Source organism: Chiloscyllium punctatum, chromosome 11 (assembly GCF_047496795.1).
Source record: "Chiloscyllium punctatum isolate Juve2018m chromosome 11, sChiPun1.3, whole genome shotgun sequence".
Taxonomy (NCBI): domain Eukaryota; kingdom Metazoa; phylum Chordata; class Chondrichthyes; order Orectolobiformes; family Hemiscylliidae; genus Chiloscyllium; species Chiloscyllium punctatum.
In genome coordinates this window covers 83,678,211-83,822,389 of record NC_092749.1, presented here as the reverse complement: position 1 = coordinate 83,822,389, position 144,179 = coordinate 83,678,211, and the positions used below count along the sequence as shown (strand labels likewise).

At 42.2% G+C, this 144,179-nt stretch overlaps 1 long non-coding RNA gene across 2 annotated transcripts; it reads left to right on the top strand.

Annotated features, from left to right (window-relative positions):
• Positions 1 to 44,609: 44,609 nt before the first annotated feature.
• On the top strand, positions 44,610 to 127,552 carry LOC140482609 (uncharacterized). Of its 2 annotated transcripts, XR_011961765.1 has the most exons (5): positions 44,610 to 44,675; positions 45,166 to 45,228; positions 49,892 to 49,922; positions 93,987 to 94,071; positions 126,989 to 127,552. It is a non-coding gene; the product is annotated as an uncharacterized lncRNA (long non-coding RNA). The 2 variants fall into 2 exon arrangements; XR_011961766.1 differs by lacking the exon at positions 49,892 to 49,922 and having other exon boundaries at positions 44,616 to 44,675.
• Positions 127,553 to 144,179: the final 16,627 nt, after the last annotated feature.

The window sequence follows — 144,179 nt, the reverse complement described above, 5'->3', positions numbered from 1 at the left end:
GAGTTCGAGGGTTGGAACTGAGACAAGGTGGGGGAGGGGAAATGAGGAAACTGGAGAAAGACAAGGTGGGGGAAGGGGAAATGTCTTCAAATTTACCTGGACTGTCTCCGACTCCTCCCTCCCCTTCCTAGACCTCTCCATTTCTATCTCAGGTGACCGAATCAACACGGACATTTACTATAAACCGACCGACTCCCACAGCTACCTAGACTACACCTCCTCCCACCCTGCATCATGAGTTTATCCATGGGCTTGTAGTAGAGTGAGATACAGAGGTGTCCAAGAATAAGATTAATTCTAAACAAGGATGTTGCCAGGGTTGGAAGATTTGAGCTATAGGGCAAGGCTGAATAGGCTGGGGCTGTTTTCCCTGGACCGTCGGAGGCTGAGGGGTGACCTTGTAGAGGTTTACAAAATTATGAGGGGCATGGATAAGGTAACTAGGCAAAGTCTTTTCCCTAGGGTGGGGGAGTCCAGAACTAGAGGGCATAGATTTAGGGTGAGAGGGGAAGGATATAAAAGAGACCTAAGGGACAACTTTTTCACACAGAGGATGGTATGTATATGGAATGAGCTGCCAGAGGATGTGGTGGAGGCTGGTACAATTGCAACATTTGAGAGGTATTTGGATGGGTATATGAATAGGAAGAGTTTGGAGGGATATGAGCCGAGTGCTGCCAGGTGGGACTAGATTGGGTTGGGATATCTGGTCAGCATGGACGAGTTGGACTGAAGGGTCTGTTTCCAGTCTGTACATCTCTATGACTCTATGACTCTAGTCGTCCATGGTGAGTCTGATGGTGGGATGAAACTTGCTGATATTGTTTCAGTGATTCCTCACTGTGGGTCCAGAGGAAGACACTGTCATCAATGTATCTAGTGTATAGCACTGGTTGGAGATCCTGTGCAGCAAAGAAGTCTTGTTCAAACTTGTCTATGAAAATGTTGGCATGTTGGGGTGCAAATTCCATCCTCATGGCTGTTCTGTATCTCTGGATGAAGAGTTGATTGTCAAAGGTAAAGACGTTGTGGTCGAGGATGAAGCAGATGAGTGGTAGGATGTTGCCTGGAGAGTGGCAGTTGTTGGCGTTGAGTACTGAGGCTGTTGCAGTGATGCCGTCATTGTGGCAGACTTCAAGATTGGCAACTGCGCAGAGTCGCCAAATAGAGGCTGATAGCAAGTTCAGTACCAATGAGGTCGGTCTCAACTGGGATCTTGGATTCATGTCACACTACAGGTGACCCCACCATGCTATACACTCTGTCACACACACTGACAAATATATGCACACACTCTCACACAGACTTTTTGTCATACACACTCTCTCTTTTGCACACACACACACACACACCCTCACACCCCCTCTCACAGAATATACTCTGTCACATGCGCACACACTCAAGCATGCATACACACTCTCACACTTACTCCCTCTCTCTTGATCCTCTTTCTGTCTCACACACACGCATACACATACATTCGCTCCCCATCTTTCCCACACACACATATATATAAGTCTGAGGTGAATTTGTATTTGCAGATACATTGTTTTGTACAAAAAACACATAATCTATAGGTAATCAGTCAATGTGACATTTATAAATTCCAACCTTGGAAATAAAACCAGCCCGAAACCAGATCGGGAGACTGACAGACTCTAACCTTTCACTTTTAATGCTTTGTCTGAACTGAGATTTTTTTAATATATATTGATAAAACCTTAAGTTATCGTGGGCAGTGACTTAAAGGAAATTCTGAAATTTACGTGTCAATCACTCGAAACCAGCATCTCCATTCTAAGTGATTCAGGACTTAACAACCATCTAGGTTTGTCTAATACATCGCATCAATTGTATGATGCTTTGATCTTTTACTTATAAATTCTGTGTCCTACGTATCCTGCTCCACTAGCTACCTGACAAAGGAACAGTGCTCCAAAAGCTTGTACTTTCAAATAAAGCTGTTGGACTATAGTCTGTTATGTGATTTTTAACTTTCCCCAAATGGTGACAGAAGTCTTGCCTTTCGCCAATTTATCATTGAATCCCTACAATGTGGAAAGAGGCCATTCTGCATCAACTCTCTTAAAAAGCATCCTACCCAGACCCAGCCACCATCCTATCTCCATAATCACCCAATCACCATGGCCTACCCATCTGCTTTTGGTCCATGCTGGTGGGCGGCATGGTGGCATAGTGGTTAGCACTGCTGCCTCACAGCGCCTGAGACCCGGGTTCAATTCCCACCTCAGGCGACTGACTGTGTGGAGTTTGCACGTTCTCCCCATGTCTGTGTGGGTTTGCTCTGGGTGCTCTGGTTTCCTCCCACAGTCCAAAGATGTGCAGGTCAGGTGAATTGGCCATGCTAAATTGCCCGTAGTGTTAGGTAAGGGGTAAATGTAGGGGCATAGGTGGGTTGTGCTTCGGCAGGTCGGTGTGGACTTGTTGGGCTGAAGGGCCTGTTTCCACGCTGTAATGTAATCTAATCTAATCTAAAAAAAAGTCCATCCACACTAACCCCATTTCCCTGCACTTGACCCATATTCTTCTCATTGTTTCCTATTCATGTATTTGTCCAAATGCCTTTTAAATGTTGTTAATGTACCTGCCTCAACCACTTCTGGTAGTTTCATTCCATATGAATACCACCTTCTGTGTAAAATAAAAGTTGGCCCTCAGGTTCCCTTTTATTCTTTCCCCTCTAACCTTAAACTGATGCCCTCTAGTCCTCAATTCCCCAACCCTGAGAAAAAGACTGAGTGTATTCACTCTATCCATGCCTCTCATGATCTTATATACTTCTATAAGATACCCCCCTCAGTCTCCTACAGTTGAAAAAAAAAGTCCTAGCTTGTCTAACTTCTCCCTTAAGTCCTCCTTGTAAATTTCTTCTGAGCTCTTTCCAGTTTAATAGCATCCTTCCTATAGCAAGGTGACCAAAACTGAACACAATGCTCCAAGTCTGGCCTCACCAATGTCCTGTACAACTGCATCATAACTTCCCAACTTCTATACTCAGTGCCCTGACTGATGTAGGCCAGTGTGCCAAAAACCTTCTTCACTGCCATGTCTACCTGTAACTCCATTTCCAGAGAACTGTGCACCTGAACTCCAAGGTCCCTCTGTTTACTACACTCTTTAAGGCCCTACCATTCACCATGAAGCTGCTATCTTGATTTGATTTTCCAAAATGCAAAACCTCGCACTTATTTTTATCAAACTCCATTTGCCATTTCTTGGCCCACTTCCCCAACTGATCAAGGACCTGCTGAAATTTCTGATAACTTTCCTCCCCATCGGTGATACCACCTATTTTAGTGTCATCTGCAAACTTACTAATCGTGCCTTGTACATTCTCATCCAATTCTTTGATACAAATAACAAACAGCAATGGGCCAAACACTGATCTCTGATGCACATCACTAGTCACAGGCCTCCAGTCCAACAAGCATCCTTCCACCATTACCCTCTGCTTTCTACCATCAAGCCAATTGTGTATCCAATTTGCCAGCTCTCCTTGGATTCCGAGCAATCCTCCCTGTTCTTAAATTCTGTACCTCAGCAATAAAAGCGAGACTACATTTTAAAAGTACTAGGCCAACTTTAAAGTGGTTAGTGAGGTCTGGTAATCATTGAAAATGTTACTTGAATCTAAGTTTGTCATTTTTTTCCCTTTTCATGCAATTACCTAGAATCCCTCTTAAATGCATCTATGGTACTTGCCTTAACTACATTATGAGTAAAGAAAGTTGCACATATACAATTGGTGTTTAAAGTAGCATTTGACTTGCAAAAGAAAAAATTTAGTAGCTGTACTATGGGCTCATCCTTTCCAAAATACCAATAGAAAAATCACAGCCACAAGCTCTCAATTCTCTATATCCTAATCAACTGAAAGAAAGATCTGCAGTTATATCACACCTTTCATGATTGCAGGACATCCAACAGTATTTTATAACCAGTGAAGTACTTTTGAGCTGTAATCAATATTGCAATGTAGGAAATACTTGATATACAACACTGTCTAAACATCCTGCAAGACTCATTAAACGTTTTTGCTCTTGAGAGGATTCACAACATGCAAAGATAATTCTGGATTTAAGCATTTTAAAATGTTTGAAGAAACAAATAAAGTCCATTAGCTTTGTTTTGAAACTAAACTTGAAGGCGTATTTGAAATGTTAAAAATAGCTAGTGGATTTGTAGAAAAATCAAAGTGTCTCACTGGCAAAAGCCATAAAAGCTGCAGAATTGAGGTAACACACATTTTATCACACAACAGATAATAGAATTGAGGGACAATTTACCAGAAGAGGCTATTGGGTTCATGTGGTAATTAAATATTTTACTGGAAAGGGATTTATGGGATGAGGAAGAGGTGGCTTATTCAGACTAATCTATTACAAGAAGTTTAAGTAGAAAAGTGTTCTTCTTCATCAACAGTACAACAACAGCAGTTTGAGTGCAAGTTGTTACAAAATACAAGCCTGCGACTTTGGTGACCAAGTGTATGTTAAATATTAATCTATTTCATAAAACCTATATTGACTTTAAGGAGTATGCAATCACAGTTTCCTAACATAGACTGTAAACAATTTGTAGCAAATTTCTGCGGAAGTAAAATTTGACACACTTTGTCTGGCAGCCACTTTGTCACATCACTGGGCTCTCAAGTTAAAGCAAAGATTGCTGACATGTCATTTTGGAGAATTGCTGCTCTATCTGTTTTGCAAAAATAACCTTGCAGTTGCCTGAGAATCCTCAGTCCCCTGCACAGCCCCCCACCCAGACTCTAGACGAGTTCGGCATTCATAATGATCTATGGCTCATTGTGTCGCTTATCTGTTCTGATACCTGCAAAACCTTGTGTAAACAACTTGTATGTGCTAACATTGGGAAACATCTATGGCAATAACAGGGATTGACCGTTGACTTTACCTGACCCCATGACTTCCGTGACTAACGGTCAGCCCCTGCCTATAATGCTATATAACCTGGAACATTTTGTATTGCTTTGGACTACGCTTGCCTCTCTCTGTGAGGCACGGCCATGGCCGTGTAATAAAGAGTGTTGGTTCTGAAGGTCCGACTCCTTACAATTTCTGTTTTGTTCAGAAGCAGCAGTGTGTTGCAAAGTTGGGTAGAGTAACTGTAGACTGGGAGGCAGGAAGTTATAATTTGTTTGTAAAATTGTAAAATGCAGAATAGAATGTGTGGCCCCTTTTAAAAGGTAGTGTTTTTTCTGTGCTTAGAGATTTAAAATGGATGTCTACGTACTGCAGCTTGAAAGTTTGCAAATACACAGACAGCACTGGAATTGAAACATTTGTATTGATAGGCCATACAGTTGGCAGGCCAAGCAGCAATTTTTACAAAGACAGCAGGCTTTTGTATTTAGCCAATTAATTTGAAGCAGGTACTTAAATACCAAAAACTTATTAGATTTAAATCTGATGGTTTTAACAACATAGGATGAATCCTATTGTAAAGCATATTGATATATCATCAAGGGTAAAAAAGAAGGGGATAGTTGGGCAAAGACCGCAGAGCAAGCTACCATCCACCAGAGCTATTGGCCCTCAGCTCTCTCTCTCGAGAATCTCTAGCTCTCACAGCCTCATCTATGTATTAGAGAAAGCACCATATATAATCTATGGTACAAATGAAAGAAAAGGCATTCCTGGCAGAAGAATTGATGGAGACGGTACAGAACATTCCAGAAGAATGGCTATAATTTTGAGAGATAAATTTTTTTTTAATGGGCGGGACATGTGTTTATCGGAACAGCATACCATTAGATTCTTGCTTTATTCAGTTTGTTCGTAGTTTAGTTAATTTATTCACTGTTAGAGTTAGATAAATAAATTGTTATTTGTTGATTTTAAAGTGAGTGTTTGGAATTTTATCTAACCACGACAAGGTGTGAAAAAGCAGGTTACAACATCTTTCACACTCCTTTTACAGATTGTAGGGTGAGGTGGTCCTCTTTGGGTGTTTCAGTTTTATTTCTCAGAGGGCAGTCAACTTCTGCTTTTTAACAAGTGTATTATATATTAGTTAACTGGATAAAGAATGTATACAACTGTGACAATTTGGGACCGTCATTGTACCAGAGGGTAAACAGGCGATTGGTGTGGAGAGTGTTAGTCTTGAGGAAGTTATGAAGGCGACATCATCTTCTCCAGCTGGAGGATCAGGCAAATCTTCCTTAGGTTTTCCTCTTCTTCATCTGGTCTTCCATATGGAGAAGACAGCTCCCTAAGAACTTCCTGTTGAGAACATCCCCATCTGCTCTTGTTTTATCATATTTCTTGTGTCAGGTAGTTTATGCCTGAACCTTTTTGGTTAATAAAATTCCAATGAATTTTGCCCTCTCCCCACCTGTATTTACAGATTAGTTATTATTTTCTGAAACAACACATTTGGCACCAGGTAATATGTTGACACAAGTTCATGATCTCAGTGTTTCTTGTAACTTTTCCCTTTTGTTTTCCAATGCTAGCAATTTGGAACGTTTATCGCTGCTGAGATAACTGTTCAATGAAATCTCAAGCTAAACAATAAATACAAGGAAAAATCCGTTTTTAAGGGATTCTGATTTCCAACAGTTAGTCTGGTTCTCATTTAACTACAATTTACTGTTTTAAAATTTAGTTTTCTCAGTTCTCTAAACAATCAGGTACCCTACTTGACTGTTAGTTTATTGAGTAACTAGTTCAAATGTTTCTCTAGACAGCAGTACTGATTCACCTCTTGTAGAACATCAGTAAACAAAATACAAGCGATCTTTCTAAGTACATAGAGTCAGCAGAACAGAGACAGCATCTTGTCAATGTGTGCAGCTAGACTTAGTGTGAAATGGCAATTTGAAGAGTAAAGGGATTTAGTGCTGTGATGAGGAGGTCCAGTCCAAATATCTGGCAGATAAATAAAAAGATGTGAAGTGAACAACCTCTAAGAGTGTGGAATCATAGAATCTCTCAGGTTGAAGCAGGCAATTTGTCCCATTGAGACCACACCACTCCCAGACCAACCCCTAGCCTATCCCTGTAACCCTGCATTTCCCATGGCTAACCCACCTAAACTGCACATCCCAAGACACTATGAACAATTTAGCATTGCCAATCCATCTAACCTGCACATCTTTGAACTCTGGGAGGAAACCCACACAGACACGGAGAATGTGCAACGTCCACAAACAGCCACCCAAGGCTGGAATCAAACCAAGGTCCCTGCTGCTGTGAGACAGCCGTGCTAACCACTAAACTGCCATGCCATGGATATTCAGAGGTATCCTCAAGCAAGAGAGGGAAGAAAGCAATCCACTTTTCTGTCATCAACACTTCTCTTGGCCCAAACAAACAGATGGAGCAAATATCACCATCTGGAAATTTAGACTGCTGGATTTTAGACTCTACAACCACTGGTGTGACTATAGTAAAGCTGAGAGCTATATGGAATGTTCATTAAAGTATTAGGAGCATGCAAGCAAAAGGGAATAGGCAGTTGCCAGTTGGACTAGGTAGGCAGTGCAAGAGTCTCCTGAGTCAATCTCACAGTGGCCTTAAAAATGACTCCAGGATGGTACGAAGATACCCTTCAGCCATGGATGTGACTGAGTAGTTTCTACATGACATACTTAAGAGGGAGTTTTGGGGGGGGGGGGGGAGCGGAAATCCGCAGGTCATGGTCCATCTTGTTATAAATAACCAGGTACAATGAGGGATGATATCCAGGAAACAGAGTTTTGGGAAGTGCAAACTACATTGAAAAGCAGAACCTCTAAAACAGTAATCTCAGGATTACCTCCATATTCTATGTGCTAGCAAGTATATAAATAATATTAGTGGATAGCTGGGAAAATAGTATCAGAAAGAAGGCTGTAGATTTCTGGGGCATTGAGACGGGGATCTGGAGATGGAGGACCTGTACAAGGGAGGGCAGGTTATACCTCAGCAGCATCTAGATTGCTGTCTTTCCAGGGAGATTTGCTGGTGCTTTTAGAAGTGTTAAACTGAGCTTCTCAAGAGATAGGAAGCAGAAAAAGAATTTAAAAAGGAACAGAAAAACAAAGCTGATAATGGGAAGAAGAAGAGCAATCAAGGACAGTAGGATGCAGCAGAAACAAATCCTACCATTAAATAAATTCATTAACAGAATGTTGTTAAAAAAGTAGAAATGAAAGAATGCATGTAGCATTTGCTATGGGGCAGATGAATTGGTGACACAACAAAAAGTATACATATGAACTAGTTGCCAAAGTAGAGGCATAGTTGAAAAAGTGACTGGGATCTGGATATTCAAAGATATTCAATATTTGGAAGATCAAACAGAAAGGAAAAGAAAGTAAGGTAGTTCTGTTAATAAGAGAAGAGATCAGCACATTCGTATGAAAGGAAGTTAGATTGGAAGAAGAAGATGAGGAATCTATTTGAGTGTAACTAAGAAACAGCAAGAAGCAGCAAGAATTGTTTATAAGCACCAAACAGAAGGTAGCACAAAGCTCAGAGTAAGTCAGGAAATCAGAGATACGTGTATTAATGGTAATGTTGCAATAATGAGTAACTTCAATCTATACATTTAATCTGCACCTTAAAGGGGAAATCCAATAAACACCAATTCTATGGAGGATGAATTTTTGGAAAATGCAGGATTATTTTTCAGAGCTGTTGTATTGCAGATGCATCAAATAAACAGGCTGTTTTAGATCTATCGTCGTGTAATAACAATCGCCAATTAGTAAGTTTGTTGAAAAAGAACATTTACAGAAGATTATCATAATGTGATATGAGTTTCCATTAAGCTTGAAAATGATATAGATCAATCAAAAACTGTGGTCTTCAATCTAAGCAAAGGAAAATCTGAAGGTATAAAGGACAAGTTGGCTGTAGTGGATATGGAAAATACAGTAACATTTATGATTATGGATGGGTAATAGCTAATATTTAAATAATTATTATGTGGATTGCAGCAAGCATTCATTCCCTTAAGGCACAAAAACTCAACAAGAAAAGTGAGTCAACTACAGCTAACAAAGTAATTTAAAGAACATATATATATCAAAAGGAGGAGATTCATAAAGTTGCCAAAAATAATAATAAGCTTGAGGATTGGAAGTATTAGAATTCAGCAAAGTAGGAACTAGCAATTAATAAAGAAAGGGAGAGTAGAGCATGAATCTGCATAATCTGACAAGACATGTGATGGTGGGTTTAAAAAGCCTCTATTAGAATTAAAAAGAGAAAATATTATCAAAGGTAGATATGGGTCAATCTTTGGTAGAGGCAGAAACAGGAGAATTTGTAATGATAAAAATGGAAATTAGTTGAGAATATTAGGTGGTAGAAAAACAAAATAATTACTTTGTGTCTGTCTTTATGAAGGAAGGTACAATAAATCTACAGAAATAATAGAGATTCAAGGCACTAGTGAGAATGAGAAACTGAAAGAAATTAATTTAAGTTTTAAAAGTTATCAATAAAGTCTAGAATATTGTTATTATCTTATTATCCATGCTCTGCACCTGACCTCTAATGACTTATGCACATACAGATCCAGATCCCTCTGGGTTCTTTAGAATAACTTCCTTCAATTTATGCTTTCTCTCAATGTTCTTTATACCTCACATTTCCCTGCATTCAAATTCATCTGCCAGCTATCCACCCACAGCACCAATTGTCAATTCTATACTGTCTTCCTCATAGTTTATAATGCTTCTAAGATACATTTCCTCTGCAAATTTTGAAATTGTGCTCTGCATACTAAGATCTAGATTATCAACATAAATCAGGTAAAGGAAGGTTCCCAATGCCAATCCTTGGGGATCGCCACTAAAAATCTTTCTCCAGCCTGAAAATATTCAGTAACCATAATTCTGTTTCCTAATACTCAGACAATTTTGTATCCATTTTGCGACAGTCTCTTTTATTCTATGACATACAAGTTACAACCCACTGGGGTAGAACACTGGAAATCAAGCTTCCATTGGGACAGCATGACGCTTCAGTGGTTAGCACTGCTGTCTCACAATACCAGGGATCAGGTTTCAGTATGCCGTCAGGTGACTGTGTAAAAACAATGACTGCAGATGCTGAAAACCAAATACTGGATTAGTGGTGCTGGAAGAGCACAGCAGTTCAGGCAGCATCCAACGAGCAGCGAAATCAACGTTTCGGGCAAAAGCCCTTCATCAGGAATAAAGGCAGTGAGCCTGCAACATTCTCCCTGTGTCTGTGTGGGGTTCCTCCAAGTGCTCCGGTTTCCTCCCACAGTTCAAAGATGTGAAGGTGAAGTGGATTGACCGTGGGGAATGCACGGCTCATGGGTCTGGTTCTGGGTGGGATGTTCTTTGGAGGGTCAGACTTGATGGGCTGAATGACCTGTTTTCACGCTGTACGGAGTCCATGATTCTATTCTCGGATTCATCATAAAAGTTAAAGATTTTTTAAAAATGAAACAAAGATTCCCCAATTTACTGCATTTTCAGATCTAGGTGCCTACAAAGCACAGACCAAGTTTCTTTACTCAACAGCAATCACTGTTTATTACAAGTTTATTACAAGACTTTGACAACAACTAAAATGATAAACCATCGCCATTTAACATGACAACTTAAAACTGATATCCCCTTATTAACTCCCCCTTACACATACACATGTGCACATTTAGATGCAAACAGGGGAGGAAAAGGATAGATTGAGGGAGAACTGGGAAAGCAGTTCACTCATCGTTGTTCATAAGATCGGGAGAGTTGGTTTTTGCTGAGTGGAAGGTTTCTTCTCTGCCTTCCTGATCCAAATGTTTCCATGTGTTTATAAGAGACACTTATAAAAGTTCACTCATAAAAGATGTTCTGACTTATTAATTAAAAACCACAGCTTACAGAAACTGCTGAAATTTAAAGTGGATTTTGGCAGCAGGTAAAGGGATTTTCACTCCTGAACTGGTGGAGAGCTGATTACTCTGTATCCTGTTCCCAGCCTTAAGCTGTTTACTTAACTGGCAACCAAATACATGGTTATAGGAAGGCAGAGAGGGCCTTTATCATTGATAACTGGTCACTAGGCCATAGCCCAATCAAATTCTTGTTGCAACCCAAAACTCTATATAGATACAGAACCCCTCTAGTCCAGTTTGTCTGTAAACGAAATTTCAACTCCTTATTAAAACAGCTATTTAAAGGAAATAAAATTGCCTGGGCATGGTTCTTTACACAAATGGCAGGACAAATCCAACCTGGTCAATTGCTGACCCATCAGTCTACTCTCAATCTTGAGTAAAGTGATGGAAGATGTCATTAATAGTGCTATCAAGTAACATCTGCTCAGCAATAACCTGCTCAGTGACTCCTAATGTTCTGCCAGGGCCACAAATTCATGACCTCATTACAGCATTGGTTCAAACATGGACAAAATACCTGATTTCCAGATAGAGGCAAGAATAAGAGCCTTTGAGATCAAGGTGATCTCAAAGTGTGGCATCAAGAGCCCTAACAAAACTGGAATCAATGCAAATTAGGAGATATTCCTGGCATATAAGAAGATAATTGTGGTTGTTGGAGGTCAGTCATCTTAGCCCTAGGCTATCTCTGCGGGCGTTCACCAGGGTAATATCCTGGACCCAACCATCTTCAGTTGCTTCATTGTATCACATCCAAACCCACAATCACCTTTTTAGAAGGACAAAGACAGCAGATACATGGGAATACCACCACCTGTAGGTTTCTCTCCAAGCCACGCATCATGCTGACTCGGAAATATATCACTGTTCCTGGGTCAAAATGCTGGAATTCTCTCCCTAATTGCACTATGGACGAACCCACAGCCCATAGACTGCAGTGGTTCAAGAAGGCAGCTCACTAATACCTTTTCAAGGACAACTAGGGATGTTCAAAAATGCTGGCCAGCCAGTGGTGCCCTCATTCCATGGATGCATAGAAGAAAATTTCAGATTCTGGAAATCTGAAATGGGAACAGAAAGATCTGGCAGAATCTGTGAAGAGAGAAACAGTTCACACATCTCCTGAACTTCTCTCGCACTTACTGTTTTTATTTTAATTGTTTAATGAAGTTTGGCAAGTGTATCAGGCTACTTGCTTTTCAAAATATGCAGCCATTCTTGGTTTTTAGAACAGATCTTTCTCATTTTAGTCAATAATATTTTAAAAATCCGACAATAAAAGGTCTTTACATATAACTTTGCTCACAACTCTTTTATATGACATTTTTGTGAATGCCTTTTGGAAGTCCATGTGCACTACATCAACATTACCATCATCAATCCTCTGTTAGCTCTTCAAAGAACTCTCTTATAGAGACATAGAGTCATACAGCACAGAAACAGACCCTTTGGTCAAACTCGTTCATGGCAGTCAGACATCCCAATCTGACCTAGTTCCATTGCCAGCATTTGGCCCATATTCTTCTAAACCCTTCTTATTTATAAACGTGTCCAGGTGGTTGTTAAATGTTGTAATTGTACCAGCCTCCACCACTTCCTCTGGAAGCTCATTCCATACACATGTGTAAAAAGGTTCCCTTTCAGATTCTTTATAAATCTTTTCCCTCTCACCTTAAACCTATGCCATCTAATTTTTGACACCCCTCACCTTATGAAAAAGACCTTGACTATTCATCCTATCCATACACTGCATGATTTAATTAACTTCTGTAAAGTCACCCCTCAGCATCCAATGCTCCAGGGAATACAGCTCTAGCCTATTCAGCCTCTCCCTGTAAGTGAAACCCTCCAGTCCCAGCAATATCCTTGTAAATCTTTTCTGCATCCTCTCAACATCCTTCCCCTAAATAATCTTTGCTGGCCCTTCCTTTGTAACTTACATTTGTCCACATGACTGATAGATTCATCCTGAATTATTGTTTCTCGAAATTTGCCCACTATTGAAGTTCAGTTGCTTGGTCTGTAATTGGTCCTCACAGACTTTTTTGAGCAAGGGTCTAATGTTTTCAATTGTCCAGTCCTCTGGCACTATCCAGAGTTCACGGAAGACTAAAAGGCTAGTGACTGTGAAATTTTCACACTCGTGCCTTTCAATATACTTTATATATACTAGGAGCCTTACAACCAATGGACAATCTCAGAATAAATTAGGATTGAGATGAAGAGGAGTTTCTTCTTCCAAAAAGTAGTGGGTCTTTGGACCACCGTATCCTCGAGGGTTGTGGAAGCTCAGCTATTGGTTATGTTCATGATAGTACCTGGAAATATATCTAACTCTAATGATGTCAAGAGATTTGGGGATAATAGGGGAAAATGGCATCAAGTTAAATGACTAGCCATAATATCAAATGGTAGTGTAGGTTAGAGAGACTGAATGGCCTACATCTGTTCCTGTGTCCCTACATGTAAGAATGTTGTGTTTTTGATTTGAGTTAAAGCTATTTCAGATGGAATTAGTCTTTAACAATGGAAAAGTCAATTGAAGTCAATGAAGAAGAAAAATTACTCTGTCCTGTAAAATGGACTTCGCTATGAAATCATTGTGTTACTGGCCAAAGCCAATTTTACCAAGGTATATCGTGTGATGGTCCTAATATATTTCTAATGCATACTCTTGAAGTGTCAGCCTGAAATTACATTATATTATTGATGATGTTATTTGAGACAAAACTGTTGCTTCATACCTTGAAGAGTTGATTCATTTCTGACAGTTCCCTGCTGACTAGAAGTTGCTGCTACTAGCATTACTTTTGAAAAATATAATTGCTGCAGTCTGACAATTCCAGACAGTGTAAGCTCGTTAATTAAGAAACTGAAAGTGTTGTTTTTTTCAAATAACAAAATTTGAAACTAATTAAATCACATTCAGTTACAATGAATGGAGGATGGTTTCAGGTCTTTCCTGTAAAAGTCCACTGAAGATAAAAGGGTGTAAGAAGAGAAGTAAAAAATCCCTAGAAGGGCATATTGCAGCTCGCAATGAGAGGAATCCTAAAATTTTAATCCAGGAAGTATAATTGATGTATTGAAGTAATCAGTGAGAAATTTTAGAGAGAAAAAAAGTAAAAGGCTAGTTAAATAAAAGCTTCTTGAGTTTCAAAGATAACAAGTCATATTTAAAGTTGTTTGTGAAATGTTATTATGAAATAGGCAGTTGATCGACTTGAATGATCCCTAGATTTTTCAAGAACAGTTGTAAAGAAATTGGTGAATCTCTAGAGAACGGCCTCAGTTTTCCAATCAGGATTGTAAACTTTTGTTCAAGGGGTGTGACTGGTGGGTGTGAGGTGTGGAAAGGTGGTTGGGGTCTGGTCCAGTGTGTCAGGGATGAGTCAAAGCTTCAGTTTAATAGTTACTCAGGAGTCAGAGCAAGTTTAAATCTTTAATTTATACTTTTTTAGTTTTACTTCTTAAACTTAAATTTAAATTTTCTTGATCAACTAATGAGCTGAAGTGAGTCAGAAGCCACCAAAAGCTCACACTCTCTCAACTCAGACTTGGATACTTCTCCCTTGGATTCCTGGTGCTGCATAATTGCCTTGAGGAAATTTCAACTTCTCATGCAATTCCTGAGAATTTCAGAGTTGATTTAATCAGGATTTCTACATGATTCCAATGTGCAACCTTAATCTGCAATGTAGCAGAGATTTTTGGAATTTCTGGGAAAAGAAATTATTGATTAAACGACAAAGGAATTCTCTGAGAACTGGTATTTCAGAATTGATAGATAATAATTATGTACTAATAGTCAAAAAAAAAGTGAAATGTGATTTTGGAAATTATAAATTAGCCCAAAATTTGAGTTTTGAAAGCCAAAGAGAGACGCTGGATAGTCAATGTGCCTTTTAAAACACTGGTATATACTTTGTGAATATACCAGAATTTTTAATGAGTCTAATCAAATTAATAGCTACCAGAAGTTATCAAATTATTTTGATCTACCAGTTAACGTACAATTACCTATAGCAATATTGGAGAAAATCCTTATCTTTTTTATGAAATGCCTGAACTATTTTAAGTTATTTCAAATGGATTAATACTAAAATAGCACAAAGGGTCACAAATGCATTAAGTTGATTTCAGATAATGACAGTTATTGAGAATTCAATCACAGGAATTGAAAATTGACGCTGCATTAAAAAAGACATGGTTCAGTTTGAGAGTCAATAACCTAGCAGAGCTCTACAGGGTCTGTTCAAAGTCATGTGTTGCTCAAAATGTTTTGAAAAGCATCCTATTATATCCTATTATAGTGCTGAAATAAGTCAGTGTCACTGAAACATGTGGCTAAGTTGAAATATGAAGAAGATAGATATATTGTGAGTGCATTGAAAAAAAAGGGATAATGAATAATGTACACTATATATTGTGCAAAATTATGTACATTGGAAGAAGGAACAGGGTACTAAATGAAGGAATATTTAATCACAACCTTGAAAAAGAAAACAGTCGTCTTTAATGTTCAATCACTAAAATATTTTAAGCCAGTTTTCCAATTACAGATTAAACTTGTGCCATTAATTTAAATGTTAAAATGCATCTCAAGGGTATTACTTTCTAATTTGGTTTCAATTATTACAATGTTATATGGAACACGAGTGAGACATTATCAGTTCTGTGTGATATTGAACTGCTCTAAAATCAGAATTACATCGACACATTGGAAAATAGCCACAAAGCTAATCGCTGGACAATGTTCAAGAGCTTGGAATTTGCGGCACTTTTGACAGCGAACTGGCAATATTCACATCATTACACTTCAGAATTTGATCACAACTTCAGTGTTTACACAAATGCAGATTACCACAGCAATCCCGATGCTGTAGTTTGTCATTTTTTACTCAAACACAGATTGTGCTATAGGACCTTCCTAATCACCCAATCCCAAAGTAAACAATAAAGTTATTTGATCTGGTGAGAACTATTCCATTTTTAATCTTATAATTCTGTTCCAAGCTCCTTTGAAAGTTTTCTCTTTCAATCATTACATGCCTACAGTCAGCAAATAAACAGAAGACCCAGAGATAGTCAGTGCCAGTTAGCGATTTGCAGTCTATGACCCCAGAGAGGATCAGACATGTTGTGAGATAAATTAAATTGCGATATCATGGGAAAACATACAAGTGATTGGTTAGTGAATATTTTGCTTCTTTACTAACAAATTACAAGTTTTAACTATAAAGCATTTTATGTCACAGTGATGTTTACTGGCAGTAGTAAATGATATAGGGTACAAAGGTATTTTATTAGTACATTAATAAAGAAAAGTAAATTGCCAAGACAATTTCAAGACTACTTACAAAGAAAAACTAACATTTATATTGTATAAGCTGAGGGTGCTGATTGGTTGATAAATGGACTCTGACTGACAGAGAGTTTACCAATGGAGAATGCACAAGTTGGTGTGCATGCATTGCAATTGTTCCAACTGAATGAAGTAGGTCCCAGCCATCGACTGATTCATTTCTCAAGGTAATGCCCTGATTAATTAGGTAATTAGGAAGGCAAATGGAAGTTTGTCCTTCATGCATAAAGGGATTAAGTTTAAAAGCAGGGAGGTTATGTTGTGGCCACACAGGGTGCTGGTGAGACCATACCTGGAATACTGTGTGCAGTTTTGGTCTTCTTACTTGAGAAAAGGATGTACTGGCACTGGAGAGGATGCAGAAGTTCACTAGGTTGATACTGGAGTTGAGGGGATTGGTTTATGAGGAAATTATATTAATTGGGATTATATTAATTGAAATTTAGAAGAATGTGGGGGATCTTATAGAAACACATAAAATTGTGAAGGGAATAGACAAGATAGATGCAAATAGGATGTTTCCACTGACAGGAAAAACTAGGATAAGAGGACGTAGCCTCAAAATTAGGGGGAGTAGATTCATGACTGAATTGAGAAGGAACTTCTTCACCCAGGGGGTTGTGAATCCATGAATTCCCTGCCCGTTGAAGTAGTTGACACTACTTCAGTGAATGTTTTTAAAGCTAAGATAGATTTTTTTTTAAACAATAAAGGAATTAAGGATTACAGTGAGAGGGCAGGTAGGTGGAGTTGAGGCCATGAAAAGATCAGCCGTGATCTTACTGAATGGCGGAGCCGGATCGAAGGGTCTTATGTTTTTATGAGCTCATCTGACTGGTCTGAAATCTAAACTGGCAGTTAACAGTCAATCATTATTGCAGCATTTTCCATGTATTTGCCTCAACCAGTAAAAAGGCACTTGCCAACAATCAGAAATGTCCTCTTTTGCCAGATAAATAATGATTCTCCACTTGAATTGGTATTTTTGTGAATCATCATTGAAGGGAAAAATTCTTATTAAAGATAAAAGGGTAAGCTATGGCAACAAGAAGGACTCTCATGAATCTAGTCATGTGCTTCTCGGTGTGTGCATGTGTAAAGTCAAATAGCCAGACATTATCACTATCATATGGAAGATAAGTACAGGAATGGGCTGAAGTAATTGGTTGAATAGAATTAACTGTTTAGACTCTATTAGAAAAAAAACTGATCCGTTTTTCTTATAAAAGTCTTAATATTCTGTTGTTGTGGGATCTCATGCATAGGGTCTACTGAGGTCCTTGCTCCCTTTCATGCCTGAATAAAACAACTAACACTTAGATTTGAGAAGTGTCTGATCTGTGATTGTGGAGGCGTTTGAACTCTGCACAATTTTCCTTATCAGTCTTGATAAGAAACCCCTTGGTAGGAGTTATTTACAGGCTCCCAAACTGTACTTCTGAAGTAGGGTATAGTATAAACCAAGAAATAATGAGGGCTTGTGAAAAAAGTGCAACAGTAATTATGGAGGATTTGAACATGCTTATTGATTGCACGATGGCTCAATGGTTAGCACTGCTGCCTCACAACACCAGGGTCCCAGGTTCAATTCCAGCCTTGGGCAACCATCTGTGTGGAGTTTGCACATTCTCCCCGTGTCTGCGTGGGTTTCCTCCGGGTGCTCCGGTTTCTTCCCACAGTCCAAAGATATGCACGTCAGGTGAATTGGCCATGCTAAATTGCCCGTAGTGTTAGGTAAGGGGTAAATGTCGGGGTATGGGTGGGTTGCGCTTTGGCAGGTCGGTGTGGACTTGTTGGGCCGAAGGGCCTGTTTCCACACTGTAATCTAATCTAATCTAAATTGTCTGTTGTGTTAGTTGCATCAGTCAGAGGGAAATGGGTCTGAGTGGGTTACTCTTCCGAGGGTCGGTGTGGACTTGTTGGGCCGAAGGGCCTGTTTCCACACTGTAAGGAATCTAATCAACTTGGCCAGGGTAACTTTGAGGAAAGGTTTATAGTATATGAGGGATTGTTTCTTAGAGCAACGTATCACGGAGCCAATTAGAGAACTTGCTACTTTAGATTTCATATTGTGTAATGAAGAAGAATTGATAAAGGGTCTTCTGGTTAAGCATCCTCCTGAAAGGAGTGACTACAACATACTAGAGTTTCAGATTTACATTGAAAGAGTGAAGACAGAGTCACATACTTGAGTTTTAGCATTAGATTAGATTAGATTAGATTAGATTAGATTAGATTAGATTAGATTAGATTACTTACAGTGTGGAAACAGGCCCTTCGGCCCAACAAGTCCACACCGCCCCGCCGAAGCGTAACCCACCCATACCCCTACATCTACATTTACATTTACCCCTTACCTAACACTATGGGCAATTTAGCCTGGCCAATTCACCTGGCCTGCACATCTTTGGACTGTGGGAGGAAACCGGAGCACCCGGAGGAAACCCACGCAGACACGGGGAGAACGTGCAAACTCCACACAGTCAGTCACCTGAGGCGGGAATTGAACCCGGGTCTCAGGCGCTGTGAGGCAGGCAAGGGTAATTATACAAGCCTGAGCAAGGAGTTTGCCCAAGTGGACTGGACAAAAATATTAAAAGGCAGAACAGTTGACAAACGTAGTAAAACCTTAGGGAGATACCAGATATGGCACGGTAGCTCAGTAGTTAGTTCTGCTGCCTCACAGCATCAGAAAACTGGGTTCAATTCCAGCCCTGAATGACTGTCTGTTTGAAATTTTACCCATAGTTTCCAATGATATGCAGGTTGCATGGATTCGCTATGGGGAATGCAGAGATAGGGTAGGGGGTTGGATCTAGTAGGATGCTCTTCGGAGGGTCAGTGTGAATTCGAAGGGCCGAATGGCCTGCTTCCACATTGTAAGGCCTGTATGAAATACCTCTCAACTAAAATATATTCCAAAGAGGAAGTGGAATTGTTAAAAGGTGAAACATCATCCATCACTTAACGAGGAAGTCAAAGTTACATAAAGGCATAAATTAGGGCATATCATACTGCAAAAGGTAGTGGCACTCTGGAGGATTGGGCAAACGTTAAACATCAGTAAAGGGTTCTTAAAATAAAATCAAAAGAACTAAGATGAACTATGAAAGAAAACTATCAGAAAACATACGCAGTGATACCAAAAGCTTCTCTAAGTATATAAAAGGGAAGAGAACAGTGAAAGTAAATGCTGGCCATTCAGAGGATGAAAATGGTGGCATCATAATGAGAAACTCAGAAATAGCAGAGATGCGAAACCAATATTTTATCTCCATATTCACAGTGAAAGGTGATAATATCTTTGCAAAAACTGCAGTTACTACAGAGGAAGTTGGTTAAATTACTACAAGGAGAAGGTATTAAGAGAACTCGTGGGCATAAAGGTAATTAAGTCCCTGGGGCCTGATGGCCTTCACTCTAGGGTATTAAAGGAGGTGGCAGCAAAGATAATGGATACATTACTTATGATTTCCCAAAGCTCCCTAGATTCTGAAAACTTATTGGAAACATTTTAACATGACATCCTTTTTCAAAAAAGAAAATAAGTACAAAGTGGAAACAATAGTTCAGTTAGTTTGACATCTGTAGTGGGGAGGTTGCTGGAGTTAATCATAAAGGAGGAAACAATTGAACACTTGGAAAAATATTGTACAATTCACTAATATCAGCACGGTTCCATGAAGGACCAGTTGTGCTTGACAAATTTGCTGGAGTTCTTTGAGGGTGTAACCAGTAAAGTGGATTCTAGGGATCTGGTGGACTTCCAGAAGGCAGTTGTTGAGGTGCAGTATAGAAGATTGATTGGGATGGTTAGATTCTGGGAAGGAGGGTGAAAGGTGGAGTATTAGCTTGGATGAAGGATTGGGATAATCCCAGAGGATTGGCAGAAATGGGTCCTTCTCTGGATGGTGAACTGGAACTAGTGAGGTGCCTCATGAACCTCAACTATTTATAATCTATATAAATGATCCTCATTTATAGATCAGACAGAGTATAACGTGGCAAAGTTCACAGATGATACTAAAATAGGTGGGAAAGTAAGTGGTGATGTGGAGATAAAGACTTTACAGATGGATAGTTATAGGCTCGGAGAATGGGCTAGAATCTAGCAAATGGAGTTTAATGTGGACAAGTGTGAGGTTGTTCATTTTGGCTGGACAAATAAAAGGACAAATTACTTAAATGGGCAGCAGATTCAAAGTGCATCAGTGCAATTTGGATATGGGTGTTTTTTTGCGTGAATCACAGAAAGTGGTTTGCAGATGTAGCATATAATAAGAAAGACAAATAAAATCCTGGCATTTATTGCAAAACGACTGAATTATAAAAGTAAAGTTGTGTTGTTACAATTGGGTGGCATCATGTTGGGCAGCACGGTGGCACAGAGGTTGGCACTGCTGCCTCACAGTGCCAGAGACCCGGGTTCAATTCCCACCTCAGGTAACTATCTGTGTGGAGTTTGCACATTCTCCCCATGTCTGCGTAAGTTTCCTCCAGGTGCTCCGGTTTCCTACCACAGTCCAAAAATGTGCAGGTTAGGTGAATTAGCCATGCTAAATTGGCCGTAGTGTTAGGTGAAGGGGTAAGTGTAGGTGAATGGGTCTGGGTGGATTGCTCTTCGGAGGGTCGGTGTGGACTTGTTGGGCCGAAGGGCCTGTTTCCACACTATAAGCAATATATTAGGCATTGGTGAAACTACATCTGGAATATTGCGTCCAGTTTTGTTCTATTTACTTGAGGAAAGGTGTGAATTGAATTTATTGTCACATGTACCAAGGCACAGTGAAAAGCTTTGTGTTGCAAACAATACAGACAGATCACAGAGTTAAATAGCATAGATAAGTAAACAATAGGTAAACAGTGGCAAAAACACAGGTACAGGCAAATGCCACGAATTTGAGTCAATTCAGTATTCTAACAACAGTAGGGTAGAAACTGTTTCGAACAGGCTAGTGCATGTATTCAAGCTTCTGTACCTTCTCCCCAATGGTTGAGGTTGTAGAAAAGCAATACCAGGGTGGGTTGGACATTTGAGAATGCTGGCAGCCTTTCCTTGACAGCGGGCATGGTAGATGGATTCTATAGATGAGAGGTTGGCCTATGTGACTGTCCGGGCCGAGTTCACCACTCTCTGTAACCATCTCCACTCTTGAATAGTACAATTGCCAGACCAGGTAGTGATAAATTCAGACAGAAGCTCTCAATGGCGCACCAATAAAAGTTGGCAAATGTTCACAGCTGCCTAAGGAAGAAGAGACATTGTTCGGCCTTTGTAACCAGTGCATCCATGTGAAGAGTCCAAGAAGGCTTGCTATTGATGACCACTCCCAGTAGATTGACACCGTCCACTCATTCCACCTCTGAACTGTTAATGTGTAGGGGGGTATGAGTAACATCCCACCGAAAGTCAATAATGAGTTCCTTGGTTTTGCTGGCATTGAAGATGGGTTGTTCTCAGTGCACCATTTTTCTAGGTCTTCCACCTCCCGTCTGTAGTCTGTTTTGTTGCCAGCTGAGATTTGACTGACTATGGTGGTGTCATCAGCAAACTTGAAAATGGCATTGGTCTGGTATTTGGCAATGCAGTCACGGGTATACAGTGAGTACACTAGGGTGCTGAAAATGCATCCCTGGGGCGGGCTCCAGTCTTGAGTGTTAGTGAGGATGAAATATTGTCCTCAATTTTCAGTTGCAGAGAGTGGTGCTTAGTCCGAGATCATTAAGTTTAATAATGAGTCTCTAGGGGATAATAATGTTGAAGGCTGAACTGCAATCAATGAGTAGGATTCTTACCTAGCTATTCTTGGTGTCAAGATGTTCCAGGGAGGAGCGAAGGGCAAGTGATACAGCATCTGACATGGTCCAATAGGCAAATTGGAATGAGTCAAGAGGAGTGGGGAGTCTGGAGTTGATTAATGCCATGACCAGCCTTTCAAAGCACTTCATGACCACCAAAGTTAGGGCCACTGGGCGGTAGTCATTGAGACATGCTGCATGAGCCTTCTTAGGCACAGGGATGATGTTGGCCCTCTTGAAACAGGCAGCGACAGTGGCCTGCTGCAGGGAGAGTTTGAAGATGTCCGAGGAGACCTCTCCCAGTTGATCTGCGCATGCTCTGAGTGCACGGCCTGGTACTCTTTCTGGTCCCATCACTTTCCTTGGATTCACACAAAGGAAAACTGATCTGACCTCTGATGCAGTGACTGTTGGGATAGGTTCATCAGGACTTGTTGGAATAGGTATTACCTCTGCCAAAATTCTGCTTAAAGCGCATATAGAAGGCGTTGAGACAATCTGGGAGGGATGTGTCATCATCTGCTATCTTGCACTGACTCTTTTTTGGAATCTGTGATGTCATTTAGTCCTTGCCATCGTCGCTGGATGTCTGTCTGGGTCTCTAGTTTGGATCAGTATTGGTCCTTGGCTGTCTTAATGGCTCTGCAAAGGTCATACATGGTCATACATGTGCTGGTACTGGAGGCAGTTCAGAGGAGATTCACTAGGTTGATTCCAGGGATGAAAGAGCTATCATATGAGGAGCAGTTGAATAGCTTGGGCTTGTACTTGCTGGAGTTCAGAAGAATGAGGGGGGGATATGATTGAGGTATATAAAATGCTAAAAGGGATCAATAAGGTGAACGTTGAACACATTTATGGGACAGTCTCGAAAAAGAGGACACAGATAGTGAGAGGAGGTAGATACTTCTCTCAGAAGATAGTGAATCCATGAAAGCAATAGGTACGTTTCTGATGAAAAGCAGGATAAAGACAATGGAGAGCAGGCAGTAAAGTGGAGTTGAGACCTGGATAAGATCAACCATGATCATGATAAATGGTAAACAGGCTCGAAGGGCTGAATTGCCTACTCCCGCTCCTAATTTTTATTTTCTTACGCTACTGATCTTTGTAGTGCTCCACTAATCACAACCTGCCAATATGGGAATGACCTATTTATTCCTACTCTGTTCCTCAGTCATTAATCCACACTAGTATGTTACCATCTTTCCCATGTGTTTTAATTTTTCCTAATGTAATTTCCTGTTGACCAATCCATATTGACCATGCCCAGTCAATCATCAACTTCATACAATTATGCCTTCCTTTAGAATAAATTCTCGCATTTATCCAACTACTTACGTAAGGCTAACAGGTCTTTAATGCCTCATTTTCTCCCTTGTTTCTTCCCTAAATAATGGGGTGATATTTGCGACATTCCAATCAACACGTTTCATTCCAGAATCCATAGATCTTTAGAAGATAGTCATCAATTTGTCAATTATCTGTAAAACCACCACCTTCAACATTCTGGGATGAAGACCATTTGGTCCTCAGGATTTAGTAGAAGAAAGTGAGAACTGCAGATGCTGGAAATCAGATTCGAGAGTGTGGTGCTGGAAAAGCACAGCCAGTCAGGTAAACCTTGATTCTCCTGCTCCTTGGATGCTGCCTACCTGCTGTGCTTTTCCAGCACCACACTCTCGACTTGGTCCTCAGGATTTATCAACTTTCAGACCCCTTGATGTTTCCAGTGCAAGTTTCATACCAAAATTAACTTCCTTCAATCCTGGGAGTATTCTGGTATTTTTCTCAATGAAAACAACAGTAATTGTTTAACTTCTCCACAATTTTTTTGTATTTCACATCATAAATTCTTTGACTTTGCCTTCAATGGATCCAAATCCATTTAGCATACCTATAAAAATTTTTACAGTCCATTTTATGTCTTTTGCTCAATTGCTTTCATATGCTATTTTACCTCTTCTTTGTTGTATTCTATAAACCTTTCAATCCTCAGAATTACTAATATTTCTGACATTTCTCAGTCTTTTCTTTTAAGCTTATGCAATCTCGAACTGCTTGTTTTCCCACTCATTTTTTTTGTCAACCTGAGGCTTGGCAATTGTACACTTACTACCCTTATTCAAGTCGTTATTATCTATCAGAAACAATTGTGGTCTCAGTAGTGATCCCTGTAGCACTCTATTCATTATGGTTTTCCATCCTTAAAATGATCCCCATATTCTAACTGTATTAGTTATCCAATTCTCTTTACATTCTAATTAACGTCCTGGACTTATTATATAACCTTATGTGTAGTACCTTGAATGCCTTTGGAAATCCAAATGTATGGCATTTATTGATCTCCCTTTATCTACCTTGATTGCTACCTCCTCATATAATTGTAATACATTATCAGGTATGACTTTTTCCTTCATGAAGGTATGTTAACTGAACTTGATTAGATTATATATTTCTAAATGCCACTATTATATCCTTTACAATAGAGTAACATTTTCCCAATGATTGCTGTAAAGATAACTGACCCATAGTTACCTGTTCATGTCTCCCTCACATTTTGAATAGGAATAGTAACTCGAAGAGTTTTCCAATTCTCTGGGACTTCTCCCGAATCTAAGGAGCCCTGGGAGATTGCAAACAGTGCATCCAGTATCTCTGCAGCTACTTTCTTAATATTCCAGGATGCAAACCATCAGATCCAATGGATTTACAGGCCAAATTTCCCTAGTACATTATCTCCAGTGATAGTTTTTTGTGTTTATTTTCTCTCCATCCCACCACTGGTCACTTGATTATTTACTATTTTTTACTATTTTTGGAGTACTATTCATGTCTTTAAACGTGTAGATGAATGCAAAAGTATTTATTCAACTTGTCTGCCTTTTCTTGATTCATATTATTATTTCCCAGCCTCAGTCTGCAAGAAACTTATGTTCACTATGATTTATTTTGTTCTTTTATATATTGAAAAGAATCTTACTATCCATTATGATGTTACTTGCTAGTTTACCCTCAGTTTATTTTCTCTACCTTTATTTTGTCATCTTTTATTAGTTTTTAAAACTTCCATATTCATCTGGTTTACCATTAATCCTTGTCATATTGTGTCTTTTTACTTTCAATTTGATACCCAACTCCCTTGGTTAACATTGTTGGCATATCTCCTTCCTCGAACCTGCCTTCCTCGCAAGAAAGTATCTTCATTCAGATTAAATTCGTATTTTCTTCGTGTGGAGCCGCAGAAAATGGGGGAGAAACTAAATGAATATTTTGCATCAGTATTGGCTGTGGAAAAGGATATGGAAGATATAGACTGTAGGGGAATAGATGGTGACATCTTGAAAAATGTCCAGATTATAGAGGAGGAAGTGCTGGATGTCTTGAAATGGGTAAAGGTGGATAAATCCCCAGGACCTGATCAGGTGTACCCGAGAACTCTGTGGGAAGCCAGAGAGGTGATTGCTGGGCCTCTTGCTGAGATATTTGTATCATCGATAGTCACAGGTAAGGTGCCGGAAGATTGGAGGTTGGCAAACATGGTGCCACTGTTTAAGAAGGGTGGTAAGGACAAGCCAGGGAACTATAGACCAGTGAGCCTGACCTCGGTGGTGTGCAAGTTGTTGGAGGGAATCCTGAGGGATAGGATGTACATGTATTTGGAAAGGCAAGGTCTGATTCGGGATAGTCAACATGGCTTTGTGCATGGGAAATCATGTCTCACAAACTTGATTGAGTTTTTTGAAGAAGTAACAAAGAGGATTGATGAGGGCAGAGCAGTAGGTGTGGTCTATATAGACTTCAGTGAGGCACTCGACAAGGTTCCCCATGGAAGACTGATTAGCAGGGTTAGATCTCATGGAGTACAGGGAGAACTAGCCATTTGGATATAGAACTGGTTCAAAGGTAGAAGACAGAGGGTGGTGGTGGAGGGTTGTTTTTCAGACTGGAGGCCTGTGACCAGTGGAGTGCCACAAGGGTCGGTACTGGGCCCTCTACTTTTTGTCATTTACATAAATGATTTGGATGCGAGCATAACAGGTGCAGTTAGTAAGTTTGCAGATGACACCAAAATTGGAGGTGTGGTGGTCAGCAAAGAGGGTTACCTCAGATTACAACAGGATCTTGACCAGATGGGCCAATGGGCTGAGAAGTGGCAGATGGAGTTTAATTCAGATAAATGCGAGGTGCTGAATTTTGGGAAAGCAAATCTTAGCAGGACTTATACGCTTAATAGTATAGTCCTCAGGAGTGTTGCTGAACAATGACACCTTGGTGTGTAGGTTCATAGCTCCTTGGAAGTAGAGTCGCAGACAGATAGGATAGTGAAGATGATGTTTGGTATGCTTTCCTTTATTGGTCAGAGTATTGAGTACAGGAGGTAAAAACAATGACTGCAGATGCTGGAAACCAGATTCTGGATTAGTGGTGCTGGAAGAGCACAGCAGTTCAGGCAGCATCCAAGTAGCTTCGAAATCGACGTTTCGGACAAAACGTTGATTTCGAAGCTACTTGGATGCTGCCTGAACTGCTGTGTTCTTCCAGCACCACTAATCCAGATATTGAGTCCAGGAGTTGGGAGGTCATACTGTGGCTGTACAGGACATTGGTTAGGCCACTGTTGGAATATTGCTTGCAATTCTGGTCTCCTTCCTATAGGAAAGATGTTGTGAAACTTGAAAGGGTTCAGAAAAGATTTACAAGGATGTTGCCAGGGTTGGAGGATCTGAGCTACAGGGAGAGGCTGAACAAGCTGGGGCTGTTTTCCCTGGAGCATCAGAGGCTGAGGTTTGACCTTATAGAGGTTTACAAAATTATGAGGGGCATAGATAGGGTAAATAGGCAAAGTCTTTTCCCTGGGGTCGGGGAGTCCAGAACCAGAGGGCATAGGTTTAGGATGAGAGTGGAAAGATATAAAAGAGACCTAAGGGGCAACTTTTTCACGCACGTGTATGGAATGAGCTGCCAGAGGATGTGGTGGAGACTGGTACAACTGCAACATTTAAGAGGCATTTTGATGGGTATATGAATAGGAAGAGTTTGGAGGGATATGGGCCAGGTGCTGGCAGGTGGGACTAGATGGTTGGGATATCTGGTCATAAGCACATCAACCTGGACCCAATATACCGACCACTGCAATGGACAGCTGGAACTGACGACCGGAAGCGGCAGAGACAAACCACTATAAATGCCGGAGGAAAGATCACAGAAGCGCTTCACAGGAGGCTCCCAAGCACTGAGGATGTCACCTAGACAGGGGACGAAACGTCTGCAACACAAATTCCCAGCTTGGCGAACAGAACCACAACACACAGCTTTTTTTTTGTTTCGAGGAGGAGAATAGGTGGGAGTCACTACCTGAGTAGTGTTTTGGGTAAAGCAGCCGTTCAAATATGTGACCTTGTAACCTCTCTGACTGCATCCAGGAACTGAAGAAAAACCGAAACTAAAAGAAATTTAAATTGTATACTCACGTATCCAGACCTCGGGACCTCTCCGGCTGTGTCCAGGAATTCAGAATACTACCAAATTTTATGTCATGTGAACTTACTGACCAAACATCTTATATTCAAGTCTAGATCATTTTCCCTGGATGAGTTTCCCTGGAGTTTCAGAGGCTGGGGGGTGACCTTATAGAGGTTTACAAAATTATGAGGGGCATGGATAGGGTAAATAGACAAAGTCTTTTCCCTGGGGTCAGGGAGTCCAGAACTAGAGGGCATAGGTTTAGGGTGAGAGGGGAAAGATATAAAAGAGACATAAGGGGCAATCATTTTCACACAGAGGGTGGTACGTGTATGGAGTGAGCTGCCAGTGAAAGTGGTAGAGGCTGGTACAATTGCAACATTTAAGAGGCATTTGGATGGGTATATGAACTGGAAGGGTTTGGAGGGATATGGGCTGGGCACTGGCAGGTGGGACTAGATTGGGTTGGGATATCTGGTCAGCATGGACGGGTTGGACTGAAGGGTCTGTTTCTACTCTGTACATCAACTGCCCTGCTGTTGCCAATGGACCATAGAACATTACAGCGCAGTATAGGCCCTTCGGCCCTCAATGTTGTGCTGATCTGAGAAACCAATCATTTTTTAGATTACTTACAGTGTGGAAACAGGCCCTTCGGCCCAACAATTCCACACTGACCCTTCAAAGTGCAACCCACCCACACCCATTCCCCTACATTTTACCCCTTCACCTAACACCACGGGCAATTTAGCACGGCCAATTCACCTGACCTGCACATCTTTGGACTGTGGGAGGAAACTGGAGCACCCGGAGGAAACCCACGCAGACATGGGGAGAACGTACAAACTCCACACAGTCGCCTGAGGCGGGATTTGAACCCGGGTCTCTGACGCTGTGAGGCAGCAGTGCTAACCACTGTGCCACCGTGCTGCCCATCTAACCAACACTCTTCCATTCTTATCCATATGTCTATCCCATGATAATCTAAATGCTCTTAAAGTTCGCGAGTCTACTACTGTTGCAAGCAGTGCATTCCAGGCTCCAACTACTCTCTGATTAAAGAAACTATCTCTGACATCTGTCCTATATCTATCACTCCTCAGTTGAAAGCTATGTCCCCTTGTGCGAGCCATCACCATCCGAGTAATAAAGGTTCCCAGTGTCCACCCTATCTAACCCTCTGATTATCTTATGTCTCAATCAAGTCACCTCTCAACCTTCTCTAATGACAACAGCCTCAAGTCCCTCAGCCTTTCCTCGTAAGACCTTCCCTCCATACCAGGCAACATCCTAGTAAATCTCCTCTGCACTTTTACCAAAGCTTCCACATCCTTCCTATAATGCGGTGACCAGAACTGCATGCAATACTCCAAGTTTGGCCACACCAGAATTTTGCACAACTGCAGCATAACCTCATAGTTCTGAAACTCAATCCCTTGAACAATAAAAGCTAACACACTGTGTGCCTTCTTAACAGCCCTATCAACCTGGGTAGCAACTTCCAGGGATCTATGTACATGGGCACCAAGATCTCTCTGTTCATCTACACTACCAATAACCTTACCATTAACCCAGTACTCTGCATTCTTGTTACTTCTTCCAAAGTGAATCTCCTCACACGTTTCTGCATTAAACTCCATTTCCCACCTCTCAGCAGCTTATCTGTGTCCCTCTGTAACCTACAACATCCTTCAGCATTATCCACAACTCTACTGACCTTAGTGTCAACCGTAAATTTACTCACCCATCCTTCTATGCCATCATCCATGTCATTTATAAAAATGATAAACAGCAGTGGACCCAAAACAGATCCTTACGGTGCATCACTAGTAACTGAACTCCAGGATGAACATTTCCCATCAACTACTACCTTCTTTCAGCTTGCAATTTCTGATCCAAACTGCTGAATCACCCTCAATCCCATGCCTCCATATTTTGTACAGTAGCCTACCGTATGGAACCTTATCAAACACCTTACTGAAATCCATACACACCACATCAATCGCTCTTCCCTCATCCACCTGTTTGGTCAACTTCTCAAAGAGCTCACTAAGGTTTGTGAAGTACGACCTACCCTTCAGAAAACTGTGTTAACTATCCCTAATCAACTTATTCCTGTCTAGATGATTATAAATCCTGTCTCTTATAACCTGTTCCAACATTTTACCCAACACCAAAGTTAGACTCACTGGTCTAAAATTAGCAGGGTTGTCTCTACTGCCCTTCTTGAACAAGGGAACAACATTTGCCATCCTCCAGTCATCTGGCACTATTCCTGTAGACAATGACAACATAAAGATCAAAGCCAAAGTCTTGGCAATCTCCTCCCTGGCTTCCCAGAGAATCCTCTGATAAATCCCATCCGGCCCAGGAGACTTACCTATTTTCACACTTTCCAGAATTGCCAACACCTCCTCCTCGTAACCTCAATCCCATCTAGTCTGGGAGCCTGTATCTCCGTATTCTCCTCGACAACATTATTTTTCCCATGTGAATACTGACGAAAAATATTCATTTAGCACTTGCCCTAATTCCTCTGACTCCATGCACAACTTCTCACTACTATTCTTGACTAGCCCTAATATTTCTCTAGCCATTCTTTTATTCTGGACATACCTATAGAAAGCTTTAGGGTTTTTCTTGATCCTACCTGCTAATGACTTCTCATGTCCCCTCCTGGCTCCTCTTAGCTCTCTCTTTAGGTCTTTCCTGGCTAACATGTAACTCTGAAGCGCCCGAACTGAGCCATCACATCTCATCCCAACATAAGCCACCTTCTTCCTTTTGACAAGAGATTCAACTTCCTTTGTAAACCATGACTCCCATGCTCAACAACTTCCTCCCTGCCTGACAGGTGCATACTTATCAAGGACCCACAATAGTTGTTCCTTGAATAAGCTCCACATTTCAATTGTGCCCATCCACTACAGTTTCCTTCCCCATCCCATGCATCCTATATCTAGCCTAATCACATCATGATTACTTTCCCCCAGCTATAACTCTTGCCCTGCAGTATATGCCTATCCCTTTACATCCTTAAAGTGAACCTAACCATATTGTGATCACAATCGCAAAATGCTCACCTACCTCCAAATCTAATGCCTGGCTGGGGTCATTACCTAATGTGGCCTCACCTAATGTGTGTCAGGAAATCCTCCTGCACACTAACAAAAACTGACCCATCTAAAATAGTTGAACAGTAGTATTCTCAGTCAATATTTGGAAGGTTAAAGGTGGGAAGTTGTGTGTGGAGTCTGAGAAGATACAGGAAGTGCTAAATGAATATTTTTCAAGACTATTCACACTGGAAAATGACAATGTTGTTAGGGAGAATACTGAGATACGGGCTACTAGATTGGACGGGATTGAGGTTCACACCGAGGAGGTGTTAGCAATTTTGGAAAGTGTGAAAATAGATAGGTCCCCTGGGCTGGATGGGATTTATCTGAGTAGTCTCTGGGAAGCCAGGGAGGAGATTGCAAAGCCTTTGCCTTTGGTCTTTAAGTCATTATTGTCTACGGGAACAATGCCAGAACACTGGAGGATAACAAATGCATTCCCCTTGTTCAAGAAGGGGAGTAGAGACAACCCTGATAAGACCAGTAAGCCTTACTTCGATTGTGGGTAAAATGTTGGAAAAGGTGATAAGAGACAGGATTTATAATCATCTAGAAAGGAATAAGTTGATTCGGGATAGTCAACATGGTTTTATGAAGGGTAGATCATGCCTCACAAACCTCATTGAGTTCTTTGAGAAGGTGACCAAACAGGTGAATGAGAGTAAAGTGGTTGATATGGTGTATATAGATTTCAGTAAAATGTTAGATAAGGTTCCCCATGGTAGGCTATTGAACAAAATACAGAAGTATGAGATTGAGGGTGATTTAGCAGTTTGGATCAGAAATTGGCTAGCTGAAAGAAGACAGAGAGTGGTGGTTGATGAGAAATGTTCATCCTGGAGTTCAGTGCCTCGTGGTATACTGCAAGGATCAGTTTTGGGTCCACTGCTGTTTGTCATTTTTGTATATGACCTGGATGAATGCGTAGAAGGATGGGTTAGTAAATTTATGGATGACACTAAGGTCAGTGGAGTTGTGGATACTATCAGGATGAAGGGCTTATGCCCAAAACATTAACTCTCACTTTCTCCAAAACAAATATCTAGAGCTGTAGAGAAGGCTTGAAATCAAGTAGATATGGGGGAGAGGGAAAAATTCTGGAGAGGTGATATGGTTGTCAGCAGAAAAGGGTATGGCAACATTGCAGGTTACAGAGGGACATAGATAAGCTGCAGAGCTGGAATGAGAGGTGGCAAATGGAGTTTAATGTGGAAAAGTGTGAGGTGATTCACTTTGGAAGGTCCAACAGGAATAAAGAGTACTGGACTAGTGATGAGATTCTTGGTAGTGTAGAGGAGCAGAGAGATCTTGCAGCTCATGTACGTAGATCCCTCAAAGTTGCCACCCAGATTTATAGGGTTGTTAAGAAGGCATATGGTGTGTTAGCTTTTACTGGTAGAGGAATTGAGTTTCGGAGCCACAAGGTCGTGTTGCAGCTGTGCAAAACTCCGGTGTGGCTGCATTTGAAGTATTGCCTACAGTTCTGGTCATTGCATTATAGGAAGGATATGGAAGCTCTGGAAAGTGTTTAGAGACAATTTACTAGGCTATTGCCTGGTATGGAGGGAAGATCTAATGAAGAAAAGCTGAGGGAGTTGAGACTGTTTGTTTTTATTAGAGAGAAGGTTGATAGGTGATTTAATTGAGACATATAAGATAATCAGAGGGTTAGATAGGCTGAACAGTGACAGCCTTTTTCCTCGGATGGTGGTTTCTTTACTCAGAGTAGTAAGGGCATGGAATGCCCTGCCTGCAACAGTAGTAAACTTGCCAACTTTAAGGGCATTTAAACATCCATTGGATAAACATATGGATGAAAATGGACTGGTGTAGTATAGATAGGCTTCAGATTGGTTCCACAGATTGACGCAACATTGAGGGCTGAAGGGCCTGTACTGTGCTGTAATTTTCTATGGTCTAAAGTGAGGACTGCAGATGTTGGAGATCAGAGTCGAAAAATGTGACACTGGAAAAGCACGGTAGGTCAAATAGCATCCGAGGAACAGGAGAGTCAACGTTTCGGGATGAAGGGCCTAAATTCAAAACATTGACTCTCCTGCTCCTCAGATGCTAGCTGACCTATTAGATATTTGATTTGCCAAGATCCTGGTCCGAGCATGTCTCAAGTGAAATAACTCCTTGTTACCCCAGGTTTACCCTATGTCAGTTTACCTGTTGCTCAGGTTGTAATACCAAAATTGCTAACTTGGATCAATTCTAATGTAACACCCCAAATCCTATATCCTTTAAATTTGTGATAATTTGTGACCTTTTATTGAATGTTCACTGAAAATCCAAATCCACTACATCTAAGGTTTCTCCCACATTAGTCCTCTCAATGCATACTGAAAAAATCTGATCTATTCATTAAACAGGATTTCTTTTCCATAAATCCATGTTGATTTCACCTAATCATGCAATAATTTTCTAACTGCCCTATTAGCATAGATTATATCAAACCCTAACGTTCAGTTTACTACCCTAAAGGTTTCAACTGCCATACTACTCCTTTTTTAATAATTGGGATATATTTATTATGTTGTAATTCTTGGGAACTGTTCCAGAAACTAAAAAAGTCCTGAAAGATCAAAATCAACATTTTCACTATCTCTGAAGCTACCATTTTGAAAAGCCTAATAAATAGGTTGCCAGGTATCTTTCCTGATGAAGAGCGTATCCTCTCAGTGTCAATTCTCCTGCTCCTAAGATGCTGCCATCTGTAGTCCTCACTTTCTGCCAGGTGTCATTGTCACTTACTTTCTCCAGTTCTATTTATTTGTTCAATTGATTATTTTCAAGTTCTTCATTTGTGTAGTGGCCTTGGTTCATTATTTATGGACCTTTTTTTTGACTGCAATGATAGACACAAAAGCTCTTGTTCAATGTCTCTCCACTCCTTCTTTCCATTATGCTTTTATTGTTTCTTTTGATCCCACACTTGCTTCCATTTATCTTTTCCTGTACTGTATTGATGTAGAAAAATCACAGTTTTTATGTCATTTGCTATTCTACTATCAGTCATTTTTTTATTACAAATTAATTGGCTCATTTTGCTGAATTCTAAAATCTCCCAGTTCCCAGGTTTACTATTCTTTTTGGTAACACTGTAGCCTCTTCATTTAATCTAATGTCATCTATATCTCACTGTTACTCCAGTTGTAAAAATGTGTTTGTTTAAAGCTAGCCATTTTTATCTAATATCATACTTTTTAGATGCAGTTTCCCATTTTACTTTTATCATCTTGAGTTTCATATCTAGCTTTGTGTAAGTATAATTTTTTTCAAGTTCAATATCAAATTTCATTAGAATATGATCAATCTTACCTCAAAAGCCCTTTAATAAGATTCTAATTAATCTCCATGCGTGCTAAATTGTGAAACACTATTCTCTGGAGAGAGTTACAGGAACCAACAAATCGACTGGTTGGATCAATGCTCTGCAATCCTGCTGCAACCAGTTGTGAATGGGGAGGAACATTTTAACAACTAATGGAAGAAGAGGCTCCCTGAATAGCCCCATTCTGAATGCTGGAGGAGTCCAGCAAGTCAGTTCAAATGGACAAGGCTGAAGCTTAATTTCACATTAATCTTCAGCCAGAATTGCCAATTGGATGATCCTTCACAGCCTCTTTGCAAGATCCCATCATAGATACCAGTTTTTTTTTCTTTTAGATACCAGTTTTTAGCTGATTTTACACATTCCAATTAAGGCCCTTAAGTGGTCAATTTCTGGTGTTTTAAGGCACTCAGCTCATCACATCCATAATCACCTGCCTTCCTGTGGAAGCTAGAAAAGTAGATAATTTTGCAGGGAAAACAGGCCTCTAATTGCCCAAATCTAAGGGGAAGACAAACCCATGGTTGTCTTGGCAGCAAAGTAACCCCTCTATTCCTGGCTCATGCATCAGGCTTGACCACCAAGAAACTCCCAGTCTCTGATTGTCAGACATTGCTTTCCAAGATGGGAAGTCAGTGCCATAGCCTGTGATTGGCTATAATGCTCACCTTTCAGTTCTTAGTGAGCTGTTTGGATTAATTTTCTCAGGTCGGGGTAGCACATTGGTTACTATCCAATATGCATGTCCCACACTAATAAGAAGAGGAAAATTCACTTCTGCATGACAATTTGGTTTGGGAACTAGCTCAAAAATAGATTTTAAAATAGCTTTCAGCTACATTTGGTAAGGTAAGAAACATGAATTCTTTCACAATAACATTGTAGACAAAAGTAAAGAGCTGCATAAAAATCAGAAAAATAATGTGTTCAATAATGTGCAAAGATTCAATAAACTAACATGGTGTGTGGGTGTTGAGCACTTGTAATAATATGCTAGCACTTTAAATATAATGAAGCCAAGTTGCAATGATTTTTCTTGAATGATTCACAGCACAAATGCATAGGCTTTGTGTACCACAAGCACTTATGAAACATAGTAACAAGTGTCATTGCCAAATCTTTCCCTTTTGCTTTTCTGTAACTTATCTTCAAGTTTATTGCCAGCTACCGAGGCAGACTATATGGCTTTAGAAAGACACTGCTATTCTTGGCTTTTATGAGACCAAAACCTGGGGACTCCCTCCTTAACAGTACTATGGGTGCACCTACACCATGTGGTCGGCACAGTTTAATAAGGTATTATAGTATTTCCACAGATGACCATTCCTGATGCCTCATATTTGCCACCTCTGCAATCTGTAAATGATTTTTTTTTTAAATTCACTCTTGGGATGTGTACATTGCTGACTGGGCCAGCATTTGTTTCCCATCTCTAGCTATCCTTGAGAAGGTAATAGTGGGCTGCCTTCTTGAATCACTGCAGTCCATTTGATGTAATAGATCAACAATGCACCCAGGACATCCGAGATGTCCTCCTATTTCAAGGACCGTAATTTCCCTTCTCCTGTAATTAATAATGCCCTCAGCTGCATCTCCTCCATTTCCTGCACCTCTGCCCTGAAATCCTCTCCCCCCAACCACAATAAAGAGTCACCCTGGTCCTCACACACCATGCCGCCAATCTCCGAATCCAATGCATCATCCTCTGCCATTTTCGCCACCTGTAGTCAGACCCCACCACCAAAAATATATTTCCTTCCCCACCCCTCCATCTGCTTTTGTAGGGATCATTCACTCCGCAACTCCCTTGTCAGTTCCATACTCCTCACCAACCTCTCCTCCATGCCCGGCACCTTTCCCTGCAATCGCAAGATGTATAACACCTGCCCCTACATCTCCTGTCTCACCTCCATCCAAAGCCCTAAATAATCATTCCAGATTCAGCAAAGCTTCACCTGCACTTCTAACCTGATTTATTACATCTGTTGCTCCCAATGTGGTCTCCTCTACATCGGAGAGACCAAGTACATACCCAGCAACCAGTTCACAGAGCATCTGCATTCTGTACACCCAATCAATACAACCGCCTAGTTGCCAGCCATTTCAATTCTCTTTCCCATTCCTATTCCCACTCCCCTGGCAACAGGTCTATCCTGGGCATCCTCCACTGTTAAAATAAGGCCATACACTAACTGGAGAAACAACACCTTATATTCCACTTTGGGAGCTTACAGCCCAGTGGCCTCAACATAGAGTTCAGCACCTTCTAAATCATCTCATCCCATGTCAGCCTTCCCTCTCTGCTCTGCCCCCTTGACCTGACCTATCAATCTTCCTTGTCACCTATCCGCTCCACCCTTCCCACTGACCAATCACAATAACCTCCTATCTGCATCTACCTATCACCATTCCATTTACCTTTCCCTCAACCCCCACACCTCCCTCTATTTCTTGCTCCCTTCCTCCTCCCCAGTCCTGAGAAGGGTCCCAACCTGAGACATTGACTTTCCTGCTACTCCAATGCTGCCTGACCTGCTGTGCCTTTCCAACTCCACATTTCATTGACTTTGAATTCCTGCATCTGCAGTCCTTACTATCTGTCAGGGCCACAAATGCAGTTAGGGAGTGAGTTCCTAGATTTTGACCCAGTGACAATGAAGGAAGTGTGATATATTTCCAAGTCAAAACGGTTAGTGGCTTGGAAGGGAACTCGCAGGTGATGGTGTTCATTTTTTGAGCTAGTTCATTTTCACCAATTTTCCTTGGTCTTCAGCCTATTTAGCAATTAGTGGTAGTGGATAGATTGTTATTGTATAATCTGTAGAAGAAACACCCTCCTGGATAACAAGAAGGCTTACTGCATAAACATTGATTCTCCTGCTCCTCAGATGCTGCCTGACCTGCTGTGCTTTTCCAGTCTCACACTGTCAACTCTGGCCTCCAGCATCTGCAGTCCTCACTTTTGTCAACTGTACTTATCCAGACATAGTCACTTGGAACTTCGGGATCTGGTACAAAACTCTGGTGCGGCTGCACTTGAAGTATTGTGTACAGTTCTGGTCACCACCTTATAGGAAGGGTGTGGGAGCTTTGGAAAGGGTTCAGTGGATTTCTACTACCACGTTGCCTGGTATAGAGAGAAGATCTGATGAGGAAAGCCTGAGGGACTTGAAGCTGTTGTCTCCTGGTTCTTCATATACTGTTCCTCAACACTTGAACATTTGAGGTACCAGGTACCTTGTTTAATTCAATCAGCTGCTCAGAGTTTGAGATGTTGTAATTAGCTCCAATTAATTGAGGACTGAACTGCAACATAGAGTCATAGAGATATACAGCATGGAAACAGACCCATTGGTCCGACCTGTCCATGCCGACTAGGTAGCCCAACACAATCTAGTCCAACCTGCCAGCACCTGGCCCATATCCTTCCAGACCCTTCCTATTCATATATCCATCCAAATGCCTCTTAAATGTTGCAATTATACCAACCTCTGGCAGCTGTACCACCGTTTATGTGAAAAAGTTGCCCTGTAGGTCTCTTTTTATATCTTTCCCCTCTCACCCTAAACCTATGCCCTCTAGTTCTGGACTCCCTGACCCCAGGGAAAAGACTTTGCCTATTTACCCTATCCATGCCCCTCATAATTTTGTAAACCTCTATAAGGTCAACCCTCAGCCTCTGATGCTCCAGGGAAAACAGCCCCAGCTTGTTCAGCCTCTCCCTGTAGCTCAAATCCTCCGACCCTGGCAACATCCTTGTAAATCTTTTCTGAACCCTTTCAAGTTTCACAACATCTTTCTGATAGGAAGGAGACCAGAATTGCACACAATATTCCAACAGTGGCCCAACCAATGTCCTGTACAGCCGGAACATAACTTCCCAACTCCTGTACTCAATACTCTGACCAATAAAAGAAAGCATACCAAATGCCTTCTTCACTATCCTATCTACCTGCGACTCCACTTTCAAGGAGCTATGAACCTGCACTCCAAGGTCTCTTTGTTCAGCAACACTCCCTAGGAATTTACCATTAAGTGTATAAACAACAGTTGGGATATTTCAGTTGATAAGTACTGTCTTATCACAATGAAACTCCTAATGAATTTAGAACAGTCATTAAGGCAAAGCAAAGGTAAGATCCTGGGAATCATTGAGGATCGGGAGACATTAGTGTGCATATATACCAGTCCCTTAAGGTATCAGGACAGGTAAATAAAGTGGTTAAGAAGGCATATTATTATTGCCTTTATTAGTTCAGGCATAGTGTTTAAAAGCAGGAAGATTATGTTGAAGCCATTGGTTAGGTCGTAACTATGATATTATGGAGGAGGCTGTGATGAGCAAAAGTTAAGTGATGCTCCTGAATTGCAGAGAGCAAAGTCCACTCTAGGTGTGTTTTCAGTATGGTGCCTGGAATTGAGAACCTGGGACGTCCTGGCAGGAGGCAGAACCTCCTACCCACCTGCTCATAGGATTTGGTGTTCTATTCCTGAATCCAAAGCAATCAGCTGAGAAGAAAATAATCATGTGAAACAACCCATCCTATCCTCAAGTGGAAACATCTCCTCCATCTATGTAAAAACAAACAAGATATTTGCCCAATTCACAATACAGCTGAATCAAAGAGGGAAAGCTGAACCTGCTGAGGTAATGGAGGGTGCCGGGGGATTGGATAGATTGGAGTGGGGTGAGGAAAGTTCGTGTCGATATATACAGCACATCAAAATCCAAAATACCAACTTGTCAGCAATTTAATGAAACTCTGTTCACTCCCAAATGCACATTTGCAAGGACATGGGAAATTCTCATGGAAGTGTGAGTCTGAGAATTAACAATATAAATATAAATATAAATCAGATTCAGTTTCACATTCTGGCTATAACCAATGCCCACTGCATTTCCTGGGCTGTCTGAAAGTCACTAGGTTCGAATATATGGATAGCAACAGTGATTGATTGAGCTGAAATTGAAATCTTTAAAATGGAAAGCTTGAAATGCAGTTCCAGGACTAAATGAAAGACTTTTACTCAGAGGATTTGTTCTGAAAGTATGTTTTCACCGCTTTGGAGGTAATTTGCAATACGGTGGAGGTCAATTCTATGAACCTTGGATTGTTTTCCTATTGACATGCACTTCCCTGCTGCCAGCCTTCACAGTAGCTTGGGAGCAGCTTATATCATTCTGCCTTTGAGTTCTGATGAGGTACAAGAGAAGCAGCATCATCACCAGAAACAGAACCAGTTTCCCTTCTTCAGCCATCTTCCACTCACAGGATAGAGTGGAGCTCCACTTAAATTTACCTTATTTCTCAAAGCCATGTGGCACAACATACAGAACCCACTCAATGCATCCACTCACCAACATCGTCACCCTCCACACAATGGAAGTATCCCTCCTGTCTCATTAACATATTGCTCAACTCTGGTCATAGCAGTTTTTTTGAGGCTGATGATGAGTGAGCAGATGAGAGACAACAGTGGAAATGATTGAATAATGGAGACTTTATAAAATGCTACAGCTTTAGTATTTCCAATCAATTGATAGTGCCACATATAAACCCGCAAATGATTCCTCATCTAAATTAGCATTCATTTCCAATGACGTCAGTATGGTACTGGCCTCAGCAGAGTTGGAGGCAGGCTACACATTCTTTGCTCTCATGGTTGAGCTTGTCTACAGCTGGAATTGTCTGATTTGTAACCCCACCAAAGATTGCTATGCATGCATGTGGGCAGTAGCAGACTCTACCTTTGCGACAGGACAACTGGTTGAGTTGTGACGGAGTCTAGGAGTAGGTAGTCAACTGTCCAGAAATTGGAGCCTCTTGATCAGAGTGCATTGTTTCCTACATGGTCCATGGATACGTCCCTGCTTGACCAGAACTGGAAAGCATATTGCTGAGATTAAGTGAGGTCCTAAGTGACCAAGACAATACTGTCCTCCATATTATTGAAACTGACAGATTGAGCATACAAAACCATTAGTGAGGACCAGCAAGAATTGCACTTTTCATCCTGTACTCCATGAAAGTGACCACTCTCACCATGGAGGTGGTTATCCATCAAAATATCTGAGATAGCATGATATTCATGCTTGAAATGTTCTCACCAGTGATGCACAGAACTGCTGGAAATAATGACAAAATTTCACATTTTCTGCTGCAGTTATAGAATTGTCTGACTCATAGATGAATCTCAAGGTTCAACAGCTGAGGCTATCGAGCAGAATTTGTGCCCTATGCCCTCCAAGAGCAACAACTCTCAGCTATTATCTAACATGTACTGCTGCTCAGTTGTGATCTGTGGCTCATTATCTGGCAGCATAACCAAAAACAATACCCACACTGACTTGTGAAACTGAGCTAATGGAGAATGGACAAGAATCTGCTGATGGTGCTTCCTCAGGCGTCAACTCACTGAAGGCCCCTATTTCACCAGCTCCATTATCAAGCTGCAATGGCCTGTGAGAGATCCAGTACCTGAATTAGAACTGACAAAGGGTAATAATTAAAATCTATTGATCACAGCAGGTTATCATATTTCAATCAGTCCTGCAAAGACCTTATCATTTTATCTTTCCTTATTCTTGATTATGAAATGTTGAAGGATTGATGAAGTTCTTAAAAGCATATTACATGACCCTCATTGTATGTGCTCTGTACAGCTGTTTATTCGAGCAGTATGGGGAATGGATGAGCTGGAGTCAAGGCGAGTTGACAATTGAAGCTTCAGCTGCCAACAAATAACTGATTGATCTGAGATATGGTGACCAGGTATCAATGACAAAGGTTTTCTGTTTGCCAACAACTATGTTTTTGGCTCCCAGGTGACAGAACAGCTTGGAACGTGGGAATGTTTGATGGTGAAGCAATTAAATCTCCAAGAAAGAAGGAACCGTCCCTTTTCTCTGCAGTAAAAAAAAACCTCAAGCCTGAAGAAAACCAGGTTTGCTGTAAGCTGTCATGTTTCAATGAGTAAGTCAGAGACTTGATTTGTGCACACTTAGCTGCTCTATGCCTCCTGCAATAAAAGCATCTGGAGAAGGAAAGCCAAGGAGCAGCACATCTTGGCAAGCCAAAAGAACCACCTGAGTGAATCCTGTGAACAGAAACCATCGACCTGTCTCCCCAGTCTTTCCCTCCGCCAATCACACCCTTTTTTTTCTTATCTTTGGCCAACTGTATATTTGCATCAGAGGAGTTTTTGAAGGGGTCAGAATTTTAACAAGTTATATGTCAATGGTTAATCATTGTTAGTTTGTAGTTGGAATCTATTTACTCGTAACAAATTGTAATTCTTGTTAAGTACACCAGAAACTTGGTCTATACTATCAACCTGAGTCTAAAAACAGGTAAACTGGGGACAAAAACAGAACTTTCTGGTGAAACTCAGCAGTTCTTTTAGCATCTTTCGTGAGGAAACCGAGTTAGCCTTTTGCGTCCAGTGACCTAGAACCGGTAAATTGGGAAATTGTGTGTATTTTAAAAATGTTTAGATTTTCTGATTGCATTTGGGAATAGTGGAAGCTTGATTTTTGGTGTACTGTACAGTGAAGCATAACAAAGTTTTGGGGGATCTTGTCCAGGATTGTTTTGATACTAAGACAATGAGGATTTGGGTGTGATATTAGTAAATAACACAGATGAATAAAAATGCCAAGTTCTTTACAGTATTTAAGACATGGCACTGGAAATGACAAAAGATTTGCTACAGGTGGCAGAGTTGTCTCTGGCAGTCTGAATATTCAAAGACCAGACTAATTGACTTGGCCATTAAACTGAAGGTAGGATTACCTGGGAGATATATGAAGGCAATAGGTAAGAGCATGGCACTTGAGTTTAGAAGAAATACAAGAGAGAGACAAGGTACTTCAGAGAGAGAAACATTAGAGCCAGGTAATATTCAATTATAATTAAAAGCAGCTTAAGCATCAGGAAAAAATGAAGAAACTGGACATGCCAGTAAAAGACAAAGGAAGAATACAGAAATATAAGGAAAGGGAGATGCAATTAAGAAGACAAGAAATTGGATTGAAACAAATGGAATTGAAGGTGAAAATGGGAAAGGGAAGAGAGGGTGAACATGAATGTAAGTTTAAAATGATCCCTTTGAAACAGGAGATGCCAGATGCTAATGTAGGCCTTTGTTGGGAGAATCTGAGTTGTAATTCAAAGCCCAGAAAGGAAGTGTTTAAGTTTACACAGCCCTAGTAGAGTTATAAGTCGATAGTTCATAATTATTTATCTGTAGTTAGAATCTATTTATTTGTAATGAATGGTAATTTTTAAAAATTTGGCCCATACTTTCTGTGAATATGAATGTAAAAGACTTTGTAAAAGAATGTAAAAGAATTGGGGAATTCTATATATTTTGGAGATAATGGAACTTGATTTCCAGTGCACTACACCAGTGATGCATAAAGATCCTGACATCAATTCAACCAAGAGGTGGGTATTTTGTGCTGAGTGACTGTGTAATCTCAAATTCTGTCACCTAGAAAGCTCCATCTTTCCATTTAATGATCATAAACTCAATCACTCTTCTGATCTCTTTTACAGGGAAACTATGTTTTGAGACAATGATTCTATTTAAATCCATTTGATTGAATTATTTAGTTAAAGGTTAAAAGTTTTTCCCTTTTTGTTTGCTCTATCAGTAGGGATTAAACTCACTCACAGGGCTGGATCTTACCTCCTAGATCAACCTGCAGCAGGTAAGGTCAGCAGCACATTAAAAATAGGCAGGCTTGAGCATAAAGACAAACAGTAATTTTAGTCATGGACACAAGTAAGCAATTGAATGGATGGATTGTCATACTCATTAAGTTTCTGAAATTGATTTGACACACAATCTACCAAATTGGATTGCTCACCCAGTAAACATCCTCTCATCCTCTTTTCAACTAGTGAGTTTTGAGAAGATTTGTAGCTCAGGTTGAGGTTCTGGATGTAGGTTTGCTCGCTGAGCTGGAAGGTTCATTTTCAGGCGTTTTATCACCATACTAGGTAACATCTTCGATGAGCCTCAGGATGAAGCATTGCTTCCTGCTTTCTATTTATGTGTTTGGCTTTCTTTGGGTTGGTGATGTCATTTCTTATGATGATGTTATTTCCTGTTAATTTTCTCAGGGGTGGTAAATGGGATCCAAGTCAACGTGTTTGTGAGTTCTGGTTGGAATGCCATGCTTCTCAGAATTCCTGTCCATGTCTCTGTCAACATCCACAAACTAAGCTGCATCAGAACATTATTTCAATGAGCAAACACACGCTGCAGCACAGAGGAACTACGACAGAGCAGAGAAAAATCACCTATACAGTGTATTCAAAAAGAACGGGTACCCAGTGGACACAGTCTGCAGATTTCTCAGCAACAAACCCAAACAAGCAGACACAACTTTTCCAGAAACCCTAGCCACTCTCCCCTACATCAAAGACATCTTGGAAATGACTGCCAGACTGCTCAGACCTCTTGGCATCATGGTAGCCCACAAACCCACCAGAATACTAAAACAGCAGCTAATCAACTCGAAAGTCCCTATACAGACAACAAGCAAAACTAATGTCATTAACAAAATATCATGCAAGGACCGTAAGAAGCACTACATTGGACAAACAGGCAGAAAACTAGCCACCAGGATACATGAACATCAACTAGCCACAAGACGACATGACCCTCTCTCACTAGTATCCTTACATACAGATGAGGAAGGACACCACTTCAACTGGGACAACGCATCCATCCTAGGACAAGCCTAACAAAGACACACATGAGAATTCCTAGAAGCATGGCATTCCATTCCAGAACTCTATCAACAAACACCATGACTCTGTTGCGATTTATCATCCCCTGAGAAAAAAAACAGGAAATGACATCACCATAGAAAATGACATCACCAACCCAAAGAAACCCAAACATACAAGTAGAAAGTAGGAATCATCAGCAGTGCTTTGTCCAGAGGCTCACTGAAGACGTTACCTAGTAGGGTGATGAAACGTCTGAAAATGAACTTTCAGCTCAGCAAGCAAACCTACATCCAGAACCTTTTTCAATTCTTCCTGCTTTGAGCTGCAGGAATTACTTGGGGTATTTAATTAGTATTAATCAGTGAATTTCCAAATGAGTTGCATTTAATTAACATTTGCTAAGGCAGTATTATGAAAATAATGAATAAAAAAACAAAAAATGCTCTAAATCAGAAACAAAAAAGGTATTGCTGGAGAAGCTCAGCAAATCTGGCAACATCTGTAGAGAGAAATGAGGAACGGTCACTCGGCCTTAAACATTAACTCTGATTTCTCTCTACAGAAGCTGCCAAACTAGCTGAGCTTGTCCAGCAATTCCTCTTTTTGTCTCTGAATATATTGATTTGCATTATAACCATAACTTTATATGTAGTGAAATCTACACTTTGGGAAAAAAGCTGTATTTCTAAGATATCCCTTTAATCCAAAGTGAAACTAAGCTGTTCTGGGAAAGTAACTCATAATTGGATTTCCTAGCTGCAAGGTCATATTTGAGAAGTGACCTATGACTTAATTGACATTGCTATGGAGATGAAAACTAGGAAACCCAAAAAAGGTCAGTAGAAGTTAATTGGAAACAGCTTGAATTTCAGTTTGTGCTACAGCAGAGCACAACCACAGAACTCTTAATATGTTTAGGAAAAGCAAGCAGAGCCCTTCAAGATAAGGTCAGTTTCCTATTTGAAGAAACTCCTGTAGTTCTTGTTGCCTCAATGTGAAAACTAGCTAAAAGCGATTGAAACCTAAAGCTGCATGAATAACTGAATCATTGATTGTACCAAAGGTGAACTGAGGTGTTGTTGATTGATTGGTTGAAGAGGAACTGTGGAAAGCTATGGCAACAGGACTATTGTGATCTGAAGGACAGTGGGTTTGTAGAAATGAACCTTGTCAATGCTAACTGTGCTGATGAAAGGGAATTGACGGCCAAAGCTAGTGAATGGAAGAAGTAAGAGATTCTGTATATCAGAGTCAGAGTCTGAAAAACTGTGACACTGAACTTAGTGTCACATTGGGCTGTGAGTGAAGCTGAAACCTAGCTTTATTGAATTTAATGTTTAAAATTAAATGTATGTTCAATTTTATGCTAATTTTGGGCTTAATTGTTATGGTAAATGTTTCATAAAGTAAACACCTGCCCATTGATTCCTTTCACAGAACATAGAACAGTACAGAACAGGCCCTTCAACCCACGATGTTGTGCTGACCATTGATCCGCATGTAAGGTTAACCTAATGTACGAACCCTCAAATTTCTGTGACCATATGCATGTCCAGCAGTCTGTTAAATATCCCCAATGACCTCGCTTCCACAACTGCTGCTGGCAATGCATTCCATGCTCTCACAACTCTCTGCGTAAAGAACCCACCTCTGACGTCCCCTCTATATTTTCCGCCAAACTGCTTAAAACTATGACCCCTTGTGTTAAAAATTTCTGCCCTGGGAAATAGTCTCTGGCTATCAACTCTGTCTATGCCTCTCATCATCTTGTACACCTCAATTAGGTCCCCTCTCTTTCTTCTTTTTTCCAATGAGAAAAGTTCGAGCTCAGTCATCCTCTCTTCGTAAGATAAGCCCTCCATTCCAGGCAGCATCCTGGTAACCCTCTGAACCCTCTCCAAAGCATCCACATCTTTCCTATAATAGTGCGACCAGAACTGGACACAGTATTCCAAGTGCGGTCTAACCAAAGTTTTATAGAGCTACAACAAGATCTCACGGCTCTTAAACTCAATCCCCCTGTTAATGAATGCTTTCTTTACAGCCCTGTCCACTTGGGTGGCGATTTTAAGGGATCTATGTACCTACATACCAAGATCCCTCTGTTCCTCCATACTGCCAAGAATCCTGTCTTTAATCTTTCAAGTTCAACCTTCCAAAATGCATCACTTCGCATTTATATAGGGTGAACTCCATCTGCCACCTCTCAGCCCATCTCTGCATCCTGTCAATGTCACGCTGCAGCCTACAACAGTCCTCCATACTATCAATGACACCTCCAACCTTTGTGTCATCTGCAAATTTGCTAACCCATCCTTCAATCCCTTCATCCAAGTCATTAATAAAAATTACAAAGAGTAGAGACCCAAGAACAGAGCCCTGTGGAACACCACTCACCACTGACTTCCAGGCAGAATACTTTCCTTCCACTACCACTCGCTGTCTTCTGTCGACCAGCAAATTCTGTATCCAGACAGCTAAATTTCCCTGTATCCCATTCCTCCTGACCTTCTGAACAAGCCTACCATGGGGAACCTTATCAAATGCCTTGCTGAAGTTCATATACACCACACCCACCGCTCAACCCTCATCAACTTGTCTAGTAACATCCTCAAAGAACTTAATAAGGTTTGTGAGGCATGACCTGTCCCTCACAAAGCTGTGCTGACTGTATTTAATCAAGCCATGCTCTTCCAGATGGTCATAAATCTTATCCCTCAGAATCCTTTCTAACACCTTGCAGATGACAGGCGTGAGACTGACTGGTCTGTAATTGCTGGGGATTTCCCTATTTCCTTTCTTGAAGAGAGGAATTACAGTTGCCTCCCTCCAGTCCTCTGGCACGACTCTGGTGGAGAGCAAGGATGCAAAGATCTTCGCAAGCGGCGAAGCAATCACATTTCTCCCTTCCCAAAGCAGCCGAGGACAAATCTGGTCTGGGTCTGGGGACTTGTCAATCTTAATGTTTGTCAAAATGTTTAGCACATCAGCTTCCTCAATCTCTATCTGTTCCAGCATGCTTACCTGCTCCTTAATGGTTTCATTTACGACAAGGTCCTTTTCTTTAGTAAAGACAGAAGCAAAAAACTCATTTAGGGTTTCCCCTACTACCTCAGACTCTATACACAAGTTCCCTATGCTATCCCTGGTCGGCCCTACCCTTTCTTTGGTCATTCTCTTAATCCTCACATCCGTGTAAAATGCCTTTGGATTGTCCCTAATCCTTCCTGCCAAGCCTTTGTCGTGCCCCTTCCTGGCTCTCCTCAGACCATTTTTGATCTTCTTCCTGTAATCCTCTAGAGCTGAGCAAGACCCTTGCTTCCTCCACCTTACGTAAGCTGCCTTCTTTTGACGAGAAGCTCCTCCACTCTCGTCATCCAAGGTTCCTTTATCTTACCCCTTCTTGCCTGTCTCAGAGGAACACATTTATGCATCACTCGCAACAACTGTTCCTTAAACAGTCTCCACATGTCTATAGTGCCCTTTCCATGGAGCAATTGCTGCCAGTCCATGCTTCCCAACTTCCATCTGATAACATCATAGTTTCCTTTTCCCCAATTAAATATCCCCCCATTGTGCCTGCTTCTCTCCTTCTCCATAGCTATGTAGAATGTGATGCAGTTGTGGTCACTATCACCAAAATGCTCTCCCACTGCAAGGTCTGACACCTGCCCTGGCTCATTGCCGAGCACCAAATCCAAAATGGCCTCTCCCCTCATCGGCCTGTCAATGTACTGAGTTAGGAAACCCTCCTGAACACACCTTATAAAAACTGCTCCATCCAAACCATCTGCTCGAAGGAGGTTCCAATCAATATTAGGAAAGTTAAAGTCACCCATTACAACAACCCTACTACATTCACACTTTTCCAAAATCTGCCGACGTATGCTTTCTTCAATCTCCCTGCTGCTATTGGGGACCTGTAGTAAACCCTTACTGTGACTGCTCCCTTACTGTTCCTAATTTCCACCCATACTGACTCAGTAGGCAGACCCTCCTTGACAATGGTAACTTCTGTAGCTGTGATACCCTCTCTGATTAGCAGTGCTACACCCCCTCCTCTTTGTCCCCCCTCCCTATTAGATTAGATTAGATTACTTTTATGTGGAAACAGGCCCTTCGGCCCAACAAGTCCACACCGACCCGCCAAAGTGCAACCCACCCAGACCCATTCCTCTACATTTACCCCTTCACCTAACACTACGGACAATTTAGCATGGCCAATTCACCTAACCTGCACATTTTTGGACTGTGGGAGGAAACCGGAGCACCCGGAGTAAACCCACACAGACACAGGGAGAATGTACAAACTCCACACAGTCAGTCGCCTGAGGCGGGAATTGAACCCAGGTCTCTGGCGCTGTGAGACAGGAGTGCTAACCACTGTGCCACCATGCCGCCCTTTTTTTTCAACCTAATGCTATTAATAACAACAAGCAGTAGCCCAAATTAGATTTAGATTAGATTACTTAGTGTGGAAACAGGCCCTTTGGCCCAACAAGGTCCACACCAACCCGCCGAAGCGCAACCCACCCAGACCCATTCCTCTACATTTACCCTTTTACCTAACACTACGGGCAATTTAGCATGGCCAATTCACCGAACCTGCACATCTTTGGACTGTGGGAGGAAACCCACGCAGACACGGGGAGAAAGTGCAAATTCCACACAGTCACCTGAGTCGGGAATTGAACCTGGGTCTCTGGCACCGTGAGGCATCAGTGCTAACCACTGTGCCATTGTGCTGCCCACCTAACCACTGTGCCACCATGCTGCCTACATTCTTTTTAAATGTTCTAAACCCTGGAACATCCAGCAACCATTCCTGCCCCTGAGAAACCCACATCTCTGTTATGGCCACAACATCATAGCACCAGGTACTGATCCATGCTCTAAGCACAACACTTTTATTCCTGATACTCCTTGCATTAAAGCAAATACACTTTAACCGATCCCTTGGTTCTTTCCCAGGAAATTCCTTCCCACTTGCTGTGCTATCTCTTACTATTGCCTCATCTCCATCAACTCTCACCACCGGTATGTAGCTCAGGTTCCCACCCCCCGCCATACTAATTTAAACCCTCCTGAACCACTCGAGCAAACCTTCCACCCAGGACATTGGTCCCCTTCCAGTTCAGGTGCAACCCGTCCTTCATGTACAGGTCCCACCTTCCCCAGAAGGCATCCCAATTATCTACATATCTGAAGCCCTCCCTCCTACACCAGCTGTGCAGCCACGTGTTAAGCTGCGCCCACTCCCTGTTCCTCGCCTCGCTATCTCGTGGCACCGGTAGTAAACCCGAGAACACTACTCTGTTCGTCCTGCTCTGCAACTTCCATCCTGACTCCCTGAAATCACTTTTTATATCCTCAATCCTTTTCCTTGCTATATCATTGGTGCCAATATGTAACATGATTTCTGGCTGTTTGCCCTCCCCTTTCAGAATCTTATACACCCAATCTGAGACATCCCGGACCCTGGCACCAGGGAGGCAACATACCTTTCGGGAATCCCGATCCTGACACAAAATCTGCTGTCAATTCTCCTAACAATCGAGCCTCCTACCACTAGTGCTTTTCTATTCTGCCCCCTTCCCTCTGGGCCACAGTGTCAGGCTCAGTGCCAGAGAACTGACTGCTATGGCTTTCCTCTGGTAAGTCATCCCCCCCAGCAGTATCCAAAATGATATACTTATTGCTGAGGGGAATGTCCACAGAGGATCTCTGCACTGTCTGTCTGTCCCCTTTCCTCCCCCTGACTGTAACCCATCTCTCCTTATCCTGAGCCTCAGGAGTGACCAACTCCCGGTAACTCCTCTCAATTACCCCCTCAGCCTCCCGAATGATCCATAGTTCATCCAGCTCCAGCTCCAGCTCCAGCTCCAAATCCCTAACACGGTTTTCAAGGAGCTGGAGTTGGGTGCACTTCCCGCAGGTGTAGCCAGCGGAGACGTGTGTCATGTCTCTCACCTGCCACATGCTGCAGGAGGAGCAAGCAACTGCCCTAGAATCCATACCCCACTTATCTGAACGCCCACACAATACTAAACAAGAAAGCTTCATTCAATTGCTATAAAATCAAGCAATAAACTTATATTCAATACTTTCCTTCCCGGCAACCCCTCTGGTTCCGCGTCACTTCCGCCTCTGCATCCGCTCCTAGTGTGGAGGAAAAACAACACTGGCCACTACCGGTAAGTAATTTTAAAAATCTCCCTTACCTTAGCTGTAGTCTTCCTGGTTCGCCTTACCTCCGCTGCTGCTCCCACTCAAAAAGTGGAATCCTATGGGAATGTTAACATTTACAAAATAGAAAGAGTCCAACTGGCCAATCATACATGCGCTGATTCTTTTAAGGAGTTGTCCAATTAGTTTCACTTCCCAATCCTCACTGCATGTCAACCTCTGACTTATCCTTGTTACAACAGTTTATGTAGTTGTGAATATCATTGAACACCCATGGGAAAGTGATTAGATTCTTTCTTGTTGGAGATAATCATTCTTGGCACATATGGCACAAAAGTTATTTTCCATTTATTCGTCCAAGCTCTTTGTTATTCAGATTTGTTGCATGCAGGACAATGTAGTATATGAAAAGATGTAAATGGTGCTGAGCTCTATGCAAACAGCTGCTAGCATGCCCACTTCAGCCTAATGATGGAACGTAGGCTACTAATGAAGCAGCTGAAGGTGGTTGGGTCTAGGACAGTAACAACTCCTGCATTAAAGGCTCTTGTAGAAAAGTGAGCCTACCTCTCAGCCAGGGGGCTTGGAGATTTGCCTGCTCCAGAGGTATGTAATAATATCTCTGAACAGGTTAATTCGAAAATACTTAGGAACTCCTGGGAGTGAGATGACTAGCCTCCAGAAGCTACTTCTTTCCTCTTTATGCTCATTAAACATCTGGCCAGTTGTGAGTTTTCCCTCAATTTATATTGACATAAATTTTACTCTGGCTCCTTGATATAAGTCTGTCTGATGCTGCCTTGATTTTGATGGAAGTCACTCTCATGTCACCCATGGTTTTGAGCTGTCTTTTGTCCAAGTTTTGACCAAGACTGCAATGAGATCTACAACTGAATGAAACCCAAGTTGAGGATTAGCCAGTGGAGTGTTGGTGAGAAAGTGCCATTTAATTCAATCACTTTGTTGTTTGTTCAGATTAAGATGATAAGCTGGTCTAGCCATATTGAATTAGTATGACCTCTTGTGTCCAGGACACACCTCAACAGTCTTGCACTTGTCACATAGCTACCAGTGTTGCGTCTGTCATAGAACAGCATTATAAGGATGTGGTTAGTTCTAGAGCACAAGTTTTCAGCACAACAACAGGATATTATCAGAGCCTACATACTTTGCCATATTCATTGTGTTTAGCTATTGCTTGATATCTTCTGAAGTGACTTGTATGAGCTAAAGACTGGTATTTGTGATGATGGGGACCTCAGGAGAAGGCCGAGATAGATTCAGTACTTGTGGCTGAAGATGATTGCAAATGCTTTAGCTTTTGCTTTGCCCCTTATGGTCTAGGTGGGTCGGTGTCAAATTGGGTAAAAATTGGTTTAAAGGCAGAAAACAGTGAGTTTTTTCACTGAAAAATAAATAGATATTTTTCAGATTAGAGGATGATGGACAATGGTGTTCCTCAGAGTCAGTGCTAGGCCCATTGCTTTCCTTACATGCAAGTGATTAGCTACAGGAACACAATTGGCAGAATGTGGCCAGTAATATCCCACAAGGATCTATATTTGGGCCTTGATTATTCACATTATATTTAAGTCATTTGGATAAAGGCAGAGAAAGTCGTATATCAGAAAAAAATCCCAATTTGCTGATGACACAAGTCGACATTCTAAAATATGTAGATGATAACAGAGCATGACAAAAGTAGACTGATAGACTAGAAGAATGTCCAAAGTTCAGACAGATGGATGTCAATGTAAGCAAGTGTAAGGTTATCCATTCTTGGACAGAGGAAGGATAGATCAGGGCACTTTTTAGTTGGTATTAAATTAAATACAGGTGAGTGTTCAAAGACACTTGAGAGTTCAAGTTGTAGATCTTTAAAATGCAAAGAAGAGGTGCAGAAAATAAAACTAATGCATTTAAATTTAAAGGACTGGAGAAACTTAAAGGACAGAAATTGTGCTGCAGTTATACAATATTCTGTTTAAACTCCACTTGGAGTGCTGTGAGCAGACCTGAGTACCACACATTGAGAAGGATAAATCAGCGTTGGAGGGAGTACAATGGAGGTTTACAAAAACAATACCTGGACTTCAAGGTTAAATTCTGACAAGAGTTATATAACTTTTTTTCTCCAGAATTTAGGGGGTTAGGGAATGATCTGATCAATGTTTCCAAGTTATTAAAAAGAAGCAACAGGATAAATAAGGATAAACTATTTCCACTGGTTGGGGATTGTAGAACTAGGGGGCACAGTCTAAAAATTAAGGCTATACCATTCAGAAAAATATTAGGAAGCACTGAGACACACAAAGGGATACACTGCAACACACATAAATGACAGTTGATGCCAGATCAGTTGTTAATTTTAAATTTGAGATAGCTAAGGAATAAATTCCAAAGACAAGTAAATGGAGTTAGGCCACAGATCAGATGTCGCCTCATTGAATGGCAGAACAGCTGAATGGCCTACTCCTGTTCCTATGTTCTGATAAATGATCAATGGTTTCAAACAAAATTGAATGAGCATTTGAAGGGCATAAATTTGCAAAGCTGACTCAATTGCTCCACTGGGAACAAGCATTGATCTGATGTGCAGAAATGGACTCCTTCTGGATCATAAATGACTTACTTTATGGCCTTTTGGTGCCTTTAGATGATATCTTTCTCCCATTTATGAAGTGGCAGGAATTGAATGCTATTAGTCAACTGAAGGTTTTTAGTGGTAAGAAAATGTCAGCCAAGTGCTTTAAAGGAGGATTGTCTTGTGTCCCAAAAAAGTATTAACAGGAGTGATGACTTAGGCAGCAGTAAATTACCATATACAATACAAAGGAGCTTTGGCTGAAGAAAAAGCGGAGGAAGTAAGCTCTATAAATTATCTCACTAATTCAGCATTGATAGTGTCTGTTACATTTGGTACAAACAACAATTGGACAGGAAACCTAACAACAACTGAAAGCAAATAATTTGGTTTTAGAAACAACTGCTTAAATTCAGAAGTAAGCCTTTCTCATTAGTTAATCTGTTCTGTAAAAAGTGGGGAAGTATATATGTTGATGCCCATATACAATGGAACTACTTTTGACAATGATATGGGACCTGCAACAATAATGATGTGTAAGTGGCTTACATTATACATCATTATAAATATAATGCTAGAAAACCTCATCGGATCTGGCAGCATCTGTGGAGAGAAAAACAGAACCATGTTTTGAGTCTGTTGTAATACATCTTCAAAACCCATGCCATTATTAATCATGCTTATTTGTGCAGGTCAGCCAGCAATTTGTGTCAAGAGCACTCATTCCCCATTAATTTGATGATTAATAGTAGGTGCACTCATTAATGTAACAACTGGGATAGATTGGAAATGATTGGAAATTATCTAATTAAAACAGTGAATAATTAAATGTACGGCATTCCTTCCAGAAGGAAATTGAGGGAAATTTTAAAATGTCAAATTTCTAAAGTTTTGAGGCGAAATATTCATGGTTAATTTTTCAAGGTGGGAATTGTGATTGCCCATGACAGTTCCTTTGGAGGCAATCAGCAACCCCCCATATTGGTTTTCTGCTGTCTTCACTTAACTTTTGAAAATAGACCTTCAAATCTCACACCTGACAAGGTGTCAAGAAAGCTTCAAAGGGAAGGATTTTAAAAAGGTGGAAAAGTGCAACAAACTGAACTGTAATCTTCTGGGAGTTGTCTCAGACTGTAAACAAGATGAGAGAAAAGACACACAAGTGTACAGAGCAGGGTGTTTATAAGCAAGTTCAGTGTGGTCTGTATCTGTTAGTAGAAAAAGGCTTTATCCAGGAGAGATCATGTCTGACAGGTTTGAGTGTATGGAGGAAGTGATGAAGTGTGTAGATAAAGGGAGTGCATTGATATAGTAGACAGGGTCACTGATTGGAAATCTTTATCCAGTGGGCTACTGCAGGGTTTGGCGCTGGGTCCCTTGTTGTTTGTAGAATACATTTAATGATCTAGACTTGAATATAAGATGTTTGGTCAGTAAGTTCACATGACATAAAATTTGGTAGTATTCTGAATTCCTGGACACAGCCGGAGAGGTCCCGAGGTCTGGATACGTGAATATACAATTTAAATTTCTTTTAGTTTCGGTTTTTCTTCAGTTCCTGGATGCAGTCAGAGAGGTTACAAGGTCACATATTTGAACGGCTGCTGTACCCAAAACACTACTCGGGTAGTGTCTCCCACCTATTCTCCTCCCCAAAACAAAACAAAAAGCTGTGTGTTGTGGTTCTGTTCGCCAAGCTGGGAATTTGTGTTGCAGACGTTTCGTCCCCTGTCTAGGTGACACCTCAGTGCTTGGGAGCCTCCTGTGAAGCGCTTCTGTGATCTTTCCTCCGGCATTTATAGTGGTTTGAATCTGCCGCTGCCGGTTGTCAGTTCCAGCTGTCCATTGCAGTGGTCGGTATATTGGGTCCAGGTCGATGTGCTTATGACCAGATATCCCAACCATCTAGTCCCACCTGCCAGCACCTGGCCCATATCCCTCCAAACTCTTCCTATTCATATACCCATCCAAATGCCTCTCAAATGTTGCTGTTGTACCAGTCTCCACCACATCCTCTGGCAGCTCGTTCCATACACGTACCACCTTCTGCGTGAAAAAGTTGCCCCTTAGGTCTCTTTTATATCTTTCCCATCTCATCCTAAACCTATGCCCTCTGATTCTGAACTCCCCGACCCCAGGGAAAAGACTTTGCCCATTTACCCTTTCCATGCCCCTCATAATTTTGTAAACCTCTATAAGGTCATCCCTCAGCCTCCGACGCTCCAGGGAAAACAGCCCCAGCCTGTTCAGCCTCTCCCTGTAGCTCAGATCCTCCAACCCTGGCAACATCCTTGTAAATCTTTTCTGAACCCTTTCAAGTTTCACGACATCTTTCCTATAGGAAGGAGACCAGAATTGCACACAATATTCCAACAGTGGCTGTACAATGTCCTATACAGCCGCAACATGACCTCCCAATTCTTGTACTCAATACTCTGACCAATAAAGGAAAGCATACCAAACATCATCTTCACTATTCTATCTACCTGCGATTCCACTTTCAAGGAACTATGAACCTGCACACCAAGGTGTCATTGTTCAGCAACACTCCCTCGGAACTTACCATTAAGTGTATAAGTCCTGCTAAGATTTGCTTTCCCAAAATGCAGCACCTCGCATTTATCTGAATTAAACTCCATCTGCCACTTCTCAGCTCAATAGTCCATCTGGTCCAGATCCTGTTGTAATCTGAGGTAACCTTCTTCTCTGACCACCACAGCTCCAATTTTGGTGTCATCTGCAAACTTACTAACTGTACCTCTTATGCTCACATCCAAATCATTTATGTAAATGACAAAAAGTAAAGGGCCCAGCACCAATCCTTGTGGCACTCCACTGGTCACAGGCCTCAGTCTGAAAAACAACCCTCCACCACCACCCTCTGTCTTCCAGCTTTGAGCCAGTTCTGTATCCAAATGGCTAGTTCTCCCTGTATTCCATGAGATCTAACGTTGCTAATCAGTCTCCCATGGGGAACCTTGTCGAATGCCTTACTGAAGTCCACATTGATCACATCAACTGCTCTGCCCTCATCAATCTTCTTTGTTACTTCTTTAAAAAACTGAATCAAGTTTGTGAGACATGATTTCCCACGCACAAAGCCATGTTGACTATCCCTAATCAGTCCTTGCTTTTCCAAATACATGTACATCCTGTCCCTCAGGATTCCCTCCAACAACTTGCCCACCACCGAGGTCAGGCTCACCGGTCTATAGTTCCCTGGCTTGTCTTTACCACCTTTCTTCAACAGTGGCACCACGTTTGCCAACCTCCAGTCTTCTGGCACCTCACCTGTGACTATCGATGATACAAATATCTCAGCAAGAGATCCAGCAATCACTTCTCTAGCTTCCCACAGAGTTCAAGGGTACACCTGATCAGGTCCTGGGGATTTATCCACTTTTAACCGTTTCAAGACATCCAGCACTTCCTCCTCTGTAATCTGGACATTTTGTAAGATGCCACCATCTATTTCCCTACAGTCTATATCTTCCATATCCTTTTCCACAGTAAATATTGGTGCAAAATATTCATTTAGTATCTCCCCCATTTTCTGTGGCTCCACACAAAGGCCGCCTTGCTGATCTTTGAGGGGCCCTACTCCCTCCCGAGTTACCCTTTTGTCCTCTAATATATTTGTAAAAACCCTTTAGATTCTCCTTAATCCTATTTGCCAACGCGATCTCATGTCCCCGTTTTGTCCTCCTGATTTTCCTCTTCAGTATACTCCTACTTTCTTTATACTCTTCTAAGGATTCACTCGATCTATCCTGACTATACCTGACATATGCGTCTTTCTTTTTCTTAACAAACCCTCAATTTCTTTAGTCATCCAGCATTCCCTATACCTACCAGCCTTCCCTTTCACCCTGACAGGAATATACTTTCTTTGGATTCTTGTTATCTAATTTCTGAAGGCTTCCCATTTTCCAGCCGTCCCTTTACCTGTGAACATCTGCCTCCAATCAGCTTTCGAAAGTTCTTGCCTAATACCGTCAAAATTGGCCTTTCTCCAATTTAGAACTTCAACTTTTAGATCTGGTCTATCCTTTTCCATCACGATTTTTAAAATGAATAAAATTATGGTCACTGGCCCCAAAGTGCTCCCCCACTGATACCTCAGTCACCTGCCCTGCCTTATTTCCCAAGAGTAGGTCAAGTTTTGCACCTTCTCTAGTAGGTACATCCATGTACTGAATCAGAAGATTGTCTTGTACACACTTAACAAATTCCTCTCCATCTAAACCTTTAACACTATGGCAGTCCCAGTCTATGTTTGGAAAGTTAAAATCCCCTACCATAAACACCCTATTATTCTTACAGATAGCTGAGACCTCCTTATAAGTTTGTTTCTCAATTTCCCTCTGACTACTGGGGGGTCTATAATACAGTCTCAATAATGTGATCATCCCTTTCTAATTTCTCAGTTCCACCCAAATAACTTCTCTGGATGTATTTCTGGGAATATCCTCCCTCAGCACAGCTGTAATGCTATCCCTTATCAAAAATGCCACACCCCTCCTCTCTTGCCTCCCTTTCTATCCTTCCTGTAGCATTTGTATCCTGGAATATTAAGCTGCCAGTTCTGCCTATCCCTGAGCCATGTTTCTGTATTTGCTATAGTATCCCAGTCCCATGTTCCTAACCATGCCCTGAGTTCATCTGCCTTCCCTGTTAGGCCCCTTGTATTGAAATAAATGCAGTTTAATTTATTAGTCCTACCTTGTCCCTGCCTGCCCTGACTGTTTGACTCACTTCTGTTCTCGGCTGTACCCATCACAGATCGATCTCTTTCCTCACTATCTCCCTGGGTCCCACCCCCCCACCTTACTAGTTTAAATCCTCCCAAGCAGTTCAAGCAAATTTCCCTGCCAGTGTATTAGTCCCCTTCCAATTTAGGTGCAATCCGTCCTTTTCATGCAGGTCACTTCTACCCCAAAACAGCTTCCAATGATCCAAAAATGTGAATCTTTATTCCATACACCAGCTCCTCAGCCATGCATTCATCTGTTCTATCCTCCTATTCCTGCCCTCACTAGCTCGTAGCACTGGGCGTAATGCAGATATTACTATCCTTGAGGACCTCCTTTTTAAATTTCTGCCTAACTCTCTGTAATCTCCCTTCAGAGTCTCAACCTTTTCCCTTCCAATGTCGTTGGTTCCAATGTGGACAATGACCTCCTGCTGGCCCCTCTCCCCCGAGAGAACATTCTGCACCCTCTCTGAGACATCCTTGATCTTGGCACCAGGGAAACAACACACCATTCTGCTTTTTCTCTGCTGGCCACAGAAACGTCTATCTGTACCTCTGACTACAGAATCCCCGAACACAATTGATCTCTTGGAAGTCGACATACCCCTTGTTGCATTAGAGTCAGTCTCAATACCAGAAACTTGGCTGTTCGTGCTATGTTCCCCTGAGAATCCATCACCCCCTACATTTTCCAAAACAGCTTACCTGTTTGAAATGGGTATATCCACAAAAGACTCTTGCACTAGTTGCCTACCTTTCTCACCCTTCCTGGAGTTAACCCATCTATGTGACTGTATCTGAGACTTTTCCCCCCTTCCTATAACTGCCATCCATCACATACTGTTGCTGTTGCAAATTCCTCATTGCTTCTATCTGTCTCTCCAACCGATTCACTCGATCTGATGAGATTCGCATCCAGCAGCATTTATGGCAGATATAATCCGCAGTAACCCTTAAACTCTCTTTAAACTCCCACATCTGACAAGAAGTACATATCACTGCAAAGGCCATTTTTGCTCCTTCACAATCTACAGACCCAGAAACTAACACTGCCTTATTCCTCTACAAGCACTGCCCCAGGTTAAATTAATAACTATGGCTTATATTACAGGATGGCAAACCAATTCTGTTGGCTCTATAACCTTTCTGACAGTTCAGGTGAACTATTTGAACGTAGAAATGGAAGCTCTTGCAAAGGTTCCAAATGTATCTATTCAGCAATCATGTTATTGTTCATATTCACCACACGCCATTGGAAATGACTTGTCAAAAACCTCTCAAGTACACCTCCACAGCTGAAGCATCTACTTGTGAAAAACCAAGGACATGATTTTGAAGTACAATATAAACAAGACTCAAAGCGATAGTGAGAACTGCAGATGCTGGAGAAGTCCGAGTCGATAAAGATGGTGCTGGAAAAGGCACAGCAGGTCAGGCAGCTTCTGAGGAGCAATAGAATTGATATTTCGGGCTTACCCCTTCATCAGGTCCTGCTCCATCTCTTCCTCCTTCGATGTTGTCTGACCTACTTGCCTTTTTCTGAACCTACTTTGTTGAAACAAAGCTCAAACCTGACTATTCTTGATACTCATAGAAAACTCTTAAAATCCAGCTAAAAATGTATACATTTCTTTCAGCAAATAAAAATACAGTGGATATTATAGAACTGAATTGGAAGATGGTCTCCACATTCTCAGCCAAGCAGATCTGATTCACATTTCTAATCAACCAATTCAGCTGTATTATGAGACACAACTGGAGTAGGTAGGACTTGAACCTAGGCCTCCTGGCTTGCCCAAGGGACAAGCAAAGCAGATTAACTTGCTTTTAAGTGTACTTTGAATCAACCTATTCAGAGTTATTATATCTGTTATTACACATTCCAGAGTATTTGGGAATTGAACCTTAGCCTCCAAGAGATAAATACCACAAAAGCTCTACCATTGCACCACAAAAGCTCTTCAGAGCAGATTCATCAAATTGGATCTGCTAATGTCCAGCTGCAAGATCTCAACAACTGATTTAGGGCAGTGTTGCAAAGTTGGTTTTTGTAAAACTGGGCAAGGTATTGTGTCATCCCTTTAAAAGATGGTGTCTTTTCTGTGTTTAGAGTTAAAATTGATGTCTGGCAGCAGCTTGAGTTTGCCAGTATACAAACAGTCCACACTGAAACATTTGTACCGCTGGGCAGTACAGTTAATGAAGCAAGCATCAGTTTTTATCAAGATAACAGGTTTTGAATTTAGGAGAAAATGAGGACTGCAGATGCATAGCCAATCAATTTAACCCAGACCCTTAAATGCTAAAAGCATATTAAATTTAAATCTGATAGTTTTGACAACATAGGACAATCTGATTGTAAAAATATCGAGAGGTCATCAAGGATAAAAAAGAAGGGGATAGCAGAAAAATCAACAGAGTTAACTGCTATCCTACCAGAGTTAACAGCCCTAAGTGCTCTCTCTCTCTCTCTCTCTCGAGAAATTGGCTCTCATCAATGTTAGCACTGCTGTGTCACCGCACCAGGGACCCACTTTGAGTCCAGTGTTAAGTGACGGTACAAATTCCACACAGACGTTCTCCCCATATCTGCATGGGTTTCCTCTGGGTGTTCCGGTTTCCTCCCACAATCCAAAGATGTGTAGGTTAAGTGCATTAGTCAGGGTAAATGTAAACGGATCTGGGTGGGTTGCTCTTCGGAGGGTCGGTATGGACTTATTGGGCTGAAGGGCCTGTTTCCACACTGTAAGGATTTGATAATTTCTATGTATTAGAGAAAACACTATCCAGATAATAATGGTACCAAAGATGAAGAAACAACAGAAGATGACACAAAATATTCAAGAAGGCATGCAAACTGGCTGTAATTTTGAAAGAATTTTTTTTGTACATGAGTGGGACTTGCATTTATTGGAATAGCATACCATTAGAACCGTGTTTTGTTTGGGAATAGGTAGTTGTTAGAAGGGATTTACTCGGATTGTTAATAATTTAGTTAATTTGTTCCTATTAGAGGTAAATAAATAAGTTATTACATGTTGATTTTAAGGTGAGTGTAAGGGATTTATTGTATTTAACCACTAGAAGTTACCGAGATACAGATGACATATTTCACTCTCTTTAAACAGGTTGTAGGGCAAGGTGCTCCTTGTTGGATGTTCGGTTTTAGTTTTCAAAGGGGGGGGGGGGGTCAACCTCTGTTTTATACCAGGCGGTCCAAACACCTCCAAGCCTCTGAGCTAGTATATTTTTCTTGATCATCCAGTCACTCTAGGGGCAGACTAGGAAAGAAATTTCCAAAGGCAAACATGTGGTTATTCTACAAACCACAGATTGAGATGGACTTGATCACATAGAGTTGCCATGTCATACAGAAAAACCCAAGAGCTAGATTGATACATCAGTCTATGGGTTTGATCAATTGATCAAATCGTGAAACATGTCAATTCCATCGGTTTTCACGATCAGTAGAACATCTCATTCCACACAAAATGCCTTCTGAGTTGCAGTGCTACTGCACAACTGAAAATTTCTATGTCCAAGGAGATGAATACATCCTGGTGACTGGCTATTTCACCAAATTATTTTTTTGTGAGACAAATCAAAGATACCTATTGATACATTAACCGACATATTCAGTACATTTGGTATTCCTCAATAAATTGTGTCTGAAAACAGTCCACAGCACACCAGTACACTGGTTCATTCTTCCACGAAACACATTATCTCTGCTGTTCGTATCCTGAATAGTCCAACAAAATACTCTGTTCATACTATGAAGTCCATGATCATTAATTGTAAAGTGACTTTCCAAGATTTTCAGATAGCTATGTTAAATCTACAACTGTTCCTGAAGCCAATAGTTTACCCTCACCGCCTGCTGTCTTGTTTGGAAGACAATTGATATAATTCTTCCTTCTCACACACTCATGACTCAATAACATGACACAATGCATGGTTGAAAAGGGAGAAAATTATCCAAAAGCATAGGATTTGAGCATGCAGACAGTTATCCCAATTTGAACCAGGGCACAGCATCAGAGTTTCAGATTTTCATATGAATACATGAGTTAACAGAAGTATGACACAGCAAAAGGCCCAAGTCATATGATGTCTTCATAAATACTGGTTAGATTCTGTGCTGAAATACACAACAAATCAGTTATATGTGACCAGCTGTCACTCAAAGTGATGACTCTGATAGTGAAAATATCACACCTGGCAACTAGATTTCCATGACATATGATACACAGAAGAACCTCAGTTATCCGAATTTCGGATTATCCGAACAAGATATCAAGGGCCTGTGAAAATGTTATTAGTTAATCAAAAAATCAGTTATCCAAACAATCAGTTATCAGAACAAAGTACTCCCCATCCATCTCCTTTAGATAATCGAGGTGGTATCCATCCACAATGATAGATAGGGCGGCACGGTGGCACAGTGGTTAGCACTGCTGCCTCACAGTGCCAGAGACCTGCATTCAGTTCCCGATTCAGGCGACTGACTGTATGGAGTTTGCACATTCTCCCCGTGTCTACGTGGGTTTCCTCCGGGTGCTCCGATTTCTTCCCACAGCCCAAAGATGTGCAGGTCAGGTGAATTGCCATGCTAAATTGCCCATAGTGTTAGGTAAAGGGGTAAATGTAGGGGAATGGGTGGGTGGCGGGTCGGTGTGGACTTGTTGGGCCAAAGGGCCTGTTTCCACGCTGTAAGTAATCTAATCTAATCTAAAAAAAAATCATAACGCAGAGTGAAGCTATAGAGCTGATTCATGAAAAATCATATAAGGTTTAGATCCGGTCATTATCATACATCCATCAAAATATTATCCTACTGTATAAAGGTAATGTACCAATGCTAATTCTTGCATATATTTATCAGAATAGGTTTGCTATTTTATAATGGAAAATAAAGGATTATTGTATGTTTGCACGGATCTTGGAAAGACACTATCTTTCCCTCACAACATAAGAGGTGCCCATTTTACTCTCATACATTGCATTAATTGGCAGATGGCCTGTGAGCAAGCAGCCATCTAGCCAATCAGCCAGCCAGTCACTATGCAAGTAATAAGATTAATCTAAGTAAACATATAATCCACACTCTAGATAGAAATCTAAGATATCTCATCAGTGTACATAGTTACTAAACTTCCAGATAGCTGACCCAATACAATCACATAAATGTGGTATATCTGAAGCAAAAACTGAGTTTTGGAGAAACACAGTCTGACAACATCTGTCGAGAGAAAACTGAGTTAATGTTTTATTTGTCAGACAAAGGGTCACTGGACTCAAAATGTTAACTCTGTTTTCTCTGTACAGATGCTGCCTGTCCTATTGTATATCTCCAGCACTCTCTGTTATGGTTTTAGCTTTCCAGCAGTTCTTTGTTTAACTTTACCGTAGTCAGTTCTTCTATAATGGACAGTTGGGTACTGGTGCATCCCCACATTATAGCAAATGATGCTTAAAGTGTTGGCGCTGTAATCATATAACATAAAACTCATGTTTTGAAAGTTCATGCTGTAGAAACAGCATCCCCAATTTGTCAATTACGTTACAGTGAATTAACACTGATGAAACATGCGTTATAACAGAATAACCTGTATATGTTACATGGGCTAACAAATAGACTATCCTACTGGCAGTAAAGAATTCCATCTAGGGTCTGGAAACCTTTGCAGGGAGTTCATGTGCCATTTTGAACAGTTAAGTATAGGCAAGATCGTATGTAAATGGTGCACAGATTCCTTGGAACTGCCCAACCTCTGTAAACCTATCGACAAATTTTGTATCACAACTACAATCACTTGCTGTCACCATGATTTGCTTTGTGGATTAGATAAGCCCAAGTAACAGTTATCACAAAGAACTGGGTTTGCAATGAATTATCTATCTGAAAAGTTTTTGAACAACTCAGCATGTACACAAATATGGCTACAGTTCTGGCAAAAAATTATATCAAGCTCGAAACATTAACCAGCTATCTTTCCACAGATGCTGCCAAACTTGCTGAGTTTCTCTAGCATTTTCTGTTTTAATGTGCATTAATATGAAGTCCCAGATTTATATTACATAGATATCAGTCAGCAAAACTACATATCATCCAGCTGCTTTAGGGAAAAGCTGCCAGAGTTTTGTGCAATAATACATCAACCCCCAGCACCAAAGGGGACAGGCTTCCTCCCTGCAATCCACACTCCCAAGCTCAAGAATCTCTGTCCCCTCATCCCTAAATCCTCCTGGTATCATAACCTCAGGGTACTCCAGCTCTCCGAAAGAATACCTTGAACATCCGAAATAAACTGAGAGCAGCTCTTACCTGGGCGAAAGTGAGGACTGCAGATGATGGAGATTAAAGTCGAGAGTGTGGTGCTGGAAAAGTACAGCAGGTCAGGCAGCATCCGAGGAGCAGGAGAGTCAATCTTTCAAGCAAAAGCCCTTCATTAGATCTAATCTCCGTTCTCCAGGTTCCACGCTCCAGGGATTCTGAAGTCTTATTTCATTTAAACGGCCAGCTGCCTTCAGGAATTGCACATGTGTGAACCAAGGAAGTGCCCATTTGCCCCCCTAAAACTGAGAAAATCGAGATTCAGGGTGGAACTTACAGTTTTGGAAAATTTCCAGCAAATTTGCCACACCAGAGATTTTCTTCATCCTGGCAAAAATCACAGATAAGCTACAGTAAGGAAACTAACAAATAAAATGTACAGAAAAATGTAAGAAGTTGCAAAGAAGCTGGCATGTGGTAAGTTAAAGGAAGTGGGCTGGAGAAGACTGAAAAACCTTGTAACCTTTCACTCTTCCGAGATACCTTTTGAAGGTGCCAGAGAATTAGAGAATGGAAAATGGCAATGCTTTCTTACCTAAGGAATGGTGTGAGGATGGTTGAAGTGACTATTTAATATCAGTAGAGTTAATAAAATCATAAAGTCATACAGCATAAAAACAGGTCCTTCAAACTACTATATCTATACCAACTATACTAATCTCATTTACCTGCATTTGGTCCATAACCATAAATACCCTGGCATTTTAAGTTCTTATCCAGATGCTTACAGAGTCATAGGGATGTACAGCACAGAAACAGAACATTTGGTCCAACTCGTCCATGCCAACCAGTTATCCTAACCTAATCTCGTCCCATTTGCCAGCATTTGGCCTATATCCCTCTAAACCTTTCCTATTCATATACCCATTCAGATGCCTTTTAAATATTGTAATTGTACCAGCCTCTGTCACTTCCTCTGGTTGTTCATTCCTTACATGCACCACCCTCTGCATGAAAAGGTTGCCCCTCAGGTCTCTCTTAAATTTTTCCCCTCTCACCCTAAACCTAGTTCTGGACTCCCCCACTCCAGGGAAAAGACCTTGTTTGTTTGTTATATCCATGCCCCTCATGATGTTAAAAACCTCTATAAGGTTGCCGCTCAGCCTCCAATGTTCCAGGGAAAACAGCCCCAACCTATTCCGCCTCTCCCTGTAGCTCAAATCCTTCAACCGTGACACATCCTTGTAAATCTTTTCTGAACCTTTTCAAGTTTCACAACATCCTTCCAATAGGAGGGAGAGTAGAATTGCATCTAATATTCCAAAAGTGGCCTAACCAATGTCCTAGACAGCCGCAACATGACCTCCTAATTGCTGTGCTCAATGCTTCTGAAATATTGAGAGAGTACCTACCTCTACCACCTTCTCAGGCAAAGATTCCACATTTTTGCCACACACTGGGTAAAAAATGTTTTCCTCCGATCACCTCTAAGCGACTTATTCCCCACCTTAACCTTGCATTCTCTGGTCTTAGACACGTAAAAGATTCTCATGATTTATCCTGTCTATGCCTTAAAGTTTTGTATACTTTAACTGGATAGGCCCTCAGCCTCCACTGCTCCAAGGTAAACCAACCCAGCCTATCTTGTCTCTTGGTATAACTGAGACTTTCCATCTTGGGCAACATCTTGTCCAAAACTTTCTGCATCCTGTCCAGTATATACATGTCCTTCTGAGGGTGTGATGACCAGAACCACACATAGTATTCCATCTGTGGCCTAACCAATGTTTTATAAAGCAGCACCAAGACTTCCTTTCTCCTGTATACTACACTCTGACTCATGAAGACAAGCATCCATTATGCTTTCTTTACCACCCTGTCTACCTTTGCTGACACCTTCAGGGATCTATGAACCTGTACACCAAGGTTCCTTTGTACCTCAGTATTCCTGAGGGACTCACCATTCATTATATATCTCCCAAAATGCATCACCTCATATTATCAGGATTAACTTCCAACTGCCATTGCTCTGCCCAATTCATCAGACTATAGCCTGTGACCATTCTCAAATTTTTGTCATTTTCAAACTTACTAATTATACCTCTTACATTCACATCCAAGTCACTAGCATTCATAACAAACAGCGAAGGACCCAGCTCCAGTCCCTGTGGTATTCCACTAGTCACGGGCTTCCAATCACAAAAATACCCCTCCATATCACCCTTTATCTCCTATTTACAAGCCAATTTTGAATCCAGTTTGCCAACTTGCCATGAGTCCCATGGGAATCTTACCTTTTGGACAATTCTTCTATGTGGGACCTTGTCAAAGGCCTGACTGAAGTCCATGTAAACCACATCAAGTCCACTACCCTCAACAGTACATTTAGTCACTTTTACAAGGATCTCCCTGTGATAAACCCAAGCTGACTATCCCTGATCAATGTCTACCTTTCCACATGTTGATTAATTCTCTCCTTCAGTAACTTTTCCAATAATTTCCCTACCACTAACATTAGACTAACTGGCCTATAATTATCAGGCCTATCCTTGTTACCCTTCTTGAAGAAAGGAACCACATAAGCTGTCCTCCAGTCATCTGGGACTTTACCTGTGGCCAGGTAAATATCATCACTGGAGCCCAGCAATCTCCTTCCTTGCCCACCAAAGCAGCCTGAGTGCATCTCATCAGCCTTGGGGACTTTTATGCCTGCCAAAACATCTAATAGACATCCTCCTTATTAATCTTAATGTTCTGAAAATCTCACCATCCCAACCGAAATCAACAGTATTTTTTTCTCTTTCTGAACATAAATAAGGATATTAGGCAATAACTTTCAAAAGCTGATTGGGGGCAGATGTTTGCAGGTAAAGGGACGGCTGGAAAATGGGAAGCCTTCAGAAATGAGATAGTATATTCCTGTCAGGGTGAAAGGAAAGGCTGGTAGGTGCGGGGAATACTGGGTGACGAAAGATCTTGAGGGTTTGGTTAAGGAAAAGAAGAAGGCATATGTCAGGTATGGATAAGATAGATTGAATGAATCATTAGAAGGATATAAAGGCATTAGGAGTATACTAAGAGAGAAAGCAGGAGGGCAAAAAAAGATAGCTTTGGCAAATAGAATTAAGGAGAATCCAAAGGGTTTTTATAAATACATTAAGGATAAAAGGGTAACTAGGAGAGAATAGGCCCCCTCAAAGATCAGCAAAGTGGCCTTTGTGTTGAACTGCAGGAGATGGGGGAGATACTAAACAAGTATATTGCACCAATGTTTACTGTAGAAAAGGACATGGAAGAGAGAGAATGCAGAAAAATTGATGGTGACATCTTGAAAAATGTCCATAATACAAAGGAGGAAGTGCTGGATGTCTTGAAACACATAAAAGTGGATAAATCCCCAGGACAAGATCAGATGTACCCGAGATCTCTGTGGAAAGCTAGAGAAATGATTGCTGGGCCTCTTGCTGAGATATTTGTATCATCGATAGTCACAGGTGATGTGCCGGAAGACTGGAGGTTGGCTAATTTGGTGACACTGTTTAAGAAGGGCAGTAAGGACAAGCCAGGGAACTATAGACCAGTGAGCCTGACCTCGGTGGTGGGCAAGTTGTTGGAGGGAATCCTGAGGGTAGGATATACATGTATTTGGAAAGGCAAGGACTGATTAGCGATAGTCAACATGGCTTTGTGCATGGGAAATCATGTCTCACAAACTTATTTGAGTTTTTTGAAGAAGTAACAAAGAGGATTGATGAGGGCAGAGGTGTGGACATGATCTATATGGACTTCAGTAAGGTGTTTGACAAGGTTCCCCATGGGAGATTGATTAGCAAGATTAGATGTCATGGAATACAGGGAGAAGATTAGATGTCATGGAATACAGGGAGAACTAGCTATTTGGATACAGAACTGGTTCAAAGGTAGAAGACAGAGGGTGGTGGTGGAGGGTTGTTTTTCAGACTGGAGGTCTGTGACCAGTGGAGTGCCACAACAATCGGTGCTGGGTCCAGTACTTTTTGTCATTTATGTAAATGATTTGGATGTGAGCATAAGATGTACAGTTAGTAACTTTGCAGATGACACCAAAATTGGAGGTGTAGTGGACAGCAGAGAAGGTAACCTCCGATTACAATGGGAACTTGATCAGATGGGCCAATGGACTGAGAAGTGGCAGATGGAGTTTAATTTAGATAAATGTGAGGTGCTGCATTTTGGAAAAGCAAATCTTAGCAGGACTTATACACTTAATGGTAAGGTCTTGGGAAGTGTGGCTGAACAAAGAGACCTTGAAGTGCAGGTTCATAGCTCCTTGAAAGTGGAGTCGCAGGTAGATAGGATAGTGAAGGGCATTTGGTATGCTTTCCTTTATTGGTCAGAGTATTGAGTACGAGAGTTGGGAGGTCATGTTGTAGCTGTACAGGACATTGGTTAGGCCACTTTTTGCATGCAATTCTGGTCTCCTTCCTATCGGAAGGATGTTGTGAAACTTGAAAGGTTTGGAGAGTTTGAGCTATAGGGAGAGGTTGTATAGGCTGGGGCTGTTTTCCCAGAGCACCAGAGGCTGAGGTTTAGAGGTTTATAGAGGTTTATAAAATCATGAGGGGAATGGATCAGATAATTAGACAAAATCTCTTCCCTGGGGTGGAGTAGTCCAGAGGGCATAGGTTTAGGGTGAGAGGGGAAAAATATAAGAGAAACCTAAGGGGCAACTTCTTCACGCAGAGGGTGGTACATGTATGGAATGAACTGCCAGCAGAAGTGGTGGAGGCTGGTACGATTGCAACACTTAAAAGGCATCTGGATGGTTATATGAATAGGAAGGTTTTAGAGGGATATGGGCTGGGTGCTGGCAGGTGGGACTAGATTGGGTTGGAATATCTGGTTGGCATGGATGAGTTGTTTCCGTGCTGTACATTTCTATGACTCTATGACTCTCAACATTCATTTAAGACTTCACCCACATTCTCCACTCAGATTGTCCCTTCGGTCTGAAATAGTCCCAACTCTTTTCTTGGCAATACTTTCACTCTTAATATACTCTTAGAGGAACATGCTGGTCCTGAATTCTCACTGTACTAGTCTTTAAAAGACTTCCACTTTCCAAATGTAGACTTATCTGCAAGTAGCTGCTTCCAGAACTGTTTGCCAGATTCTGTCTCAGGATATTGAAATTGGAGTTCTCCCAATTTAGATTGTTAATTTCTGCAGTTTGCTATCCCTTTATATAAAGATACAATCCCTCCAGTGTGGGAACAGGCCCTTCGGTCCAACAAGTTGGAAAGGTAACCCACCCAGACCCATTCCCCTATCCTATTACTCAACGCTTACTCCTGACTAATGCATCCAACCTGCACATCCCTGAACACTATGAACAATTAGCATGGCCAATTCATCTATTCTGCACACCTTTGGACTGTGGGAGGAAACCAGAGCACCGGGAGGAAATCCACACAGACACGGAAAATGTGCAAACTCCACACAAATACTTGCCCAAGACTGCAATTGAATCCGGGTCCCTGGCGCTATGAGTCAGCAGTGTGCTAACCACTGAACTACCGTGCCACTCATTTTGAAACTTGGGGACTTTGAAACTTACATAGTTATGCCACTGTTCCTAAAATACTTGCCCACTGAAACTTCAACCACTTGACTGGCTTCATTCATTAAGATTAGCCCTATCACTGCCCATCTCTAGTTGGACTATCTATGTACAGGCACAAAATCTCTCTTGGATGCACTTTAAAAACTCCACCCCATCTAATCCTTTCACATTAAGGCAATCCCAATTAATGTTTCTAAAGTTAAAATATCTTACCCCTACAGCTATAACCGTATTCCCTTCACACACTTCTATGATTTATCTACATACTTGCTCCTCTGTTTCTGTCTAACTGTTGCGAAGACTTTGGTATAATCCCAAAAAGTGATCATCCTGTTTTTATTTCTAAGCTCTACTCAGATGGCTTCATTTGAAGAGCCTTCTCGGACATCCTCCCTCATTCGTGCAGTGATGTCTCCTTTATCAATAATACAATGACTCCACTGAAACTTCTACAGCTTGGAATGTTGAGCTGCCAGTCCTGCCTTTCCTTCAACCATGTCTGGTGATTGGAACAATGTCATATTCCCATGTGCTGATCAATGCTCTAAGTTCATTTGCCTTACCAGCCAAGCTCCTTGCATTAAAATTGGTGCAGTATAGCTTTCCACATCTGCCATGAGTCTTATCATGCCCCTGTCTTCTCCACTGCCTGGACTGTCCTAGCATTCCTTCAATATCTGATTGGACCTTACTCCTGACTTTGCATCTATTCTGTGCCTCATCTCCCTGCCAAATAAATTTTAAGCAAACTTTAAGTTGAGCAAACTTCCCAACAAGAATATTGGAGCCATTTCAATACAGCCCATCCAACTTGTACAGATCCTACCTAGCTCAGAAACTGGCTGAATGATCCAAAAATCTAAAGTCCTCCCTCCTGTGCCATCACTTTAGCCATGCTTTCATCTCAACTGTCACTCTGTTCCTATACTCAATATATGGCACTGGAAGTGTTCAGAGATTAAAATCTTAGTAGTCTTCCTCTTTCTTCTGCCTTCCCCTTGAAATTCCTGTTGCAGGAATAAGTAGGGGATAAGTTCTTTGAAACAATTACCAGTATAGAAAGGGCACTTGGAGGAATTTCAGTTAATTGAGGAGAGCCAGCTTAGATTGATAAAGGGCAAATCATGCCTGACTAATTTAATCGAAATTTTAAATGAAGTAGGTGAAGATTGATCGAGGGAGTGCAATAGACATTGTCTATGTGGATCTTGTGTTTTATTTTATGAAGTACAATGGAAAAGACTCATAACAATGTTACAGTTTATGGATGGTCAGCCTCAGCTTGCATTAAAAAATTGGCTTAAGGATGAAAAGTAAACCGTCACAGACTGGAGGATAACAGACAATGATAATCCCCAAAGTTAATGCTAGGACTACTTCTTTTATAATTATATAAATAACTTCATTATAGGAACACAGTAACTTACAAATGATACAATGCTGGAGGAATGACAAAGGATGAAACAAATTGACTGCAAAGGACATTAAAAAGAAAGGAGAAAACAAGTGGCAGATGGAATTTAATACAGATAAGTATGGGGTGATACATTTTTCATTTTGTGGGTCGAGATTTGATGGTGACAGCAAAAACTGAGAGGGTGGTTAGCAAAGTAAGTGGATCTTGGGAGAGTTTCATAAATTGAGATATTGATAGCAAAATCATGGAAGTCATGACAAAATTTTACAAATCCGTGGTTTGGCCACATATAGAGCATTGCACCCAGGCCGGGTCAGCTCACATGTAGGGGCTTCTGAGTGGCTTTAAAGTGCAGAATAGCATAACCAGAAAAGTTCCTAAATTAGGAAATTTAAGATGAAAAAGCTAGAGTTTTCTCCTTGGGCTAAAGGACATTGAAAGAAGATTTGGATTATGACAGATTTGTGTCAGGCAGAGAAGCGATAAGCATTCTCATTAGCAAGGACTAGAGGACATGGATTTTAAGGTCTTGGACCTCCAAAGATGCAGAAGAAGTTATGAAGAGCTTTCTTTTTTACAGCAAGCTGGAAGGACCTATACCTTGCTTCCCACCAGGATGAATGATTGAAAGGAACTTGATGGGCACTTGAAGGAAACTTGCATGATGAAAATGGAAGGGTTGATAGAACTAGCTACCTTGTTCTCCAGAAAGCTGGCATTGACTTGATATGTCAGATTACCTTCTTCTGTGCCATAAACAACTCTAAAGCTTGGATTTCCATCCCCACATTGACTGTGTAGAGTCGGGAAAATTTCCAACTGTCAGAATATCAGATTTTCAGTCTGAGGGTAAATGGAAGGGGCTAAATTAAATTGCAGCAATCCTGGAAATAGTGAGGACAATGCTGGGAGTGGAAATGGGGTGGGTGGATGGGCTATTCCAAAACTCCACTATTGTGACCAACATTTAAAAAAAACACAAATCCTTTTTGGTCCTCTGGCCTCACCAAGCCCTAACTCTTCCACTCACATCCATGCCATTTCATAGTCTGTACCCACTCCCCATAATGTTTATCTAGTGATAATATAAATCATTGGGTGCCTTACAAACTTCTATATATTGAAAATATTGCTCATTTATCTTCCTTCAAATAACAAATGTTTTATTTAAGTGTATTTCCTCTTATAACAACAAGCACTGGAATTCATGGCCCTCTTCAAAAGTTTATAACTACTTGTAATTGCCAATCACAGTGTGAAATTTCAGGCACCCTACTGTGTCAATAGATAGGGTAAAATTAGTCCTGCAGCACTCATCCAGAAATGGAAACCCTGAAGCTTATGCAACAGGCAGAACAAAATTAAAAGCATTTTTCTATAAGCTAGATTTTTGTTCAAAGACTTAAAAGGCCATTTTAAATGGCTTGACAGTTTGATAACTCCTCTTAACTGGAGTTGTAGACAGAGTTCCTCTTGACACTTCTAACTGGTATTTTTGACAGCTTCCCTTGACACTTATGACAGATCCTCTTGACATGCCCTTCACCCAGTCCTTTTGACAATTACCTTTGACAGGTCTGTTGATGTTTCTAAATAGGTTGACAATTAATAAGTTTTTTATGCACAGTTATGCCCACTTTTAACAATCCAAAAGTGAACCCTAGGTCTCCCAAAGGACACCTGACCTCCTACAAAGGTGTATGGGAACATAATCAAATGAATAACTTATGTCTCCAAATGGGTACTCACCAGCCAAACAAAGTTCAGATCTACTCCTGTCAGACCTAACTTCCTCAATTCATGTTTCAGAGAAACAGGTCATATTGGAATGTGAATAAATGTTAATATTTATTGCTCAATAACTGCGTACATAAGAATGGAGGAAAAAGGCTTCATTCATACCTTAGTCCCTCAGGCTTCAGTCCCATACAATGTGATCGTAATGACATGGCTCCTTATGCACATGCTCAATAGATGGTGTGTACTTTCTAGTTAATATTTTACTCTGTATACCTGTCCAACCATCACCCACAAACTGAGCAAACCTTTATCCCCATTTACTATTTATATATCCCCATAGTCAGCATGGTTTTGTGAAGGGCAGGTCGTGCCTCACAAACCTTATTGAATTCTTTGAGAAGGTGACTAAGGAGGTAGATGAGGGGAAAGCGGTAGATGTGGTATATATGGATGTTAGTAAGGCGTTTGATAAGGTCCCCCATGGTAGGCTACTGCAGAAAATACAGAGATATGGCATTGAGGGTGAGTTGGAGGTTTGGATTAGGAATTGGCTCTCTGGAAAAAGACAGAGGGTAGTAGTTGATGGCAAAGGTTCATCTTGGAGTGCCGTCACTAGCGGTGTTCCGCAAGGATCTGTTTTGGGACCATTGCTGTTTGTCATTTTTATAAATGACCTGGAGGAAGGGTTAGAAGGTTGGGTGAGCAAGTTTGCGGATGATACAAAAGTCGGAGGAGTTGTAGACAGTGAGGAAGGATATGGCAGGTTACAGCGGGATATAGAGAAGCTGCAGAGCTGGGCAGAAAGGTGGCAAATGGAGTTCAATGTAGCTAAGTGTGAAGTGATTCACTTTGGTAAGAGTAATAAAAAGATGGATTACTGGGCTAATGGTAGACTACTTGGTAGTGTGGAAGAGCAGAGGGATCTTGGTGTCCATGTACACAGATCTCTGAAAGTTGCCACCCAGGTAAATAGTGCAGTGAAGAAGGCATATGGCGTACTGGCTTTTATTGGTAGAGGAATTGAGTTCCGGAGTCCTGAGGTCATGCTGCAGTTGTATAAGACTCTGGTGCGGCCGCATCTGGAATATTGTGTGCAGTTTTGGTCGCCATACTATAGGAAGGATGTGGAGGCACTGGAACGGGTGCAGAGGAAGTTTACCAGGATGTTGCCTGGTATGGTAGGAAGATCCTATGAGGAAAGGCTGAGGCACTTGGGGTTGTTTTCATTGGAGAAAAGAAGGTTTGGGGTGATTTGATAGAGGTGTACAAGATGATTAGGGGGTTAGATAGGGTTGACAGTGAGAACCTTTTTCCACGTATGGAGTCAGCTATTACAAGGGGGCATAGCTTTAAATTAAGGGGGGGTAGATATAGGACTGATGTTAGGGGTAGGTTCTTCACTCAGCGAGTCGTAAGTTCATGGAATGCCCTGCCAGTAGCAGTAGTGGACTCTCCCTCTTTATGGGTATTTAAGCGGGCATTGGATAGGTATATGGAGGATAGTGGGTTAGTGTAGGTTAGGTGGGCTTTGATCGGCGCAACATCGAGGGCCGAAGGGCCTGTACTGCGCTGTATTCTTCTATGTTCTATATGTTCTATAACCCACAAGGATAGTTTTTGGGTTAGTGTCAGCAATCTCTCTGAATGCTGAATGTGTACAGAGATCCTTTTTGAAGTTCCAAAGTCAATGAGAGTTATTCATGTCTCATCTTTGTCATTAATGTTTGTGTGGTTATGGTTTCCTCCTGAGATACTTATATGATTGGACAGTTGTTGAGGCTGTGAAATCATGGGATCCTCTCACTGCTCAACCATGAGACATACTTTCATAACCCCTTCCAATGCAGGCAGGTCATGAGCCCCATGTTTCCAGTTGAAGATGTGGGATGTGGCTTGCTCTGTAGCATTCTTCTTTCTGTTGTGCTTGTTCATGGTCTTACACCATGCTATTTGCATTAATGTGTAGCAATGCTGTTGATCAAGAGGAACAATGTACTTGAATTTCTGGAAGCTATTCGTACAAATGTAGGAGTTCATGGCTAAGGGCTAACATGTTAGCATGATAATGCATTAGCATTGACTGACTGACAGAAAAGATAAAATGCACAAACCAGAATTCTTCTGATTGGAAGACTGTGATAATAGGGGTTTCTGCTGCGTCCTCAACTTCTTGCAGCTTAAATTAATAACTTAAATGAGAGAATAAGAGGCAAGTGATAGACAGGGCTAAGTGGTTCTACAGCCAACAAATCAGATCCAAGCTCTGCAATCTTATTACGTCCAGCCAGGATAGGTGGACAGTTAAACGACTTGCTTGAGGAAAAGAATTGACAAATGTCCCCATCCTCAATCATGGGGACACACAGCACATCAGTGCAAAGAGTAAGACTGAGCACGTGGAACAAGTTTCATCCAGAAGTGCTGAGTGGGAGATCCACCTTGATCTCTCCAAGAGGTTCCAGCATATCAGATGGTAGACTTCAGCCAAGTTGATCCATACCACATGAAATCAAGAAACGGCTGAAGACCCTGACAATTTTCTGATAACAGTATTGAAGATTTGTGCTTCAGAATTTGCCACACCCTTAGCTATGCTGTTCCAGTTCAACTACACTGCTGGCATCTACCTGGAAATGTAGGAAATTGCCCAGATATGTCCCGTGCACAGAAAGCAGATAAATCCAACCCAGCCTATTACCACCTTACCTATCTACCCTTAACCATCAGTAGATAGAAGGAAGGGATATTCAACAGGGCTATCAAACAACACTTGTCTAACAATAACATGATCACTGATGCTAAGTTTGTATTCTGTCAACTCCTGACCTCATTACAGTCTTAGTTAAAACAGGGCCAAGAGAGCACAACTCCACAGTTGATGTGAGGATGACTGCCCTTGACATTAAGCCTGTATTTAACTAATTATAACATCAAGTAACCCTAGCAAAAGTATGGTCAACAAGGTTTGAGAAAGACTTCTGCTAGCTGAATTAATAGTTGGCATAAGTAAAGATGGATAATAGTTGATGGCAGTTAACCAACTCAGCTCTTGGGCATCTCTGCAGAAGTTCCTCTCGGAAATGTCCTAGACCAAACAAACTTCAACTGCTTCATCGATGACCTTCCATTCATCATAAAGTCAGAGGTAGGGATATTCACCAGTGACTGCACAATGTTCAGCACTATTTGCAACTCCTGAGATACTGAAGCAGTCCAAGTCCAAATGCAAGAAGATCTGGACAATATCAAGTCTTGAACCATGAAGTGGAAAATAATATTCATTCCACACAAACGCCAGGTTCCACAAACCAAGAGAAAAACCAACCATCAATCCTTTATATTCAAAGACATAATAATAGCATAATCCAACACCACCCACAATGCCCACTCCACCCACCCCCGGCTACACCAACCACCCCCACACAATGAGCATCATGAGAATTACCAACAACCAGAAACTGAACTGAACTAGCCATATAAATTCAGAGCACCAGAGGCTAGGACTCCTGCAGGGATTAGCTCAGCTCCTGCTTCCCCAAAGCCTGTCCATCATTGACAAGACACAAATCAGGAGTGTGATGGAATATCCTCTATTGTCTGGATGAGTGCAGCTCCAACAAGAAGTTTGGCTCCGTCCAGGGCAAAGCTACCCACTAGGAACATAGGGATAGGAATAGGCTATTCAGTCCCTCAAGCCTGTCTAAACATTCAATGTAGTATTACCCTTCCCATCCCACAGAAGCACACAATCTTTTTGTTCCATCCCAGAGGGGAGGTGCCTCCAGACCTCTGTCACTATGGAATTTTCTGATTCTCTAAGGATTCGTTTTAATAATTTACATTGCAGCAATATATGATGTCAGTATCCTTTAAGGGATAGCCTCCCTTTCAAGAAGAAATTGAACATACTAGGTAGTCTGTAAATACACAACTAACTTCTCCTGCTGAGCACAGAAACCACAGGCAGCTCAGGGCTGCAGGTAGCAATACAGGAGCCGCCTCTCCTATACTATAATTATGCAAGTGTGATAGAATCATAGAATCATAAAACCCCCAGTGTGGAAGCAAATCATTCTTCCCATCAAGTCCATACTGAGCCTCTGAAGAGCATCCCACCCAGACCCAACTCCTGCATTTCCTGTGGCTAATCCACCTAGATTGAACATTCCTGGACAGTAATAACAATTTAGCATGGCCAGTCCACCAAACCTGCACATCTTTGGATTGTGGGAGGAAACTGGAGCACCAGGAGGAAACCTATGCAAACACGAAGAGAATGTGCAAACTCATACAGACAGGCACCAAGGGTGGAATCGAACCCAGATCCCTGGCATGGTACATCAAATTTGTCTTCAAATCACCTTGAGTTATATGAGTATGGGCAACTTAAAAATCATAATCACCACACAAAATAAAATTGATTTTTCAAGTATCTAACTCTGTGGTCTGCTCCATAATATTTTTCTTCAAAATTTTCAAGATTTCTATTAGGACATAGAGTCATGAAGATGTACAGCACAGAAGCAGACCTCTATAAACCTCTATAAGGTCACCCCTCAGCCTCCAACACTCCAGCCTATTCAACCTTTCCCTATAGCTCAAATCCTTGAAACCTGGCAATGTCCTTGTAAATCTTTTCTGAACCCTTTCAAGTTTCACAACCTCCTTCTGATATGAGGGAGACCAGAATTGCACTCAATATTCCAAAAGTGGCCTAACCAATGTCCTGTACAGCTGCAGCATGACCTTTCAATTCCTATACTCAATGCCCTGACCAATAAAGGAAAGCATACCAAATGCCTGCTTCACTATCCTATCTACCTGTGACTCCACTTTCAAGGAACTATGAACCTGCATTCCAAGGCCAACACTCTTAGCTTTCTCTTTCCAAGACAAAGAGGAGCCCGGCTGCTCTTCTTCTGTGTTAGGTATAACTTCAACCAATAAGGTTCTTTGGTATCCTGTCCAGTGCCTTTTTGGTAATATGGTGACCTGAAGAATACATAATACTCCAAATGTGCTGAACCAAAGTTCAATGAAAGTTTAATGTAATTTACTATGTTCCAGCTGTATCCCATAGGCCTTGTTAACATATGTCACAGCTTTCAGTGATTTGTCTATTTTTACTCCCAAATTCTATTGGTCCTTTAGGCCATTTATTTTCCACACATTCTCCATTAATTTTTCCAAGAAAAATATGACCTCCTTATTTTTCTGACTGAACTGTAATATCTCACATTCATCCATGTTGAAATTTATTTATGAATGCATACCTGTTCTCGAGGTTTCTTAAGGGGTGACCTTATAGAGGTTTATAAAATCATGAGGGTCATGGATAGGGTAAATAGACAAGGTCTTTTCCCTGGGGTGGGGGAGTCCAGAACTAGAGGTAATAGATTCAGGGTGATAAGGGGAAGATTTAAAAGGGACTATGGGGCAACCTTTTCATGCAAGGGCTGGTGCATATAGGGAATGAGCTCTCAGAGGTGGAGACTGGTACAATGCAATATTGAAAAGGCAACTGGATGGGTACATGAAAGGTTTAGAGGGATATAGTCCAAGTGCTGGCAAATGGGGCTAGATTCATTTAGGATATCTAGTCGGTATGGACAAGTTGGACAAAAGAGCCTGTTTCTGTGCTATACATCTCTGATTCTGTGACTTCTCATCATTTGTTGCAGTCCTTCTCAGTATTGATTATCTATCCCAATTTGATGTCATGCATGAATTTAGAAATTGTCTTTTTCATACCAAAGTTTAAGTCATTCATATAAAGTGCAAACAAACATTAGATTAGCATTGGTCTTTGTGGGACTAGACTTCTCACCTACTGCCACCCTTTAGATCAGCCCATTGAATCTGCTCCTCCATTCCACCATGACTGATATGTTTCTCAGTCCCATTCTCCTGCCTTTCCCCGCAACCCTTGATCCCTTACTAATCAAGAACCTATGTATCTCTGTCTTTAAGACACTCAATGATATGCCTTCCACAGCCTTATGTGGCAATGAGTTGTATAGATTCACCACCCTTTGGCTAAAGAAATTTCACCTCATTTCAATTCTAAAGGGTCATTCCTTCCCCCAAAAGCTGTTCCCTTAGGTTCTAATCTCTCCTAAATGTAGAAATATCTTCACTATTCAGGCCTATCAGGATTTTGCAATTTTCAATCTGATCCACGACCCCCCATCCTTCGAAACTTCATTGATTACAGATTAAGAGTCCTCAACTGCTTTTCACATAACAAGCTCTTCATCCCCAGAATTATTCTTGTGAACCTCCTCTGACCCCTCCTAAGGCCAACACATCCTTCCTGAGTTACGGGGCCCAAAGCTGACCACAATGTTCAAATATGTCTGACCAAAGTTTTATACAGCCTCAGAAGTACATCCCTGCTCATGTATTCTCACCTTCATAGAAAGGAGAAAGTGAGGACTGCAGATGCTGGAGATCAGAGCTGAAAATGTGTTGCTGGAAAAGCGCAGCAGGTCAGACAGCATCCAAGGAACAGGACAATCGACGTTTCGGGCATGAGCCCTTCTTCAGGAATGTGGAAAGTGTGTCCAGCAAGTTAGGATAAAAGGTAGGGAGAAGGGACATGGGGGAGGGGCGTTGGAAATGCGATAGGTGGAAGGAGGTCAAGGTGAGGGTGTATTTTATTTTTTTTTGCGCCCACACCTCCCCCCTTACTTCCCTCTAAGGCCCCAAGGGATACTTCTATATCCGCCACAAATTCACCTGCACCTCCACACACATCACTTATTGCAACCGCTGCACCCGATGTGGCCTCCTCTATATTGGGGAGACAGGCCGCCTACTTGCGGAACGCTTCAGAGAACACCTCTGGGACACCCGGACCAACCAACCCAACCACCCCGTGGCTCAACACTTCAACTCCCCCTCCCACTCTGCCAAAGACATGCAGGTCCTTGGATTCCATGGGCGGCACGGCGGCACAGTGGTTAGCACTGCTGCCTCACAACGCCGGAGACCCGGGTTCAATTCCTGCCTCAGGCGACTGACTGTGTGGAGTTTGCACGTTCTCCCGTGTCTGCGTGGGTTTCCTCCGGGTGCTCCGGTTTCCTCCCACAGTCACAAAGATGTGCAGGTCAGGTGAATTGGCCATGCTAAATTGCCCGTAGTGTTAGGTAAGGGATAGATGTAGGGGTATGGGTGGGTTGCGCTTCGGCGGGTCGGTGTGGACTTGTTGGGCCGAAGGGCCTGTTTCCACACTGTAATGTAATCTAATCTAATCTCCTCCATCGCCAGACCATAGCAACACAACGGTTGGAGGAAAAGCGCCTCATCTTCCGCCTAGGAACCCTCCAACCACAAGGGATGAACTCAGATTTCTCCAGTTTCCTCATTTCCCCTCCCCCCACCTTGTCTCAGTCAAATCTTTCGAACTCAGCACCACCTTCCTAACCTGCAATCTTCTTCCTGACCTCTCCGCCCCCACCCCACTCCGGCCTATCACCCTCACCTTGACCTCCTTCCACCTATCGCATTTCTAACGCCCCTCCCCCAGGGTCACTCCTCCCTACCTTTTATCTTAGCCTGCTGGATACACTTTCCTCATTCCTGAAGAAGGGCTTATGCCCGAAACGTTGATTCTCCTGTTCCTTGGATGCTGCCTGACCTGCTGCGCTTTTCCAGCAACACATTTTCAGCACCTTCATAGAAACCTAACAGTACAGAAAGAGGCCATTAGACACAGAGTTTGCACCAACCCTCTGCAGAGTTACTCTCCCAGACCTCATCCCTGTAACCTCCCCCCCCCCCCCCCCCCCCCCCCCCACCACCCCCCAACCATTTTACCCTGGCTAACCCACCTAACCTGCACATCCCTGGACACTGCAGGGCAATTTAGCATGGCCAATCCACCTAACCTCCACATCTTTGGACTGAGAGGAAATTGGAGCACCTGGTAGAAACCCAGGCGGACATGGGAAGAACAACTAAACTCCACACAGACGGTCTCCCAAGACTGGAATCAAACCTGAGCCCCTAGCACTGTGAGGCAGCAATACGAATCACTGAGCCATTGTGCTGCCCTCTTAAAATTATTGTTAACATTGAACTTGTCTTCCAAAGTGCGAACTGAACCTGCGTATTAACCTTAAGAGAATCCTAAACTAAAACTCCCAAGTCAGCATCTCTATTCTTCATACCAAAGTGCATAATCTCACACTTTCCCATATTTTATTCCATCTGCCACTTCTTTGCCCAATATCCCAGCCTTCTTCAGCCTCCCCAATTCCTCAACACTACCTGTCCTGCCACCTATCTTTGTATCATTGACAAACTTAGCAACAATGCCCTCAGTGTCATCATCCAGATCATTAATGGATAACATGAACATTTGTATTCCCAATGCTGACCCCTGTGGAACTCCAATAGTTACTGGCTATCATCCTGAAAAAGACCTTTGATCCCCACTGTCGGCTTTTTGCCAATCAACTAAACCTCTATCCATTTATGGATTTCCACTGGTGCACCAGTTTCCTCGCACAATCTAAAGGTGTGCAGGTTAGGTAGAGTGGCCATTCTAAATTGCCCACAGTGTCCAGGGATGTGCAGGCTAAATGGATTAGCTGTGGGAAATGCAGAGTTACAGGGATGGGGTACAGGGGGTGGGTCTGGGTGGAATGTTTTTCAGAGGGTCGGTGTGAATGACCTGCTTCCACACTGTAGGGATTCGATACCAGTACCAGACCTCTAGCTTTTATCTTATTTAGCAGCTTTCTGTGTAAACACCTTGTCAAAGGCCTTCTGGAAATGCAAACAGATCACTCAATCGGCTCTCCTTTGTCTGATTTGCTCATTACCTCAAAGAATTTTAATAGATTTGTCAAGCATGACCTCTCATTGTCAAAAGGTAACGAGAGGTTACCTTTTGTTAAGACTATGCACTTTCAAGTATTCCATAATCTTATCCCTAATAATGGATTCTGAAATTTTCTTAATGATAAACGTCAGGCTAACCAACTTCTCATCCTCTGCCTTTTTAAACACAACTGTTAATAAACCATTGTCCAATTCTCCACGACTCTCCCCGACTCTAGAGATTCCTGAAAAATTATCATTAGTGCTTACACAATCTCTTCAGCTATCTCCTTCAGAACCCTAGTAGTCCATATGGTCTGGGTGATTTATCCAGCTTCAGACCTTTCAGTCCCCCAAAAACCTCCACTACACCCACCTCTGCCCCTGACTCTCTTGAAGTCCTGTTATGGTATTGGTATCTTTCACTGTGAAGACCCAGGACCTTGTCAACATTGATGCAAAGTATTACTCAGTTCCGCTGCCATTTCTTTATTCCCCATTTTATTACTTCACCAGCTGCATTTTCCAGCAGTCCAATGTCCACTCTTGCCTCTCTCCCAGCTTTACTATGTCTAAAACAAACTCTTTCATTCTTCTTTTATGTTACCAGCTAGCTTATGCTCATATTTCATCTTTTCCTCCTTGTTGCACTCTGCTGGTTTTTAAAGGCTTCCCAATCCTTTGGCTTCACACTACTCTTCACAATGTTGCCTGTTTTTTCCTATGCTTTAATGCTATCCCTAATTTGCCTTGTCAGCCATGATTGCCTGGTCCTCTCCTTTAGTATGTTTCTTTTTCCTTGAGATGAATTTCTGCTGAGCCTCCTGAATTACCCTCAGAAACTCTTGTCATTGCTGCTCTACTGTCCTCCCTGCTCGGATCCCCTTCTAATCAACTCTAGCCAGCTCCTTTTTTATGTCTCTGTAGTTAACTTTACTCAAGTGTACTACCATTCTGTCTGATTTACCGCAACACCCTACTTTCTGTCTTCTAACCAGTTAGATATCCATTCTACTACTTGTCTCCCGATTTCCCACACTCTAATCTTTTTTGTTAGCTGCCTCTTACCAAAAGCATTTCTGAAATTCAGATGTAGTACATCAATTGTGTTACATTTTGAAAGGATTATTGTTAGCGTGTTCGCAATGCAATGCATCAATGAAAACTGAACTGTTTTCTCCTGAGCTTTGTTCCAGTTTTCCTTCTTTCTCCCTTAAAGGTGTTGACTCCTGTTGAAGTATAAATGCAGGAGCACAAGTGATTTGAGGTGGTGATCACCCCTTCCACTACCCTTAATACATTTCTCCTGACATTACTGCAGACAGATCCAACCAGAAAATAATAATAAGAAATTTGTGTCACTCCAAATAAAAGATCCAGACCTATTGTTGAAGGAATTTGGGCAATAAAAGCTTACTCTGAAAAATTAGCAAGACAGCTGCATTGTGACATGGAGAGCTCCTGAATATTTTAAACATAGAAATCAAAAGTGTGGCTTTTACTAACTCCATATTATTCTTAATTGAAAGTAGAGTATTGTTTGTTTGCTGATGTTTCTACACAATGGCATTGTTCATGAGAGACCATAGGCATCTCTTCCTGATAGAGAGAGAGAGAGAGAGACACAAGTGAGGGCCAGCACTTCACATCAAGCACAGGAAAGGGCAAAAACAGAGACCAAGATGGTCTTCTTAACTTTTTAACTTAACATGGAAGGGAATGGAGGAGGTCAGGGGTCTTGGAGACAAGTGCTGGATAGGAGGCCAGTGTGGTGAGACATGTCCCAGTCCAGAGGCCATCACACGGATGGAGATGTGAGAACCCAGACTGGAAGCCAGTGTAGGGAGGTGTGTCCTGAACTGGGAACAGGTGTGTAGAGGAGAGTCATGGGCTGGGAACTGGTGCGGGGAAGTGAGTCCCAGACCGGAGACCAGCGGAAAGAGACGAGTCCTGGACTGGGGCTGGCGCGGGATGCAAGACTTAGACTGGAGGCTGGCATGGGGAGGAGAATGCCAGACTGAAGTAACAACACATTGCATTCATATTACATTTTAACATGATAAAAACATCCAATGGTCTTTCACAGAAGAATTATTAAGCAAAGTATGACAAAATTACATGAGATTAAGTCAGATGCTCAAAAGCTTGCTCAATCAGGTGTCATGGATAGATGGAGGATAGCAGCAAGGCATTGTTTGATTTACTTCTTTCTCTTTCTATTCATGTCACTTAGACAGGCAGAGGGATACTCCCAAAACGCTGGTTTTTGAATTCCAAATTTTGAAATAAACCCACAGCAAAATTATTTAATCATGAGACACAGGGGTACAGTGGGAAATACAATCCAGAATCTGCTGTACCATTCAATGAGATCATGGCTGATCTGCTAATTCTCAACTCCACTTTCCTACCTTATTCCTTTAATCTTTGATTTACTGGTTAGTCTACTGAATAATCAGTTTAGTTCAGCCTTGAGTATACTTTGATCTACCTTGACCCACCCACGACATATGCCTGTAAAGAATTCCACATATTTACCCTCCTCTAAGGGAAGCAATTCTTCCACATTTGTCTTAAGTGTGTGATCCCTTACTGTGAGATTATGCCCCCGATCCTAGATTCTCCCACAAGGGGAAACAACCTTTCTGCATGGGCCCCATCAAGTCTCCAAAGAATCTTTGATGTTTCAATAAGGTCAAGTCTCATTTTTCTCTATTCTAAAACTAAAGGTCCAATCTACTCAGCCTCTCCTCATAAAACAGTCCCTCCAGACTTGACATCAGCCCAGTGAACTTTGTCTGGACTGCGTCCCATGCCAGTACATCTTTCCTCTGATAACGGATCAAAAAAGATGAAAGAAAAGATAAAGCTAACTATCAATACATTTAAAACGTGGGGATTTGCTTCAGTACTGTGTTGACACACATGAGCACTCAGGATGTTAAAGGAGGACATGCCAGAAGAGGAGATGGATTAAACATAGAACATTACAGTGCAGTACAGACCCTTCAGCCCTCAATTTTGTGCTATTATGAGGGGCATGGATAGGGTAAATCGGCAAAATCTTTTCCCTGGGGTCAGGGAATCCAGAACTAGAGGGTTTAGGGTGAGAGGTGAAAGATATAAAATAGACCTACGGGGCAACTTTTTAACACAGAGGGTGGTACGTGTATGGAATGAGCTGCCAGAGGATGTGGTGGAGGCTGGTACAGTTGCAACATTTAAAAGGCATTTTGAAGGGTATATGAACAGGAAGGGTTTGGAGGGATATGGGCCGGGTGCTGGCAGGTGGGACTAGATTACGTTGGGATATCTGTTCGGCATGGATGGGTTGGACCAAAGGGTCTGTTTCCATTCTGTGCATCTCTATGACTCTATGACTATCCTACACTATTCCATTATCATTCATATGTTTATCCAATGACTATTTAAATGCCCTTAAAGTTGGCAAGTCTACTACTTTTGCAGGCAGTCTGTGGTATGTTGAGACTGTGGTGCTGGAAAATCACAGCAGGTCAGGCAGCATTAGAGGAGCAGGAAAATCAGCAAAAGCCCTTCATCAGGAATTAGGCTGGGAGCCTCAGGGACAGAGAGATAAATGGGAGGGGAAGGGGTTGGGGGGAAGGTGGCTTAGAGTGCAATAAGTGGATGGAGGTGGGGCTAATGGTGATAAGTCAGAGGGGAGGGTGGAATGGATAGTCAGGAGGGAAGATGGACAGGTAGAACAGATCATGAGGGCAGTGCTGAGCTGGAAGGTTGAAACCAGGGCAAGGTTGGGGGGAAAATGAGGAAACTAGTGAAATCCGCATTGATGCCCTGGGGTTGGAGGGTCCCGAGGCGGAAGATGAGGCGTTCTTCCTCTAGGCATCAGATAGTAAGGGAGTGGCATTTGAGGAGGTCCAGGACCTGCACGTCCTCGGCAGAGTGGGAGGGAGAGTTGAAATGTTCGGCCATGGGATGGTGGGGTTGATTGGTGCAGAGATGTTCTCTGAAGCACTCTGCGACTAGGCGTCCTGTCTCCTCAGTGTAGAGGAGACCACATTGGGAGGAACGGATACAATAAATGACGTGTGAAAGTGCAGGTGAAACTTTGATGGATGTAGAAGGATCCTTTGGTGCTTTGGACGGAGGTGAGGGGGGAGGTGTGGGTGTAGGTTTTGCAATTCCTGCGATGGCAGGGGAAGGTCCCGCAAGGCGAGGGTGGGTTTTTTGGGGGGGTGTGGACCTGACAAGGTAGTCATGGAGGGAAAGGTCTTCACAGAAAGTGCATAGGGGTGGGAAGGGAAATATATCCCTGGTGGTGGGGTCCACTTGAAGATGACAGAAATGGCGAAGGATGATGCAATATATACGGAGGCTGATGGGGTGGCAGGTGAGGACTGGGGGTTCTGTCCTTGTTGCAGTTGGAGGGGTGGGGTTCAAGGGCGGAGGTGCGGGAAGTGGATGAGATACACTGAAGGGCATCATCAACCACGTGGGAGGGGAAATTGCAGTCTTTAAAGAAGGAGGCCATCTGGTGTTCTGTGGTGGAACTGGTCCTCCTAGGAGCTGATGCAGCAGAGACGGAGGAATTGGAAATAACGGATAACATTTTTGTAGGAGGCAGGGTGGGAGAAGGTGTAATTCAGGTAGTTGTGGGAGTCGGTGGGTTTGTGGAAAATGTCAGTGTTGAGTTAGTCACTGTTGATGGGGATGGAGCGGTCCAGGAAGGAGAGGGAGGTGTCAGAGATGGTCCAGGTGAACTTAAAGGACGGGGTGGAATGTGTTGGTGTAGTTGATGAACTATTCAACCTCCTCGTGGGAGCAGGAGATGGTGCCGGTGCAGTCATCAGTGTAGTGGGGGAAAAGGTGGGGAGCGGTGCCAGTGTAACTGCGTAAGATGGACTGTTCTACGTAGCCAACAAAGAGAGGGCATAGCTGGGGCCCATGCGGGTGCCCATGGCTACCGCCTTCATCTGGAGGAATTGGGAGGATTTGAAGGAGAAATTATTGAGGATGAGGACCAGTTTAACCAGGTGGATGTGGGTATCAGTGGAAGGCTACATCGGGAGAGAAAGAAACGGAGGGCTTGGTCCTAGCGGAGGGAGGTGTATAGGGGACTGGGTGTCCAGGGTGAAGATGAGACGTTGGAGGCCAGGGAAATGAAAATCTTGGAGGAGGTGGAGGGCATGGGTAGGTGTCCCGAATGTATTTGGGGAGTCCCTGGACCAGGGGGGATAGGACAGTATCGAGGTAGGTGGAGATGAGTTCGGTGAGGCAACAGCAGGCTGAGATGATGGGTTGGCCGGGGTAGTCAGGCTTGTGGATCTTGGGCAGGAAGTTGCAGGCAGGGCATTCTATGCCCCTACTAGTCTGAGTAAAAAAACCTATCCCTGACAACTATCCTATATCTATCACCCCTCATTTTAAAGCTATGTCCCCTCATGCTCGCCATCACCATGTGAGGAAAAAAGATCTCATTGTCCACCCTATCTAACCCTCTAATTATCTTATATGTCTCAATTTAGTCATCTCTCAACCTTCTTCTCTCTAACAGAAACAGCCTCAAGTCCCTTAAGACCTTCCCTCCATACCAGGCAACATCCTGGTAAATCTCTTCTGAACCCTTTCCAAAGCTTCCAATTCCTTCCTATAATGTGGTGATCAGAACTGTATGCAATACTCCAAGTGTGGCTGCACCAGAGTTTTGAACAGCTGCAACATGATCTCATTATTCTAAAACTCAATCTCTCTACTAATTAAAGCTAGCACACTGAATGCCTTCTTAACAACCCTATCAACCTGGGTGGGAACTTTCAGGGATCTACTTACATGGACACTGAGATCTCTCTGCTCATCTACACTACCAAGAATCTTACCATTAGCCTAGTACTCTGCAATGCTATTGCTCCTTCCAATGTGAATCATCACACACGCTTCTGCATTAAACTTCATTTTCTACCTCTCAGCCCAACTCTGCAGCTTATCTATGTCCCTCTGTAACCTGCAACATCCTTCAGCACTATCCACAACTCCACACTGACCTTAGTGTCATCTGCAAATTTACTAACCCATCCTCCTACACCCTCATCCAGGTCATTTATAAAAATGACAAACAGCAGTGGCCCCAGATCCTTGTACCCCATTAGTAACTGAACTCCAGGATGAACATTTCCCATCAACCACCACCCTCTGTCTTCTTTCAGCGAACCAATTTCTGATCTAACCCATTAAATCATCCTCAATCCTATGCCTCCACATTTTGTTCAAAGCCTATGTGGGGAACCTTATCAAATGCCTTACTGAAATCCATATACACCACATCAACTGCTTTACCCATATCCACCTGTTTGGTCACCTTCTTAAAGAAACTCAATAGGGTTTGTGAGGCGTGACCTAACCTTTACAAAACCTTTCTAAATCAACTTATTCTTTTTCCAGATGATGATAAATCCTATCTCTTATAAACTTTTCAAACACTTTAACCACAACCGAAGTAAGGCTCACTGGTCTATAGTTGCCAAAGTTGTCTTTATTCCCCTTCTTGAACAAGGGGACAACATTTGCTATTGTCCAGTCTTCTGGCACTATTCCTGTAGACAATGACGACATAAAGATCAAAGTCATAGGCTCGGCAATCTCCTCCCTGGCTTCCCAGAGAATCCTGGGATAAATCTCATCCGGCACAGGGGACTTATCTATTTTCAAAGTTAAAAATCACAGGTTATAGTCCAACAGATATAATTGGAAGCACACTAGCTTTTGGAGCACCGCTCCTTCATCAGATGATAGTGGAGGACACAATTCTAAGGCGCAGAATTTATAGCAAAAATTTACAGTGTGATGTAACTGAAATTATACATTGAAAAATACCTTGATTGTCTGTTGAGTCTTTCATCTGTTTGAATACCGTGATAGTTTCACTTCTTTCATGTGTAAATCACAAAACTTTTTTTCAAAGAAGTTTCATTCTCAGGTTAGCTATAACAATGGTGATAGCTAGACAATATGTTGAAGGTGTTAGCCCCCTGTGTTCTCTGTCTATGCCATGATGTTTAGATTGATTCTAATCTAAAAAGTGAGATAACGGAGTTTTACATGAATTCATGCAGTTTTTGAGCAAAGTACCATGTAACTCTGCAAGCACAAATTCACCTCCCAAAATATATGTGTGCATGTGGGTCTTTGTCTGTCTGTGTGTGTCTGTCTGTCTGTCTGGGGTGGGGGTTGTGAGCATGAGAGAGAGTATATAATATTGGTTGGAGGTCCTGCATAGAGAAGAAGTCCTACACACACACATACACACTCCTATACATACACACACTCCTATACACACACATACACATGGACACAGACACTACACACACCCTTACAGATACACACACTCCCACACTCACACAGGCATCTTCTCAGAGACTTAGACCACTCTACACTCACGCACACACATATACACTCTCTCTCACAGACACTCACAACCCCCCACCCCAGACACGCACACATACTCCCACACTCACACATGCACCCCCTCACAGAATTAAGACCCTCTACACTCACTACACACACACATACATTCTCTCTCACACTCACAACCCCCACCCCAGACAGACACACACACAGACAGACAGACAAGGACCCACATGCACACATATATTTTGTGGGGTGAATTTGTACTTGCAAAGTTACATGGTACTTTGCTCAAAAACTGCATGAATTTATGTAAAACTCCGTTATCTCATTTTTTAGGTTAGAATCAATCTAAACATCATGGCATAGACAGAGAACACAGTGGGCCAACACCTTCAACATATTGTCTAGCTATCACCATTGTTACAGCTAACCTGAGAATGCAACTTTTTAAAAAAAAAGGTTTTGTGACTTACACATGAAAGAAGTGAAACTATCATTGTACTCAAGCAGATGAATGACTCAACAAACAATCAAGGTATTTTTCAATGTATAATTTCAGTTACATCACACTGTAAACTTTTGCTATCAACTTTTGCCTTAGAATTGTGTCCTCCACTACCACCTGATGAAGGAGCGTCGCTCCGAAAGCTAGTGTGCTTCCAATTAAGCCTGTTGGACTATAACCTGGTGTTTTATGATTTTTAACTTTGTACACCCCAGTCCAACACCAAAATCTCCAAATCATATCTATTTTCACACTTTCCAGAATTGCTAACACCCTTCTCCTTATGAACATCAATCCTGCCTAGACTAGTAGCCTGTATCTCAGTATTCTCCTCAACAACATTGTCTTCTTCTAATGTGAATACTGATGAAAAATATTTATTTAGTGCTTCGCCTATCTCCACTGATTCCATACACAACTTCCCACTACTATCTTTGATTAGCCCTAGTCTTACTCTCGTCATTCTTTTTATTCTTGATATACCTATAGAAAGCCTGAGAGGTTTCCTTGATCCTATCTGCCAATGACTTCTCATGTCCCTCCTGACTCTCCTTAGCTCTTTCTTTGGGTCTTTCCTGTCTAACTTGTAAATCTCAAACGCCCTAACTGAGCCTTCACATCTCATTTTAACATAAGCCTTCTTCTTCCTTGTGAACCTCCTCCTTGTGAACCTCAGTCCCATCTCGACTAGTAGCCTTTATCTCAGTATTCTCCTCCACAACACTGTCTTTTTCCAGTGTGAATACTGACAAAATAAATTTTATGTTTTCCTTAATCTAGAGGTAATAATAATCAGTCCTCATGAGTTAGAACATCTCGGGGGTCAGATCCAATAATAATTTCCTTGCTGAGCTGGACCCAATAATGTTTCCTCCCTGCAGGCAGATTTAGGCTTCTTTCCAGTCAGCAACTTGGAGACAGAGATGGAGAGTCTAAGGCATGCTGCCAACTCAGTCTGGATTTCTTCTTTCCCTCTGGAAGTCACACAGCAACTAATTTACAATCCCAAAATTTATGTTTAAACAATTCAATCAGTTCCAATTTCAATCATGTGACAAGAGCAGGCATTTCAGGTACTGATGGCCCATTTCAATGGATTAGTTGCAAAGTTATTAAACTAATTATGTTGCTTTGTCTCTCCCATTGGAGTTTCCATTGCGAGATGAAAGCATTTGCACCCATTTTAGCAGAATGAGTCTTGATGCTTCCCTTTGGAAGCAAATGGCTTAACTCAAACTATTTCTGTCAGCTTCAAATGGAATGTCTATACAATGCAGGAGGTTCTGAAGCTTCTGGAAATGTGATCATGTCACCAGCCTTTATGATTATAATTTGCAAACTCAGAAGTTAAGCATGAAAATATAGAAGAGGTTTCAATTTCTTTGATGAATAAAATCAAGTACATGTGGATGCTGGAAGTCAGAAACACAAACAGAAACTGTTAGGGAAACTCAGCATGTCTGGCAGATTCTGTGCAAAGAAAGCAGAGTCAATATTTTGTGTCCAGTGACCCTTCTTAGCAATTTCTCTTGATGTCCTATGGCCTTGACAGATGTAAGTTCATTTGACTACGTGAAAGGAGGGAAGTAATGGACAGAATAAGTCATAATGCGTTGATTCTAACTGTATAATATGCTAATGAGATACAGTGCACATCATCACAGCAAATGATACAACGTCACATGATCTTGCTGTCTCATAGACCTTCCAGGCAAGATGAAGTTTCTTAATAAAGTTAATGCTTTGTTTACCTAAGCAGAGACAGAAGTATTATATGTTAACACAAGGCTAACAAAATTATCTGATAGCAGTGAGTGACTGGGTGAGTAAAAGAAGTCTCTGCTATGAACAGAAAGCTTTGAACAGGTTGCAAATCCCAACCAAACAGCAGTGTACATAGAACATAGAACAATACAGCACAGAACAGGCTCTTCGGCCCACGATGTTGTGCCGAACATTTGTCCTAGCTTAAGCACCTATCCATGTACCTATCCAATTGCCGCTTAAAGGTCACCAATGATTCTGACTCTGCCACTCCCACAGGCAGCGCATTCCATGCCCCCACCACTCTCTGGGTAAAGAACCTACCCCTGACATCCCCCCTATACCTTCCACCCTTCACCTTAAATTTATGTCCCCTTGTAACACTCTGTTGTACCCGGGGAAAAAGTCTCTGACTGTCTACTCTATCTATTCCCCTGATCATCTTATAAACCTCTATCAAGTCACCCCTCATCCTTCGCCGTTCCAATGAGAAAAGGCCTAGCACTCTCAACCTATCCTCATACGACCTATTCTCCATTCCAGGCAACATCCTGGTAAATCTCCTTTGCACCCTCTCCAAAGCTTCCACATCTTTCCTAAAGTGGGGCGACCAGAACTGCACACAGTACTCCAAATGTGGCCTTACCAAGGTCCTGTACAGCTGCAACATCACCTCACATCTCTTGAATTCAATCCCTCTGCTAATGAACGCTAATACACCATAGGCCTTCTTACAAGCTCTATCCACCTGAGTGGCAACTTTCAAAGAGCTATGAACATAGACCCCAAGATCCCTCTGCTCCTCCACCTTACTAAGAACCCTACCGTTAACCCTGTATTCTGCATTCTTACTTGTCCTTCCAAAATGGACAACCTCACACTTGACAGGGTTGAACTCCATCTGCCACTCCTCAGCCCAGCTCTGCATCATAACTAAGTCCCTTTGCAGCCGACAACAGCCCTCCTCACTGTCCACAACTCCAGCAATCTTCGTATCGTCTGCAAATTTACTGACCCAACCTTCGACTCCCTCTTCCAAGTCATTAATAAAAATTACAAACAGCAGAGGACCCAGAACTGATCCCTGCGGAACTCCACTTGTAACTGGGCTCCAGGCTGAATATTTACCATCTACCACCACTCTCTGACTTCGACCGGATAGCCAGTTCTCTATCCAACTGGTCAAATTTCCCACTTTCCCATGCCTCCTGACTTTCCGCATCAGCCTACCATGGGGAATCTTATCAAATGCCTTACTAAAATCCACGTACACTACATCCACTGCTCTACCCTCATCCACATGCTTGGTCACCTCCTCAAAGAATTCAATAAGACTTGTAAGGCAAGACCTACCCCTCACAAATCCGTGCTGGCTGTTCCTAATCAAGCAGTGTCTTTCCAGATACTCATAAATCCTATCCCTCAGTACCCTTTCCATTACTTTGCCTACCACCGAAGTAAGACTAACTGGCCTGTAATTCCCGGGGTTATCCCTATTCCCTTTATTGAACAGGGCACAACATTCGCCACTCTCCAGTCCCATGGTACCACCCCCGTTGACAGTGAAGACGAAAAAATCATTGCCAACGGCTCTGCAATTTCCTCTCTTGCTTCCCATATAATCCTAGGATATATCCCGTCAGGCCCGGGGGACTTGTCTATCCTCAAGTTTTTCAAAATGCCCAACACATCTTCCTTCCTAACAAGTATCTCCTCTAGCTTACCAGTCCATTTCATACCCTCCTCTTCAACAATACAGTCCCTCTCATTTGTAAATACCGAAGAAAAGTACTCATTCAAGACCTCCCCTATCTCTTCCGACTCAATACTCAGTCTCCCACTACTGTCCTTGATCTCATCACTCTCATGTTTCTCACATACGCATAAAAAGCCTTGGGGTTATCCTTGATCCTACCCGCCAAAGATTTTTCATGCCCTCTCTTAGCTCTCCTAATCCCTTTCTTCAACTCCCTCCTGGCTATCCTGTATCCCTCCAACGCTCTGTCTGAACCTTGTTTCCTCAACCTTATGTAAGCCTCCTTCTTCCTCTTTACTAGACATTCAACCTCCCTTGTCAACCAAGGTTCCCTCACATGACCATCTCTTTCCTGCCTGACAGGTACATACATATCAAGGACACGTCATATCTGTTCCTTGAAAAAGTTCCACATTTCCACGACATCCTTCCCTGACAGCCTATGCTCCCAACTTATGCTCCTCAGATCCTGTCTTGCAGCATCGTATTTACCTTTCCCCCAGTTGTAAAACCTACCCTGTTGTACGCAGCTATCTCTCTCCATAACCAAGGTGAAAGTCACAGAATTGTGGTCACCATCACCAAAATGCTCACCCACTAACAAGACCATCACTGGTCCCGGTTCGTTACCGAGTACCAAATCCAATATGGCCTCCCCTCTGGTTGGACAATCTACATACTGAGTTAGAAAAGCTTCCTGGACACACTGTACAAACACCGCCCTGTCCAATCTACTTGATCTAAAGAGCTTCCAATCAATATTTGGGAAATTGAAATCGCCCATGACTACTACCCTGTCGCTTCTGCACCTTTCCCAAATCTGTTTCCCAATCTGTTTCTCCACATCTCTGCTGCTATTGGGGGGCCTATAGTAAACACCCAACACGGTGACTGCTCCTTTCCTATTTCTGACTTCAGCCCATACTACCTCCAAAGGCAGATCCCCCTCGAACTGCCTTTCTGCAGCCATTATACCATTTCTAATTAGCAACGCCACAGTCCCCTCCTTTTTTACCACCCTCCCTAATCTTACTGAAACGTCTGTAACCAGGAACCTCCAACAACCATTCCTGTCCCTCTTCTATCCATGTTTCCGTGATGGCCACAACATCGTAGTCCCAAGTACCGATCCACGCCTGAAGTTCACCCACCTCAAATATCACTCCACTCAAATATCAATCACTTACCTTCCCGACCAGCTCTGCACTCCGACTTCACTTCCACCCAGCTCCCGCCGCTCTCTGCTGCAAAAAGACCGTTGGCATCCAGGTAAGTTCTTAAATAACAATCACTTACCTTCCCGACCGGCTTTGCACTCCGATTTCACTTCTGCCCAGCTCCTGCCACTCTCTGCTGCAAAAAAAAATTCAGTGTAGCTGAATTCCTGCTGCAAATTTAGCAGGCAGTACATGGCACCGGGTTTTGGTACAAAGAAAACGTTAACTCTGCTTTCTCTCCACAGATGCTCCAGGCCTCTTGGGGTTCTCCAACAATTTCGATTTTTGTTTCATGTAGTGAGCTGATCAATATGCTATTATCTGCGATGGGTAGGTAACTAGACACTTCTCTCATGAAACAGGGGTTTGATGATGTAAAAGCCACATCTGATGAGCCAGTAATAGCAGATGATATGTGATAATCAAATACCATTATCAAGCAAGCTACGTTTAGCAAGTTGATCCATCACCAAGAAGAAAGTATTAAACAATTTGTATGGAATTGTAGAGCACTGTGAATATGGCAACTTAAATGATGAGTAAATTAGTTATGTGACCTTGCCTTCTAAGGGTTTGGACACATTCGAGAAAGTTAGTGGGGGCAGAGATGAGTACGGTAGCCATCACTAAGGAAAAGCTACTAGAAAAACTGGAAGATCTGAAAGAGGATAAACCAGATGGTCTACACCCTAGAGTTCTGAAGGAGATAGCTGAAGAGCTGGTGGAGGTATTAGTAGTGGTCTTTAGGTATTACTGGAGTCAGGGCAGGTCCCAGAGGACTGGGAAAATCACTAAAGTAACCCCGCAACTGTTTTAGAAGGAAGTAAAGCAAAAGACGGGAAATTATAGGCTGATAAGCCTGACCTCAGTCATTAATAAGATTTTGGAATCTTTTGTGAATGATGAGATTTCTGAATATTTGGAATTGCTTGGTAAAAATAGGGCAAAGTCAGTATGGTTTCATCAAGGGAGGTCATGCCGGATGAATCTTTAGAATTCTTTGAGCAGGTAATGAGCAGGTTAGACCAAGGAGAGTCAATGGATGTTATCTATCTGGACTTCAAGAAGGCCTTCGATAAGGTGCCACACAGGAGGCTGCTGAGTAAGACAAGGACTCATAGTGTAAGAGGCAAGGTACTAGTATGGATAGAAGCCTGGCTGTCTGGCAGAAGGAAGAGTGTGGGGATAAAATAGTCCTTCTCAGGATGGAAGCCAGTGACAAGTGGTGTTCCACAAGGGTCAGTGTTGGGACCACAACTTTTCACTTTATACATTAAAGATCTTGACAAAAGAACTGAAGATATTCTGGCTGTGTTTGTAGATGATACAAAGATAGGCAGACAAACAGGTAGCATTGAGGAAGTGGGGAAACTGCAGAAAGACTTAGACAGGTTAGTAGAGTGGGCAAAGAAGTGGCAGATGAAATACAACGTGGGAAAGTGTGAGGTCATGTATTTTGGTGGGAAGAATAGAGGCATGGAGAAGGGGAGAAAATTTAGAAATCTGAAGTGCAAAGGGGCTTGGGAGTCCTACGTTGAGTCAGTAGTTAGGAAGGCAATACAATGTTATCACTCACCTTGAGATGACTTGAATATAAATGCAGAAATGTACTTCTGAGGCTTTTTAAGGGTCTGGTCAGTCCACATTTAGAGTATTGTGAGTAATTTTGGGCCACATACCTCAGGAAGGAGCAGGCCCTGGAGCAGGTCCAGAGGAGATTCACAAGAATGATCCCTGGAATGAAAGGCTTAACACATGAGGAACATTTGAAGTCTCTGGGACTATACTTGATAGAGGTTAGAAGAGTGAGTGGGGATCTGACTAAAACTTACAGAATACTGAACAGCCTGGATGGAGTGGATGTTGGGAAGATGTTTCCGTTGGCAGGAGCGACAAGGACCTGAGGGCCTAGCCTTAGAGTAAAGGGAAAACCCTTTAGAATGGAGATAAGGAGAAAATTCTTTAGCCAGAGAGTGGTGAATCTGTGGAATTCATCACCTCTGAAGGCTGTGGATGCTAGGTCATTGAGTATATTTAAAAGAGAGATAGATAACTTCTTGATTATCAAGGGGATCAAAGGTTACGGGAGAAAGTGAGAAAAGGTTTGAAAAGCCTATCAGCCATGATCGAATGGCGGAGAAGACTTGATGGACTGGAAGGTCTAATTTCTGCTCCTATGTCTTATGTACAGCAACAATAACATCCTTGTAATTTTATTAAGATCATTATGTTTCATTTATATGACTGATCAGTTAATACTCAATATGCAGGTTTCTCAATTCTTATCAGTTGTCACTGATATTGCAAAAAAAAAACCCATAGGTCCTCATTCTAACTGAATCTAAATGCTCAGTCAGGGTGGGAAACATTTTGTCTGCCAATGTTAATTGTTATATTTACAGCAAAGACATCAGCACCAGAAAAAAGTCACATACTGATCACTTTTTCATTCAGAAAGCTTCTGGTGCCAAGCTTTGCCATTCCCATTTGGCTTTCCACACTCAAAAGAATTGACAGTTACTTAATTCATAGAATCCTTACAGTGTGGAAACAGGCCCTTTGGCCCAACAAGTCCAATAAGTCTCTGAAGAGTAACCCACCCAGACCTATTCCCATACCCTATCACTCTACATTTAATCCCTGACTACTGCACCTAACCTAAACATTTCTGAGCAATTTAGCATGGCCAATTCACCTAACCTGCACATCTTTGGACTGTGGGAGGAATCCCACCCAGGTGCTGGGAGAATGTGCCAACTCCAAACAATCGTCCGAGGCTGGAATCAAACCCAGGTGCCAGGCACTGTGAGGCAGTAGTGTTAACCACTGAGCCACCGTGCAGCCCTGATATTATTAGTAGCCAAGCACAGTGTGGGATCCCTCTATCAAAGGCACATTGAGGCCATGGTTTCAATACACCAGATTTCACAGTATCTAACATTTTCTGGGGTGTTTTTCTTTTCCTGGCCCCTGTGGGTATATGTGCACTGTTATCTTCATTTATTTAATTTTATTCTTTTTTTTCACTCAGATAGCAACTTTAAATTACTTCAACTTGTTTGCAACCAAAAAAGGGGGCACATTCCAATCTTTCATTCTTTCGGTTGTTGTTTGACAATGAGCACCTGCTATAATAATTAATACTTAGGAATGGATTTGACCAGGTTATATGTGCGAATATCAAATAATAATATTGTTGCATTAATCTTCTAGTAGTAGAGTTCATGAGTGAATGGTCCACCTCCTCTCCAACCCCACAACACAAGGATGTTTCAGTGACAGCTCTCAAGCTGCCCTGGAATCCTGTTAACTTTAGATCATTTGTAAAGTACCAAGTAAAATGATATTTGTACGGAGCTTCATTAGAAGATCATAAGAGGCCAAAGCCAGAGAGGTCAGAATGCAAGTAGAAACAAGAATTAAAGTGGGTAATGACCAGAGCTCGTGGAAGGGAGGTGTTTTGTGATGCGATTGCGTAATCCACGTTTGTTCTCCTCAATGTACTGTTGGAGAATAGATCTGCAGATACGACATACCAGATTAGAGAAAATTTTTAAATTTTAAAAAACTGTTTGAATAAACAAGAAGGGAAAAAGATAGCATTGAAGGTGACCAAGGCCTCAGTGGATAATGGAGCAGGAATGAAGGAAGGTAAATGTATAAATCAGTCACCACCCAGCAGTCTTTGAGCAGGGCACAGCTCACATTGCCCATGGCTGTCAAGCTGGCCATAATTGGAAGCATTCTTCTCCTTCCATGTTACTGCTGATATAAGTAATGCCTCATGGTTTTGCAGTTCCAAGTTGTGAGCACAAGGGTTTGCCCAGATTGTAGGTTTCCTTCAGTGCAGTGTTCCAGTGCGTATGCGTTGATTTGTGATAACAGGATGTACATGTATTTGGAAAGGCAAGGACTGATTCGGGATAGTCAACATGGCTTTGTACGTGAGAAATCTTGTCTCACAAACTTGATTGAGTTTTTTGAAGAAGTAACAAAAAAGATTGATGAGGCCAGAGCAGTAAATGTGATCTATATGGACTTCAGTAGGGCGTTCAACAAGGTTCTCCATGGGAAACTGATTAGCAAGGTTAGACCTCATAGAATACAGGGAGAACTAGCCATTTGGATACAGAACTGGCTCAAAGGTAAAAGACAGAGGGTGGTGGTGGAGAGTTGTTTTTCAGACTGGGGGCCTGTGACCAGTGGAGTGCCACAAGGATCCTCGACTTGTCCTCTACTGGGTCCTCTACTTATTGTTATTTACATAAATGATTTGGATGTGAGCATAAGAGGTACAGTTAGTAAGTTTGCAGATGACACCAAAATTGGAGGTGTAGTTGACAGAGAAGAAGTTTACCGCAGATTACAACAGGATCTGGACCAGATGGGCCAATGGGCTGAGAAGTGGCAGATGGAGTTTAATTCAGATAAATACGGGGTGCTGCATTTTGGGAAAGCAAATCTTAGTAGGACTTATACACTTAATGGTAAGGTTCTAGGGAGTGTTGCTGAACAAAGAGACCTTGAAGTACAGGTTCATAGCTCCTTGAAAGTGGAGTCGCAGGTAGATAGGATAGTGAAGAAAGCGTTTGTTATGCTTTCCTTTATTGGTCAGAGTATTGAGTACAGGAGTTGGGAGGTCATGTTGCAGCTGTACAGGACATTGGTTAGGCCACTGTTGGAATATTGCATGCAATTCTGGTCTCCTTCCTATCAGAAGGATGTTGTGAAACTTGAAAGGTTTCAGAAAAGATTTACAAGGGTTGGAGGATCTGAGCTACAGGGAAAGGCTGAACAGGCTGGGGCTGTTTTCCCTGGAGCGTCGGAGGCTGAGGGGTGACTTTATAGAGATTTACAAAATTATGAGGGGCATGGATATGATAAATAAACAAAGTCTTTTCCCTGGGGTCGGGGAGTCCAGAACTAGAGGGCATAGGTTTAGGGTGAGAAGGGAAAGATATAAAAGAGACCTAAGGGGCAACGTTTTCACACAGAGGGTGGTACGTGTATGAAATGAGCTGCCAGAGGATGTGGTGGAGGCTGGTACAATTGCAATATTTAAGAGGCATTTGGATTAGTAAATGAATAGGAACGGGTTTGGAGGGATATGGGCCGGGTGCTGGCAGGTGGGACTAGATTGGGTTGGGATATCTGGTCGGCAAGGACGGGTTGGACCGAAGGGTCTGTTTCCATGTTGTACATCTCTATGACTCTATGTGAACTCTTTATTTTCCTGAACTGGGAAAGTCTACTCCCTGAATCTACAGCTGTGCAGACCTGGAATTTGTGCCTGACATCCTGGCAGCAGTCGCTTTTCATTCATTTAGCCAGTATCCCTGTTCTTGTCTGGTAGTGAGTCATCCCAGACTGCCCAAGCCAGAATATGTAGCCTGAGCACATGGCCAGATTTGTTCAAGGTCAGTGTCCCAAGACCATTTATTGTCTTGTCAACTTCAAGGCAACATCTCTCCTCCATATCAATTATATTTAAAAGACCACAGCAGAACAAAAGGGCGGCACGGTGGCACAGTGGTTAGCACTGCTGCCTCACAGCACCAGAGACCTGGGTTCAATTCCCGCCTCAGGTGACTGACTGTGTGGAGTTTGCACATTCTCCCCGTGTCTGCGTGGGTTTCCTCCGGGTGCTCCGGTTTCCTCCCACAGTCCAAAGATGTGCAGGTCAGGTGAATTGGCCAGGCTAAATTGCCCGTAGTGTTAGGTAAGGGGTAGATGTAGGGGTATGGGTGGGTTGCGCTTCGGCGGGGCGGTGTGGACTTGTTGGGCCGAAGGGCCTGTTTCCACACTGTAAGTAATCTAATCTAATCTAATCTAATCTAAAAAATTGGCCATTGGATGATAAGGACTATGCACTGATGTATTCATGACTCCTGTCTAGAACCAGGGCTATCATACACAGCTGGAATTCACTGAGATTCAAGCTGCCAAAAGAATGTTATATCATTAGAAAACCCAAGTCATGCTTTCTGTCCTTGGACCACTATGATGGAACATGGCAATAATAAGCTGAACAGCTGTAAAGATAGCTCAGTTGTTTACACTGCTGCTTCACAGTGCCATGAATCATAGAATCCCTACAGTGTGGGAACAGGCTCTTCAGCCCAACAAGTCCACACCGATCCTCCAAAGAGTATCCCACCCAGACCATTCCACTACCCTATTATCCTATATTTACCCCTGACTAATGCACCTAACCTACACATCCCTGAACAATATGGGCAATTTAGCATGGCCAATTCACCTAACTTGCACATCTTTGGAGCAGGGTTCAATTCTAGCCTCCGGCAACTATCTGTGTGGAGTTTGCGCATTCTCCTTGTGTTTGCGTGAGTTTCCTCTAGGAGCTCTGGTTTCCTCTCAAAGATGTGTAGGTTAGGTGAACTGGCCATGCTAAATTACCCACAGTGTTCAGGGATATGTGGGTTAGGAGGGTGAGTCTGGATGGAATGCTGTTTGGAGAGTCAGGTTGACTTGTTGGGCTGATCAGTCCGTTGCCACACTGGAGGGAATTAATTTTTAAAAAAAGATTTGTGGATGTCTCCACTATGCCGCATACCCTTTCCATTATAAAAGACTAGCTTTTGCCACTTGCTAGCAACTGCAAAACTGGAAAGCAGGAGCTCGAGGGTAAAGCAGACATGAAGGACCAGGAAAAAGAGGAACAGAAGAGAAAGGAGAGCCTCAACAAAGACTATTCCTTTCTGCCCTGGCATGTTTCCAATGCATCCAATCCTATTAGGGAATGTTATGTGGTATGTTTAGATGATATGGTTGAGATGATTCAAAAGCTGCCTATGTGTGGGGACAGTGAAATGTGGTTGTGAAGTTTAATAGCGCTAAGTGTATGTGGCTGAGAAAACTCTTGTGAACTTCAGGGGTCGGTGATTGACATAAATTGTTGGTCAGTGAATAAGACTGCTGGTGCAGTGAATTGAGCAATGATGGGATATAGCATTCAAAGATAAACTTGATATCTTATGTGATTTCACAGCATCCAGATTTGTTCAGTTATGCTCCTGCCATTAGTTCAGCCCCTACTTTTTCCCATGAATTTTTGAGCATATGTCCATTAGTCCCCATTCTCTTTCACCCCCTCATCCCTGCCCCTACACAATGGATGAAGGATATCTCTGCTCTGTTCCACACTGTTCACAACAGCTTTTCTTTGGAGCAAATGCATTTTCCATGTGGTCTAAAAATCAATATTCCCTGTTAATTGGTAATTCACCCCTGCCTAGCTAGAATCTTGCCAGACCACCTTGTCAAAAGTCCAACTTGCCGTCCAAATTTTCAGCTTCCTATCCTACCAAACAAGCTAGATGTCACAAATTCTCAACACGGAAAACAGGTAGCTGGTGATTTCAGGCTGTGAGGAACCTCCATGTTCCCAAAGAGCATCTCATGGCATGATCTATGGGCATCATCACACCCCTTGTCCATGGACCAATTTTTGATAACCCATTAAAATCATAATGGCAGCTCTCTGATGCACTTCCACGAAGTGCAGACTTGCATTGTGGGCCCCTCCAACAACTGGAATTGAGAGGCTGCAGCTCTCAGATTGGCTCAGGCTGCAGCTCCGGGTGCTTGGTAACTCTCTCAGCTCCTGTTCATTTTGCACATACCCCTGGATGTGCACAGCATTGCTACGTTGCTTTGCTACATATGCTTACTTGTGATCTTTGTCAGGAGGAATTTTTCTGGGGTCAGGGAGAGGGGATAAATCCTAATGTACAGCATGTATGTTTCATCCGCCTACCTGGCAAACACACTGCATGTGTATTCAACCAGATGGCCGTGTTGGAAGCTGGGTGGGGAGCTTATCCTCACTCCAGATATGGGGGTACCACGGCCAGTCAGGTTGCTCCAACAGTTAAGATCAAAGTCTGCACATAATCTAGGGGCTCCATAACCCAAGGGCTTGGCCACAATCAGTCATCAGCTTGGGAAACTCACCGTCATGTGAGATGTCTGATTGCAGTCTAGGGAGTGAGTTACAGACCACGTGTAGCACTTGCAGTAGTATTCAGGGGAATTGAGGATCTTCAGTAGGCAAACTGCAAATACAGCAGTTAGGTACTCAGTCAGTCATGCTAAGGGGTTAAGTGTAAAGTCAGACACAGGTCTAGGTCAAATTATGCGTCAATCATTAAGGAGGGTGCAAAGTGGGGAGTGTGTCTCTAAGGACAGCCAAAGGGGTTGAGATGTCAAAGCTGGTGGTGGAAAGCAGAGGGTTTTGTGGGGATGGCAGCATGATGGTGATGAGGATAAAAGGCCAAATAGCGGATACATCAAGCACTTTGGCTAATATAGAGCATAAATATAACTAGATAGAAAAAGAAGGATTGGTGGTCATATTTGAAGGATGGTCCATCAATACCTTTATGGACAAAAATTTGTAATAATCATGGATGATAAACCTCTATTTCATCTGTTTAAATGGGACAAGGAAGTGCCGCCCATAACATTGGACCACATTCAGCAGTGGGCTCTGACATCGAGTACTTATAAGTTAGAACAGCATCCAGGAGGCTGAGTAGTGAATGCGGATGCATTGAGCTACCTCCCATTAGCAGATACACCACCCAGAAGTATATGTAATGGAAAAGTCTGGAATAATATTACATTTTATAGACATGCTCCCAGTCACAGCTAATGATATTCAGACTTGGGACACAGAAAGATCCAGTCCTTTCCAAACTGAAATAATTGCTATTAATGAGGAAAACCAAAGGGCCATCAGAACTAGAATTAAAGCCTTTTTGAACCCAGAGACATTAGCTCATAATACAGCATGGCATATTGGAATGGGGAGAAAGAGAGATTGTCCTGAGCAAAGGTCACCGTCAAATACTGGTTGAACTCCGCGAGGGCCATCCACAGGTCTCCAAAATGAAGGTGTAGGTGAGAAGTTATGACTGGTGGCCAGGTTTAAATGCAAACATGACTGTGCTGGTAGGACAAGACAAGAGAGTCAACAAGCATAAAAAGTGCTGCCAACATCCATGGGAATGGCCAGGTAAACCTTGGACTGAGCTGTGTGTCGACTATGCAGATCCTTTCATGATTCAATGTTCTTAGTCATGGCAGACACCCATTCAATGTGGTTGGATATGCATAGAGTCCATTCATCAGACACGAAGATGATGATAGAAAAGCTGTGCACATCCTTTGCAGCACACGGAATCCCAGAATTGTTGGTCACAGATAACTGGCCATCATTTTCCAGCAGGAAATTTGGTTGTTTCATAAAGTCGAATGGGATTCGACATATAAGGACAGCTCCATATCATCCATTATCCAATTGCCTGGCAGAAAGGCAATCAAAACTTTGAAGGCTGGATTGACAAAACAGCCTATAGCCTCATGAGACATCAAGCTGTCATGGTTCTTGTTTGGTTGTAGGACTACCCTATATGCAACTACGGCAATAGCACAGGTAGAGTTGCTAATGGGTAGAAGATTCTGCACCAGGTTAAGTCTGACCATTGCAGACCTGGGCCAGAGGATGAAATGGCATCAGGAACTCCAATGTGGACCCAAGACTCTGCCAAGCAAGAGAAACAGTTTGATACAGGAGATGAAGTTTGTTATAAAAATCACAGAAATCAGAGCTCCACAGGATGGAAGTAGCTGTTGCAATGCCTTTGTCAGCAGATGAAGGGAGTGAAACTCTACCGAGGTCCTTCTGGAGCAAGAGGTGAGCTTCCGTATGTTACACACTACTCATGCTGGACACCAAGTCAGAGGAATCTGACCCTGTACCAGAATGTCCCAAGAGACTCTCCATGTAAATTGACCAGCCTATGTCCTTGGACTCAGGGGGAGCGATGTAATGACTGTAATGAGGTCAGCAGACTGGACCTCGTAGAATTGTACCAGAGGACTGAACATTGTGGACCACTGCCTCACAACCATCAAAGACACCAACCATTCCATTCCCTGCCCACGGAAAATCAGATCACAGCACTGTGTTCCTTCTCTCAGCTTACAGCAGAAGCTGAAATGGGAGGACGCTTCACAAAAGGAAGTACAATACTGGTCTAAGGTTGTGGAAGACCACCTCCGGGACTGCTTGGAATCAGTGGACTGGACCATGTTCATGTACTCATCGGAAAACCTGGACAAATAGGCCACTACTGTCATGGACTTCATTAGCAAGTGTGTAGAGGACCACGTACCAAAGAAGTCAATCTGAGTGTTCCTGAACTGGAAACCTTGGATGAAACAGGAACTCCATACTGAATACCAGGCATGCAGCATTCAAGTTGCACAACTCAAACCAAAACAGGAAATCCAGTTATGACCTCTGCAAAGCTATCAGGGATGCCTAATGACAGTACCGGACCATACCGAGAGGCTCATACCTAACAAACATACTCCTGCCACCTACGGCAAAGCCTAAACAACTTTACAGGATACAAAATGAAGCAGAGCATAAATAGCAGACAAAAACACATCCCTGCCTGATGTGCTCAATGCTCGATTTAAGCAGAATGCCAGCAGCATGGTGCCACCTGCTCCACCAGCCCCTGGCACAAGTGTTCCCTCGGTCACACTGCAGATGTTAGAACGGTCTTCCTGAGAATCAACTCAAGGAACGCAACGGGCCCAAATGAAGTCCCCAGCGAGCATTTAGATCCTGCGTGCACCAACAGGTGGTACTCACCAACATCTTTAGCCTTTCTCTCCTACAATCTGAACTCCTCACCTGCTTTTAGAAGATCACCATCATCCCCGTACCAAAGGGCTACTGCCCAGTGGCTCTGACCTCCATAATCAGGAAGTGCTTCAAGATGCTGGTCGTGGGCCACATCAACTCCAGTTTCCCAGCATGCCTCAATCCCTTGCAATTTGCCTACCGACATGACAGCTCCACTGTGGATGCCATATCCCTTGCCCTGCACTCATCTCTGAAACATTGGGAGAACAAGGACACCTATATCAGATTCCTGCTCATTGACTACAGCTCCACCCTTTAACGCCATTAGCCCTCCATACTGATCTCAAAACTTTGAGATCTTGTGCTTGGCTCTGCCCTCTGGCACTGGATCCTCAGCTTCCTGACCCACAGACCACAATCAGTGAAGTTAGATAACTGCACCTCCTCCACAATAACACGCAACACTAGAGCCCTCCAAGGATGTGTTCTCAACCCCCTATCTTCTCCCTGTACACCTAAGACTCTGTTGCCAAATTCTGAATGAACGCTATCTACAAATTTGCTGACAACACCACTGTGGTAGAATGGATATCTAACAACAATGGGTCAGAATACAGGAAGGGGACAGAGAGCTTGGTGACGTCATGCAATGATAACAACCTCTTTCCCAATGTCGGCAAAACTAAAAAAAACTGATCAATGACTTCAGAAAGAAAGGAGGAGAACATGCCCCCATCTATATCAACAGAGCTGAGATTGAGAGGATGGAGAGCATCAAGTTCCTCAGAGAGACAATAACTGACAACCTGCCCTGGACTTCCCACATTGGTCAAGAAGGCACAGCAATACCTCTTCTTCCTCAGGCAGCTCAGGATATTTTTAACATGTCAATAAGGACCCTCACCAGCTTTTACAGATGCAGCATTGAAAACATACTGTTAGGATACAAAATGGTCTCGTATGGCAAGTGCCCTACCCTGGCCCATAAGCAATTACAGAAGATATGTGCACAGCCCAGCACATCACGGAAGCCAACCTTCCATCTATGGACTCCATTTACACTGTTCATTGCCGCAGAAAGGCTGCCAACATCATCAAAGACCCATCCTACCCCAGTAATGCTCTCCTACAACCTCTTCCATTGGGCAGGAGATACAGAGGCATGAACACACGCACCAGCAGGTTCAAGAACAGCTTCTTCCCTACCATGATTAGACTAATGAATGTACTCTCTAGCTCCAAATAATGCTGATCTTGCTTATGTTGATCTCCAGTACTGTCCCAGTGTGATGTAATGTGTATGCCTCCATCTAAGGTTTTCTTCACCCTATGATCTGTCTGTCCTTGCTTACTATGATCTGCCTGCACTGCTCGTAAACAAATCTTTTCACTGTACTTAGGTGCATGTGACAGTAAATAAATCAAATCAAATCAAACCAAATCAAATCATATGTGTTCCCTGATTGGGGCTATTAATCTGGTCGAGTCAGGAAACCTGGACTGACATAAAAAGGTTGAGTAGGAGAAAGTAAGGACTGATGGTGCTGGAGATCAGAGTCAAAAAGTGTGTGCTAGAAAAGCACAGCCAGTAAGGCAGCATCTGAGGGGCAGGAGCTCTTCATAAGGGTGTGGGGCAGGGGCGAAGGTAGCTAGGAATGTGATAGGTGGATGAAGGTGGCGGGTGATGGTGATAGGTCGGAATGGAGGGTGGAGCAGATAGGTAGGAAGGAAGATTGACAGGTGGGACAGTTGAAAAGGGTGGTGCTGAGTTGGAGGGTTGAATTGGGATAAGGTGGGGGGAGAGGAGATAAGGAAACTGGTGAAATCGACATTGATTCTTTGTCTCCTCCCTCTACCTTATCCTAGATCCAACCCTCCAACTCGGCACTGCCCTCTTGAACTGTCCTAACTGTCCATCTTCCTTCCCACTTATCTGCTCTACCCTCCACGCTGACCTTTCACCATCATCAACACTTAGTTGTGATTGACTGGTCTTATATTAATACAACATGTGCACAATGGCTACTGTGATATAGAAGGTGGTAGGGGACAAAACTTTGATGCACTAAAGACTGACTAAGTGTCATACATGCATAGAAAGACACTGAGAAATTGGAAGCAGCTTACTACAGTTTACTTAGAGTCATAGAGACATAGAGATGTACAGCATGGAAACAGACCCTTCGATCCAACCCGTCCATGCTGACCAGATATCCCAACCCAATCGAGTCCCACCTGCCAGCACCCGGCCCATATCCCTCCAAACCCTTCCTATTCATTTACCCATCCAAATGCCTCTTAAACGTTGCAATTGTACCAGCCTCCACCACATTCTCTGGCAGCTCATTCCATACATGTACCATCCTCTGCGTGAAAAAGTTGCCCCTTAGGTCTCTTTTATATCTTTCCCCTCTCACCCTAAACCTATGCCCTCTAGTTCTGGACTCCCCGATCCCAGGGAAAAGACTTTACCTATTTATCCTATCCATGCCCCTCATAATTTTGTAAACCTCTATAAGGTCACCCCTCAGCCTCCGACACTCCAGGGAAAACAGCCCAGCCTGCTCAGCCTCTCCCTGTAGCTCATATCCTCCAACCCTGGCAACATCCTTGTAAATCTTTTCTGAACCCTTTCAAGTTCTACAACATCTTTCCGATAGGAAGGAGACCAGAATTGCACGCAATATTCCACCAGTGGCCTGATCAATGTCCTGTACAGCTACAACATGACTTCCCAATTCCTGTACTCAATACTCTGACCAATAAAGGTAAGCATACCAAACGCCTTCATCACTATCCTATCTACCTGCAACTCCACTTTCAAGGAGCTATGGACCTGAAATGTTCTGTAATCATAGTACATGTATTGATTCTCTCAGGAACATCTTTACATAAAGCTACAAACACCACTGACAGTGTTGCTCTGCCAGAGTTTGCTCAGAAGCTGAATAAAACAGCACACAAAACAGATGCAGAATACTGGGGAATAACAGATATCAGAATCTGAGTTCAAGAATAATTCATTTGATTGTCAATTCAAAGCCATTTGAGTTTTGTGTTAATGACTTGTTTAAATTTTGTCACTTAGGTCACATCCCTGCAATCACTTCCTAGTATATTCATTTCTTTCAGTACGTTTCATAACAATTCATTTCTCCATCATTCCTCTCCTGTAGCGATTATAACCTCAGATACTTAAGATAGAGCTTTACTAATAGTGAATGACCAGATATGGGCCAAAAACTGTGGTGGGGGAGAAGAGGGAGAGAATTGTCCTTCTTTAGGGATGTTAATGGCCAGCAATGGGACCTGTTCAGTGATTGTACAAGGAAGAGGCAACTTAGCATCAAGAAGCAGAATAGAATTTCAGTTAAGAGTGATGGGAGGGTCATAGTGTCATCAGTATTCTACAGGTGCAACATTGAGGCAGGCTGCAATACAGGCATGTAAACAGTTGGTTTTCAGCAACAATGCCAGTGGAGGAGTAACGACACTGTAAGCACAGGTGGCTGCACAATTTAGCTCGGTCTTCTTGGATGTATTCCTACAAGCAGAAGGAGAAAGAAAATAAGCCCTGTTGGAAGGAAGAGGCCAGCAAAACCAAGGCAAGAATGCATGGGTGGGGTTGCAAATATCCAAGAGATAGTTCAGCAAGAGATTAAAGGAGCTGCTATATTTTGAGAAGATGAGCGGCGATTAGAATTGCAAACCAGAAGCCCAGCATGAATTAAAAGCTGCCTAAGTGATGCGATGCTATTTTGGTGCCCTATATATGGGGCAATACATGGTATCAATATCCACATTGAGGTGCCCAAATCACACAGACCTGAACTCCATGATCAGTCAGGTGAATGCTGTATAAGATGGTTAAATGAATATGCTTGCGAGTGACACTAGGCCAATACAAATATACCATTAGATAGGAAGGACATTGTATCTGCACTATGATTAACAGTAAGCATCATCACCTGACATCACCCGAGTGACACTGACGGAGGAGAAGACCATGGCAATGAGGTTGGTCATTGAAGGGCAACCTGTTACTGAGGGTCTCTTGACTGTGAATTAATGGAGCATTGGTAAAATAATGATTAGGTCCATCACATCCTGGACCATGTTGAGCCTTAGCATCTCTGTATGTCTTTGTTGGAAACTCCTGATCAAGATGAAGCACTGGAGCTCAGTTGAATAAATAGCTGTTTCACACATCTCTGCAGGATGTCCAGCAGACCAGGACTCTTGTTACTTTTGAAGCCTCTGTGAATATACCACAGTTTCAAACTACTGTGTCACTTCATCCCAGCTCACGCTGAATCAAAGCTGGTACACTCATTTCATGGCACCATCTGATTCACACTAATAGATCCACAGAAGGAATTCATGAAGCTGTGACCATTTGCCCTTGGAGAAGTGAGATGAGTCCCAACAATATGCCTCTCCATCCAAATGGCAAGCCTCAGGTATCATTATCAAAGTTGTAGATTTGTGAACATTTGTCAGCACTTCAGCAGTTCAGTCCCATGAGGAAACAATGTCTGTCTATGCCAGGTGTGGTGCCATTTCTCCAGCACCTGAGAAAGACCCATGGAGCATAACACCAAGCAAGGGGTGTACACAAAGTCTACAGCATGGTTGCATCCTCGGGATTTATGGAATTATGGATAAATGAGATGGACTATCTATGCATGTCTCTTTTGCCTGGAGTTAAACCACTACAGATAACAAACATAATGCATATAGGACTTGAAAGACCTGATGAGACTGCGAGCATTGGAGGTTCCGAAAAAGTACCTTGATAGCTAAAGGCAGACACTCAATCTGTATGTAACTCAAAGTTGTAAACTGATCAGAAGACTGAGTTAGCCACTACATAGAGTAGACAGCTCTTGAAGGACCCAGAACCACAACCAATGTCATCTAATGCCCCACAACAAGAAAATCAGCAACTTACATATGCCTACCTATTCATTATCTCCATTTCAAATGTTCCTTGTTATTCTGCTGTGATACTCATTCTTTGCGAATTGTATATTTCCCTCATTTACCCTCTTGACTTATTGTATTTGCCTGATTGTTGTTTGAAGACTTCATCTAAGATGTGTATAGCACACGTATTTTTGTTTCATCAAATTTTCTATCTCCCTCACATTTCTATATACCTCCCTGAAGCAGGCCTTCAGTTCCCTTTACTTTTTTTTGGAATGCCTCTATTGTAAACCTGCAACATGTCCTTATCGATCAGTCATTTTTTCCATTATATTTTTCCTGTCAGTCTTTGATTTCCATTTCACGCTGGTTACATTCCTCCTCATCTCATTGAAATCACTCCACTCCCAATTTAGTTGTATTATTTTAGATTTTCCCTTGCCTCTCTATTATTAATCTAAAACTTATACTGCGCAGATCACTCTTACCCAAGTGTTCAGCATACAGGCACACACGTCACCTCATTCCCCAGCACCTGATGTTATGAAGTTGAAGGCATGTACTGTACCTCTAAGAGAGTGCGAAAGCTGTTTTGCACTGTAGACACCTGTTATGTGATTGATGAGCAGTCTCAGAGCGTACTGGGAATTTGAAAATTTGTAACATTTGGCTATGAAACAAATACCTGAGATTTGGTTGCTATATTGACAACAATTCGAATTTAACAATCAGTCTAAAGTATGCCCCAGGATACTAAAGCACAATCGACTTTGAATTTACAGTTTTGCCAACATTGAACCAGTGAGACAATTATTGTTAGGGGTATAAAGAAGCAGGCATTTTGAGAGTTAGCCAGACAGTAACAGCTATTGAGAGACTGCCATTCAAAATACTCTCTATCAAAGGTGCATTTTTCATATGAAACATCTTTGCAGCAAAAGACTGAAGATGACCCAGGGAGATCTGTAGCTGAAAGAAAACAGACACTGACGACGATAGCTACTGAGTGGTTTTGTAATTAAATTAATGCAATTTTAAGGTGGGCTTTTATGGGAACAGTATATTGTTATCGAGTTGGAGGAAGATAGCAAACCTTTAAGAGAAAGGAGCCTTAGAGTTGTAAGCAGTTGTTGTTTAATGTTCACTTTTAGAGTTAAATAATAAATTGATACATTTTGTGTAAACAGTGGAATGTGGGGAGTTCTCTGTCACTCATACTTTAACAGATTATGAGGCAAGGTGAGCTTTTCTTGGTGTTTGGTTTAATTAACAGAAGGGTTCATGGCCGTGTCATAAAATAGAACCAACAACACCTCTTTCTTCATTGAGCCATGACATTCCATCAAGGAGGTTCATTCCAATGATAGTTGCTGAAGTTCACCAATCTATAGTCCTTATGCATTTCTACAATTTTCCTGTAGGTATGATTTTGTATCTCTCTCATCAGTTGGAGGCCTACAGAATGCCCCTAAAATCATGATCATACCAATTTGCTTTGTAAATGTAACAAAAGAGATTCTTGCCACAGTCTTCTCTCATGAATACTGCCATCCAATTTACATTGTTTTCCTTTCCCATATTTTGTGAACATTTTGTATCCTTGAATCACAATCACCAAGCATTTACCATTTTTAAAGCGTGTTTCTATGCTGTTACTGCTTCATATTCTCATGTGGAACTTTATGCTTGTAGCTCAACAACCTTATTCATCGTTGTTTGAGCATTTACCCTGACCTGTCCTGGTATTACACTTAGTTATTCTTAGTTAGCTGATAGGTAATGTGGTACTACTTCCTTCTCTTGCACCACCCAAAGCTTTACTGTTATCATACAATACAACGATTGTTATCCCTTTGCATTGGTATTTCTTGCAAATGTGAGTGGTGAAAAGCTTCAATAAAGTTTGTCTATTTTTCAGCAATATCTAAGTTTTGTACTGACAAACAACAACGTGCATCCCTCTCTGCTGGTGCCAGTTCCTCCTGCCTATTTAGTTTGAACTCTCCCCAGTCACACTCATGAACCTCTCTTGGAAGACATTGTCCCAGCCTTTTTGAGGTGAAACCAGTCCCATTAGAATAAGCCCCAATTTCCCAAAATCTGATGCCATCTCCTACATCATATCTCAAGCCGCACAATGATCCTCAATATTTTCCTCTTTCTATTTTTGTTAGAATGTGGCAATAGGAATATTTGAGGCATTACAAAAGTACCTTCAGAGCTTTGGCTTCTTCTCTAGCTCCTAAAAATCTGACTATAAGACCTCTGACTTTCAAAATGCCTGCTTCTTTATACCCCTAACATTGGATCATGTCATTGGTTCAAGGTTGGCAAAAACAATAAATTCAAACTTGATGTAGTTTTAGTATCCTGGGGCATAATTTAAACTGGTTAAATTTGAATTGTTGTCAAAATAGGACCCAAAACTCAAGGTATCAGTTTCATAACCAAATGTTATATATTTTCAATTTTCCAGTTCACTCTGAGACTGGTAGCTAGCTATATGACAGGTGCTCATAAGCTCTCAGTGCAAAATAGCATTCACCCTCTCTTAAAGGTACAGTACACACTTTCAACTTCATAACAGTAATTCACCTCCTGACTCCTGAAAATACAAGTCATAAATGTGATGGAATGTTTCCCATGTGCAGCTCCAAAAACAATAAACAAGCTGGACAAAGTGTAGGATAAAGCATGTATTTGGCATTACATCCACAAACATTAACTCCCTCTACCATTAACATTCAATGGCATCAGCATCTACATGATGCACTGTAAGGTTTAGTCAAGGCTGTTTAGGCAGAATCTTCCAAACTAATGATTGCTACCATCCACAGGGAAAACAGTGTCCAACACATGTGAACACCACCAAGCTCCCCTCAAGCCACTCCCCATCCTGACTTGAAACTATATTGCCCCTTTGTTATTGGCTTGGGTTCAAACTCCTGGAACTCACGTTCTGATGGCATTGTGGGTCTATCCTGCACCATGTCGACTGCAATGATTTAAGAGCTGAAAATGTGTTGCTGGAAAAGCGCAGCAGGTCAGGCAGCATCCAAGGAACAGGAGAATCGACATTTCAGGAAGAAGGGCTCATACCCGAAACGTCGATTCTCCTGTTCCTTGGATGCTGCCTGACCTGCTGCGCTTTTCCAGCAACACATTTTTAGCTCTGATCTCCAGCATCTGCAGTCCTCACTTTCTCCTGCAATGATCTAAGAAAACAGCTCATTGACTGCTTTTCTGGTGTAACTAGTAATTGGCCCAGCCAGCAGTGCCCACATTGCCTGAATGTTTTTTTTTAAATGGATTATCCATAGGAATGGGAATAAAGTCACAAACAATCCTTTTTCATGTGATATCATTCTGTTCTTACTGAAAAATTGGCATGTAAATTGCCCTTCCTAGTTTTATAAATTAGAAAGTTTAGGTGCTGTTAAAATAAGTCAATATTTCCCTTTATATTATCTCTTCCCTTCATGATGTTGATAATTTATTGTTCGGTTATATATTTGTCCAGTATCTATTCTTTGAATGTGAACATACATAGTGAGTTTCAAGAGAGTGAGATGGATAGGAGGACAATTACAGATTTATGCAACACCACAGCAATACTAGGAACTTGTTAGAGGACAGATTGCTAGACTGCTATGATACCCTACAATTTTCTCTGCACACTGTAATCTATAGACATGATGAGCTCAGTGTGAGCTTCCACTGTAGAGTTCAGATCTGGAGTGGCTGCTGTTCATGCAGTAGAAGCATTGACATCAGGCATTAGACACAGTCATAGTTGGAGTCCACAGCTGTGTGAGGTTGATCAGCATTTATACTTATTGTAAGATAGACTCCAAACTCTGGACAAAGCCTTATATCATGTTGGCCCCAGACTACTCCTACTCCTTGATGTTGACTGCAGGTTTTCCAGTCAGCTTCCTAATGTGGCAAGAATAAGATCAGGCGTGTCCATCAGCCTGTCCCATTGAAGTCCACATCTGAGTCTGCAGCAGTCTTTTGTATGGTTTTACTCCCTAGCAAGCTTGCCCCTGCGCTATGCTTTCTCCCTGCCATGGCTTCAGGCTATTCAGCCACTGCATCTCGCATTTATGTTCTCCTTTGAATTTTGCACAGTGTCAAGGTGTGAGTGAAAGTGTGAAATTAAGTAATCGTGCATCTTCATTGCCACTGCCTTTTTGCTGATCTTTCTCTTAATTGCCAAGTTGTATTTAATAAGCATGCAAAAGGAGAAAGGCTAAGGTTATGATTGGGTATGGAGAGAAGTAAGCGGTACATGTCTGCATTATGTACAGGCTATAACCTGGACAGAGTGAAATGAGAGGGAGGTCGTTTGTGAGAACTGTAATTATCTATGACAGTACCACCATCTTCAGTGATTTCAGTCCTGCCAATGGTCACAGCCCAGGAATAGTCATCCCTATAATGGTCAGCAGGATTTCTAGCACAGGGATCAGAATGTGCAAGCAAGCCTATCTCTTCCTTTTAGTTTGAGTTGCCTCTAGCTGTGCATCACCTTCTTCCACAACTGAAAGGAATCAATCCCTCTTTAACCTCCTTGTCCACCCTTCAATCATCCCAACATCCCTTCCCCTTTCCAGACCACCTTTACAAGAGGTGTAACACCTCCTCTCTCCTCACTGTTCAATAGCCAAAACATTTGTTCCAGATGAAGCAGTGTTTCACCTTGCCATCTTCAAATTGAGTGTACTGCAGTCTACACTCGTAATACAGTCTCTTTTACACTGTAAAGGATAAATGTGGACTGAGTGACCACTTTGTGGAAATCCTCCTCTTAGCCTGCTATCATAACCTCCAACTTCAGTTGATTGCTCTTTTAACTCATTAACATCCTCCCTTCTATCTTTAGCCTGTTGCAATGGTCTGTTAAAGCTCATTGCAAGCCTCAGGAAAAGCACTTCATCTCCCATTAAGTATTTTACAGCCTGCTGGCCTCAACATTTACTTCATCACCTTCAGATCATGAAGCCTGTCCTTCAATTTAATTTTTATTTGCTATAAGAGCCAGCCTATACCTTGCTTTCATGTTTTTGCTTTCAGACAGTAATATTTTGCAATTAACTTCTTCTCTGCACCAGTGCTTTGTTTCAGCACGAAAGCTCTCCCTTGATTTGTGTTGAGTTATGTCTTCACTATTTAATCTATGGAACCTTGCCCAGATATTTGTTTTTGCTCTACCTCTCTTTTCTACCAATAATATAAAATTATTATATTTCTATATTTCGATGCCCTTTCAATTCCAAACTATCATACTCCAAGTGAAAAGTTAACTCTGATTCGCTCACCACAGACGCTGCCAGGCTGACTGAGTTTCTCTATTATTCTCTGTTTGTATTTCAATGGACAAATGTCAGATGAGCAAAGTTAGTCTAGATGAGAAGTTCCTAAGAATACTTTCAGGTTATTTCCTTCGAACATCATGTTCTGGCGCTGATCAGAGTGCAAAGTATATGAGACCTGAAATTGTGCAATGTGATAGAATTAAGTAATGGTCACATAGCGAAGGCATAACTATATAGCAACCATGATATGACTGAATTTCACATTGAGCTTGAGGGAGAAAGATGTGGATTTGAGGCTGTTCTTTTAAAATTTAAAGAAGGGCAATAATGAGGGCATGAAGGCAGAGCTGGCTAAAGTGAATTAACAAATGCGGCTAAATGTTTAGATCAGAGTGGTGCTGGAAAAGCACAGCAGGTCAGGCAGCATCCGAGGAGCAGGAAAATCGGCCTTTCGGGCAAATGCCTTTCATCAGGAATCGTGCCTTCACCTTGGATGCTGCTGTGCTTTTCCAGCACCACTCTGATCTAAACTCTGGTTTCCAGCATCTGCAGTCCTCACTTTTGCCTAAATGCGGCTAAATATTAGGTCAACAGAGATGTGGTAGCATACATTAAAGGGGTTATTTCAGAATAGATAAAATAATTACATTCCAAACAGCAAAGAAAAATTCAAGGGATAAACCCAGAAATGTGAAAGATAGAAATGTTAAAGATTGGAACAATGAGATCTATTGTTCTGCAAGCTCAAATTCAGATAAGGAGTATGATATTGAAGTTTACTACTTCCAATCTATATCACATCATTCAATGCAATTACACATTGTTACAATCAGCATTCCCTGTCATTTTTTCCCTGAAGCTGCCAGACCTCAGGCCCGTGTGAGGCAGTAGTTTCTGGAAGTGGAAGCTATGCGTCAGTACATAGATGAGTACGTGTGAAGTTTACTAATGACTGCACGATCACATGGCCACACAGCTTAAAGTTAATTATGAAGGTCCTCCAACTTGTTATGATTCCAGACAGGGTATCCCAAATCATTGAGCTCTAAGTGAAGCACAGTGAACCGGCTCCCCTTCTTTATTCACTTATTGCCCCACTTGGTCACAACCAGGTTAATTTTTCTCACCTTAAATTATTTTAGGTTTTAAAAAGAGCCAATTTAACCAAGCTTTCTTATGTTAATAAAGAGTGAATTTATTTGTTGCTAAATGCAAGAAGAAATATTAGTGCAACATACACAAGGATTAGGAATAAGCGTCCAAAAAAAGGTTTAAAAAATACAGATCGGTCTCTGAATCATTCCTGAAGGCTATATAATGGATAATTGCAGCTGTTACATTAGACCATAGATTTCCTACAGTGGGGAAAGAGGTTATTCATTCCATCATCACACTGACCCTCCGAAGAGCATCTCACCCGGACCGCTACCCTATTCCAGCAACCCCACATTTAACCCGGCTAGTCCATCTAGCCCATACACCATGGGGCAATTTAACATGGGTAATCTACCTAACCTGACTGTGGGAGGAAACTGGAACACTTGATGGAAACCCACACAGTCATGGGGAGAAAATGCAAACTCCACACAGTCAACCAAGGCTGGAACCAAACCCCAATCCCTGGTGCTGTGAGGCAGCAGTGCTAACCACTCAGCCACTGTGCCAACCCTGGTAGTGTGGCTGTTGGCAACTGAGCAATCGCTTTTGAGATTCTTGGACTGCAGTTCAGTTAAAATTCTGTTTAATGGCAGGGGACTACTTCCTTTCTTTATCTACAGTGCAGAGGTGTTTCAGGCCATTAATACGTACACTGTCAGTTCTAACTTACTTTTCTTGTATAATTCCTGGAAGATTAAAACACAAACATGTCTGTAGGAGATCATTTCCTGCTGAGAGAAAAGTGGGAAGTCAGCCTCACATTATCACTTTTTTTTTAATCTTTCTGTTTGACCTTTCCCTGAATCTGTACAAGTATCTCATTCCATGGGTCTACACAGGACTCTGCCAGACAGTTACAAAATTTTCATCCACAATTGTCATTTTGAAGAACAAGTGTGGAAATTGAAAGTTTAATACGTCTATAAGTAGTTTGGGGTTCTAACCTATCATCATGACACTTCCCCAGCAGGCTGAATAAAACTCACCATCAAAATGAATGGAAATCAACCCATCCTCATTTTTTAACAAAACAATCTCACACCCATTCCTTCTCTTCCCTCGATCAGTATTTATTTTCAGTTCGGACCAGCGCTTCTTAAGTTCCAAGAAATGCATTTCCAATCACATTTGAATCCCCGACAATGTGTGTGATGTGCAGTATAGTTGAAGGAATAAACTCTATTGGAATAAGCTGACAATCAAAGTCTTGGGTTTTTCAGCAGAAGTTAATGCGTTATAGTTAGAATAGATTTTGGTGTATCTGCCCATTTCAATCATATTTCTCAATGTGTTTAAAAGCCAGTAATACATTAAGATTTTCCTTTTCTCCTATGGGGTACTGTTTCTGATATTTGTATTCAACTGGCTTCATTTTTCTGAACCTTTCTTCCTGAAGGAGAATAGCCCCTAACTCAATGTCATTTGCATTGATGCCTACTTTAAATGCTCAAAGTTCATAGCTTCAAGCACAGGCTTATTAACATGTTCTTCAGCTTTTCTCAGAGCTCCTTGGCATTTCTCAGCTCATACTAGCTTTGCTGATGGAACAGTCACTGAGTTGAAGCTTGAGATGAACTTTCAATAGAACCCATTCATTCTCACGAACCTCACAATTTGGCATTTTGATATGGTCGTGGATATGGTAGTGTTACTGCTTGCACATTTGTGGACCTGGGCAGGACGTATCTCTTAATCACCACATGTCCTAGATAAGTCACTTGCATCTTAATAACTCTTTGCAAGATTGACTGCAAGGTCAGCTGACTGTATTTTCTGATGCATTTCCTCGGCACTGCAGTAAATTGGGTTTATCTGGGTAAAAAATGCTACCATCTCATTCATCAGCCTTTGAATGGTAGCTTGGGCATTTCAGAGTCAAAATGGCATGATTTGTCACTGGTATAACCCATCCAGAATTACAAAGGCAGTGATATTCTTTTCACAGGTGCCTTGAGTAAATCTATCTTGGTAATGTAGGCAATGTAGGCTTTACTTATCTCAGGTATGAGACAGCTCTGGTCACTGAATTAATTTTTTGATTGTCAATACAGAGCCTTGTAAAGCCATCCTGCATTTGTGTTGGAAATAGATTAGACTTTGCCTTTTAGAGATGATCTTTTAATAAACAGAATCAGTGTATTTGATTTGCTTTCCCGGTGTAACACTGTTAAGTGCGTTGAAGTGTTCAGGGATTAAAGCTGATTTCGAATGTCAGAAATAGTATGCCCTAATACCTCATAACTGGAGTCAGCTGATATATTTGGGCAGCCAATCAAAACTTTATTTTGTACAGAATTTAAAGCAATAAATCTAGGTCAGATTTGCTGAGCTACTAACATTAATTAAGCTGTTATTCCCTACTCTCTACATAGATCAATGTATCATTTAATTGGGCTCTCATTCATTTACGATGAGTGATTAAAGGCTTGAGTGCTATAGAGTCCAATTGTTAGTTATCTCATCTCTGGGCGAAGCCAGCATTCCATTTTCATTCGGCATCACATTGCTCCATTCTGAAAGACAGCTATTGTGTAACAACAGGGTGTTCTCCAGTTGTAAGGGTCATGTCTCAGCTGACGAATTGGCCATGACATCTTATTTCTGAGCTGCTCTCCTGTACAATAAGTATCGGTAAGAGTGGGCCCTGCGCAGAATGGTGGGCATAGATGGCAGCACAAGCCCAGGCAGCGGCAAGGCAAAGTAAATGTTGAAGGAGAAGTCATCCGGCAGTGGCTGCAGCAGTTCCAGGACAAGACAGATGTAGCTTCACCCCAGTCGGAGGTCTCCTGACGAGCGAAGAGCAGGTCTCAGGCTTAATCCCCCAGTCCAGTCTCGCAGGCTGATCCAAGGGTCCAGATCTGCGGCTAGGCCCTGCTGTTTGATGGTAGAGGCAGCGATGATGGCAAGTTTGGTCCCACTGTCGGACTATATGGCACCAGCAGTTGCATTGATGAGGTCAGTCCAGTGTGAACTCATGGTAGTGGCAAGGTAGTGTAAGAGAGTGGCAGCTATTTGTTCAAGGAATGGCGGCAAATCACGGTTGCAATAGTGTTGTCAGTTTAGCAGCATGGACTCAAGGCAACACTGTGGAGGAGCTGGGATCCAGGCCCATGATTGAGCTAGAAGCAAGGGCTGTTCCAAAGACCACCTAACTTGATTGAAATAAAACTACAATGAACTTTTTTTTCTATCTTTATGGTTTACGTTTTCCTTTATTTCCTGTTTTAAAATGGCACCAGAGAGTAGTGACATTAAACACACTTCACAGTCTTTGTAATAAATACACATGACAATAAATCAAATCAAATCAAATCCGTTGTCAAGAAGGCAGGGTCCCTTAAGGAGCGCAACTGGGGAACTCCAGGTACAGCTATGAGGCTGTAACAGCTGCTGCTCCATCATGTGATTCATCACTTCCTGAACCTGGCCAATCTTTACTGGGCTTAGCCAATAGAGAGGTGTCTTATAGGAAAGGTGTCTCCCACAACAACATGATTCAGTATAGTGTTAGGGTGATGTAACCTTACTTATCCCTGCAATAACACCCCCATATTGTATTGAACAGCCTTCTAAAGATGGAGTTTTCCAACACTGGCAGCTGTGGCAGGTTTTGCAAAGCTTGACTAAGATCTTTGAGGAGTTGTGACCAGTTAAGTGCTAACTAATGTGGATTTGGCTATGGAACCTCATGAGCTAGCCACAATATTTCCTAAGGCACTTTGGTAACACGACTACCTAGTGGATCACTTTCAGGTCAGTGAAGTGGTCTCCATTTCCTCATCAGCACCTCATTCTTCATATCATAACGTTAATGGACTGCTTCAGTCTTACCTTCATTGTGAACAGTCTGAGCTGGTGCTTGTCACTGTGGTTCAGCTAGTTGGGTTGCTATCAAAAAAGTGAGTGTATTACCTCACTCCTAGTGTTTAACAATGTATTTGTCACATTTCATTCCTCAGTGATTGCCTCTGGCTCAAAGTCATCCCACTTGGATTCCAACTAAAATTTGTTCCTTTGTGTTTTGAATCCACCCCGGATCACAAGTAACTCCATGGTGTACAATGCTCCTTTGACAGCTGTTCTCACCACATCATGAGATCTGTACTCACTGTCATGAATACTGTCAACCCCTGTCTCCATCATCTACCTCAGAATTATCCTGCCTGTCAATTCCACTTAATGCTTTGGCTCATTTGACATTCGAACGAGAAACCTTGCTCTTTCTTTCAGGCATTAAGGAATGCAAGCTGCAACAACTCACACCACTCTAGAACCTTCTTCTTCTTCCCCTTCCCTCTGACTCCAGCACTTCTCTAAGCCCACCTCTTACCTTCTGATCTTCTGCTGTCTGGTGCTAAATGGTTTGCACCCAGCAAAGGATTTAGTTTTACCCTTTTACTCCCTCAACTCAATAAATTTTTAACATGGCACAGCATCAAATTCCTCTTCCATTGTCTTCACCTCCATGTTTGTTACTTTGAGCAAGAGTTTTCTCACTGTCCCACATACCTCTTTACCCATCAACAACCCCCATTCCTCCATCTGGACCCCTCCCTCTGGACTCTCATTTGCACTTAATCTTTTAATTGAGAACTATCAGTGTGTCATCAGTGGCCTTAATTTCTCTGTTCCTCTCACCAATGCAAATCTATCTCCTGCTAAACTGATTGCACTCTATGTTCTCAGATCTAGCCCTGGCTTTGTCATCAAACTGCTGACAAGGGTTCTGCTGATGTTGTGTGGTGTACTGACCATAAGTGGTTAGCACTGCTACCTCATAGCGCCTGAGACCCGGGTTCAATTCCCGACTCAGGCGACTGACTGTGGAGTTTGCACATTCTCCCCGTGTCTGCGTGGGTTTCCTCCGGGCGCTCCGGTTTCCTCCCACAGTCCAAAGATGTGCAGGTCAGATGAATTGGCCATGCTAAATTGTTGTAGTGTTAGGTAAAGGGGTAAATGTAGGAGTATGGGTGGGTTGCGGGTCGGTGTGGACTTGTTGGGCCGAAGGGCCTGTTTCCACACTGTAAGTAATCTAAACTCTCAAAACTAACTTCAAATAATTCTGTTAAGAATGGACACTGAATGCGGACATTTCTACACTGCAATGAAGAAAGCCTTTTGAAGTTTTTTTTAGAAAACACTATTTCAAAAACACAATTTACTCACTTTAATTTATTCATTTCATCTACGGGGTCAAAGCATGGACATGAACTGGCTTCCCTTCTTTATTTACCTCACAAATGTTGGTCACTGCAAAGTTAATTGAAAAGAATCCTTGCCATTGTGGATACCTTTCTCCCTGACCAAATTAATTTAGATTTCAACTTGAACAAATTTGACCAGGCTTTCAGTTAACAAAAGTTAGTTTATTAATTAATAAATGCATGAAGAAAGAAGATGTTAGTTAGAAAAAGACAAAAGTTAAGAGAGATCTGATCAGGCTTTGAGTTATTTGAGAAGAGCAAATTACACTAATGTTGTGGCGACTACATTATGTGGTACCAGTAACATAAGAGAATGAGAACATAAGAAGTACGAGCAGGAAAAGGCCATCTTGCCCCGTGAGCATGCTCTGCCGTTCAAAAAGATCATGGCTGATCTTTTTCGTGGACTCAGCTCCACTTACTCCACTTACCATTATCATTAGTGATTGAGCAATCAATATTGAGATTCAGTGGTTAGCACTGCTGCCTCACAGCCCCAGGGTCCCAGGTTCAATTCCAGCCTCGGGTGACTGTCAGTGTGGAGTTTGCACATTCTCCCTGTGTCTGCGTGGGTTTCCTCCCACGGTCCAAAGATGTGCAGGTCAGGTGAATTGGCCATTCTAAATTGCCCATAGTGGTAGGTGCATTAGTCAGAGGGAAATGGGTCTGAGTGGGTTACTCTTTGGAGGGTTGGTATGGACTTGTTGGGCCAAAGGGCCTGTTTCCACACTGTAGGGAATCTAATCTAAATTCCAGACTTTGTAGGTTGATTGAAATTATTTTTTTTCTCATTCCTTTAGGTGGTAGCTATCTGGGAAAGTGTATTTTTATTTCTCTTTCCCTGCAGTGCAGGAATTTTGATTGTTGCTCTCAAACAGGGACCTTCACAGCACACTAGTCTAAACACTAGTGTCAGGGCACAAATACACACAGGCCAGTGTCACATTCACTTTTTTACTCTCTTATCTTGTGCAACTTTGAAAAAGGATAAAACACATATGTGACATAAATGGTTTCTTGATGATTGGGTTAGATATTCCCAATATCTTTTCTTTCTTTAGACTTGCTGTTTGAAGTTTCCCTGACTCTGGACTGGTATGACATTTCATGGGTTCACACACAACTCTACCAGATGGTCATTGAATCCAAGTCCAGTTTAACTGTTACAGCATTCTTTTGAAAAAAAGAGTATGTGTGAATTAGAAGTTTAATAGGGCTATAAGTACTTCAGCGACCTGATATGTCATCATGAGTAAATATTTGCATGTAAAAATCTAAACAAACAATACTTTGTGAAATTCGATGCGATAAATACTTTAAAGTAAATACGTGAGTGAATGTGATAAGATTAAGATCTATGGCAGGTAATGAAATGCAACGTGAGTCTGATTGTGATGAGATCACTGTTGATAATGATATCCTACATTATGGAGCAATTGTGAAGGGTTCTTGTGCAATGGTAATGTCTCTACCTTTGACCTAGGAGGTCCAATTTCCACTTATTCCAAAAGCATTTCACAACACAACTGAACAGATTGATTTAAAAATATTCAGGATGAATACTAATTGCTCTTTTGCTACAATGATAATGTTGAGAAGTGTGGTGCTGGTAAAAACACAGCAGGCCAGGCTGCAACCGAGGAGCAGGAGAATCGACGTTTCGGGCGTAAGCCCTTCTTCAGGCTTATGTCCGAAACATCGATTCTCCTGCTCCTCGGATGCTGCCTGGCCTGCTGTGTTTTTCTAGCACCACACTTCTCAACTCTGGTCTCCAGCATCTGCATTCCTCACTTTGTCCTACAATGATAATGTCCCTATCTCCAAGCTATGAAGCCGAGATTCAAGTCCTACCTCCTCCTGATATGTGTCATATATAAGTGAACATGTACACTTAAAATAGCAAGTGTAACTGTGAGTTGGAGACAGTAAGGACTGCCGATGACGGAAGCCAGAGTGAGCAGATGTGGAGTTGGAAAAGTAAAGCAAATCAGACAGCATCTGAGGAACAGGAGAGTTAACAATTCAAGTTGAAACCCTTCGTCAGGGCTGGGGAGCCCAGATATATTTGGAGAGAGGGAGTGGGGTTGGAGAAAAAGTAAGAGGAATGATGATAGGTGGATGCAGATAGGGTTTTATCGTGATTGGCCAGTGGGAAGGGTGGAGCAGATAGGTGAGTAGAAAGATGGACAGGTTAGGTCAGGTCAGGGAGGCGAGGAGAAGAGTTAGTGCTAGACATAGAAAAAGGCTGGGGGAAGAAAGACTTTGAAGCTGGTAGAGTTGATATTGAGGCCATGGGGCTGTAAGCTTCCCAGACTAAATATAAGGTGTGGTTCCTTCAGTTTGTGTTTGATCTCATTCTGACAGTGAAGGAGGTCAAGGATGGATAAATCGCCAGGAAACTGGGAGTGGTCATTAAAATGGATGGTAATTAGAAGGTTGGGTTTGTTGATGTGTGCAGAGTGCAGATGTTCTGTAAACTGATCCCAGTGTCTGTGTTTGGTCTCCCTGGCAGCGAGATGACACATCAGGAGCAATGGATGTAATAGAGGAGGTTGAATGAAGTGCAGGTGAATCTCTTTCAGATCTGGAAGGATTGTTTGGAACTGAGAACAAAAGTGAGGGGGTAATGTGGGGAAAGTTGTTGCACCTCTTGTGGTTGTATGGAAAGGTATCGGGTTGGTGGAGAAGTTGGTGGGGAGTGTAGAGTTGACAAGGGAGTCGGGGAGTGAATGGTCCCTGCAGAAACCAGACAGAGATGCGGAAGGAAATATCTTTTTGGTGGTAGAGTCTGATTGTAAGTGACAGAAATGTCAGAGGATGATGTGTTGGATTCGGAGATTGGTGTAGTGGTATGTGTGGACTCAGGGGACACTATCCCTATTGTTGCTGGGGAGAGGGAGGCTTGAGGGCAGAGATGTGGCAGATGCATTTGAGGGCATCCTTAATTTCTGTGGAGGAGAAATTATGATCCCTGCAGTAGGAGATTGTCGAGGATGTCCTGAAGTGAAGTGCCTAATCCTAGGAGTAGATACGACAGAGGCAGAGGAATTGGGAGTATTGGACAGTATTTTTGCAGAAAGGTGAGTAAGAGGAAGTGTACTCAAGATAATTGTGGGAGTCAGTGGGTTTGAAATGGATATCAGTGGTGAGCCAGTTTCCGGGGACAGAGAGGTCCAGGAAGGAGAGGGAAGTGTCAAAAATGGTCCTGGGAATTTGAGGGTGGGGTGGGAGGAGTTGACAAAGCTGATGAACTGCTCAAGCTCCTCGCGGGAGCATAAGGCAGCACTGATGCAGTCATCAATACAGCAGAGGAAGAGGTGGGAATATTGCTGGTGTCGTTGTGGAAAAAGGACTGCCCCATGAATCCTACAAAGAGGCAGGCCTAACTTGGGCCCTTGTGGGTGCCAATGGCTACCTCTTTGGTTTGTAGGAAGTAGGATGAATCAAATGATAAATTGTTAATGGTGAAGACCAGTTCTGCCACGCGAATGAGTGTGTCAGTGGAAAGGAACTGGTTGGCCTTACAGGAGAGAAAGAAGCAGAGGGTTTTTAGGCCCTCTGTGTTGGGGATGCAGGCTTAAAGGGCCTGTACATCTATAGTGAAGATGAAATGTCGGGGCTGGGGAATTGAATGTTTTGGAAGAGATGGAGGGCATGGGTTGTGTCTCAAATGTAGGTTGGGAGGTCCTGAATGAAAGGGGAAAGAATGGAGTCAAGGGAAGAGGAGATGAGCTCAGTTGGGCAGGAGCAGGCAGAGACAATTTGTTGACCAGGGCAGTTAGGTTTATGGACATTGGGTAGGAGACAGAAATGAGCAGTGTGGGGTTGGGAAACTATCAGGTTGCGGGCTGTAGACTGGAAAGCTCTTGAAGTGATGAAGTTGTTGATGGTCTGGGAAATGTTGGCTTGTTGATCAGAGGTGGGGTCATAATCAAGAGACAGTACAAGGTGGTGTCAGAGAGTTGGCGTCTGAACGCAGCAATGAAGAGATCACTTCCCTTATCATCACCCCCCTTATCGGTGGGTTTAATAGCGAGGTTAGGATTGAAGAGAAGGGAGTGGGGGGGGTTGCATACTCTGATAAAGAGAGGTTAGGGTAGGTGAGGGTGGAGAGATCCATTGATGTTGCAACGGCTGCTGACATGAAGGAATTGAGGGTGAGTCGGATGCTGGGAGGGCATGTCCATGAGGATGGGGTTTGCCAGAGGCAGGAGAAAGGGTCGTTAAAGGGTGGATTGGATTCCCATTCAAAGAAATAGGTGCATAGACAAGGAAAAAGAACTCAACATCATGATGTGTGCAGAATTCGTTCATGTGTGGGCTTACGGCAATGAAGGTAAGCTCTTTGCTGGGGATTGGCTCTTCAACCTCAGTAACCGGGAGGTCCAGGGAAGGTGATTAATACCTGGCAGAGCTGGGGCTGAGTGTACAGACCTGGGGTCAAGTGCGGAGATGGGGACTTCATTGGGAGTGGGTATGTGCGCTGGAGTGGTCATGTGGGTGGAAGTGGAGGTGACCTGGTCATTGATGATGTCAGCAGTCATATGGTCCTTGACACAAGCAACAACAGCAGTCACATAGTCCTCAACATGAGCAGAAGCCACTTGATCCATGGGGATGGCCAGACCATCCAAATAGTCAATGGCCTGCGGCAATCCCCCAGAAGGTCAGAGATGAGGTCAGGGATGAATAGTTGATGAAATTTGTGTCTAGAGGTAATTATGGGAGAGTTTAGATGAGCTGCAGATGAACCTCTAGGGGCGCCCCCACCAACCCACCCTCCCTTCCCGGCACTTTCCCTTGCCACCGCAAGAATTGCAAAACCTGCACCCACACTTCCACCCTCACCTCTGTCCAAGGCCCTGAAGGAGCCTTCCATAGCCATCAAAGATTTACTTGTACTTACACACACCTCATTTACTTTATCAGTTGCATCCGATGCGGTCACTGGGGAGACAGGACACCTACATGTGGAAAGCTTCAGAGAACATCTTTGGGACACACACACAAAGAAATCCTACCACCGTGTGCACAAACACTTTAACTCCTCCCCCCAACTCCCCCAAGGACATACAGGTCCTGGGCCTCCTCCATCGCCAAGCCCTTACCACGCCTCATCTTCTGCCTTGGGACTTTGCAACCAAATGGGATCAATGTGGATTTCACCAGTTTCCCCATTTCCCCTCCCCCAATCTTATCCCAGATCCAACCTTCCAACTTGACATCGCCCTCTTGACCTGTCCATCTTCCTTCCCACCTATCCGCTCTACCCTCCTCTCTGATCTATCAACTTTGGCTTCACCTTCACCTACCTATCATACTCTCAGATACCTTCCCCCCAGCCCCACCCCCTCCCATTTATCTCTCTGCCATCTTGGCCCACAAGCCTCATTCCTGATGAAGGACTTAAGCCCAAAACATCAATTCTTCTGCTCCTCGGATGCTGCCTGACCAGCTGTGCTTTTCCAGCACCACACTCTCGACTGCAGGAGAATCTCTATTGGATCGGGAAGGATTATTTAGGGCCTTGGATGGAGGTGAGGGGGAAGGTGTGGGGGCAGTTGTTGCAACTCTTGCTGTTGCAGGTAAAGGAATCTGGTTGGTGGAGAAGCTGGTGGGGAATGTAGAGTTGACGAGAGAGTCGCGGAGTGAACGGTCCCAGGGGAACACAGGCAAAGGTGGGGAGGGAAATATCTTTTAGGTGGTGGGATCTGATTGTAGGTGGCAGAAATGTTGGAGGAATGGTGTTTGTGGTGCAATGGTACCATCGTGAGCTAGGAGGCCTGGGTTCGAATCTCAGCTGCACCAGAGTTCTGTGTTAAAGCCCATCTAATAATATTGCAAGCGTGTGGAGAAGTCATGCAAAAACAAACTGCTGTTGGAATAATAAACGTATCTGTTCCCTGTAAAACACTTGCTGCTACTTGTATTTTCTCATTCCTCCACTATTTTCTCCTCAGAGGTATGACAGTGGAAACTTCAGAACTTTAATAACCGTTCATAGACTGACAGAAGCAGCAATAACTCTGAGAGAAATAAACTGTTATGGCACAAGGACAAACTGTTACACAGGCAATTAGCCATATCTGGGAGACAAAGGAGTTGAAGCTACCTGAACAGAGCTGTTTTAACAACTGCTTGATAAATGGCTTCTTTAAGCTCAAGGACAACCGAATGCCCTGCTGAAGAATTGAAGGAGTTAACTGCAGGAAAATTGTACCTTCGAACAGACACTCAATGCCAAATGTAAAAAGGAACAGGGAAGCTACCTCTAATAAGAAGGTCACCTGCAGACTTGATGGTTTCAGAGGAATCATTAATGCCACACCACAAACTTGAAAGATAGAAAATTATATAAGAATTCGACTCCAGCATTCTTTGAGAGCAGAATTCCGGAGAACAACACTCCATAATGATCAAACCTTGGACATCCAGATATAGACACTGTTGGTCAGAAACATAGCTAAATTCTACCATTAATCACATTACAGTTAAGTTGAGTTATGTGGCTTAACATGCTTACTTGTCAGATCTTATTTTGGTTGCTACATGCAATAAAGTTTAAATAATTGTTTCAGTATTTGTCTGAGATTTCTTAATATGGCTTGAGGTATTTTATGCACAACAGCGGAAACATTACAATAATCTTCTCAATATCACATGATTGTTTGACTGCACCCAATCAGCATCAGTAGTTACTGGATGGTTTATAGTACAGTTCATGTAGTATAAAAAGTGCTGACTTATCTCTCTCAGAGCTCTCTGTGTATTGTCTAATGATTGATACCATTCTCAAGTATAAACTGCGGCTTTGCCATGGCACACTTGAGTTAGAAGACCATGAGGAATGGTTTCACTCTAGGGACTTGTGCATAAATTCTGGGTTGACATTTGAATGGAACACTGTGGGAGTGTGATTTCGCAAGTGGATGTGAAAGATTGATGGCAGCACTTCCAAAGCAGTAAATGTTTACTCCAGTCTCATGGAAAATATTGATTCCTCAAATAACATTATATTCCACCATAGATGCTAGCTGTAATCCATTTCAATTTTTCTCCAGGAATAAGACAGCTTTAAAGATGACCTGTGGCTTTTTTTAAGTTCTGCTGATATCCATTTATTTTTAGGAGTCTCCTACCTAATGTGTCATAACTGATATGAGCAAATAAACTGACCTCACATTGAAGTACTGCCAATCTGAGGTCATCAACGATATTTCTAATTAAGCTATTCAGACAGGGTTATGACACAATTCTTAACATTCCGGCTCAGAGGTAGGAATACTACCACTGCACCATAAAAGGCCCTTCTGAGGACATTAGAAAGTAAAATCAAATGCGGGATAATCCAATTGCATCAGATTCAGCTGATAGCTGATCTTCTCTGTGCCAGTTACTGCAGTGATAATGCTTATTTGGGAGGTATAGTGTTTCAAAAAACTGGAAGAGTATAGGAGTCTTGGGAAGCAGCGGTAGTAAGCCTACCTCCGAGCCAAGAGACCCAAGTTCAATTGCCACTTGCTCCAGAGTTGTATAATAACATTGCATTACAGGGTGATTAGGAAAATATTCAACAGAAGAACAGAAAGGGCTTAGGCCTCTTGAGGAACATCCAACAACCAGATTATTCAATTTGAACATTAAATTCTACCTCATTGAGCCTCAGAAATGTGAATATATAAAGGTAATTTGATTCATTCTACCTATGGAAATGCCAAATGTTGGAAATTGGACCTATTGATTTAAATCAAAGTTAATGCATATCCTGTTAAGCTATTTATTGTGGCTACAATTTCCTGGATACAATCACTGATCGCATATTTGTACATGATAATGTAGCAGATAGTAATTGCTTTAGGTACTTTTGGAATAAGTCAATGAAATTATTTGTATTTTCATATTTGCCAATTATGTTCAGCAGATATTATTTATAATTGCAAGTATTTATTTGGAAGTATAATTGACTACCAACTGAGTTGTACCAGCCACATACTTAAATCATCACAAGAGTAGGTCAGAGATGAGGAATTCAATGGTGAATTCAATACACATAATTCCTCAAATCATATTCATCTGTAAGGCTCAGGTCAGAAAAGTGATGGAATGATTTCCATTTGCCTAATGAGTGAAACTCCAATAACAATCTGGAAGCTCAACACCAGCTACGAAGAAATATGCACTTGCTCCACAACTGATACATTATGGCAGCAGTGTACCAACTACAAGTTGCACTGCAGCAACTCACCTAAGCTTCTTTGACAGCATGTTCCAAATCTGGATGTCACAAATGTACAATCTCTACCAGCGCAAAGAATAAGGGCAGTAGGTGCATGTGAACATCTGCAAGTTCCTCTCCAAGTCATACTCAGTCATGACTTGAACTGCATCACCATTGCTTCATTATTTTGGGGTTAAATTCCTGAAACTCACTTTCTAACTGTGGGTCTACATAGACAACACGGTCAATAGTGGTTTAAGAAAGCAACTTATCACTTTCTTCTCAAAGACAATTGAGGATGCATAATAAATGTAGTTCTAGCAGTACATTTAGTGAGTAAGTTCTGATAAAACTTTGTATTTTACTTGATTTGCCCTCAAGATCAAAGCTGGAGGTGCAACAGCAGGAAATAGAGCAGCTTTCATCTTTGGGACCTTAATATAAATTCAGACCAAAATGGTGGGATAAACATCTTTCTGTTAAGTGTAAAGATTCAATGTGATGTGTCAAACAGTTCCTGGTTATTATTAGCTTTCAGAAAAACAAACATCCCTCGATGAAAGACTAATTTACAAAATGATTAACAAGGAAACACACTGACTAGTATGGGAATTAGAAGCATGTAAATAATCACTTCGAGACAGTTGACTGCTGAAAAGAAGCATGCATTTCTCAGTAACCGTCTCAAAGTTTCACATTTTACAATGTTTATTGAAACAAATACTTTGAAGCAATCCTACACTAAACACTACTTAGTATGGATCAAATAAATTAAACTAGAGAAAAGGCATTTACTTGAAACTTTTTAATATAACCACAAACCTAGCTCTGCATTTATACATTACATGACACTCTTTATGGACAGTGTATTCTTGAGCTTAAAATTAAAAGCCCAACTCGAAAAGGGTATATTCTCTTGCTGGAGCGAATCTCTTCCTTTTTGAGGGTGGAACTTCTAGTGTGCATTTAAACAGAGCTCATTTGTAAAAAAAAAAATTGGTGGGTTGTAGGCATTGCTGGCTGGCCAGCAAGTATTGCCCATCCCTAGTTGTCCGGTGGACGGTAGTGGTGAGCTGTCTTCTTGAACTGCTGCAATCCATCTGTTGTGGGTTGACCCACAATGCCATTCAGGAGGGAATTCCAGGACTTTGACCCAGCCACAGTGAAAGAATGATAATGTGTTTCCAAGTCAGGATGGTGAGTGATTTAGAGAGGAACTTGAAGGAGGTGGTGTTCTAATGTATCTGCTGCCCTTGTCCTTCTAGATGGAAGTGACCAAAGATTTAGAAGTTGCTATCTGAAGATCTTTAGTGAATTTCTGCAGAGCATCTTGTACAGAGGACACACTGCTGTTCCTGAGCTTCGGTGAGAGAGGAAATGGATGCCTGTCGATTTAATATCAATCAAACAGGCTGCTTTGTCCTGGATGGTGTCAAGCTTCTTGAATGTTGTTGGAGCTGCCCTCATGCAGGAAAGTGGAGAATATTCCATCACTTTCCTGACTTGTGCCTAATAAATGGTGGACAGGCTTTGGGGAGTTAGGAGGTGAGTCACTTCGCCATAGTATTCCTAGCGTCTGACCTGCTCTTGTAGCCATTGTGTTTATGTGGCAAGTCCATTTGAGTTTCTGGTCAGCAATAACCCCTGTAATGTTGTAGTGGGGGTTTCAGTGATGATAACACCCCATTGAATGTCAAGGAATAGTAGTTAGGTTGTCTCCTATTGGTGATAGTAATAGCCTGACATTTGTGTGACACAAATATCACTTGCCATTTGTCAGCCCAATCCTGGATATTGTCCAGATCTTGTTTCATTTGAACATGGACTGCTTCAGTAGCTGAGGAGTTATTAATGGTGCTGAACATTGTGCAATCATCAGCGAACATCCCCACTTCTGACTTTATGATGGGGGAAGGTCAATGATGAAGCAGCTGAAGATAGTTGAGTCAAGGACACTATCCTGAAGAACTCTGGCAGAGATGTCCTGGGGCTGAGATGACTGACCTCCACCAACCAAAACCATCTTCCTATGCACCAGATATCACTCCAACCACTAAAGAGTCTCTCCCCTGATACCTACTGCTTCCAGTTTTGCTAGGGCTCCTTGATGCCACACAGTGTTGATGTCAAGGGCTGTCACTCTTACCTGAACTCTGAAATTCAGCTCTTTTATCCATGTGTAATCCAAGGCTGTAATGAGGACAGGAAGTGAGTGGCTCTGGCAGAACCCAAATTAGGCATCATTGAACAGGTTATTGCTGAACCGCTGCTGCTTGATAAGACTATTAATGATACCTTCCATCGCTTTAATGGTCAAGAGTAAACTGAAGGTGTCTTAATAGGCCACTCAATCCTTTGAATATCATGGCTCAGTGGTTAGCACTGCTGCATCACAGCACCAGGGTCCCACTTTCGATTCCAGGCTTGGGTGACTGTCCTGTGTGGAGTTTGCACATTCTCCCTGTATCTGTGTGGGTTTCCTCCGGGTGTTCCAGTTTTCTCCCACAGTCCAAAGATGTGCAGGTCAGGTGAATTGGCCATGCTAAATTGCCCCTAGTGTTAGGTCAATTAGTCAGAGGGAAATGGGTCTGCGTGGGTTACTCTTCAGAGGGTCGGTGTGGGCTGGTTGGGCCAAAGGGTCATTTCCACATTGTAGGGAATCTAATCTACAATCAGTGGACTTTCCATTGCAAGGTACCCATGATGATTTTATGGCTGCAGTGATTGTAACAAGGCCAGCCATGTGGACATCATAGAATATGAGTTCCTTAGTTGGGGCTGTTAATCTGGTCCAATCAGGGAGCCCTGGCTGACAGATATAAACAGGAGTGTCAGAGGTTCTGTTGACTCTAATGGCTGGGTCTGAAGGAGTTGGATCAGTGCCATTGACTCTCCACATATAAATAAAGGCTGACTTGGTGACGGGATACCAGTCTCCATGGAGTTATTTCAGTATTCTTTAAATCCTTCACAATTTCTGCTTCCTTAAACAGGAATCCTGTCCACATGGATGGTTTCCTCAGTGGTTACCTCCAAGCCAGTTTTTGTTTCTTCCTGGCCTAACAGCACTTTGTTGTGACTTTTGTTTAGATTAGATTAGATTACTTATAGTGTGGAAACAGGCCCTTTGGCCCAACAAGTCCACTCCGACCCTCCAAAGAGGAACCCACCCAGACCCATTCCCCTACATTGACCCCTTCACCTAACACTACGGGCAGGATTCCCATTTCCTAGCTTGTCTTGGCGTCTCTCGCCCGTAGGTGTTCAAAGTTTGGGAGAAGATTTATAGCTCGGGTGCTCGTTGTTGTGGTTCTATTCGCCGAGCTGGGAATTTGTCTTGCAAACGTTTCCTCCCCTGTCTAGGTGACATCCTCAGTGCTTGGGAGCCTCCTGTGAAGCGCTTCTGTGCTGTTTCCTCCGGCATTTATAGTGGCCTGTCTCTGCCGCTTCCGGTTGTCAGTTCGAGCTGTCCGCTGTAGTGGCCAGTATATTGGGTCCAGGTCGATGTGTTTGTTGATAGAGTCTGTAGATGAGTGCCATGCCTCTAGGAATTCCCTGGCTGTTCTCTGTTTGGCTTCCCCTATAATGGTAGTGTTGTCCCAGTCGAATTCATGTTGCTTGTCGTCTGTGTGTGTGTGGCTATTAAGGATAGCTGGTCGTGTCATTTCGTGGCTATTTGGTGTTCGTGTATACGGATCGTTAACTGTCTTCCTGTTTGTCCGATGTAGTGTTTTGTGCAGTCCTTGCATGGGATTTTGTACACTACATTAGTGTAGTTGTACACTACACCATCGACAAAACACTAGCCAAAGAAACAATAGCCAACCTGCTGGACAGACATAACAGACAACAGGACGTTGAACCTATCAACAAAGACGGCATACTTAAACTACTGGACTTGTGCCTCACAACACACTTCGCATTCAATAACCAAATATACGAACAAATCAACGGAACACCCATGGGCTCACCGATCTCTGGACTCATAGCAGAAGCAGTAATGCAAAGGTTAGAACAAACAGTCTTACCACAACTTCAACCCAAACTCTGGGTCAGATACGTGGATGACACCTTTGTAATAATTAAAAACACAGAAATAGAGAACATACACCAGATTATCAACGCCACACTCACAGGAATCCGATTCACTAGAGAGGAAGAAAAGGACAACCAACTCCCATTCCTAGATGTGATGGTACAGAGAACACCGAACGGAGAATTCATACAAAGGTTTACAGGAAAGCCACACACACAGACCAAGTCCTAAACTATGAAAGCAACCACCCCAACACACACAAACGAAGTTGCATCAGGACACTGTTCAAAAGGGCCACAACACACTGCAGCACACCAGAACTACAAAAAGAGGAAGAGGAACACCTATACAAAGTATTCACCAAAAACGGATACCCTCGCAATTTCATCAACAGATGCCTAAGGGAGAGACAACGGAACGAGGACATGCCGCAACCCAAAAGACTAGCCACACTACCATACATCAGGAGCATTTCTGAACTGACAGCCAGACGATTGCGACCACTAGGACTCATAACAGCACACAAACCAACAGCCACGCTCAGACAACAACTCACTAGAACAAAGGACCCGATACCCAACATGAGCAAAACTAATGTAGTGTACAAAATCCCATGCAAGGACTGCACAAAACACTACATCGGACAAACAGGAAGACAGTTAACGATCCGTATACACGAACACCAACTAGCCACGAAACGACACGACCAGCTATCCTTAATAGCCACACACACAGACGACAAGCAACATGAATTCGACTGGGACAACACTACCATTATAGGGGAAGCCAAACAGAGAACAGCCAGGGAATTCCTAGAGGCATGGCACTCATCCACAGACTCTATCAACAAACACATCGACCTGGACCCAATATACTGGCCACTATAGCGGACAGCTCGAACTGACAACCGGAAGCGGCAGAGACAGGCCACTATAAATGCAGGAGGAAACAGCACAGAAGCGTTTCACAGGAGGCTCCCAAGCACTGAGGATGTCACCTAGACAGGGGAGGAAACGTTTGCAAGACAAATTCCCAGCTCGGTGAACAGAACCATAACTACGGGCAATTTAGCGTGGCCAATTCACCTAACCTGCACGTTTTTGGACTGTGAGAGGAAACCGGAGCACCCGGAGGAAACCCAAGCAGACACGGGGAGAATGTGCAAACTCCACACAGACAGTTGCTTGAGGCTGGAAATGAACCTGGGTTACTTACAGTGTGGAAACAGGCCCTTCGGCCCAACAAGTCCACACCGACCCTCAGAAGAGCAACCCAGCCAGACCCATTTCTTCCTCAAAATTCTCATTCTGACCTTAAGGACATAGGCAAAAGTAAAGTGAGCTGCTTTCTTACTTTGTATAGGGATTTTACTATCGACCCACCCAACAGTCAGCGGGAAATTGAGAAAGAAGTTTGTAAGGTGATCTCAGTTATCTATAGGAATAATAGGGTGGTTATGGTAGGAGATTTTAACTTTCCAGACATAGACTGGGACTACCATAGTGTTAAGGGGTTAGAGAGGAATTTGTTAAGTGTGTACAAGAAAATTTTCTCATTCAATATATGAATATACCTACTAGAGAAGGTACAAAACCTGTCCAACATTTGGAAAATAAAACAGGGCAGGTGACCAAGATGTCAGTGGGGGAGCACTTTGGGGCCAGTGACCATAATTCTATTAGTTTTATAATAGTGAAGGGAAAGGATAGATCAGATCTAAAAGTTGAAGTTCTAAATTGGAGGAAGGCCAATTTTAATGGTATTAGGCAAGAACTTCCAAAAGTTGATTGGGGGCAGATAAAGGGACAGCTGGAAAATGGGAAGCTTTCAAAAATGAGATAATAAAAGTCCAGAGACAGTATGTTCCTGTTAGGGTGGAAGGTAAGGTTGGTAGGTGTAGGGAATGCTGGATGACTAGAGAAATTGAGGTTTTGGTTAAGAAAGAGAAGGAAGCACATGTCAGGTATAGACAGCAGAGATTGAGTGAATCCTTAAAAGAGTATAAAGGTATTAGAAATATACTTAAAGAGAGAAACCAGGACTGCAAAAAGGGGACATGAATAGCTTCAACAAATAGGGTTAAGAAGAATCCAAAGGGATCTTATAAGTATATTAAGGACAAAAGGGTAACTAGGGAGAGAATAGGGCCCCTCAAAGATCAGAAAGGCAGCCTTTGTGTGGAACCACAGGAGATGGGAGCAATACTAAATGAGTAATTTGTGTCAGTGTTTACTGTGGAGAAGGACATGGAAGATATAAAATGTGCAGAAATAGCTGGTGACATCTTGAAAAATGTTCATATTACAGAGGACGGGGTGCTGGATGTCTTAAAATAGATAAAAGTGGAAAAATCCCCAGGACCTGATCAGGTGTACCCCAGAACTCTGTGAGAAGCTAGGAAAGTGATTACCGGGCCTCTTGCTGAGCTAATTGTATCATCGATAGTCACAGGTGAGGTGCCGGAAGACTGGAGGTTGGTTAACGTGGTGTCACTGTTTAAGAAAGATGGCAAGAAAATGTCAGGGAACTATAGACCAGTGAGCCTGACCTCAGTGGTGGGCAAGTTGTTGTGGGATTCCTGAGGGACAGGATGTACATGTGTTTGGAAAGGCAAGGTTTAGTCAACATGACTTTGTGCGTGGTAAATTATGTCTCACTAACTTGATTGAATTTTTTGATGAAGTAACGAAGAGGATTAACAAGGACAGAGCAGTGTATGTGATCTACATGGATGTCAGTAAGGCGTTCAACCAGGTTCCTCATGGTAGACTAGTTAGCAAGGTTAAATCACATGGTATACAGGGTAAACTAGACATTTGGATACAGAACTATCTTGAAGGTAGAAGACAGAGGGTGGTGATGGAGGGTTGTTTTTCAGACTGGAGGCCTGTGACCAGTGGAGTGCCACAAGGATCAGTGCTTTTTCCACTGCTTTTCATCATTTATATAAATGATTTGAATGTGAACATAGGAAGAACTTAGTAAGTTTGCAGATGACACTAAAATTGGAGGTGTAGTGGACATCGAAGAAGGTTACTTCCGGGTACAACACGATCTTGATCAGATGGGCAAATGGGCTGAGGAGTGGCAGATGGAGTTTAATTTAGATAAATGATAGGTGCTGCATTTTGGAAAGACAAATCAGAACAGGACTTATACACTTACTGGTAAAGTCCTGGAGACTGTTGCTGAACAAAGACACCTTGGATTGCGGGTTCATAGTTCCTTGAAAGTAGAGTTACAAGTAGATAGGATAGTAAAGAAGGCATTTGGTATTTCCTTTATTGGACATAGCATTGAGTATAGCAGTTGGGAGGTCATATTGCAACAGGACATTGGTTAGGCCACTTTTGGAATATTGTATACAATTCTGGTCTCCCTCTTAACAGAAGGTTGTTGTGAAACATGAAAGGGTTCAGAAAAATTTTTACAAGGATGTTGCCAGGGTTGGACGATTTGAGCTACAGGGAGAGGCTGAATAGGCTGGGCTTGTTTTCCCTGGAGCTTTGGAGGCTGAGGGGTGACTTTATAGAGGTTTATAAAATCGTGAGGGGCATAGATAGGATAAATAGACAAAGTCTTTTCCCTGGGGTGAGCGAGTCCAGAACTAGAGGGCATAGGTTTCAGGTGAGAGGGGAAAGATATAAAATGTACCTAAGGGATAACATTTTCACACATACAGTGGTGCTTGTATGGAATCAGCTGTCAGAGGAAGTGGTGGAGGCTGGTACAATGACAAAATTTAAAAGGCATCTAAATAAAAAGGGATTAGAGGTATATGGGCCAAGTGCTGGCAAATGGGACTTAATTAGTTTTAGATAACTGGTCGGCATGGATTTGAACTGATGGGTCTGTTTCCATGCTGTACATCTTTATGATTATACAATTCTATTACAATGTGCACCTGTCTTTGAATAAACTTCAGTTTGAATTGCTACCTTAATGATAAGCGGGTTACATTGGTTTGTCTGTGCAGATTTAATAGGAGATCCCATTCCCCCACTACTCAATGTTCCCTTGAATTAAATTAGATCGTTTAAACCATGATCACCATATGTCCAACAGTCATAACAAGTGTTATGGAGAAGTACATTCTACCAGTACTAGGTGTAAAGGAATCAAAACAAAAGAACCTTCAATCTTGATGCTGGCACTTGGTGCACACAAAAAATGTGTTCTATTCTCCATTATTGGCATCCCCTAGCATGTTAAGTGAAGTTTCTTTTTCCCAGTATAAGAAATCAATGTCCTGAAGCCTTCCAGGTTGCTGCTTACCTCTTTCAATTCCTTCACTAAAAGCAGCCAGTTCAGCAACCAGAGTACTTAGAATTCACTTTCTCCTTTGTTGTTCCATTCTTCAATATTTTCTCATCAAATTTTCTTTGTGCCATAATTCCAGCATTTTTCCTTTAAGAGGTACAGTTAGCTTTAAGTTGAAAAAGCTGGTATTTAACTGGAACCAGTCACTCATAGTAATGCCCTCACCCCTGCCCATTGATATTTTCAACTAATTACAAGTAATTGAATTAGAATTGCTGAACAAACAGGCCCATGGTCTTCGAGTTAGCCTGTAATATTCTGAAGGTCGCATGATATAATTATTTTGGAGCATTGCAATCTGTATTAATTAGTCTACATCAGAACCAGAAAATCCATTCCTCCTAAGTATTCTCAATTTATCCTGTCATATATTCAAAATATTCAAATGTTGTGTTACTTTCTGATGATCACATTCCCTCACAGTGAAACGCAAATTCTGTAAGTAGAATCTGAAGTCTGTGCCCCATGCAATCTGATTGAGGTGGCGTGCTACATCTCAAGCCACAGTCTTCAAAAACAGTGTGTCAGAAGTCATATAAGAAAACCAACACATTTTTCTGTCAGCATAGAATGATAATTAACATGATTATGTTCAAGATAAAACTAACAAATTCATTATAAGGTATGACAAAGAAATAGAAAGGAAGAAAGCAATCATGCAATATTTGAAACATACAATACGTAACAAAGGCCCAAATTTATACATTTCAAATACTGTTTCACTGCATCTTTTGTCGGATATCACATGAAAGATGTCTTTATACAGTTTAGAAAATGTCACATCGGAAACTGGAGATCATAGCTCTGCTTCGCAATAGCAAATACCAAACCGGACACTTACAGAGGATAATTAAATGAACTCTTCCCAATGATCAGACCGTTACAAGTTTAATCAGTAGTACAAATTTCATTACATGTGTAAACAGCAATGTCCTGAAAATTGGTTTTCTTTTGAAACCATTCAGCAGGTGAAAATTAATATCTAGTTATTTTGTTTTATCTGCAGTGAGGACTTTTGTGGTGTAGTGGAAGTGTCTTATCTCTGGGCCAGAGGTTCTGGTTCAACTGTCATTTTGGGGACTAGTCTATAGAGGGCACCTATCTTGGAGCAGCAGTTAGGAAACCCCACAGCTGCAGCTGGGAGGTGGAGAGAAACACAGTAACTGTGAAGCCTATAAATTCAACATAGTGCAGATTCAGGCCTAGTCTTTACAGGGCACTTATCTCAGAGGAGCAGCAGCAGCCAGGAGGTCGGGAAAGACACCACAACAATCTTCAGTACAGCTCCTGTTGATGTCATAACTTTAAAAGGTGAGAAAGGCTCCAGACTGGTGGGTGACCATTCCTGGTTAACCCCTTCTTAACCTACAGTTTTAGAGCAATGAGAACTTTGTTACAGTTAACCGTTTCATAATCTTAGTAATAGAGTAGAAAGTCTAATAAAATAAGACTATTAATTCTAAACTGAAGTGTAAATTGTCAGTTTAAGAGATGTCAGAAGAGGCCAACCAAATGGAATGTGCAACTTGTCATGTGGGGGGCGGCGGGGTTCGAGATGACCACGGGGTTCGAGATGACCACGGGGTTCGAGATGACCACATGCGCAGGAGGTGCTCCCAGTTGCAAAAGCTGGAGGTCGAGGTCTTGGAGTTTGAGCAGCGCTTGCAGACACTTCACAAAACTGAGAATTACATGGAGAGGTGTTCACAAAGGGACTACAGGAAAGAAGAGAATGGGTGACCACCATACAGAACAGAGAGAACAGGCAGGTAGTGCAGGAGTCCCCTGAGGTCCCACTCACTAACTGGTATTCCATTTTGGAAGCTGATGAGGATGTTGGTACCGCGAAGGAGTGCAACAAACGACAAGCTTCTGGCACCACAAGCAGCTTGACTGTACAGAGGAGGAGAAAAAAGAAAGGAAGAGCAATAGAGTTAGGGGATTCTTTAGTCAAGGGAGCAGACAGGCATTTTTGTTGCCGAAGACATGACAACAGGATGGTACATTGCCTCCCTTGTGCTAGGGTCAGGAATGTCACAGAACGGCTGCAGGACACCCTGAAAGTGGAGGATGATGAGTTAGAGGTCATAGTACATATTGATACCAATGATATGGGCAAAGTGAAGAATTAAGTGTTGCATCAAGAATTCAGGAAGCTAGACAGTCAATTAAAAAGCAGGCCCTCAATGGTTGTACTCTCAGGATTACTTCTGGTGCTAAACTAGCAGGTTTAGCAATAGAAAATAGGACAGATGAATGCATGGCTCAAGAATTGATGCAAAAGGGAGGGTTTAAGTTTCCTGAATCACTGGGAGTATTTCTAGGGAAATTGGGACATGTACAAACAGGACAGTCTGCACTTGAACCACAATGGGGCTAACATCCATGTAGGTCCATTTGTTAGTGCTATTGGAAGGAGTTCAAGCTAATCCAGCAGGGGGAGAGGACACAGAACATCAATGAAACAGTAACACATTATGCTACGACCAAGGAAGCAAGTTCACAGTGAGCTCACCCATGTTAAACAGATTAGCAAGGTTAGATTTCATGGAATACAGGGAGAACTAACCAATTGAATGCAGAACTAGCTTGAAGGTAGAAAACAGAGGGTGATGGTGAAGGGTTTCTTTTCAGACTGGAGGTCTGTGACCAGTGGAGTGCCACAAGGATCAGTGCAGGGTCCACTGTTGTTTTGTCATTTATATAAATGATTTGGATGCGAACATAAGAGGTATAGGTAGTAAATTTGCAGATGACACCAAAATTGAAGATGTAGTGGATAGCGAAGAAAGTTGCGTCAGATTTCAATGGGATCTTGATCAGATGGGCTAATGGGCTGAGGAGTGGCAAATTGAATTTAATTTAGATAATGTGAGGTGCTGCATTTTGGAAAAGCAAATTAGAACAGGACTTATATACTTAACGGTAAGGCCCTGGGGAGTGTTGCTGAACAGACAGACCTTGGAATGCAAGTTCATTGAAAGTGGAGTCACAGGTAGATAGGATCGCGAAGAAGGCATTTGGTATGCTTTCCTTTATTAGTCAGGGCATTGAGTACAGGATTTGGGAGGTCATGTTGCAGCAGGACATTGGTTAGGCCAGTTTTCAAATATTGTGTGCAATTCTGGTCTCCTCCTTATCGGAAGGATGTTGTGAAACATGAAAAGGTACAGAAAAGATTTAAAGGGATGTTGCCAGGGTTGAAGGGTTTGAGCTATAGGGAGAGGTTGAATAGGCTGGGGCTGTTTTCCCGGAGCATCGGAGGCTGAGGGGTGATCTTATAGAGGTTTACAAAATCATGGATAGGATAAATAGACAAAGTCTTTTCCCTGGGGTGGGGGAGTCCAGAACTAGAGGGTATAGGTTCAGGGTGAGAGGGAAAAGATTTGAAATGGACCTGAGGGGCAACTTTTTCACGCAGACTGTGGTGCATTTATGGAATGAGCTGCCGGAGGAAGTGGTGGAGGCTGGTACAATTATAACATTTAAAAGGCATCTGGATGGGTATATGAATAGGAAGGGTTTAGAGGGATATAGACCAAGTGCTGGCAAATGGGACGAGATTAGTTTAGGATATCTGGTCAGCATGGGCGAGTTGGACTGAAGGGTCTGTTTCAGTGCTGTGCACCTCTATGACGCTATGACTCTATAAGTGTCAAGAGAGTAAGGCAAGGCTGAGTCTTTAATGGTAGGAGTGTAATGGTTAAGACTGATCAGTTAATGGCACAGATTGACACATGAAAGTATGATATTCTTACCATCACAAAAACATAATTGAGGGAAAAGCTGGACTGGCAACTCAACATTCCATAGCATTGGATCTTTAGGTGAAACAGAGGGAGGTGTGAACAAGATGGTGGTGGAGCACTATCAATTAAGAAGCCAAATATTACAATAAGGAGACATGATATCTTGGAAGGGTCCTCAAACGAGTCTTTGTGGGTAGAACTTGGGAAGGTTAAGAGGGCAGCCACTTTACTGGGTCTATATTATCGACCCCCAAAAAGTAACCAGGAAATAGAGGAGTAAATATGTAGACAGTTCACAAAGGTGGATTAGAATAATAATTGGGGAATTATCCTGGGTAATTTCAGCTTTTCCATCGTTATTGGGATAATCATAGAATTAAGTATTGAGATTGAGTGAATTTATAATTTACAATATAATAATGATGAATTTGAAATATATCCAGGGTGCCTTTTGTACCAATATGTAGAAGGCCTAACAAGGGACGGCATAGTGCTGGATCTGGTTCTGGGGAAAGAAACCAGAGAAGTATTCAAAATGGCAGCGGGGGAACATTTAGGTGGTAGAAACCACAACACAGTATGGTTCAAATTTGTTCTCGACAAGGAGAAAGGTGACTTTCAAAAGATGGCTCTTGATTGGGGGAAGACAGATTTTATTAAAATAAAGCAGGATCTGGCCACAGTAGACTGAAAACAGTTCCTTACGGGTTGGTCTACAATGTAGCAATACAGACATTCATAAAGTATGTGGGGAGAGTACAGGTCCAACATTATTACGATCAATAAGTTCAAAGAACCCTGGATGACTTGGACAATTCAGGACTGGGTAAAAAAGAGTAGTAGGGCTTTTAGCAAGTTCAAAGGGAGCAAATCAGCTATGATCCTAAAGGAATACAGGAAATACAAGAGGGAATTTAAAACAATTAGAACAAAAAGGTGACATCAGAAACTACTTGTGGACAGGATTAATGAGAATCCTGAGGTATTTTATAGATTAGATTCCCTACAATGTGGAAACAGGCCCTTTGGCTCAACCAGTCCACACCGACCCTCCGAAGAGTAACCCACCCAGACCCATTTGCCTCTGACTAATACACTTAACACTATGGGCAATTTACCTGGCCTGCACAGCTTTGGACTGTGGGAGGAAGCCAGAGCACCCAGAGGAAACCCACGCAGACACAGGGAGAATGTGCAGATTCCACACAGACAGTCGCCTAGGCTGGAATTGAACCTGGGACCCTGGTGTTATGAGGCAGCAGTGCTAACCACTGAGCCACCGTGCTGCCTTTATTTTATAAATACATTGAAGAGAAAATGTTAACCAGGGAAAGTGTGGGGCACATTGTGAAAACACAGGATATTGGAAGGGTCTTGAATAAGTACTCTTCAGTCTTCACTCTGGAAAAGGAGAACATGAGTATGGAATTCAGGAAAAGGGGCTGTGATGAACTTGCACAGTGTAACATAGGAAATGGGAGGTATTGGATGCTCCATCCATCTTAAAAAAGCCAAAACCCCTGGCCCACATGAATTGCATTCCAGATGCAAGCAGAAAGGCAAGGCAGGAAATTGCAGGGGCTCTGACACTAATTTTTCATTCCTCTTTATCCACAGTGCAAGTGCTAGAGGATTGGAAGACACTTAATATGGTTCCACTTTTTAAGAGGGTGGTAAAGATGAATAAGGAAATTACAGGCTGTTGAGTCTCACATCAGTGGGAGGGAAAAAATTGGAGAAAATTCTGAAGGAGTGAATTAATATCCACTTGGAAAGGTATGGCTTAATTAGGGATAGTCAGCATGGCTTTGTCAGAGAGAGGTCATGCCCAACTAAATTTGTTCGCATCTTTTGAAAATGTGATCGTGGGTGTGGATGAGGGAAGTTCAGTTAATGTAGTTTTTATGGATTTTAGCAAAGCTCTTGACAAGCTCCCAGATGAGAGAGTGATTGAGAAGGTTAAAGCACATAGAGTTGATGGAGACTTGGTGAGATGGAGCAGAAACTGGCTTAGTAAAAAGACACAAAGGGTAGTGGTAGAAGGTTGTTTGAATGACTGGAGACCAATGTCCAGTGTTGTACCACAAGGATTGGTACTGCAACCCTCATTGTTTGTTATATACATAAATGGTATAGATAAAACTGTGGGGGGAATGTTAAGCAAATTAACAAATGACACCAAGATTGATAGCGTGGCTAATAGCGAAGAAGATGGTTGTTGGCTACAGGAAGGTATAGACGGGTTGGTCAGATGAGCAGACCATTGGCAGATGGTATTTAACCCTGATAAGTGAGATGTGATGCACTTTGGACAATGAAACAAGATGAAGATGTATTTAATGAATTGCATGACCCTGGTTAGCTTAGAGGAATAGAGGGATCTTGGGGTAATTATTCACAGATCTCTGAAGTTGGTAGAGCGTGTCAATAGCAGGGTGATGGTGGTATAGTGGTGAGCATAGCTGCCTTCCAAGCAGTTGACCCAGGTTTGATTCCCGGCTACTGCAGTGATGTGGTTTGAAAGGAAAGGCACTGGGATAAATCGAGGAAATAAAGCTTTCATTCTGTGGTAAAACGGATCTGTCAGATTGCTCCTTGCTTTGTGAGTGGCACAGTGATTCGTACTGCTGCCTCACAGCACCAGAGACCCAGGTTCAATTCCCGCCTCAGGCAACTGTCTGTCTGGAGTTTGCACATTCTCCCCGTGTCTGTGTGGGTTTCCTCCCACAGTCCAAAAAATGTGCAGGTTAGGTGAATTGGCCATGTTAAATTGCCCGTAGTGTTAGGTGAAGGGGTAAATGTAGGGGAATTGATCTGGGTGGGTTGCT